This window comes from Cucurbita pepo, chromosome 1, assembly GCF_057944985.1.
Source record: "Cucurbita pepo subsp. pepo isolate OVF chromosome 1, ASM5794498v1, whole genome shotgun sequence".
Lineage (NCBI taxonomy): Eukaryota > Viridiplantae > Streptophyta > Magnoliopsida > Cucurbitales > Cucurbitaceae > Cucurbita > Cucurbita pepo.
In genome coordinates this window covers 8,479,504-8,615,461 of record NC_141798.1, presented here as the reverse complement: position 1 = coordinate 8,615,461, position 135,958 = coordinate 8,479,504, and the positions used below count along the sequence as shown (strand labels likewise).

Genomic DNA, 135,958 nt, shown 5'->3' with positions numbered 1-135,958 from the left:
ATTCCAAGAGCTTTTGATGTGTGAGTTTGAGCACTGCAGCCATAATTCTTCTGATCTTAAACTTACTTCGTTTACTTCCATATGACTTATGACTATCCATTGCAGCCATAAGTTTGTCTTTCATTTCTGTATGATGTTCAATTTTGGATTTCTATTGAAGCATAGTTGGACACATCTCTGTTCATGTGGTTTGAATTTCCCGTCCTCTTTCATGGAATGTCTTATTTGTATCTTGTACCCAACAGTAAGTGTATTTTTGTCTATCATGCAGACCCATTCTCGCTTTGTACATCTGAGAGTAAGATCCTATCTTTACAACTTGGAGGATTGTAGATAGCATGGGAATCCTTTATCGCAGGTTCATTATTGCAAATGTCATAATCTAATTGGGAAAATCCAACAATTAATAATTTATTTTCGTGTTATTTCATATTTCTTGTGTACTGACTTGTTTTCTGTAAATATGCATTTACTTTGATGCAGTTCTGTGAATAGAAAGCCAAACGACAGCATGAGGCTTATTATAGTAACTTTTGTGGGAGTGTTTTTGGGCTTTTTTATAGGAATATCTTTCCCAACATTATCACTAACAAAGGTTGATGTTGAAGTCTTAATGCTCAGTCAAATTTCTTTTTTCCTTTGCATTAACATGGTTACTGTTTGATATCAATTCTTCGGTATAAACTGAAACCAATTTGTCCTTTTTTTTTTAATGATGTTCGCAGCTAGGTGTCCCCTCTGGACTTATCCCGAAAATTGACCGTATGTACAATGCTGACCTAAAATCAGCCTCTTCTACCCAAGCACCTAAAAGATTTCCATCGGGTGGTAGTAGAGACTTAAAAAATTCTCAAAATCTGAATGGTACCTCAGAGGTATTCTATTTCCTCAATACGTACTAACAAGTTTTGATGAATTATATATATATATATATATATATATATATATATATACATGTGTGTGTGCGCACGCGTTTATTTGCTTCTGATGGCCTTCTAAATTTTAATTTTTCTTAATTATATGTTTGGCGTTAGATCCATAAATGTCATGAAAAGTAATCTCATTACTGGTTTGATCATTCCAATGAATTTTATCGACTTTGTTACCTGTTTTAAGTTGCAATATTTGTCCGTACGGATTTCACAGGCTGGCTGCGAGCCTACGACATGAAAATGGTAAATGCTCTAGAGGGTGAATTAGCTAGTGGTTAGGATGAAGATTGACAATTTCCTTTAAAGAATCTAGGCCATTACTCCCTTCCCCTTGGGGCCAAACATATCAGTAGTAAAGCCCTTTTCTCATTGTCTGCCTTGCCTTCATCTATCTCATCATGTTAAAAATTGTAATTGTACACGTCTTTTCCCTATCTCTGGTCAATAGTTTATTGGCTTAATTTTTCAAGGTTCTAATGAAACATGGTAGGGGAGTGATGACTAAAGTTAAGCAGGGATACTTGTGAACTAAATAGCTATGGCCAAACTTGCCTTTCGAAATCTTCCCTTTCCTTCCACATAAAAAGACATTTCATTCGTGACTGTATGGGAATATCACAGCTTTGGAGTTTGGACTCCTTTGTTTAAAATTCTTCTTCATGGTGGGAGCACTAGAATATTGACATTCTATGAATATGTTACTTCAATTTCTTGATCTTTACAAGCTTCTTTTAAAAAACGAAAATTGCATCACTATATGGCTATTGCATGTATTTGGTCTTTGGTAACTTGCAAAGCAGGTGCTTGATTATTTTGCTTTATGTAGTTCATTTACCTCAGACTCATACACCTTACCTTTCTCTAAATATGATGTGATGCAGATTTGGGTTCCATCAAATCCTAGAGGAGCCGAAAGACTAGCCCCAGGAATTGTTGCAGCCGAGTCAGACTTCTATCTACGTAGATTGTGGGGTAATCCCAGTGAGGTGTGTTTTGATTTTGCACAACTCAGTTTTGAGAATGTCGTCATGTCAAATATATGACTTTACATTAAGTATTATGTTTTAGAAACACTCTCATTATTTGACATCTTGAAGTATCATATTTACTTGACATACAGGTTTGTTCTAGATTGTTGTGCTTAATCAGATAAATATTTGCAGGACTTAACTAGGAAACCAAATTACCTTGTGACCTTCACTGTCGGTTATAACCAGAGAGACAACATTGATAAAGCAGTAAAAAAGGTCCCTCTCTTCCTCCAACTCTATGTCTACTATCACCCCTCTCTTTGTGGTCATACGAGACTGAATATGATTCCTCACAGTTTTCAGAGAACTTCACAATTCTTCTGTTTCACTACGATGGCCGAACAACTGAATGGGATGACTTTGAATGGTCGAAACGAGCGATTCACGTGAGTGCTCGAAAGCAGAGTAAATGGTATGTATTGTTCTATTACAGCGAATGCCGAGAAAATTTTGTAGCCATATTAAATGAAAATTTTCAAACATCCTATTCAGGTGGTATGCCAAACGATTCTTGCACCCTGACATCGTTGCACCTTATGACTACATCTTTATGTGGGATGAAGACCTGGGAGTTGAGAACTTTGATGCGGAAGAGTGAGTTATTTACAGAATAGCTTAAATGACACATTGCTTTATTCAAATGTTTAACATTCTTTGGTTATCCACTTTCAATACAGATATATAAAATTGGTGAAGAAGCATGGCTTGGAAATTTCACAACCTGGTTTAGAACCTACCAGAGGGTTGACATGGCAGATGACAAAGAAAAGGGATGATCTTGAAGTTCATAAGTAGGACTCATGGAACAACTATGTTCACTTCCTTAAATACCTGCATTGTGAAAATCATTCAATTAAACCTGGAAGTCTTAACATTATTTGTTTTGGCTAATTTTGTGCAGAGATACTTCGGAAAGGGCAGGATGGTGCACGGAGCCGAATTTGCCTCCCTGTGCCGCGTAAGATAACCCGAAAAAGAAGAAATGTGAATTCTGCCCCATCTGTTTGTTTTCAGCTGATAGAGTAATATACTGTCCTTGTTTCCTTCTACAGTTTTGTAGAGATCATGGCTCCAGTGTTCTCACGAGATGCTTGGCGCTGTGTCTGGTATATGATTCAAGTAAGAACTGAGTTCTTCATTCCTGTTGAAATTTAGCTTCACCATTTCAAATGGTTTTTCTAATTCCTGTTATAAATGGATTTGCAGAACGATTTAATCCATGGGTGGGGTCTTGATTTTTCCATTAGAAAATGTGTGGAGGTCAGTGGTAGCTTTCATGAACCCTTTCCTATATTTTGACATCTTCATAATTACCATTCCCTGGTCTTTTTCTAACACAAACTCTTCCAATCAGCCTGCACATGAGAAGATTGGAGTTGTAGACGCTCAGTGGATTGTCCATCAAGGCCTTCCCTCGCTCGGGAGCCAGGTAAACCGAAAATCTTTTTCTTCAAATACTAATCCAGGTTCTTGTTCTAATTTAATTCCTCTGTGCAGGGAGAAACTCAAAATGGGAAAGCGCCATGGCAAGGGGTACTCTTTCTCTCTATCTCTCTTTCCCATGGTTCTTTCACAGTTTGAAAATTGTTTGAGAGGAGATTATTTAGATGTTGTAGAACTCACATCACCCAAACAAATGAATGTGAAAAGTGATTTGAATGTGAAAAGTGATGTGGATTTTGTATTGGCTATCAGGTGAGAGAAAGATGTCGGAAGGAGTGGACGATGTTTCAAAGTCGGTTAGCGAATGCGGAGAAAGCGTACTTCAAGTCATTGGGGATTGATCCTTCAAATTCAGCCAAACATTAAGGGACCCATCAGACTCTCTTCCATTATTAGTACCCGTAATCCCTTACCATTTCTCACTGAGTTGTATAAATTCGTTAAATAATATTAATAATAATTAAGTTTAGAATTTTCGGTAGGTAGATTTTTTTTATTACAATAGGGGTAGCAGTTGGAATACGAGGAAGATTTGAACCTCCAAGAAAATAGTGCATGCCAACCGTTGTTGAGTTATGCTCACTTTGGCCAATGCATAAAACTTATACTTTATTTCCGTATCTTCCATCTTTCTCAAAAAGCTTTATTTCATTTTTACGAGTTTACTTTTATGAAGAATTTTAGATGCACAATTATCTCGAACATGTTAAGAGCTCTTTAGCTATTCTATTCATGTGTATGATCCTTTTGTTCTCTTTTGAATTATGATTTAGAATCGTCTAATTTCGAATTGCTGCACAAATGAGTGAACATGAGACGATGGGTGAAAATTGGTACGTATGCAAGCTGTTGTCACACTGAGGATGGAAGATCCATAACCTGAAAGAAGAAGCTTTCCTGTAATGGCATATATTCATATTCATGAGTATGCTACAAGTATCCCACAGCTGTTTCTCTTTTTTGTCTATTGCCAATCAAGAGTATATTAAGTACTTGTAACATGTCCTACACACTTGCATGCAAGGCAGCATTTTACGAAGTTCATAAAATTAGTTTTAACTTTATTATTTGGCAAATTCAATGATGAAATACAGTTCATTTATTATAAAGTAAAGGAAAAGGAATAAAATCTTCTAAGTTCGTTCAATTCTTTTTATAATTTTTACCTACTACCACGATCACACTTTTCCAATCATGCGGTGTCGTGATTTTGACACGCTTACTCATTTTTCGCTTCGCTTTGTGATTTTGTCGGACCTTGGGTGAGGTTTATCTTCGTCAACTAAATATCACTTGTGCGGAATCCAAATTTGTTCGGCCGCACACGCTACCCACGTGTGCATTTTCAATCGTCTGCGACATGTCACATCTCATCGTCATCTCGGTTCCCATCAATACGACTCATGCATCGTGATGCCATCCCATGTCTCATGATAGCTAGACCATCTTAGCTTATGACATACGTCCTAGACAACGGATGCATGATCCAACGTCTACCATATGGGGTGGCGCGCAATACCAACACTAAAGCTATATTGAAGTTAACAAGACTCTAAAGAAAAACGACACCAAAGTTAAATTTATGTAAAATTTAATAAATTTTAGAAAAAATTTCTGGCCGACGTTTGATTTTTAAGTTTTTGATTCAATATCAGAGTTAAAAGTTGAAATCTTATCGACTTCAAGATGTTATTTAGAAAATTGACCAAAATATTTTCAACTAATTGTATGGTTATACATAGAACACATCGTTCATTCAACAACGTATGTATTCCATTTCTTCACCCGTCATCGTTCATAAATCATAACAAAAAAAATAAAAAATAAAAAATAAAAAAAAATCAATCAATAATTAAGTTTAAAAAAACCAATCAATAATTAACATTAAAAAAATCAATCAATAATTAAGATAAACAAAAGTTTAGCTGAAGTTGTTAAAGCTGAAATGAGACAGTCAGCAAACTCTAGATTGATGCAGCTACTGAAATCAGGAAAGTTCCACTAAAATCTGAAAACGTCATCATCTTCCTTCGCCACATGTCACCTCCAAATTGGTCATTGCAATTTCCTTCTGACACGTGGCAGTACAGATGTTCCCTTCATTTTTTCCAATGAAAAGGTGTTGTTTTTTCTCCTTTTTTTTACTACGACAGTCAATCAAAGCAACACACGTATCACCTGTGATTTCTTCTTCTGCTACCTCAACCCCATGGTTAGTAAACAAACCATGGTTAAATATTGGTGGTTAAGAGACTTCAGTCAATGTATAAATGGTATATTCTCTCCTATCCCAACCATTTGGATAGATACATTTTGTGCTTCTTACGCCCCAAAACCTATTTCTTCTTTTCTCTTCGTTTTCTTCTGCAACTCAAACCAAAACCCTGAAACGGATTAGAGTTCATTTTGGGAGGTTTGTGGATTTTTGAAGATGGGTCTCTCGAATTTCCCCCCTTCAGCTGAAGGAGTGTTGCTGTTACCTGTTCTTGTGATGAACACTGTAATGTCGATGGCGTTTTTGAAGAACTTGGTGAGATCTGTGATACAAATGATGAGTGCGAGTGGGAATCCTTCGAGTTCTGAGGAAGAATTCGATTGGGAAAATGGAAGAGAAAGAAGAATCTCAATTACCCAGTTCAAATCTTTGGGTCAAAGCTTCAATAATGGCGGAACAGAGAAGGGCTCTGCTTCGAGGTGTGCCATGGCAGAGTGCTGTGTTTGTCTTTGTGGGTTTGAAGCTGATGAGGAAGTTAGTGAGTTGTCTTGCAAGCACTTTTTTCATAAAGCTTGTCTTTCTAAGTGGTTTGATAATAAGCACATTACTTGCCCTCTTTGTCGTTCCATTGAATAGTGTGTGTTCTTCATCATCCACTGCTAAATTGCAGCTTTTTGAAGCATACTTTTGTTTTAGGGTTTTTTTTTTTCTTCTTGTTCTTCACATTTCTTCTCTTATCGCTCTCCATATCATCACTTTCCCTTTATATTTGTGTATTGTATAAATGGAATATTAGGCATAGGAAAAGTGTTCTTCAGATAAATCCTGCACTGTTCTATTAAGCTCCTGCTCTAACTCAAAGGACCCAGAAAATCAATTTAGAATTCAAAAGGATTCATCAGTAAAAGCTAAGAACAGTTAAAGCAGGGAGCTTTAAATGGCTTGGAGCAGCTGGGCAGTCACAAAACTGGCAATTCCAATGCGTGGGGCTCTGTTCTTCAGTGAAAAATCTAGTTCAGAAGTCATTCAACACAAGAAATGGTGTGTGTGGTGTGCAAAATGATGACCAGAAATTCAGCTATGGGCGTGTTGGGACACGACCATCGTTTGTATCAAATGTTTGTTACTTTTCTCTTTCTATCACAAAGATTTGAAACTTGTCTGTACTCGTTATATTGAAGCTTGAAGAATGATCTGCAATGAACCAGATGTAACTCTTTTCTTGTATTTATTTGATATACCAAATATGGAGGAGGCAATTTAATTCTTCCACCGGTTATATGCTTCATTTCTTAACCTTATGCCAAAGATCCAATCTTTCTGGGACCCCAAAATTCTTGGCCACTCATTTCAGGCAGTAAGTTAAATGAAGATCTTGATACGAGTCTGTCCTGACCCCAGAAACCATGACCCAACGGATCGAAATTAGGAGGGAGAGAGAGATTCAGACAGACCTGAAACCTTTGGCAAATTAGAAAGAAATAAGAACAGTTATATATGAAACCCACAAACTGAGAATTCTGAGTCAAAAATTAACTTACCATTGGGTATGATAATGATACAGAACCAGGAGCTAACAGTGGTTGTCCTCAGCCTAATGAGCTCCTCCTCCGCCTGTCTCATGAACATCAGATACGACATCATTGTCGTCGCTGAACATTACATGAGGTCTCTGGTTTTCTGGCGTTTTCGGGTCACGAGAGTGGAGCCAGAAATGTAACCTGCCAGAGAACGGAGATATCCAAAAGGAATGGAGCCATGTCGTCGAATTTCAAAAGGAGATAAACAACCTGCCAGAGAAAGAAAAATGATGGCTTCTTTTTTGTGAATGAACAATTGAAACGCCTCAAAAAGCCTATAAAGAACAATTCCATTCCATAAGGATGAGATTTGAATCCAATACCTTCTTTTGGGAGAAGGGTCACTAAGGTTTTTTCTTATTTTAGCTGGAACACGAAAGAGACAGCCCATAAGAAGCAAGGGTAAAAGTTATTCAGTTGAGGAATATCCAGGACATTGAAAAGCCAGAATAAAGTTAAAAGCCTTCTTTCATTGGAAAATCAAGTTGAAGAACAAGACACTTCTCTCGTATCTACAGCCCCTATATACCACAGAAACAAACCTTGCGAGGTCTCCGACATACCAAAAATATCTGACCAGATTTGTCTCAACCTCATGTCCCTGTGCTAGGTCGAAGAGTAAATTTGGTCACTTGGTTCCAACTATGACAGAGAGTGTCGACATCATAAAAGATAACATAATCTTTCTACATTGATGGAAACCTACCCACCAGGCTGCCTAATAAATACCAATCTGATTTCAGTAACTGCTAATATAACAGGAACATAGCTTGAAAAGTCATTTCGAACAGGCTCGGAAGTCGTAACAATAAGCAATTTATCAGAACGAGAACTAGAAACCTGGTAGATATGAATACATGATATAAATAGTAGTCGTGTATACAAAATTTCCTAGTAAGGGGAAGAAAGAAAGCACAAGAGCCTCAAATACAATGGCAATGCACGGGGGTTGTCTAATTTGCTGCTTTTGTGACAGCAAGTTCACCCACTCAATGAATAGATAAACTCCTTGAACCAAACCACTCAAAGAAAACAGATATCTACACATAACTTCCAACCCATGGAATTAGTTCAACTGTCCAAGCAGTTTCAACTTCCAAAAGAATTAACATTAGCTTATCTGGAGGCAAAGGTCGCCAAGGTTGGCCATGTACCGGTCAACGACTGTCGGGATGGAAGGTCCACGTGGTGTCAGACAAGCTACTAACCTTCAGAGGGAGGTAGATATGAAAGCTAGAGATTAGCCACTCTCTCGTACGCAATTCCCAGGCAAAAGGAATTTGTAATGTTCTGCATTTTCCAGAAGATATGATGGCAAGTGAACTGCTGAGAAGGAATGAGGAACCGGTCCCATTTTTCCAATAATTTCTTTGAAAGTGTATTCCTCAGGAAGCATGTCAAATAAGTCAGCACCCTTGCAGATAATCTTCTGAATCCTTTTGGGATTCAGATAACTAGAGAATCTAACTCTGTCGTTATGGCTGTATGCTTTCATCTTAAAGATGAAGTCGCTTATACGACGGAAGCAGAAGCTACAGTGCCACCCAGAATCTGCCAACAGGTCATCCGATTGTCGATAATGAGCGTACCTTGTCTTACCAGATTTGTATCTATGGACTGCAGCCCTCCAGCTATTGTCGTCAACGTGGAACTCGAATGAGTACAAATAGTTCCTAAGCTGTAGATGAAGAACTTCTGGTATGTCATCACACCATCTTAAGAGATCAATGGTGTGCCCACTTGGAATCTCATCGACATCAGACATTATCAACAAGTCATCATCGGAGATACCAGCAATTTTGAGAAGCTGATCAAGTGCCACTCGCTGAAATGCCTCCTCGACAAACGGATTTTCACCTTTCTTAAATCTCCCTCCGACAGTGCCATAAGTCAATCTCGGCTCCACAAATTTGAACTTATCTCGATTACGAGCAAAGTATAATGATTTTGGCTTCCCAGTAAATGTTGAATTTGCCTCAAGGAGAACAAACTGTGTAATGTAAGGGTAGAGTTCTTTCCATCGCAAGGTAAGCATCTCAATCTCATTACTGAACAGCACGGCATCGTAAACACGTCGAGGAAACTCACGGACTTTCCAACCATGGAGTTTGCAGAGATTCTCCATAGGTACATTCTCATCATAGTAGTGAGTGATCATATTGAATTCTTTTGGTGGGGATTCCCATAATGGCCGTAGGAAGTATGAGATCTTCTGTCCATGGAGGTAAATGATCAAGATGCACGTCGGCACCAACGCAAAAAGAATAAGAAAGGATTTCACATCATATCCACGAAAAATGCAGCGAAGTCTAGACATGCCCAGAACTCGATTAGCTTCCTGCATACACAAAAGAAGCCTGGTCGATATCTTGAACACGAACAGATAATGAAAAAGAAAAATAAAAACAGAAGTCCACGGAGCTTGGATCATGATCAAGACAACCTCAAAATCTCCAATACATATAATTTCCAATTAGATTCTCAAAGTGCATAAAAAATGAAGTCGCGTTCTTCATGCAGAAAGAAAACATTTCTGAAAATCAGATTTGAGATGAAAAACGATCTCAAATGTATCCCCCAAAGGAGCGGCGGCATTCCACGTTTGATGTTCAAAGCAATTTTGATAACGAGAAAATTTCAAAAATTACACCAACAAATTCATTTCGGCTAGGGCAGATTTTATTCTTGAAGTTTCTGTTAAGTGGAATGCGCCGTTCGATATGATATTCAGAGTTCCCACACTCAGATCTCCAGGCTAAATAGAACACCCAACACAACAGCGAAGAAACAAAAATTGCAGCGCTATGGCGCTCGTTTTTTACACGAAAATTTCCCCCTAAAACCATCAAATACAGAGAGAACAAAGCCCTAACATCGAAAGACTCGATCAAGCACCGAAGAAACAAAAGATTTCTCAAAAGCATAGATTCCTCCATCATCAGAAGAAAAAAAAAAACTCGAACAGCGAACAAAAAACGAGACACAAATCATAAACAAAATTCCACAACGATGAAAACTGAATCAAGCCGAAAAGAAAAAGGAAAAAGAAACAGATCAAAGGGCAAAAATAGTAAGTACCTGATCACAAACTTCGCCACAGATATCATCGGATTTCTTGGAGCAGTAATGACCTCCACCTTCACCCATAATCCACCACATTTCTCTCTTCTTTCAAAGAAACACAAAAAACAAAAACTAGGTCCTGGGATACCAAGCTAAGATATCCCCGGTGAAGCGTCGATTGAAGAAGCAGTAAACTCCGCAGCACAGATCGATTGAGCAGAAATGGTGAAGCGGCGGCAGCGGTTCAGTTAAAGAAGAATCAGAGAAAGGCGGCGAAAATCAGCAGATTCAGTCGGAAAGTATTTAGGCGTTTGCTTAGCCCTCTCTCTCTCTCTCTCTCTCAGTAAGTACGCAGAGAGAGAGATCCGTAACAACAACAACAATGAGCGGAAAAAAAAAAAAAAAAAAAAAAAGAGAGAATAATTGGGGAAGAGAGAAAAGAAGAGATTAAAAGATTGAATCGAATTGAAAACAAGAAACGGGCCAAAATCGAGGGCTAGGAATTGGAGGGCGAGAAGAAGGGCTGTGGTGTGTGGCCTATCTATCTGTCTCCGACAATGATTGGTGCCAGACGATGAAATTACAATAGAGATGAATCAATCAAAAGCAAGAAGAAAAAAAAAAAAAAAAAAAAAAAAAACACAGAGCAAAAGGCAGAGAGAGCCGTTTCTCTTTGTCGTCGTTTATGAATCTTTAAAAAAAAAAAAAAAAAAAAAAAAAAAAAAAAAATTAAATTATTCCAAAGTTCCCAAATTCTGCGTGTTTTTGTTTTATGGGTTTTGGGTGTATTTTTTTTCCGCTCTAATTCCAGTTAGATAACGTGAGTATATATATATATTAATACTGATTGTTTGGATGTGGGCCCACGCGCTCCAGTTTGACTCGCTCAAGCCGACCTCAATCCAGCTGAGTCGTGACCGTGTCCTCCTTTTTTTTTTATTATTATTATTGTTATTTTTTTTTTTTTAATTTCTGATCTATTTTGGAATTTCGTTTTGATACCCAAAGTTTTGATTAATTCGGAATTAGCAATTTCCGGACGGCGGACGCCGGATTGCTTCCTCCGCCCTCTTCATGGGCTTTTCTCTTCGGCCCAAATCTCTTTACGCATTTTTTTTTTTTTTTTTTTGTATTTTCAAAAATAACTTTTGGAATTTTAAAAATGTTTTAAAAATATTATTGACTTTAAATTTTCATTAATATCTAACTTTTTTTATTTCTTTGAACTAATTATTTATAAGCTTTGAAGTTAAGTTATAAATTTAGTGGAAAGATGAAAAATAAAACAATTATAAAACATTTTCTTATTTTTATTTTATTTTATTTTATTGTCATTTATATTATTTTCCTAATATGGTTATTTAATTTCAGTTTTTTTTTTCTTTTTCCTTTTTATGTCTCGATGTTAGACGAACAAGACTCTCCATAATGATATGATATTGTCCACTTTGAGTATAACCTCTCATAACTTTGCTTTGTACTTCCCCAAAAAGTCTCACACCAATGGAAAGAGTATTCCTCGATTATAAATTTATAATCATTCCCTAAATTAGCCGATGTGGGACTTTCATCATCCAACACAAGATTCGGTGGCTGGGTCGTGGAAGCTGTGAGAAGGAGAACCGTTTTCACTCCAAAAAGTCTAAAACATTGTTCACCATACAATCAATTCCAATGGGACCGTCCCATTCAACAAAGTCAACTCATTTTCCAAATCCCAATTGGTCTTGGACGACTTGTCGTTAAATTTGGTTCCATTTGACTTTTTACCTATAAATGATAAAAATCCACGGTAATTACTAAAATTTCATTTTCCACGAACAGCTGTTAAATCTGCACAAACAATAATTAATTAATCATTTAATTAAATACTTTTACAAAGTAAAAAACAAATTTTAAAATTATAATTTCAAACAAATTTACCTTTTGGACGCAGGAGGATTGTCACGTGGTCATGGTTCACACGTGTTAGCATAATATTGCATTTAAATCATAAAATCAATATAATTAAATTATTATTATTATTATCATTTTTAAAAACTATTCAACACGGATTTATGACATAATCTTGACAAATTTACGTATTTATCAAATTTATCCAAAAGAAAAAATATATATAAAAATTAAGATAATAAGCAACTGAATTATTTTATTTAAAAAAATACAAATAGAATCAAATAATAGAATCATTATTAATTAGCTGAGAAATTACTAATAAATATTGGAAGAATTATATATTTGGTATAATTTCTATCGTTAGGTAAACAAACTAATCTTAATTAGTGATAGTTTAGTTGGCAAACCTCATTGATTTAACATTATTCTCTACTAATTGTGATTAAATAAAATGTGCTGCACCATGTGTGTTCATATTTTATGCCATACGTAAAGATTCTCTCCTGCTTTGGAACCATCGCACCTTACGAAGCCCATTAGGCCCATACCGAAACTAGTTGGGCTTAGCCCAATTCAATCAATTTCAGATCATGGCTCGAATACGAAGCCCAAGCCCAATTCCGCTCAATTACGTTTTTTCAATAATAATTTTTTTAAAATATCTAAATTAATAATTTAGTCATTATTTTCGACAGTCGAACTCGAGAGAAAAAACATTTCATACATTTAATGATATAAAACTAGCAGCTACATCGTCCGACCCCGTGAAAGAACATATCATATATTTAACGATATAAAACTGGCAGCTATATATCATATATGGAACGTGGGGAGTGGGGGAGGTGGTTTGTCAATGTCCCCTTACCAACTGGCCAATGGGGTGTTAGGAGGGGCATTCTGATAGAAAAGAAAGACATTAATATTGACAAATTTGAGAAGTTGGGGCGCCATGTGTCCGCAGGCACAATATGGAGAGCAAATGGGTAAGCCAAATCTGATGTCTCTGGCTGTAATACATATTGTTTTGTCTTTAAAACTTCATTTTGTCAATTGGGGTTCCCTTGTTTTCTTTTGGGACCCCTTCCTTTGTGTAATGCTCTCGCAACAAACAATAAACCGTACCCACCCACGATATTATCCACTATAAGGGATCATGAACCGTAATTTATGGCTTTAACAACAAAGAACCAGACATAACCGTAGCTATAATCATATCAATGATTCTTAATAATTGAGTTGTATAATTCGAACTGATAACTAAAATGAAGTTCTAATCTTAAACTAATGCTCGGGATTGGTTTAGTTTATACCCCTTATTTTCTTTTTCACTATAGAAAAGTTGACCAAAATGCATGGGACCTCTATGATGACTGGCCTCCATTATTTCTTTATTTTGTGGGTATCTACTTTTTGTTGAACATTATAGGCCAAAATGCGAACCCATTGGCGTATCCATAAAAATTCTAAATACCCAATTGTTCTTTACAAGAAAAGCCTACGGAAATGGCCATCCAAAGCTAGGACTAAATTCCTGCCACATGGAACTCCCATCCAACGTTACTTCTTTCTTACTTTATTTATTTTATAATATAAGAGATCTGTCTTATACGAATTTTCGACCATATAGGATTCGGATCAGGATTCGAAATTCAGATTAGAGATTAGGATTAGACATCTGATGGTCCGACACTTGTTAAAATATCATCACTAGCCCAATAAAATCAAACCAATAATGGTATGAGCTAACTCTTCCCAAACAATTAAGCATAGTATTCTACAAAGAGTTGTTTCTGGTAGATGAACACGAGACTCTCCACAATAGTATGATATTATCCACTTCTAGCCCAATAAAGTCAAACCAATAATTGTATGAGCTAACTATTCTCAAGCAATTAAGCATAGTATTGTTTCTGTTAGATGAACACGAGACTCTCCACAATGGTGATAATAACTTTAGAACTTCTATGATAGAGTCATTAACAGAGAAGTGCACTTTATTGGTATATGTATTTAAAGTTATTTTTAGTCGTCTTATCTTTAGAACTGCTATAATTCAGATATGGTCTTGATTCATTTATGTAACTCTTATTTACTCCGGTATTACAACAACATTCATGTAGACAAAGTCTTTCTAACTTGTTACTCAATTATTACGTTCTTAAATTATATATTTGAGATTAATATCATACGCATCATCCACAATAATTTTATTTTTTCTTTTTTGTGGATAAATTTATGTTTATTATTATTTGAATTAATACTTACACAATTTTTAAAGATGATTGAAATTTTGCGACTTAAATTTCAAAAGTAAACCAACCAAAAAAAGATAGGATTGAAAGACGAGTAGTATTGATATGATCGTCTTGGAGGAAGCAAGATTTCTTTGATAAACGAGCCATAATTTGATCCAATGACCTTGACGAAAAGGTTAGGCCTATCATGATTGGATCAAATCTAATGATTAAATTTAAAAAATAATAATAAATAAAGAATTTTTTTTTTTTTTTTATCTTTCTTTTACCAACTATACTATGGTAAATTTTGAGTTAAAAAGATTTATCTTTTCCTTGTAAAAGGTGAAACGGGTCGGCATTTTGCTCCTCCATCCATTACATAGGTACTCTTAAAAAGAGAGGCGGTTGGTAAAAAAAATTATTAAAAGTGACCGCTACAATGTAATTTATTATTTTACGAACTTTAAAATTATTAAAATTTTAAATTTAATAGTTATCTATAGGCACGGTTATTACTAGTAGGGATATTCATAGAACTCGATAATTCCAACCAATTTAGACTACCCAATTCAAATCATAAATCATAAAGCCGTGTAGAACCTAATTACTGAATTAGGACGTTTGCGTTAAAAAAACATATCTCTTTAATAAATCAAATCGTAATAATGAAAAACCCTTTCACCACTCATTACTCATAATTTAATTACTTACCCAAACTTCCTTTCATTTAATTTACCATTTTCAACCTTTCTCCAAACCACCCACCATTTCTTGTCTTCTCATCATCATTTCAAAGCACACTCCTTTTGACATTCATATCATTTTCTAAAGGGATAGCCCTAGCAAAAGAAAATGTGTCATGATTTTGCCCATATTATTAGGTGTGAATACGAGGACGCTGGCCCCAAGGGATGGATTGTGAGACGCTTGTCTCCCAAGAGAAGGGATGGTAAGATTTTACATCGGTTGGAAAAAGGAACGAAACATTTCTTATAAGGGTGTGAAACTTCTTTCTAGTAGTGTTTGAAACTGTGAAGCTAACGATATCTGTCAGCAATATGTGCTCGATGTGAACTTGAGCGTCTGCAATGCTATTTTTAGCTATAATTACTTGAATTTTTATATTCAGTAACAAGATTATTTTATTTAATATGTGATTAATAAACAACCATGTGGAAGTGGAATATGCATTTTTTTAATGCCCCTTCTTTATACTTATATTATTATTATTATTATTACTATTATTATTATTATCATGATTTTGTGCTATGATTAAGGAAGAAAGAAATAAAAGAAAAAAAGCTGACAAAATGCCACCTTGGAAAAGATATTCATATCACCTTCAAATCAATTATAACATTTATTATTTATTTGATTAATTCAATCATTATACTAATTCTAATCATATGATATATTTGAAACATACAAGACTTACTTTAAAACTTTCTAAATTAAATAATAAAAAATGGATCTAATAACATGTTTTCTTCATAGAATTTGAACAATATTGAAATAAATGAGTTATGATAAGGAGCGTTCTTATCACCCAAGAACCCGACCAACTTTTTCTCAATTTGGGTTGGGTTTAGCATTTTTTAGATTAGAAACTCGAAAATAGAGTCGCAACACTACCCTAATAAGATTTTATTTATTAATGTTATGTGTATGATTTTTTTAAGTAATAAAAAACCGATAACTCTGTTGGATGATGAAAGTCCCACATCGGCTCATTTAGGGAATGATCATGGGTTTATATAAACAAAAAATACTCTTTCCATTGGTACAAGGCCTTTTGGGGAATCCCAAAGCAAAGACATGAGAGCTTATGCTCAAAGTGAACAATGTCATACAATTGTGGAGAGTCGTGTTCGTCTAACATGGTATCAGGGTCATGCCCTAAAACTTAGTCATGCCAATAGATTGGTAAATCCTCAAATATCGAACAAAGAACTCCAAAAGAAAATGAGTGAAAGCCTCCTCGAAGGCAGTAAAAAATGACTAAGGAGTCGAGCCTCGATTAAGGGGAGGTGTTGGATGATGAAAGTCCCACATCGGCAAACAAAGAATACTCTCTCCATTGGTATGAGGCCTTTTGGGGAAGCCCAAATCAAACCCGTCTAACAAACTCAACTCAATTCAAGAGGATTTGGTTGTGAACTATTAGGATGGTTCGGGTCACCAACCTAACATCTAGTTCATCAAAAAGGATTCTCAAACCGAACCCGAGTACATCTATAATTATGATTCATTGACCTACGAGCAACCATTGGAGAAAACGTCTTAATAGAGGAAACAAGCTATGGATGCTAGAGTTGTAGAGGGAAGTAGGGTATGGATTGTATTGTAAGGTGTACCCAAAGGGTTGGGGCTTTATGAAACATGATGACCCCACGGGTGTGTTATAGGCAAAGGGGGTGATGGGGAAATAAAGTTGGTGTTGATAGTGTAATAATATTCGCGGCTCGAGCCAACTTCCAACTGCATTGAGTTTGAGGTCCCTTCGACCTCTCCTACTCTCTGACGGCAACTCTTCATAACACAAAAGATAAATCCTCTCTTCATTCACCCATTTTCAACCCTTCTTTTATTCACTTTCTTTAATCTTTGCCTTTCTCTTTCTCTTTCTCTAGCGTTGCACATAATGCTGTTATGGGTGAAATTAAGATATGGACCACGAAACCCGCTCTATACGACTTATGACAATAACTTAGACCTTTTGTTGGTGTAAGTCGACTATGACAGCTAAATAATAGAGATGTTCATTTAACTCGTAGAGCCCTAGCTAAATCGACTATGTTAATGAGTGAGGAATCCTCGTTTAAATGGAGAATGAGGTAGGGAGTGGGGAGAGATTTTACCTTTATTAGCTAAACGGGGTCGAGGACGAGATTAGATTCCCTATTCTCGACCATGTCCAATCTCTATCTCGCCTTACCTTGTTCAATTTTTGTATATATATGTTAAAACTAAGGCTCAAAACTAAATTTCTTATATTTTATTCTTATCGATAAAATATTATTAAATTTATTAGGATGTTTTATTTTATTTTATTTTAATAGAAACTATATTGCTTCAAAATTAATATTTTTAAAGAGTATATATAAAAAGAAGGAAAAGAAAACCTACGTGACGAACTCGATTCCTCTCTAGGGGAAATTCTCTCCTTGATCGTCACAAAAATAAATAGAAAATTTCACGGAGATGATGATTGAACTACTTCCTCATTCCCATACCCACCTCGTTGACATCTCTACTACAAAGCACCTAGTTGACCCTAATTCAACTTAACCCCACTTTCTTAAAATCCTAATTGCTTTCCAAGAATCAGATCGTAGGTGAATGACACTACCCTCGCACTTATCTCTTTGTTAAACATGTAGCCACGACTCGTTTCGATCCACCGTAGCAAGATTCGTGCATGAACAAATGTTGTAGCATTAAAAAGAATTGACACTTTAGTCTTGGCGAATGGCAGACAGGCTTAAAACAGGGCGTGACAAATAATAAATGGGTCGATAGAATGGAAGATGAGCATATTAATTTATGCGCTGTGTTGCTCAAAAGGACATGTACAAAACTACAATCCTTATTAATTTTTTGTATTTGAAATAAGAGGGAAATTTAATTTGATCTTCATACAAGTCATTATTTGGGGCAACAAACTGAGTGGTTGATGTTCGCTATATGTTGCTGGTAACTGTGGCCGGACAGGGCCACCCTTTGGATTATCTGTTTCCCATTGCTTTCAATTATTTGCAATTTCCAACTCATTTTGTCCTCTTCTTTACCTTATAAAATTAGATCCTCTTTTCATTTTTAATCAGATTCTTCTCACTTTTCACAACATTGTTTTCTTTCTTTTCAATTGCCATATTAATTTAATTTAAATCTACAAATGTTGTATACTTTTTAATATTTTTAATAAGGATATACACGAGTTATGTAATGTCCTATATTGGCTGGAGATGAGAACAAAACATCGTTTATAACGGTGTGGAAATCTTTCTCTAGTATATGCGTTTTCAAGCTTTGAGGGGAAGCCTGAAAGGGAAAGCCCAAAAAGGACAATATCTGTTAGTGGTAGATCTGGGTCGTTACAAATGGTATCATAGCCAGATACCGGACGATGCGCCAGCTTTTTTGCTGTTCTCCGAAGGGGGGTAGCACGAGGCAATGTGTCAGTAAGGACGTTGGGGCCCGAAGGGGGATGGATTTGACGGCGGTCTCACATCGATTGGAGGAAGGAAAGAGTGTCAGCGAGGACACTGGGCCCCAAAGGGAGGTGGATTGTGATGTCCCACATTGGTTTGGGAGGAGAACAAAACACCATTTATAAAAGTGTGGAAACCTTCCCCTAACAGACGAGTTTTTAAAGCCGAATGAGGACAATATCTGCTAGCGATGTAGTTGAGTTAGATTGTCAGGTTGTTCTTTAAAAAAAAAAAATTATATTTTAAAAAAATCATAATACATATTATATTAATAATTAAAATATCAAAAATTTCATCACTAATACAGGTTGACTGTAACCCTATTTTTAGGTTGACCTAAAAAAATATCAGCATCTAACCCAACCCATGTTAGATTGGGTTGGGTAACTAGGTTGGTCGAGTTATTGAGTCATATGAACACTCTTAATTTTTAATCCAATACCGTGGAGAAATAAATTTAAAGGTTAAGTTATAAGAAATATTCATAAATTTTATTAATATTTAAAAGAAATACTCGTTTTTTTTAATGGTAGTATTATTTTCTAAATAAAATTTGAAAATATCTATAAGATATTCTTTTATAATTTATTGGAAATTAAAATTCCTAAACTACCAATATATAATATAAAGTCTTGGATTATAATTGTTTATTACTATTATATATTTTAGTTCAATTATGATACCTTAAATTAATTAGTTTGGGGAAAAGGTTCGAATATTGCCAAAATGCCCCTCCATTTGGAATGTGACTCGACGCTCGTGCAGTCTTAACAGAGGGGGAAAAAATCTAAACGGAGGGATAGGGCGGTCCCACGGTGTCGAGTGGCGCCCCGTTTGGGCGACAAAGCCAAAGCCAATTAGCGCAAAATAAATAAATAAATAAATAAATAAATAAATAAATAAATAAATAAATAAATAATTGTGGGTAATGGCAAATTCTTTCCCGCCTTTTTTTTTTTTTTTTCACTCGCGACAACGGAATGTGTCCACACACCTCTCTCTATCTTCTTTACCTGTATCCCAACACAGTCCCGTTACCCATTCTTACCCTTCGATTTCTCCCCAAATTCCGAAACTGCCACTCCTTTGCCTTGACCTTCAGTCCTTTCCCGTCTCTTTGATCGTGCCAACACACGGCTACGTTTTGGTATCTGGAAGACACTGATCGCGCCGATTCACAAAGCTTGCAGCCTACCTGTTTGTGATAATGCCTCAATGGGCTGCAACATTCTGGTTTGACACTGCTTGGACGTTACTCCTTTTTAATTTTTTTTTTTTTTCCCCACATATCGCCTTCTCCTTTGCTTCCTTTTTGCTTTTGCCTCTCTTTTGCTCATGATTTTTGTTTGCTTTCTCCACATGTACCCATCAGCTACTTGTTAAATTCAGTGCCAATTTATGGTTGAAACTTAGTTGTGTGTTTTGTTTAGCATAATTAGCACTCTTTTTTTGGATACCCACAAAAGGAAATCGTCTAATAATCTCGTTTAAACTTATGGCTTAATTGTTATCAATGCAGGCAATTTAAGAAGCTGCTACCCATGTTGGTGCCTGCTGCGTTCATCGTCTGTCAGAATTTATGCGCCTAGATTTCTTGAGGTGATAATATTCTGACTCATCAGCTTTAGATTTCCTTATCCGATCCCATATATTTCAGATGTATATCATTTACAACCACAAAAGTAAAAGGGTCTGTGATGGAATCTTATCATGCGGCTATATCTCACTTGATCAAAGGCTAGGAATTGGTTGTGTAGGACCTACATTAGCCTCCCAATCTCATCAGATGTAGTTGACAAAGGGCATCAAAAGCCATAAATACAAAGCATATATCAGCAACCCACGAGAATCCGATGCAGAAACAATGTTGAAGATGACTTCCAACCGCCTAATAAATGCAACTTTTAAGCATTCATTAATCAAACTTTAAGACCAAAACAAGCTTACCTCCGTATTATTACCGCTCATTGCATATTCTCTTGCTTTTAGTTTTGTCTGTTTGTTAAGAATGTTTGAAGGTTATTCTCAAGAACAGATTTTGGCATCCGAATATGTTGTTTCGTAATGTGAAGTGGAGGGTTTTGTTGGGGATTTGATGGGGATATGATCATATCTTAAATCCTGCCTTTGGAGACCCTTTACTATCTTTTTTCTTCTTTTAATAATATTTTCTAGATACTTGAAATCAAAGTTGAGGCATAGATTAGACAGTTTAATTTAATTGAATTTCCTGTTAATTTTGCTCTAACATTCGCCTTTTGAGATTTAATAATGGAATGGAGGATTGGGGGAGGCGTACGATGTTGCGTATAAATTAGTGTTTGACTAAAATAATCTTTGTGAAAGAGCCCACCGTAAAAAAAAAAAAAAATGGCTGTGGCAATGATGAGAGCTAGGACCCGCCGGTGGGCGCTGGATAAGCACGTGGGCTTCTCCTTATGATGTGCACGCTGGCAGAGCAATGCCCTTCAAAGGTAAAACCATATTCTTCTTCAAGTAACTTGGACAAAATTAACAAAAATTCTCCTGTTTTTGTTTATAGCGTTGAAAGGGCTCCAAATCTCAAGCTTCTCTATAGCATTTTATCTCTGTTTTCACTCCCTTTTCTAGTTTTAATAGTTATTTGTCCTGTATGTTAATTAGTGAGTGGCTGCAGGTAAGTTTTCTGTGCTGATTTTTGGGTTTTGATTGATAAGGGTGGGTGTGCTGTATTTGTATTTTGTTGGGATTGCAGTGACTTCGATTCGTTGTTTTCCTGTCCAAATCACATGGGGTAGAGAATTTGACTGAAAGGACAAGGCTATGTAATGTTCGATCTTCTGGGCTTCTGTCACTTTGACTAATGCTACTCCCATAAGTTTCTGTATATAAAAACACATATTATATCACACCCACATCAACAAACCCTCTTGCCTTCCCTTTCTTCTTGGAGCCAATCCATTGTTCAAGGAGAACGGTCTGTGTTCGTTGTGCTCTGTAGGTTAAAATTTCTCAGATTTGGGAGCTGGAAGATAAGTCTCCATTAGTTTGTCTTAGTTGGGAAAGTGAAGTACGAGATATTGGTGGTCTTTATGGTTCTTGTCTGGAGAAAATTGTGTTGTGAGGACCCCTTATGCGGCTGTTGGTGAAACTTAAAGGGTGCCCTTTCATTGTCCAGAAGCAGAATAATTCCTCTGATGCATACACATCATGAGTATCAGATGAATACCGAATCTTAGAAGAAAATTGGAGAAGAAGTATTCAACATGAAGTTTATGAAACTTGGATCTCGACCAGACACTTTCTATACTGCGGAAGCTGTAAGGTAATATCCTTTTGAATTAGCCCCTTGAAATTTTCACTCATTCTGGGATGATCTGAAGGGGATTTTAATTTTTGTTGTGAATTCAGGTCAGTTTCCTCTGAAGTTTCTAGTGATTTCATAATTCAGGTGAAAGGAAGTAGATATCTTCTTCACAAGGTAAATTCAAGCGCGTTTTTTGAACGAATTATACCATTTTGAGCTGATTTTTATGTTTCATGGCATACAGTTTCCTCTTCTGTCCAAGTGTTTGCGCCTGCAGAAACTATGCGCCGAGTCCTCTGAATCTCCGCAGCCTCAAATAGTCCAACTTCCTGAGTTTCCAGGTGGGATTGAGGCATTTGAACTATGTGCAAAGTTCTGTTATGGCATAACGATTACGCTCAGCGCTCACAACATTGTATCGGCTCGATGTGCTGCCGAGTACCTTCAGATGACCGAGGATGTCGAGAAGGGAAACTTAATTTACAAGCTTGAAGTGTTCTTCAGTTCATGTATTCTTCATGGGTGGAGAGATACCATTGTGACATTACAAAGCACCAAAGCGTTTCCTTCATGGTCAGAGGAACTTGGAATCACAAGCAAATGCATAGAAGTGATTGCATCAAAAGTCCTTACTCATCCATTGAAATCGAATCTTTCGCATAGTCATTCCCGAAGACTTAAGGACGATATCTCGAGCAACGGTGGGGATAGCCAGAGACACAAACAGGCAACCAGAGGTTGGTGGGCTGAAGATGTTGCAGAACTCAACATTGACCTCTACTGGAGAACCATGATAGCCATTAAATCAGCTGGGAAAATGCCTTCCAATTTAATTGGAAACGCTCTGAAAATTTATGCTTCAAGATGGCTCCCAACCATAGCAAGGAGTGAATCTGTTGATAAGCAGTCAGCGTCTAACTCTGATTCGGAGAAGGCGAACGAGTCGTCAGCAAAGCACAGACTGCTCCTAGAATCATTAATAAGCTTACTCCCATCAGAGAAAGGTGCTGTTTCCTGCAGTTTCCTTCTCAAACTTTTAAAAGCAGCCAACATTCTTGATGCCTCGCGGTCTTCAAAAATGGAACTAGCCAGAGGAATTGGTGTCCAATTGGAGGAAGCGAATGTCACTGATTTATTAATACCCTCTGCGTCACACACAAACCAGATGGTGTATGATGTAGATATAGTAAGGACCATAATTGATCATTTCATGTTACAATGGCAGAGTCCCCCAACAAGCCCCCCGAGATCAAGGATAGACTTCGAAAGGCGAAGGTCTCGCTCGGCTGAAAATATCGATTTTGAGTTACAGGAAAGTAGAAGGTCTTCTTCAGCTTCACACAGCTCAAAGTTGAAGGTTGCAAAGCTTGTGGACAGATATCTTCAAGAAGTTGCTCGAGACGTGAATTTGCCCTTATCGAAGTTCACGTCGATTGCCGAGTCGGTACCGGAATTTGCAAGGCTGGATCATGATGATCTGTACAAAGCTATTGACATCTACCTTAAGGTAACTCAACTATGGCCTTTCTATAACTTCTACCATTGACATTATTTCCAAGCAAATACTTCTAAAAGGTTTCAACATCATGCTTTAGGATGTGGGGGCACCGGTGCTAGCGGATAACCAACTCTATTGACCTTCAAATCTTGTCATTCTCACCATTTATTAGCAGTTGGGATAGGGGTGACCCACAAGAAAAAATTAGTGGTGATTAATTGTTCTAAAGTTCCCTCTAATATCTTTGCTAACTCCTTAGTACTAACTCGAAAATTCTTGGATGAAAGCTTTAAGAATGTTGAAGTTTTGGATAACAATTATAAGCAGTTTTGGATTTCCCTTCGTGCTTACTCTATATATGATATGGCTTGATCGCTGAATGGCTTCCTTTTGAATCTTAACTTTGAAAGGAAAACTCAAGATTTCTATCGGGAGATGGTCGGTTTTCTTCAAAAAAAAAATTAACTCGTATGCTAGGGAGAGGTTTCCACACCTTTATAAAGAATGCTTTGTTCTCCACCTCAATCGATGTGGGATCTCACTATTCACCCTCCTTCATGGCCCAGCGTCCTCGCTGGCACTCGTTCCCTTCTCCAATCGACATGGGACCTCTCAATCCACATCCCTTTGAGACCCTGTGACCTTGTTGGCACACCGCCTTGTGTCCACCCCTCTTCGAGGCTCAGCCTCCTCGTTGGCCCATCGCCCTGTGTCTGGCTCTGATGCCATTTGAAACGGATCAAGCCCACCATTAGCAGATATTGTCTTCTTTGGGTTTTCCCTTTCGGGTTTCCTCTGAAGATTTTTAAAACATGTCTACACGGAAGAGGGTTTTACATCCTTATAAAGAATGTTTTTTTCTACTCCCCAACCAATGTGGGATCTCACAAAATAACTAGAGCTCGTCTATGCTAGATTTCAGAATTATTTGCTTTGTAACAGTTCTGAGTTATTGTAACTGAAAATCCAGGCACATCCAGAAATGGGAAAGAGCGAAAGGAAGCGACTATGTCGAATTCTCAACTGCAAAAAACTATCAGTTGAGGCTTGTATGCACGCTGCACAAAACGAGCTACTCCCTTTAAGGGTAGTGGTCCAAGTTCTGTTCTTTGAGCAAGCAAGGGCAACAATGGCAGGTAGCAAAGTCGCCGAGCTGCCTAGCAACATAAAGGCGCTTCTGGCTGCTCATAATATCGACCCGTCGAAGCCACCAGCACCATTGAGTACTACCACAAGTGTTCAAGCAGAAGACCAACTGAGCATCTCAGGTTTGAAATCACCAAAATCCAAGCTTTCTACATTGCAGATGAAGCTGTCCGAAGACGACGATTTGAACGAAAACGGTATGCACCCTGATGGAATCTCAAGGCCCTCGAAGTTCAAGGCTCTATGTTCGCTCCCCTATCGACCGAAAAGGATCTTCAGTAAGTTATGGTCTACTAACAGAAGTATGATGGAAAAGAATTGAGTGAGTTTTGTTCATTAAAGGAGTAGCATATACTCTCTTCTTTTGGCTTTGATATTAGACAGCTACTTTGTAAGTTAGGTTTTAGAAGAAAATTTTAAGATCCTGAATGTTCATTGCTGGTGTAATCTTATATTATAATAAGAATCAAAATTCTGAGGAATGTGGATCCATTGCTGGTACTGGGCCACGTCAAGACATTGTTCTTGTTCTTGTTCTTGAATATGAACAAGAATCTATTGTCCTTTCGGCTCTTGAAACTTCCAAGGCTTTCAGGCCTGCACTTGCTTCTTGTTTTGACATCTTGGCTTATAATGGAGCATTATCCTGTTTCACAACTCAATCAATTATCTGGTTGATTTGAAATCTTTCCTCCCCACCATTGGGTTGAGTAAATAGTCCCATGATGACTCCATCATCCAGCCAATCTAGACTTTCCATTCCAATAAAAATTGGGTGGGTTATCTTTTTCGATTTGGGTTACGTTTTTATGAAAATTCGAGTCGATTCATACGTTGACATTTTTTTTTTGTTGGATCAACTCGAAAATAGGGTTACAACTCAACCTAATCGATTATTTTGTTAATCGAATATCTTAAGACAATAACACTCGTTTGAAATTCGAGTTACTCCATAAGTAAGATTGATAGTGTCAAGCTTGAATAATTCAAACAAGCAATCTAATTGAGTAAAAGAAAGCATAAATATTTTTTTTACTATATTTTTTCAGTCTCTTTTACAAATATAATAGAGTTAGTCATTGGTTAAAAGAAAGCATAAATATTTTTTTTACTACATTTTTATGGTATTTTTTACAAATATAACATAGATAACTTTATATAGCTACAAATAAAACCTTTGACTTTCCATCGGTCATTCAAATTTGTAACCTTCATAATTTATAAACATAATTAGCCACAGTAAATATAATGAATTATTACTCGTGAATATTTGATATTTGAATTTTATGAAATCTTGGTTATTAATATAACTTATATCCATCATGAATAAAAAATTTAAATAATTAAAAAAAAAACTCAACCAACCCAATTAGACCCAAGAAAGGAGAGTTGAGTTGTTAATTTTATATAGGTCGATCGAATCACAAGCCCAACCAATCTATTTTGGGTTAGTCCAAAAAGTTTCTCCAATTCAACCCACCCAACCCGTATATGCCCCAACTAAAAAGAAAGAATACATGAGGGACTTATAAATAAATTGCAACGAATATGGGGCCAAATTAAATAATAATGAAAGAAATGGGGGTATGTATGCAAATTGAAAACCAGTGGAAACAAAAATGAAGTGGGATTTGGCCAAACTGATAATATGAACAGCCATATTCTGGTGAACGTCGCAGTTCAGAAAGAGACGCATCTAAGTAGAGAAATTTTAAAGAAAAAAAGTGTAGGCTTTAGAGCTATAGGGGTAGGCTGCCACAGAGGCACCTTTTGTCTTAAGCCACCCCTCCGTGTAAGTCCACGTCTCCATTAAAAAAATGTGGGTATATCTCTTTAAAATATCCATAAAATATTTAATAATTCCAAATAAAACAAAAAAAAAAATCAAATTTTAAATGAATAAAACCCTAAATAAATACAAATATCAAAATTAAAAAATTAAATATTTATTCTTCATATTTTGTGTGTGTGTGTGTGTGTGTGCATACGTGGATTTATGATTGATGTCAATCTTGAAGTGATAAACAAATAATGATGAGCACGTGGACATGTTGACGAGAATTTAAAACGCTGACGTGGCATCAGCTAATAAAATAATAGGCAATATGGTTTTTAGTGGCCACTTTCGTTGTCGGTATCATTACAGGCATGCATCTCTCTCTCCTAAATTTAAAGCCACGTTGTCGCTTCAAACTTTATTCGCAATCATTATTCTCGAACACTTTAACTATCGGCCCATGAAAAAGGCCCAATCTTTCAATGTTATGGGCCAGAGCCCAATAAATACAATCAGAGTGGGCTTTCAGCCCATTTTCTTACACTGCCCTTCTGTAAAAACCCCATTTCATAACGTGGAAATGAATAATGAATTAATTCATGAAGAAAAGTACGTAAATTAAATTATAAATAATGCATAGTAGATAATAATTTACATATATTATTGAATTTAAAAATATAAATTTTTATTTCGAAATATACTACAAATTTTAACCGCATGACACGTGTCGAGTAACAATCGTTTTATTGTATTAAGAAACAAATTGTCGAAACATAAAGTTAAAAAACCGAACACGTAAGCCTAGATGCTACAAACATAGTACCATATAGTAATTATGACGACAAAAGTATAGACTTTTGTTTTCTTTTTTTAGGCAAACAAGAGTATATATTTTATAATATCTAAAATGTCAATTTTTTTTTAAAATGTCAAATTACCAATATAACCTTGAATTTCCTCGGAGGCTTTTATGAAAATTTATACAAGAAACATTTTTCAAATATAAAATTCAAAATTATATATGCGAATAAACCAACAAGAAATCCGACAAAATGATGGACAGATTATGATCCAACCAAGTAGGGTTTCTACTTTGACTTTACGACGACAAGAAACAAATTGAAAATATTTAAAGATTACATATATATTACCATTTAAAAAAGGGTTTAAGATTACTAAGACCTACAAACACTGAGGAATCACGTACAAACATCAGAGGCTCATCCGTACAGATGAATTAAAATCTAAAAAAGGTTAAATTATTTTCCACGCCATTACACGGTTGTGGTCATTAACCAAAGTAGTTAATGATTAATTAGCTCAAAACATTTGGTTAATTTAAACTAATTAAGCTTAAGTATTATAAACTTTAGCAGCAAAAGCACTGAGATAATCAGGGTACTGAGGAAAATTCTCCATGGTCGAATTCAACGATTCTATCCCCATCTGCATGTTCATCGGCAAACCGTTGACAAACGATATTTCTTCGGCAGAAAACCCGAGCTGAACTGGTCCGGTTTGGTAGTTGTAAAGAATCCCGGTTTGTTGTTCATCCACAAAGTTTGAGTGAGGGAAATTCGTGTCTGACGGGATTGACGACATGTCGTCTGAAAGATGGGAATTTTGCGGCTTATTCGAGGGCTTCGGAAAAAAACCGTGAATGATCTCCTCTAGAAGCCCGGAATCTGATGGTTCTTTAGGGATAAACTCTGAGTCGCGTAACATGTCTTCATTAACGTTGGGATTTTCGAGGTTTTCTACGATAGGGAGATTAGTAAAAGACGGTTTTGGACAGGGAAAATTGTCGTCGACTAGGGGAAACCGAGGGGTAGATGAGACAAAGTTAGGGTTTGAAGACGGGTGAATATCAAGAGGGAGAAGCATGTCGAAGAAAGACGGAGGAGTGATTCTCTGCGGCGCGGGTTCTTGGAAGTCAAAGGTGTGAGAATTCGAAAACGTTGACCAAGTCGACGGCGGAGGAGGATGACGAGTAATTAGGGATTGTTTAGCGAAGTTTAAAGGAGAAAGAAGTTGATCGGAGAGTGAATAAGTTGACGAAGGAGTAGAAGGGTACACGAAATTGGTGCGAGCTTTGAGACCATGCATAGCACGTGCTGCGCAGTCATAAGCACGTGCAGCTTCTTCACCAGTATCGAACGTGCCGAGCCAACGTCGTTCCTTCGAGTGTGGGTCTCGAATCTCAGCAGCATAACGACCCCACGGCCTACGTCGGACTCCACGGTATCGCATCGTACCCGAGCTCGAACCCTCGCGTATGACTCGACGGTCAGCATTTGGTGCGGAGGAAGTGGACTTCTTACGGTGGTTAACATGACATAAAACGGCGTCGTCCGAATGTGATTGCTTTACAGGCATCCCTCTGAGCCGCCGGAGTGCTTCCTCCATCGCTAGAATGTGGTTATGAGGGAAGACGAATGGCTAAATTTATAGTAATTGATTTAATTCATGCAGGTTGTGGAAGTCAATGGTAGAATAATCGAAGGACTAGGATATCTTACTGGGCCACCCGATCCCAATTGAACGGTCCTGATTTCATCTCCTAAAAATCATTTTATTACTTCCTTTTTTAATTGAATATTTATTTTTGCAACCATTTTTTGGGTATTGAATCTGACAGCTGGTGGAGAGCATAGACAGAAGGCACTGAGTGAAGACTGATTGTTAATTCAATATTTCCAAAGCTAAATTATGCTTATTACAATGAAGCGTAGGGAATTACGATGATTGAAATAGATATAAGGATTTAAAAACGTCGCCGTTTAACCATTTTCAGGGAAAGATTTAAATAATTAAAATTGGTTTAATTAATATTAATCTTAATTATTTATGGGAAGTTGGATAAAACAGCCATTGTCTTAATCAATCAGAATAATTACACTGGCGGCGCTCAGAAGTTGTTCCTCCTCCTTTGGCATTTTCTCTATTTTTTGTAATAAAAAATCCGTAATTTCAGTTTTTGTCTTTCAATTTCTTTTTTATTTTTCCCCAAACAAAATTATTAATTATATTAAACATAATTATCCTCCTCCTTTTTTCTTCTGCAGGGTTGCATAAGCTTTTTACAAATCTTAGCTGGCAACCCTTCCAATCTACCTGTCAGCCACACGTCCATTTCCAATCAATTCTTAATTAAAGTTAATGACGTGGCCCATCTTTTACGAGTGTATTCATCACTTAATTTTCGCTATTAAAACTTCCTTTGTACAACTTCAATTAATAATCACCAATTCTTAATTTGAAATTTATGAAACATTTTGTGAATAAGTCAACAATCACGTTGCATATGAATATTTTAGATACTTTTTATTTTTAAATTAAAAAAAAAAAAAACAAAACATATCCTATCTCCCTCGTATATGTACAAAGTACATAATGTCTCATCTCAATCGAGCTTCGATATAAATAAAAATAATAAAAATATATAACATAGAGGGAAGGCGTGGTGGTAGATAGATACATGCACAATTGTGATGAGTACCTTTTTGGAGTTTTCCTTTTGTCCTCTACAATTGACGTACATCCAATAGAATAGCATAGGCCACTTATAATAATATATGTGTATATTTATTTATTGCTAAATTAATAAAATATCATTAAAATTTACGATTTATCTATAAACTTTGTTTTAATTTTATAAGATGATACTATACATTTGGGAGTCATGGGTTGACTTTAATGTAAACTATAGTATTATTTTTATTATAAAGTTTTATGTACATTTTATTTAAAATCTAAAATAAATATTTGATTGCGACTTTTGATATGCTACGGATCCCTGTGGGCTAAAAAAGAGTTCAAAAGGCTTTATACACAGTTTTTAACAAATATACACGTGACTGTTTGGTGAAGAAAGGAAAAAGGTCTTTATAAACGATTATTAATTCCAAAAATAAAATACTTTTGAAAATGTATGGAAATAGGGCCTAAAGAAGCCAAACCAAAGGGTATTTTCCTGAGTTTTAAGGCACTTAGGTTCGTAATATCATGTAGTGCTACACTTTTGGATTCACTACCACATAAAAAACAATGGATTTAGTTTGATATTTGAATGCGACACTCGAGTAAAATAAGAGTACTTAAACGAGCCAAAGCCACGTTTAAGTATAAGTGATTTGGATTCAATCGTAGAAACTTCAAAATTAAACGCATATAACTTTGACCAATCACATTTTAAGCGAATTATATGACTGAGAATGAAATAGATAATCTCGACTATTATAATTAGTTCAAGACAAATAGATAATATAATCATGTCATAAATGATACACCATGATGATTAGTTTACAGTCTAACACACCCATTGAATATAAAATTGATTTTACAACGGATTTTCTCTTCAAATAATTCATACATTCAAAACTTTAAATATGACCACTGATATAATCTAAAATTAAGAGTGTTCATGTGACTTAATAATCCAACAATCCCACACTTTAGAAAAATAGGAAATTCGGTTTGGTTTGGAGGTTGACAATCCGACCCGTTTGAAAATAGGGTTACAATTCAATCCAAAAGTAAAAAATATTTAAAATTTGGAATTAAGGTTAATAATATGTTTCGGCTGTAGCTTTCAAATTATGAGATTTTAATTTTTTTTTTTAATAATTAAAAAGAAATAATTTAACCATTCACTTCAATTCAACTAATTTGAAAGACTGAATTAATCTAAAATATTTCTAAATCCTCTAATAAAATATAATAAAGTTAAATTCTTACTTTTACGACACTTTTTAGTGGTCCTTTTGTTTCACATATTGGATGATGAAAGTCACACATCGGCTAATTTAGATAATGTTCATGGGTTTATATTAAAGAATACTCTCTTTATTGAGGTGAGCCGTTTTGGAAAAACTCAAAACAAAGCCATGAAAGCATATACTGAATGCGGACACTATCATACCATTGTGGAGAGTCGTGTTGATGTAATGAAAGGTGTAATTAGTAAAACTAATGGAGTTTGTTTAGAACTAAACCATTCACATTTAATTCTAAAGACACTATTTTGTAGGAAACAGAAACAGAAAAGGAAGAAGAGATATATGCATGGGGAGAATGGAAAAGGGTACTGAAAGACTCAGAGTTGAGAAGAGAAAGAGTAATCAGTTTGTCCCCTGTTTTTTGTTCAGAGCCCCAACTAATCCCCCTACTCTATTCCCCCCCCATATTTCACTTCCACTGGAATAAAGCAAAAACTAGCGCCCACAGCTTTTGTTCCCTACCTCTCTCTCTCTCCATCTCCGTTAATCACATCCTTCCTTACATTAATTAATTATCATGCTGCCCCTGCCGCCGCCGCCGCTGCTGCTGCTCTGCTCCACTTCACCGTCCTTCTCTCCTTTGTATTAAAGTTGATGCCAAATACTACTCCCCCTTTCTTATTCACCTCAAAACTTAATGATATCAACTAAATTAGGAACTCCCCTTTCTTATCAATTTTTCTATTTCAAGAAATTCATTACTTTTTAATTTACCTTAAATTAGTATTTTCACTTATAATTTTTTATTATTATTCTATCTCTAAAGCTCTTGTGGCTTTGCAGCTTCTCCAAAATCACTCGTACTAATGGAGATAGTATTATCACTTATAAACTCATAATCTTTCACTAAATTAACCAATGTGGGATTCACTCCCAATAATCCTCAACATAATATCTACCAAGAATGTATACAAATTAGGTTCGGTTGAAGAAACTTCTAGAACCAACTCGAAATTTCATATAGGTTTTCACAACTCAACTTAACTCAATTGGTTGAGTTGGATTTTTAGATTGTTTTTTAAAAATATTTTAAACAACTTATATTTATCACGGTATATATTGTTAGAAATCACGACTCTCCACACTAGTATGATATTGTCCACTTTGAGTATAAATTCTTGTGACTTTGCTTTAGGCTTCCCCAAAAAGCCTCGTACCAATGAAGATATTATTATCCACTTATAAACCTATGATCTTCCACTAAATCAACCGATGCAGGACTCACTCCCAATAATACTCAACGTATATTAGCTTGATAACTAATTTCATATATTTCAAATATCAAACATTCATAAATTACAAAATACTGTTAATTTTGGTTACCGACGTTAAATATTATCAATTTTCGTAATAAACTTAAAATTAGGGTAAGATTTGAGGGTAACCCTGTATTTTCGAGTCATTTTGACCCACTTTTTTCCGTTTACAAAAAATTTAATTAAGCATAAATTGAAAATTAAATATAACTTGACCCGACTCTCTTGGAATTGGCAAGTCATCTGATCCCTTAGGAATTCACTTTCTATGGAGCGAAGGGTTTGTTTCGGTTTCCTCTGTCTCGGGTCCTAGAAGTGCATGATACATAGTGCCAAAACCCCTAAAAATAGAAGACGAGTTGGAGAGGTGTAGGAGTTCAGTGTCTTCGTCTTCGTCTTCGCTCCTTCACCTCCCCTGTCGGTTTCATTTCTTCGATGATTTGGGTTGAGTAATTTAGTTTGGTCGAATTATGAGTCGGATGAATTTCTAAATCATAAATTTTGAAACCCAACAATGTGGGAGGATGATATTGTTTGAAAAACAAAGGATCAGAAATACTAGTTTTGCCAATAGGGGACAAGGACACAAATAATTTTGAAAACAATATGAATTATAATACATTATATTAGTTGTGTGTAGTGGTCAGCTTGGTTGGTATGTTTTTAAAGGCCAGGGTGAGAGACGGTTCCTCCTTCTGGTTCTGTCACTTAATTATAATTTAATCCCATGTCGGAATTAGACCCTTTAGTTACAACGTCCCGTCGTTTTCGGGGAGATGCATTCGGTAGCCTGTGATTTTTGTCACTGCCAATAACGCCACCAACCCTTAATTCTAATCCATTCTGCTTTCAATAACATTTTTCCCATAATACCCTTTTCCAAATTTTAATTTTTCTAAATTAAAAAACTTATTAATTGAGACGTATATGAGTCGAATTTGATCAAATTAACTTACATTAGGTTAGATTAGAGAAATTAAAAAATTCGAGTCAATTGGCGGGTTGACCTTTTTCGTCGGGTCAACTAAATCAACCCAAACTAACCGAATTTTTAAGTTAGGTTGGGTTGTCTTGCCCATTTGTCTTAATAATTTAAAAAGATTGTTTTTATGTACCATAGACGTTACATTAATAACTGAAATGTTAAATATTCACATGTTTAAAGCATAACCAATACAAACATTAAATATTTTTAATTTTCATAATAAATTTTAAACTATGATAGAATTGGATTGCATTGTAACCTTATGTTTGAATTGGTCGAGTTGACCAAACAAAAAAAAGTCAACCCAGACCTAACTTTTTTAGTTTTTTTCAAAATTCTACTGAATTTAAACAAAAAAAAAATCCTATCTCAAACTAATATTTATCCATCTCAAACTAATAGTTGAGATTAACTTTTTTAGTTTTTTTCAAAATTCTACTGAATTTAAACAAAAAAAAAAAATCCATCTCAAACTAATATTTATTCTATTAAAAGTTTTGAATTATAAATAGGTGAATGTTTGCTGAATCCTCCGTGGTGGTAAGAGTTCGAGAGATATAGTAAATTACAAATCATACGAAAATAACAATAAAAAGAAAGAATAATAAATCAATACAATATATTTGTTTTTAGTAAAATGGCAAGACAAATATATAGATATTTTACCATATAATTAACGGTCAACTTAATATTTATGGTTTGGATTGAATAGGTCAAATTAATTAAATTCTTGAATTATTAGAACCATTCTATTAAAAGTTTTGAATGATATAGGGTGAACTAAATTTATATTTAAACAGAAAATATAAAAAATAAAATAGATTTAAAAATGAAGGAATAAAAAGAAAAAAGAAGTTTAGAGAAGGGTGTTATTAATGTTAATGGGATCAGAAAAGGTGGTCGGGACAGTACAATGTCGTGGAAGATAGAGGCGAAGCGTGCAAAAGCTAACCTGCAGCTTCTTCATCTCATCTGAAAAAATTAATTAAAAAAATGAAAAGAATAAGTAGAAGAATTAATTGTGCATGTGTATGGAAAATGAATGCAGTAGTAGGTAGGAGGAAGGCAAGGGAAAGGTATCTAGGGTTTATGTGATGTTCCATGGAAGTCGCAGTCCCTTCTGCGGGTGCCATGCCTTTATTTTTCTCTCGCAAACAACAACATTGCTACTTCTGGAACTTCCAACTTTCTTGCTTTACTCCTTACCCACTTCTTTTGTTATAAACTCTAAAACACTTCATATAATGTTTAATTAATTTGTTCAAATTTTAAATTAATATAGACGGAAATTGGACCGCAATGGTATGGGAAATATCCTCTTAACTTTGATAAATCTCTCTATTCTCTCTAGAGATGTGCATGAACAGGGTGAAGACGGGGAGGTCTTCGATATTTCCATCTTCACTATGTATTTCATTCTCTATTCGGTGAAGTTATCTAGTTATTTTAGTGAGAATCGGATTTTTGTAAGAAAATTTTCTCCGTTGTTATTATTTAAAAAAATAGCCTAATCATTTCCCATATAATAATAAACAAAATATATAATTAATCTATATTTATATTATAAGGTAGCGCAATTTCTAAATTTAAGAAAAACAACCTAAATAATAGTGATTGGTTTTTTTTATGGATAAATTAATAATTGAATCAAGAATAATTACAACAAAGGTCACGAAAACAAAACAACCCAAATGTCAGTCTAATGCGCACGAAAAAACTAACATAAATGTAAAAAAAAATATTTATTATTACAAAAATAAAGCAAAGGTAAGCAAGACATCAAATGGATTAGGATTTAGGGTCTGTCAAGTAATTAGGCAAATCGGAGAATATAATGTTGCCCAATTTATGCAATTGAGAGAAATCTCTATTTACCATCTAAACGAGGCATCTCCACTTTATTCAAGGGAGTCTCAAGCTCCGTGAATTAAATGTACATCTATAAATTTTCTTCATCCTTCGTTTAAATAGAATTTTAAATACATTTTTTTTTGGTTGATTTATAAAAAAATAATATTAAATAAATTGTTAAGTTTAAAAGATAATTGTTATATTATTAAGTAAATGAAAGAATAAAGAGAGATCTGTCAACTCACCTGGTGAGTAGACCGACCGAAGATTAGTGATTGATTACATCGAAAGATGTCGGCCGGGAATTCAAAAAAATGACAAGAAAGAAAAAGAAGAAAAAAAATAATATAAAAAAAATGGAGAAAGTTCGGGTAGATACGCCGTCGTATCAGAGGATATGCTTGTCCACAAGTAGACGGTTCTGATGGTTTCAAGGAATGAAGAGACGCATCCTTGGAAAATGGAAAAGGCTTTTGAAGACACAGATATCATCCATTAGACACGTGTCGGTTAAAGTGAAGAAAATTATCCCTGACCGTGAATCACCGGGGACAAAGTCAATAAATTTACCCACTTTTCAACGGTTGTGATTTGATGTTGGGTCCAACGTAGTTGTAATCTGACGGCTCCAGTGGTGTCTGTCCTGATTTGAAGTTTGACTCTTTGTTGGATGATTTTTCTTTCATTATTTATCGGGAAAAGGAGCAAACGAGATACCTTGTTGTATTGACTATGAAGGCTTATTGGGCTTTCTTCAGTTATACGCGGGCCCAATAACATGGGCCGAAAGTTTTAGACCTTTGTTGAAAGATATGTTGGGCCACTGATAAGCTCATTTTAAAATTCAATGGGTTGTTTGGTTTGAAGGGAGGGGGAGAGAGGCCTGCCGAGGGCTATTTAGTCATTCTGTTCATTGTATATAAAGGCAGCCTATGAGTTTTGAATGGGTGCTAGTTGCTTTCCCGCGCGCGCTCTTCGGTATTGGCTTGAGGCACTTTGATCTTCTTTCCCTGTCCTGGCGGAAAAATTGATTTCTCTTCGGCTATTAGACAGGTATTTCTGATTTTTTAAGGTGATAGCTAGTTTTTTCTTGGTGATTTCTCTCGTTTTATGAATTGTGTATGGTGTATGGTGTATGGTGTATGTATGTATGTATGTGTTTTTCCAGCCGATAGTTGATTGGATTAGTAATTTTCGGGATTTGATACTCGTAATGGTTTGCTTTTGCATTTTCAACTGGCGATTGATGTTTTTGTAAGTTTGAGAGTTTTCTCAAAAGCAAGGAATTGCACGGTCTTGCATCATTTTTCTCTATTTGAATGTTGATCTCTGCTGCAGTTACGTGATTGAGCAATTACTGTGATTTTGTTCTGAGTTGCGTTTTTAGTTTCTTGTTACCTTCACCGAGCATAGCTTGCAACTGTTGACAATGTGTTGCAACCTGTGATTTGCTTTGTGATTTTAGCTTCGGCTTGAATTTTGTTTTGTGATTTGCAAGAAATTTCAGGTTGCACGGTTTAGATCTCTGTTGAATTTTTATGATCGAGAAATTCTTGTGGTTTTGCTTTGCGGTTTCCGTCTGCAATTTATATTCTTCTTTACTGAGAATTAGCTTGCAATTGCACGATCTTTCGATTTTACTATGAGGTTTTCCATCTGCAAGTTCTAATTTCCTTCACCGAGCATTGGCTCGCAAGTGCGAGAATCTGTGGCGACTTGATTTTCTTAGAAAAACTTTTGGCTTGCTACTTATATTTTGTCCGAAACTTTGTACGAAATTGCATTTTCTTTCCATTTCTTACAGTTGTTGAAGATGTTTTAGCCGAGTTGTGTGATCTTGAGATTCCTGTGGCTTCCTCTCATGTAGGCGCTTGTCTATTGGCTATCTTTAATAATTTTGTTGATTACTCTGTTGATTGAGTCTTATATTCGAGAGCTACAACTTATATTAGTAGGTTTCATGCTCCATTTTTTTTCTCTATGTTCTGGTCTCTGCAACTTCAAATCCTCATAATTTTCTAGATTCTGTTTATTGAACAAACTTTAATCCTACCTTTCTCTAAGTTTCATACGAAGGGATATATCATGGTCAATATTTTTATGTGATTGAACTATGTGATTACACATAATCAACTATTAAATCAATCATATAATTTTTTCGTTAATTTGTACTTGGTTCTTTTTCTTTAATAAAACAAAGGTTGATGGTTTACAATTTTTTTTATTTATAATTTTTCAAGGATGAAATTAGAATTACAAGTAACGAAATCATATTGTTTATTGCCAGTCAGTGCGCTCACAAGAGCAAAGATCCGCCTCCTATCTCGAAAGGTTATTCCATGGTGGTGGAAGTCTTAGATATGCTCACAGAGGGACAAAGGTACGTCCGGACTATTTTAGAAATTCACTGACAAATCTTTTGGTCTGTTTAATACTAGAGTTCGCTTTCAGTTTACTTTTGTGAACAGAAAACTAAAATCACGTTTTCGAAAGAAATAGAATTACAAGCACGAAAAGACTAAAATCGTGTTTCCGTAAGAATTAGAATGACAAGCACAAAAATCATGTTTGAATCTATAGTCTATTGTCTGCGAGAGCACTCGCAAAAGAAAATTTCCTCTCATCTCTCGGAAGGGTTATCCCATGGCGGAAGGCTGAGATCCTACTCTCCCTTCACAGGCAAAGGTACATAGGATTAAATAGGACAACTTTGAAACTTCACAAGTATTTTATTTTAATTAATTTATGATTATTTTTTAAGAAGCACAGACCACAAATCTTTTGTTTGAGTTTTGCAGACAAATTCTAAATAAATCATAAGATATCAAAACGTTTATGAGTAAACAAAAAAAATATATAAACAATCTTCAATAAAACAAGTTTACTTTGTAGGAACAGAAACAAAAACAAAAAGATGATTGTTTTAGTTTAGAAGGTGTACATGAATGTGCTCTTCTTATATTAAATTCATGTTATAACACATCTCTGTGTTGATTGTATGGTTGATTCCAGATTGAGGTTTTGGAAATAGAAGCCAATCTTATACCATGTAGGTATCCAGTTCAGTAGCATTTGCAGCAAAATATGTGTATATTTATTATACATGCAAATATACACAAATTTCCTTAGAAATCCAGGTTGATAAGAAAACCATACGATCCACCACTCACAACTATTGATACAACCATGGGTCCTTGGAAGTTTCGTTCCTTCCTCCTGTATATTCAGAAATAGTTTGTACAACCCCAGAAGTTACGTTAGACAACATGGAGGATCCCCAAGTAAGTCATCCACTCTGATCTTCAGGCATGTTTGCTTCATGCATGGCCTTCTGTTTTTCTGCATCTAAATCGCCCTTCCAATGTCCATGAAATCCTTCACCGCTTGGGCCCCTTTGTCAACAATTTCCATTGGAGAAATCAGACGCGGATTTTGATCCATAATCAACTTGATTAGTTTTTTCAGCCGGCCAAATCTGTCTGGAAGAGCTCTTATCTGGTTATCACCAAGATCTAGCTCCCTTAGGTTGCAGAGATCACTAGTTGGTTCAGTAACCTCAGTCAAGTGGTTGAAATTACCACTGAGAATCAACACCTCATGACTCGTTAACCTTCCAATGGCCGGGGCAGGCCAAATCTTAGAGACCTAAGCTGACATCAATGTAGGAAGGTAACATATCTTGTTCAGCTGGATTGATAGCCATTCAAGATTAACCAATCCATATCCAAATAATTATAGGTAAACTTCGCAGATTGTTGAAACTTGCATCCAACTCCACCAACGAACTACAGTAAAAAAAGAAAAAAAGAAAAAAAAAAAGAAGACCCCACCAAGTAATCAAAATATTCAAAACTCAGCACAGTGAACATCATTTTCCATGTGCTGTTGAAAAGGAAGCCAAAGACTACTGATTTAGTTACCTGCAACCAGTAGGGTTTCAGGAAGTTCAGTTTGTTTCCTGATACGTTGACGACCTTCAATTAGCCAATAGGCCGATAGAATCAGGAAGTGACTCCAAAAGATTCGAAGAAATATCAAGGCACTGGAGTTTCTGAAGCCCAGTTTAGGAAAATTATAAAGCAATTGACTGTATTAGATCAACTAAGCCAATTCATAGAACCCATGTTAAAAAACAGAGGAGCTAGAAGATGAAAGTTACCTCCAGCTGATTGTGCGCTACATTAAGCTTTAGATCAATAGGCGAAATTTTCCATACTCATAGTCTCAGCCTCTCTCAAAATTCTTATGACTTTTTCGTTCACTTCCAATTTTACATCAATTGCCTTTAAGATTCCCCAACACCAAGGGACTGAATTAAAAAAATTTATTGATGCATAAAAAACCAAATTGATAACATGTAGGGATGAACATAAAACCTTTAACTAAAGGTATAAAACGAAGAACTTAAGACATAACTTTAACATGTAAAATCGTTAGGATTTAAGGTGGTGTTTGAGACACCCAGTTAAGATAATTAATTCTGAAATTATGTAGTCTATAAAGTTATTTGGACTTTGGAGTGCAAAGTTATTTAGTCTAGATTTAGAAAGTATCTTTTTAGGATGAAAATTTCTTAAACATAGAATCCTAAAATTTATTAAACTTTGATTTATAAAATTTGGGTTGTTTTGTTTTGAATTTGAGACTCACTTTAATTACTCCATAATTCTAGAATTGCAATTAGCTGTTTTGTTAAGGAGTATTTTAATCATTTGATAAATCTTAATTAGTGTTTAAATGTGTTGTTTGGCCATTTATCCGGCAAAGAAATAGATGGGGTATATTTCGAAGCCCGGTTCTAAATTTGCCCATTTATGTCATTACTCGTATGGTTAATCCCAGTGTGTCCAGTAAATTATCACATGCATAAACAATATATCCACATAATTTTAATTGTCTTTAGACTATGTTACTTCATAAAATAAATTATCATGATTCATGGAGATAAAAAAGATGGACTTGGTTCAAATAGGACATCAACTAATTGAGTGTGACCTCAAATTATTTTTGTTAGACAAAACCCTTAATTATATAACAATAATAATAGTTGAGCCAGAGACATTTGTATGCTCAACTATTCAAATTAAAAGTCAATTTTAAGTAGATGATCGACACCCGTACCTATACCTTTTGTTTGTTTGTTTGCCTTTTTAATTCAAGGAGATAATCTCGATCAGCTACTATGCTAGAATATTGTGTGCATTCAATATTACACCTATACTCAGATGTCTAGAAGATAATTATAGTCCTGACTTAAATCAATGGGTGTGAACTTCGTATACTTAAATTGCATAATTTGTTCCATTTGAATAAACATGTCGATAAACAGTATAAACCCCGTGCACATGTTTGGTTAGAGGGTTTTAGAGATGGGAATGGATATGCATTTTGGAAACCGAGGTTTGTTTTAAAGTTTTGAAATCAGATGCCTTGAAAAAGTTTTTCCTGGCATCACATTGTGGTGGGTTTTCGAAACTTCTAAAAAAACTACGGGTCTTCAAAATCCACCCAATTTTTCCTTCTTTTTTTTTTTTTTTTTTTTTTTCTTTTTTTTTTCCAATTTCTTTATTCTTTTTATCACCTTTCCTCCGTATTTTCTTTTCCATTTTTATCTCTTTGTTTTTTATTTCCATTTTCTTTTCCATTTTTATCTCTTTGTTTTTTATTTCCATTTTCTTTTCCATTTTTATCTCTTTGTTTTTTATTTCCATTTTCTTTACTCTCTTTTTTCCCTTCTATTTTACAATTATTATTCTTTCTTTCTTTCTTTCTTTCTTTCTTTTTTATATCATATTTTGCACATGTAATAGAAAATCTTCTTTTTTTTAATCTTTTTATTCTTTTATTAATAACTTATTATAAGATAATCTCATCTTAAATAATTTACTCCACTTTACAGTTTTTCATCATGTATAATTAATTCTTTAATTTGATTACCGTACTAATTATTTATAATTAAAAATATGTATAATTTGATTAAAACCACTTATTTGAGAATAATAATTGAATAAATTCAAAATCCTCAAATTTAAGATATTATTTATAATATAATAAAAATTAAATTAATTAAAATTATTTAAATAATTTAACTTATTAAAAACTAACTACAACTAATTATCTAAAGTAACATTTTTAGAAGTAAGAACTAAGCAAAAATATTATTTATTTTATATGAAATTTTGATAGCAAGAAAAGTATCTTATTTCTAGACCTTCTATACTCAACATTTTACTTTATTCTTAAGGAGCTTAAGCAAAATTTCCAATCAAAGAACTCTCTGAGGAACTAGTGACAAGGGAAATTTGATGGGTTACAAACGACTTTGAAACGTCGGCATACGGTTTCTGGTTAAGATTACGTTATCGTCATCATGGTTTAAAAATTAATGGCTTTTCTAAATTATACAACACAAGGGGAAGCTCATACAGGAGGATATAAGAAATAACAATTCTTTTGGCCCATGCCTTTTGGAAAAACCAAAGGCTAATGAAATCAATGGTTCAAAACCCTAAGGGCCGTTGGGTCAAACTTTTATTTATGATGACTAGAAACAAAAATGTGGAAGAAGGAATCAAATAGATGTTATATAAAAAATGTTATCTAAATACTTTTTAATAATTTTATTGTATTATTTAATTTTAGATAATTAATTATTATTAGGTCTCTTATTTCTATTTCTATGAAGTCAGATTCTTAAAATAATGTTAAGAAGTTTTATTTTATTTTAATTTTCATTTATGTACCTTAAATTTTAAGTTTTTAAGTTTATTTTGTTTTAAGTTTTAATTCTCAAATAATTTAATTTAATAAAATATAAAGTTTTTAACTATAAATATTTACCCCCAACTTATAGTGGTGGGTAAATTATATTAAATGAGATATATTTATAAATGTCATACCATTATAATAATTTATTAATAAAATAATATATACATATATATATTATATTAGAATATTTCATTATTTTTTTATAATTATAGTTTATTATTATTAATTACAAATTTAATTTGAATTAATCATAGTTCAACATAAAAACACATCTAATTGAAAAAAGAAGATAAGTTAATAGAGTTATAAAAAAAGAAGAAATAATACTCAACATTAATAATTAAAAATAATAATCATATTTAAAAAAACAACCAAGAAAATAAAAGAAAAAGGAAAAAAACAAATGAAAAATAATCAAGAAAAAAAAAAAAAAAAACTGGAGGAAGAAGCAATACAAAAGGAAAAAAGATTAAAATTAAAAAAAAAAAAAAAAAAAAAAAAAAAAAAAAAAAAAAAACATTAAAAGAACCTCATCCGTTTGAATGCGTTTTAAAAACCCTTCCATTGCCTTCTTTTTAGATGTTTGGAAAAAGAGTTTCTCCAGATAATAAATTAAATCCTCTCCCTGAAACCCGTTCCTAACCCCAGAAACAAACACCACTACAGTGTAATATCTTTTTATAGGCTGAACCAATGAAATATATTTAGTAATATTAATAATCATAATAATAATAATGTGACGAAACAACGATCGAGTAAAATAATAAAATCATGTCCACCAATATTAAACTAAATAATTAAAAAAACTGGAATTATAACAATAAATTTATTTGGAAAAAATATTAATACGAATTGGATTAACATGATAATTATTTATCTTATCTTAATGCATTACAAAATAGAAAAACCAACAAGATAATTCAAAACAATATACCGAACTAAAAAAACATATAATTCAAAGATAATCTAAATAAAGCAATTGATCATACAAACCACGACCTCAATAATGTTGGATTTTTTTTTTCTGTTTCTTATATGGATTCGTTCATTCGTTGTATGACTATTAGTGAAGCGAGTAACTGATAAATTAAAATAGCCTGGCTTATTTTTATTTTTATTTTTAAAAAGGTGAATCATCATGTGTTTGAATACAACACGAAGCCCGTCAATACAAAACACCAATCTTTACAATTTTATATTAAATTTTGGGGTTGAATGTCTATTGATAAATATTTTAAGGGAGTAAAGAATAATAAATTAGAGATATATTGTGTGTGTGTGTGTGGGCATAATTGCAGACTTACATGTGTGTGTGTGTGTGGTAAAAAATACAAAGAAAGGGATCAGTTTGCAAATACAAAGAAATTAAGAGGTAAAAAATCATTTTTAAAAATAAAATACAGAATAATTGCAGAATTATGTGTGTGTGGGCATCCTTTTCTGTTTCTCTAGCATAAAAAAGGGTATGAAAACATGGCCCACGCACATGTTATCTTCCTTTTTATAAATAAAAAATTCTTTTTTTAAAAAAAAATTATTAGAATGAAAATATATTTGCAAATGGCTACTTCTCAGAAGAATAAATAAATAAATAAATAAATAAATAATAGAAAATGGGTTTTTGAAGAATGGGATAAATCTCCAGCCAGTGTTGGACCACATCATATCATGTGTGGTGAGAATCTGTTTCCCAAACTGGGGTTAGAATTTAAAAGGGTAGGTGGGTCATTAATTATTTACTTTTTCTTTTACTGGTCCTTATACGATTGTGACTTTATTTCTTCTAGTAAATTTAGATGAAATGAAACACAAGTCCAGTGCCTTCCCCTTGTCTGGCAAAGAGACAATCTAGATAATGTAACGTAACCCAGAAGTCTTATCTTATCTTGATGCTATGGGTGGGCCCCGTCCTTTATCTTTCCTTTTTTTTTTTTCTTTTTTTTTTTTTTTTTGTCAAACTGATCTCAATATGGTCCCCAGTGCATTTTCAGCCATTGTCCCTGTTGTCCACTCATGGACTTTTCCTCCACTCTCCAAACACAGAAACAAACCAAACCTCATCGTCAAGGCCACGCCATAGAAGCCTGCAACTTGCTCCTACTACTACCATATTACTGCTGTCTTTCCCCCCACAATTCCCTATTTGTAGGTCTTTACTTTTTTAATTTTATTTCTACCCAAAATTTTCCAGAGTATTATCTTGTGTTACTTTATTCAAAATGAATGGGAAAGAAGAAAGGAGTACCTGTGATTGCGAATGAAACTCTCGGTACAGAAAACAGAGCAAACAGACCTCGTAGATCTCTGGTTCCGACAATGGCAGATTTTCTTCGCATGTACCTAACATATATAAAGGATCCAATACATATAAATGTATCATCATTTTCTCACAACATTAATATAGAATTTATGTGATCTTTCGCAACCACGAATACGACTTGTGAACTTTTCATCCAGAAAGCCAAAAAGGTAAAATATACGTGTATGAATGTGTGTGCGGAGAGAGAAAGAGAGTCTACAGCAACGGGGTAAGAGGAATGAAAGAAACGACGATTAAAGGGTTTGAACTATGCTAGAAGGCCTAAAAGGAATTGAAGACTAATGAACAGGTACACATACATATGATTAAATTAGGCAACAGTTATGAACACTTAAAAACAAAGCCGACACCACTCATTAAATTAATACAACACTTTTGAAGGCCTGCAGTAACTGATCAGTAAGTGGATTGGTAGAATCAACAATGAAAGGGCAGAACCATGTTGGAAGGCCTAAGAGGAAGCAACACTTACGAACACACAGCACAAACATATACAAATTTAACTAATAGATTAGATAGGACGGAGATCTTACATCCAATGGCAGAATCGCAGCCGTAGCTCCTTGTGTCTTCAAATTTTGTTTGATCCAATGTGATGGTCTCTTAGACCCTGCAAAATCAGATTGGTAAGATTAACATCCAATGGAAAACTATATAGTTCATCGTTTTATCAAAGACTACGGAAATTGTAATCCACCGGACAACATTCATAGTATTTTGAAAACTGAACAGTAGAACTTATTAAAACTGAGTTTTTAAAAGAGAACGAAAGAAACAAGATCAGATAATAAAGCCAGTTGTGCCAGAGTAAAAATACGTATTGTGCACAAGCACAAGCAACAATCAGACCTAAACTATGGAGGCTCCGTGCGTGGAATGTTAATAGGACCTAGAGAAAACGGTGGACATTTGCTAAACTCTTACTGGGAGAGAGGACAAGCGTGCGATTAACGGACCTAATGGTAATGGAAGCTGTAATTCAAAGTCGGGAACGGATTCCGTTTCTTTGACGAAGAAACTCACCATCACAATAGCTAGGGCTGAAAAATGAAATAGGACCGAATTTCATTAATGGCTAATGGATCAAAAGGAAATCCTTAGCGACATGTACATTCTCCTTACATCATACATCCTTTTTTGTGCTTGGAATTCCCTTTTTCTATTTCGTTATATCTTATATGTATGTTTACTTTGATTTCTCTCATCCTAGTTGATGCTATTGCCAGTGATTTCCATTGTGGATGAGGTAGATGTGGCTAGGATTCCCTTGAGGATGATATGAGAAGAGAGGAACCTTCGCCGGTGACTTCTTCAGGCGGTACGAAAACCTCACTGGCGTTGGGATCTGATGGATACAATAGTCAGGAACCTGCGTTGAGGCCCTTGGAGAGGATATAGCAGTTGTCGGAGACGAAGGTTTTGAGGACGACGGTGATGAAGAGGCCGACGAACAAGGGAGAGGAAATTCTTTCACGGATTTAGGCGGTGAAAGGAACGCTCTGATCTTCAAAGAAGACGGCGAGGCTGCTCTATCGTATTCCTCGATGAGATTCGCTAGGTCCTCATCGGAGGTTATCGATACCAAAGCATCCAAATCCTCTGAAGGCAATTGACAACGAAGACTCACACATGTTCCACACAACTTTTCCAGCTTCAACAACAGTTCTGTAACCAGACACAATTATAAATCTCACTCTAGAAGTTCATACCAAGGCTTAAATCAATCATTCAACCTCAACCTAATAAATTACAACATTCAATCGAAACATTCGCGAAATAAATGCACGGATAATGCAATATAAATTACGAAAAGAGATTAATACTAACCAGAAAAAGGAATGGAACGATCAACGGCGAGGACACGAGTTACACCACCAAGATAACGGAGTTTGCCATCAGGATAACGAGGAAGGATCCTGCCTCCATAACTACAGAGAAACTTGATGGTCGCAGTTCTGTCAGATCTGGCGGCGACGCCGCCGGGACTGTGTGAGGCTCCGACCATTTTCTACTTCGCCTCTTGGATTTGAACCCGAAGTTATCGGTCCAATCTAGATTGAAAGGGAGGGACCAGGAATGTAAAGAAAAGAGACCTGAGAAGAAGATTTGGAGTTGCTTCTCCAAGCCTGGTCTTGGTACGCCTTACCCACTATTTATAGAAATAATTACTCCCGCCAGTGATGGTAAAAGTGTAATTAACTAGAAAGCTATGGGCCGAATATCTTCCGTTCATCTTATTTGGGCTATTATTAAAAAAAAAATAATAATAATAATAATAAAATTTAAGGTATTTTCAAAATAAAATTCAAAATTCAAAAAGTATTTTTATTAATTTAGCATTTAATAGCATTTTTTTAAGTATGGCTGCTTACGTTATAATCTAATTTTTTAATAGAAATTAAACGAAAAGTGAAAATTCGGTTTGAAACGGCGGAAAGGATATTATTTGAAGCGCGGATATGATCCGGTGGAAGGAGATTATGGGCCAGGAAGGGTCGTATTCAAGTCATTTGAGGAAGGCATGGGATTCATTGCCAGTTTGCTGGTGGGCTGCTCGCTGGGATGCCGCCTGGGTCCCTGCCTTACTGCCGTCATCACGTCTTTCTATATAACAGTTTTCAAACACTTTCTTTCCCACCTTTCACTTTTTCCCTTAAATTATAAACTTTTAATTAATTTGAGTAAACCGTGTGTCGTTGTAACAAGCTCGTTCGCCAACTTTGAACTCTCACTCTCTCGTCTATGACGGGTTTCTCCGATGCTAACAATGTTAGATGAACACTGTTAGACGAACACACTCTTCGCCAACTTTGAACTCTCACTCTCTCGTCTATGACGGGTTTCTCCGATGCTAACAATGTTAGATGAACACTGTTAGACGAACACACTCTCCACAATGATATGATATTGTCCACTTTGAACATAAGCTCTCATGGCTTTGCTTTGGGTGCCAATGGAGTTAGTATTCTTCACTTATAAACCTATGATCATTCCCTAAATTAGCCGATGCGGGACTTCCATCATCCAACACCTCCCTTCGAACAAAGTGTTTTTCTTTTCGGAGTTCTTTGTTCGATATTTGAGGATTTACCAATCTATTCGCACGACTACGTTTAGGGCATGGCTCTGATACCATGTTAGACGAACATGACTCTCCACAATGGTATGATATTGTCCACTTTGATCATAAGCTCTCATGGCTTTGCTTCGGGTTTCCTCAAAATGCCTCATGCCAATGGAGTTAGTATTCCTCACTTATAAACCCATGGTCATTCCCTAAATTAGCCGATGTGGGACTTCCATCATCCAACAAACACGACTCTCCACAAATGGTATGATATTGTCCACTTTATAAACTCTCCACAATGGTTTGTTCTCCTCCCAACCAATGTGAGACAAACTACTATTTATAAGGGTGTGGAATCCTTCCCCTAGTAGACGCGTTTTAAAGCCTCGAGAGTAAGCCCGAAAGGGAAAGCCCAAAGAGGACAATATCTGCTTGCAGTGGATCTAGGGCGTTACAAATGGTATCAGAGCCAGACACCGGATGATGTGTCAGTCTTCTCGTTGTTCTCCGAATGGGGGTAGACACGAGGCAGTGTGCCAGTAAGGACGCTGGGCCCCAAAGGGGGGTGGATTTGGGGGCGGTCCCACATCGATTGGAGGAAGGAAAGAGTGCGAGCGAGGACGCTGGGCCCCAAAAGGGGGTGGATTGTGATGACTCACATTGGTTGGGGAGGAGAACAAACCATCATTTATAAGGGTGTGGAAACCTTCCCCTAGCAGACGTGTTTTAAAGCCTTGAGGGGAAGCCCGAAAGGGAAAGCCCAAAGAGGACAATATCTGCTAGCGGTGGATCTAGGCCGTTACATGATCATTCCCTAAATTAACCGATGTAGGACTTTCATCCAACAGATCCTTCTTCAGAGGAAAGAAAAGGCTTGTCAAGCAATATGCTTGTGAGTGTAGGATTCTTTGAAAAAACGTGGACAGACGAATATTTTCATAGCCAATCGAAATATAATAATACTTATTTTTATTATAATTAAATTATTGAAAATTTGTATAATTCTGATCTAAATTTAATATAAAAGGATTAAATAAAAAGTAAAAGAAACAGTATTTTTGGAAATATTGTATATACATATGAGATGTGTATACTGTTACCATATGAATTTGGGGAAAGATGCGTGGTTGAAAGGTGGGGAGCATAAAAGATTTCTTTAACACGTGGCATGGGCCCACAAAGGCAGACGATGTGTAGGAAAGCTGACGCGGTGGTGTGGAGGATGCAACGATGTATGCCGAATCTGGGTTCAAGAATAGGGGTTGGTTTGCGACAGTGGGTTGTCGTTTTGTTGTGAATTTAAAAACGACGTATGAATCACACGTGTCAGTGCCGAATCTGGACGGCCCACATTATTTGTGGAGAAACATAGCGTGAGGTAGATGTACCTAAACTCCCGCTACTATGAATAGTGGTGTTGATCCATTGGTTCGTTAAACTACCATGACTTCGACCTTATCACTTTTATTATTATTTTTTATTTTTTTATGGATGATATAATAGTTTAACTATTTAAATTTACACTCTTATTTGTTTAGCTTTTGACTTTTTTAAATTATTTAATAAGTCATTTAATTTTTTTATCTAATAAATATTAGATACAAAATTAAAATTTTTAAAAATTTGAAAATTTAGGTAATTTTTTAAAAAGAAAACTACTCAATCATAGATAAAAAGAAAGAAATTAAAATTAGAGATTAAATAAATATCTAAAATTTCAAAAATTGGAAATTTAATTAGAAATATGTAATATTATTGTTATTTAGTTGTATAGCATTAACTCAACTGTCTTGGATCACGCACCAAAAGAGGACCATTAGTCATGGGTTACTCCGTTACAAAGAGTTAATAATTATTTTATATACATCTTTTATTGAGTTACAATGATAAAATCATGCTACAATAAGATATATTCCCTCTAGTCTAAAAGGAAGAAATAAAAAATTTCCACTCTTTTAAGAAAGGGCAATTAGGGGTAGTTCATAAAATTGACCATTCCTAGGACGATAAATCAAGCTTCATCGACAATTTTTTATATTTGGGTACTTTGATTAATTTACTTACCGTACTTAGTTGACTTTCATAAAAAAATGTCAAATGAATTATGAATTCAATATTTAGGACGATTGAAAATTTTGACTCTAAGTTTACGAACCATTGGTCCGAACAAGGCCTTCATTTATATATTTTCACTATGACCGTGGATGATCTAGGTGGCTGTTGTGCTTAAGAATGGGTCCAGATCTGTTGGAAACCCAACTGATAAAAACTCATGCGGGTGAGAGGGGATTGAATCACTCGAATTCAAGACCTCCATTTTAAATCCGATCGACTAGATCTGATCACATAATAACCAATAAACTTTTGGGACTAGGACAACCATACGATTTTTTTTTTTTTTTCTTAGGGTTCAGAACTAGGATAGAACCGATTGACTCTGACCAATAGTATCGGGAATCAATTTTTTATTTGAATTTGTTCACCCGTAGCTTAAAAACAAACCATCTCAATCTGGATAGGATCCAAAGTAAATGGATGAGAAATAGAAGGAGACGAGGGGTTCAGACATTATAAAAACACATGATTTTGCAGACAAGTCATGTTGTTAAAGGATTTATGTGTGGATAGGTCTCCATCCTAGACTGGTGACGGCAAAACCCATAATCCAAAAACTCACACCTGGATGGGTTTGTTTGTAAAATGGGTGGCCTGGTGCTCAGAAATGGGTCCCATCTTAACCATGTCTATAGCCATGGAAAGACATACATTCCCTTCACCCACTTCTCATTTCCTGTTCCTGTGAACAATAAGATGACTCGTGTTGGTTGCTGATAAGATGGGCCGTTCTGTTTTCGCACTGCACCGTTCCACTCCTTGCCCGCCACGTGTCACGGTCCTACATTCTTGACCGTGCGGCGTCGTGACCGATACACGCTCACGACCAGCCTTAAGGGGGATTAAGCCCCATATATATTTTTCGCCCCGACTTTGTGGCTTCGTCGGACCTTAGGCGAGGTTTGCCTTCGCCAATCGAACATCGCTTGTGCGGAATCCAAGCTTGTTCAACCACACACGCCGCCTGCGCGTGTATGTTCAATCGTCTGCGACACATCCGACTTGCCTCTACGCTAGGCCAACTCATTCGGCTCGACCTTGCCTCTACTCGGGCCAAGGTCTCTCAATACAACGTCGCATCTCATCTTGCCATCTCGATCCCCATTGACGGGGTCCATATGTCTTGACGCCATCCCGAGTCTCGGGATGTCGTCGTCCATCATAACTCGTTCGGTCGTGCCATCGAGAATGGGCCCGCGTGTCGTTCATCTCACCGGGGCTTCCCGAACATCCATCCATCCGGGTTCTATCGAGGCATAGGCCCTCCCGTGCCCATGCCGAGTCGTTTACGGATACCGTACCGGATAGCGGGTGTATGTAGCAACCTCCAACACGCGGACTAGGGCGCAATACCGGCACACCCGTGCCGTCCGGTACTGTCCTTTAAAAACCCATTTCAAAGGAAGTCGCCCGAGACACTCGTCTCGGCACGCTCGCCCACACTGTGACACACGTATGTGCCACAGGGTAGCTCACTTAGGCCACAGAGCCCAGGGGGTCTTCTCCCTACCCAAGGTTATATATGCTAAGCCGTTGTTATCTTTCTCTTGCTTGCTTATATAACGTCTCTTTCTAAAATCTCTCTTTCAAAAATCTCTCTCTCTCCTCGTTTTCTAAAACCTTCTTTTAAAACCGAGGCTAGAGGCTCGACCGTACGTCGCTTGGCCGTAGGCGACGCAAGAACAAATTGGCTTAACTCACTTGTCGCTGGAAAGTGAGTGCCGCACAATCGCTAGTCCGCTGCCTTCGAAAGTGCGATTGTGTCACCACGCATACCCTACACCAATCATTAAACCAAGAATTTAAATCAAATAAAGTTAAAATTGCAAACCAGTCCCTCAATTTTTCCTTATTTCGTCTCTAATTTTTTAAATTTACAAATAAAATTTAATAATTATTAATAGAATCATTTTAATATTTTTCTTGATTTATATATAATTTTTAATCTTCAAACCTTCACGTAACGGGGATAGTTTATTCTTAGTTTATTCCATTATTATTTTTTTTTAAAGGAATAGCACAAAACTAAACATATTCTTAAATGAAAATTTAGTTTTAGAATAATATATAAATTGTTAGGAATCACGGTTCTATTGATGGTAGGAATCACGACTCTCTGCAATCATATGATATTGTCTACTTTGAGTATAAGCTCTCATAGTTTTGCTTTGGGCTTCCCCAAAACGCCTCGTACCAATGTAGATAGTATTTGTCACTTATAAACACATGATCTTCCACTAAATTAACCAATGTGGAACTTACTTCCAATAATCCTTAACATAAATCAATACAAAACAAATGATTAACTTTTAGCTTTGTTTATTTTAAGTCAATGTATTTTCGAACATTTTTTTTAATCTTTTTGTAATAAAAATAAAATAAAATAAAATAAAAATTAGAATTTAATGAAACATTTTTTTAAAATTATTTTTAGAATAATAGAATTGAAAGCATTATTCTTATATCTGAAAAGGAATGGAATCTTAAATTAATAATGAAGTTGATGAATGATTCCTCCCAATAGTTGTGGTGTAATGATGAATAAAATAAAGGGAGACCGAACCGAACCCGTTAATTTTATTCTTCATAAATAAAAATAGTCCAATTCTTCTAGTCCTAATAAAGTGGACCGAACCCGATGATGTGGCTAAATCTTATTGGTTGTCTGTAAAGGACCCACCTTAATAATACGCCAGCTCATCCGCTCATGTGGTGTTGGTAAAGTGGCGGGCCAGGTAGGCCTCCGCCGTAACCGACTATGAGAATTGTTCTTTGGACATTGAACAAGATGCTGAAAGATCGAAAGGGATGCAACTGCCGCGTTGATTTTGCTATTTTCAAAAATATTACATTCATAATTATTTTTATTTTCAGAAATAATAAATAATAAAAAAAAAAGTTGATAATGCTTATAAAATGACAGCTGTCGGATTTGTTTGACAAATTGAATTTGGACATATAATATCAATCTCTGGTGTACAAAAATAAAGTCTGTTTTTATTTCATAATTATATTTTTTTAAAATAAGTAGGAAATTTTGATCCAATTTTAAAAATAAAAATTTGAAAATAAAGATTTTGTATTTTTTTATGGTAAATTAATAAAAAAAAAAAAAAAAAAAAACTCACTTTATCTGAAAATATTCATAAATTTTTAAAAGTCTAAAAAAATACTCTTAAGCTTTTAAAAAAAATTATAAGGCTATAAAATAATGATCTCGGATTCTCAATAACTGGGCTTTAGAGTCGAAGCTGTTCAGATCCGTAGTTAAAAGCCCAATATTCCAGTTGGAAGAGACGCACGTGCTCACGTTTTTTGAGAAAACAATTGGAATTGACTTATAAGTACAGATATAATAGGTCAGTTTTATGGATAATCAAAACTCCCAAAGGACATTTTTGTAAATACGGTATAAATACCCCAGATTGAATATTTAGAGAGCCTATAACGATTAAAAAATAAATATTATAAAACAAAAAAAGGTAAAAAGAAAAGAAAAGGGGCATGCACGTCGTGAAAGCAAATGTTCAGAGTCACAACCATACTATGAAGAGAGTAGGTTGTGATACTCATGCTGCATTGAGAGACCTTGGTTTTGAGTATAGAAAAGGTCGAGCCAAACTACTTGGTCTAGTGTAGAGTCAAGTTGATTGTGTCATAGATTATTGAAGAAGCATGTGCAAGTGGTGTTTGTGGTCGAATAAATTTGGATTCCGCACAAGTTATGTTTGGTGGTCGAAAATAAACCTCATTTAAGATTCGACGAAGCAACAAAACCAGACAAATAATGAGTATGAAACTTGAGTTCCTCAAAGCTAATCGTGAGCAAATTAAGATCACGACGTCGCACAATTGAAAAAGAGATAAAAAGAATTGTCACGGTCGGACATAGAATTGGAAATCACGGGACCATAGGGCGATCTCAAAGTAGAAGGGCATTAGATGTTGGGCTGGGCTTTCAAATAATCTCCACAACTGGGCTTTCGAAGTTTGTCCAGCTCCTAGTTAATTTATGTTATACTTGAACGAGCAAATGGCACGTGCTTCGCATGTTCTTTTCCTTTTAAATATTTTAGGACATTTTAACCAATCCAAAATATAACTAATTATCCAAAAATAAACTGAAAACAAATATTGCTTCAATTTCTATTTCATTTTTTATTTATTAAATGAGACCGTGGATGTAAATTTAAATAATTTATAACTTTTAATAATCATTTACTATGAATTTGAAATATTTCACTTTTTATGGAAACTCCTATTTCTTTATATATTTCATAAAATTCTCTCTTCATTTTTGCAATGGTTTATATGGATATTTCGAGAAATTCATCGAGTTTGAGTTCCTCGTGTATATATATATTAGACCTGTTTTCTAGGATGATAGGCTACCATTTACCACTAAATTAATTAATGGGTGGTTTATTTTTCCTATTATTAGAGTTGCTAATTTTATTAGCATTTGTAAGTCTATGAAATGATTTGTTTGATAGTTATTTTTTTGAATGGTAGTCATTTCATCCTACTAAAATGTCACACAAATGGTGTACTTTGTTAAGAGGTTTAAGAGAAAGGAGTTTCAGAGAAAGCACTGGAGGTACTTTATTAAAAGATTTGAGAAAAGAGTTCCAGAGAAAGGACAGGAGGTACTTTGTTAAAAGGTTTAAGAGAAAGGAGTTTCAGAGAAAGGATTGGAGGCTATTCGAGAACTCCATAAGCCTCAAGGGTCTTTGAGGGAAGGATTGTTGAGGATTATTGGGAGAGAGTCCCACATTGGCTTAGGGAATGATCATGGGTTTATAAGCGAAATAGTATCTCCATGAGGCCTTTCGGAGCCCTAAGATCATGGCTTTATAAGCGAAATAGTATTTTCATTGGCACGAGGCTATACCATGGTAGGAAGTCTGATTACTAACCACTTGTTTGAATTGGTGGAAAGAGGGCAAGTGAGAGCTCTACACAACAAAGAAGAGGTCGTTTTAAATAAGTTGGAAGCTCACAATCAAGGATGGGACCCTGTTCCTTTCCTTCCTCTTCTCCTCCTCCACTAAATTCCATTCTCAACATTCCTTCTGGATAATTCCTCCCCCCCTTCCCCCAAACCCACTCTCTCCTCCCTCATCCGCCATGTCTCTCGCCCATTGCCTCTTCTCATCTTCCCCAAACATTGCCAAATCCGACCCCTTCTCCCCCTCTAGCCCCCACGCTGCCATCCCCAAGCACCGCCCATCTTCACTCTCCCTCCAAAATCACCTTCCCAATACGCATTCCTACCTCTCCCACAAGCCCCACCAATTTTCCACCTTCTCTAAATTCAAGCACCCTTTTGCTGGGATTTCCTCCTTTGCTGAAGCTGGGGGCGAAGGGAAACAGGAAGTGCTTCAATTTAGCCAAAACCATGAACACGAGAAGGCCAGTGGGGAGGAGGCGGAGGAGGAATTACAAGGGATGGCTCAGGCCTTCCATATTTCTTCAAGAACTGCCACTGCCATTATTGCATGTATTGCACTTTCGGCTCTTAGTTTTCCGCTTTTCATGAAGTCTTTGGGGCAGGGGTTGGCCTTGAAGACCAAGATACTGTCGTATGCTACTCTGTTGTTTGGGTTTTATATGGCTTGGAATATAGGTGCCAATGATGTGGCTAATGCCATGGGGACCTCTGTCGGCTCCGGTGCATTGACGCTTCGACAGGCGGTGGTTACGGCGGCGGTTTTGGAATTCTCAGGGGCTTTACTGATGGGAACCCATGTGACTAGTACAATGCAGAATGGGATTCTTGTGGCGGGTGTGTTCCAGGGGAAGGATATGCTGTACTTTGCTGGCTTGCTTTCTTCTTTGGCTGCTGCTGGTTCTTGGTTGCAGGTACCTATGTTTTAGGATTTTAGTGGCGTTTTTGAATGTAGATATTATAAGAATAAATTACTTAGCCTTTACAAGTCCACCCTGCCAATGTTTTGATCCCAAGAAATACAAAGCACAAAATGCATTCTACATAGTGTCTTGTAATATGTTCTCGATTGGTGTTAATAAAAAGTACGAGTGTTTTCCACAAAATTGACAAAAGAAATTCTAACTTGACTCGTTGATCTTGAATGTTGGTGCGAAGATTGCATCGTATTATGGATGGCCCGTCTCCACGACGCATTGTATAGTGGGATCAATGGTTGGGTTCGGGCTTGTTTATGGAGGAGCTGGTGCTGTCTTCTGGGGCTCACTGGCGAGAGTGGCTTCTTCATGGGTGATTTCTCCATTAATTGGAGCTCTGGTTTCATTCCTTGTCTACAAGTGCATTCGTAGGGTATGTTCCTGCTCACTGCCATTTGAGTCAGGCAAGCTTCTTGCCTTGATTTTGTATCTATCATTCATGAAAACTCAAATGCTAAAAGCCACAATTAATTGGAAGTTCGTTTCAGTTTGTGTACAGTGCAAAGAATCCAGGACAGGCAGCTGCTGCAGCTGCACCGATACTCGTATTCCTCGGCGTAATCGGGATATCATTTGTATCATTTCCTTTAAGTAAGAATCCCAAATGGGCTGCAGCGCAAGCCGTTGCCTGTGGAACACTAGGAGCATTCCTGGTTGACAAGATCATTCAGGGACAACTTGGCCATCTACTCAACAAAGCCGCTTCGTCTTCGGAAAACACCGACGAAAGTACGAGTAAAAACATCGGGTTCCTTGATGATATTGCAGGTCCAAAGGGAACTCAGTTGGAGATAGTTTATGGAGTGTTTGGATATATGCAGGTTCTTTCAGCTTGTTTCATGTCATTTGCTCATGGTGGAAACGACGTGTCCAACGCGATCGGTCCGTTGGCTGCTGCATTATCCATACTTCAGGGCAGCATCGGTGGGGCGGAGATTGTGATTCCAATTGATGTCCTTGCTTGGGGAGGATTTGGGATTGTAGCTGGGTTGATGATATGGGGGTATAGAGTGATAGCAACAATTGGGAAGAAGATTACAGAACTGACACCAACGAGAGGATTTGCAGCAGAGTTTGCTGCTGCTTCGGTGGTTCTCATTGCATCAAAACTTGGATTGCCAATCTCAGCGACGCATACATTGGTTGGTGCAGTCATGGGGGTGGGCTTTGCAAGGGGACTCAACAGTGTTAGAGCCGAGACTGTAAGAGAGATAGTTCTTTCATGGGCTGTGACAATTCCTGTTGGGGCTTTCCTCTCAGTTGTGTATACATGGATCTTGACCAAGCTTTTGTCATATATTTTATGAGCCATGTATGCCATTTGGAACAATTTGGAGTCGCTGTTTATAAAGCATCAAGCAAGGGAGTAACTGGTTGCTTGTCTTCAGCCATTTCTTCCTTGCTATTTGGATCCATGCAGAAGAGTTCTGTGCTTCTGCAGATCGAACTAAGAGAAATGAATTTTGTGTTATTCTTGCAATGTAATCATTATATTCTTTCAATATATCAAATAGCCATACTCACACTTACTAGTACTAACCTTTTGATCCTTCACTCGTTCGAGTAGAAAGGTATGTACGAAATGTTTCGTGATGAAGCAGCCAGCAACTGATCACGGTCGAGTATGTAAGCCTAATTCGGAATGGAAATAAAATCAAGAAGAAAAATAGTTCCAAGATCCGTGAACGCAAAGATGGCTTTGATTGATCATAATCATTCACAGGTATTGAGTAATTCAAAATTAAAAACTATTTTAAAAGCACAAAACCGAACACTAAAATGGTTAAAAACATGTTTCGAAGTGATTTAGAACACGTAAAAAAGGATTTTAATCACTTTCAAATTGCTCCCCAATAGTTCTGATTTGGCTACGAACCTAGTTTCGAGCCGCCCTTTTAGCAGCTAAGGCAACTCAGAAGATGTAAAAAACACAGGCAGACGGAAGGGCTACAAAAAGATTTTAATAACTCGAATACATACAACACCAAAAGTTCAAACCTCGAGTTAAATTTCTTTTCCCATCATACATACACTTTTTGCACCCTATTCCTAATTTGGGTAACCAACCATTAGAAGATCAAAACACCTTCTGAGGTTTTCCCTTCAAGTCCACGATCATCATACACCGATGGAAACAGTAACCAATATCTTCTACATTTAAAGCAACAGCTCATATAGACCAGAATGTAGTATCGCCAGTTCAAACGGACTGCATCAATTCATATGTTCATGGCCCTTAAGAGTATCACAACCACCTAGTAAAGCCATTGAAACAGACTTCTGTGCATTGTCCATCTCTTCAAATTCCGATACAATCTGCAGCTTATGAATCTTTTCCGAGGAGTCCAGATTCAGGTATTGAAATTAAGATTCCAAGTCTTCAAACCAATACAATTAGTTAGGAATTCTTAATCATTTGACAGTCATCTGCGCCATCTAGCAGGGGACCGAGATCTTGACCTCCTTGCCCTGTACGATATGTTTAGTTAGGCCTAAAGAACAATTGATAACAAAAAATCTGAAGCATCCATTGAGCAGCTTACTGTTATGAGGATGAGTGTGCATATGTCCTTAAGATCACATGCACAATCTTAATCTATGAGATATTGCGGCATACCTGGTGGTTTCAAGAGAAGAGAGGGGAGAATGCTTGCGCTGAGAGTGCTTGCTATGTGGTGACCGCGATACTTGTCTAGAAATGAAAGCATCCATTATACTGATTTGGTGAGTTAAACATGCAAAAAGCTTAGAAGAGAGCTGCTCAGCCCTCCGTGCAGTGTAATACTTAACAAGAAACTATTTGTTAGCATACACCATAAAAGATAGCCTCAATCCATGTGAAGGACAAGAGAATGGATTGGGCAATCCGCAAGAAAAGAAACGGAGTAATAATTTACAGGATTCCTTTCAACTCCTGCAGTAAATGATAAACTCGAAAACAGGGCAGTGATGATGCCCATATCTTCCAATTTCCAAGAGATGTATTCTACTAACTTCTTACATGATCGTTATAATCTTCACTTTTGATCATAATGATCAAACCACCAAGCATAATCACGACGTATATTATGGAATAATAATCACGACATAATCACCACCAGCAATATATCGGAAAGAAAATAACACAGTCAAACCTTCCTGGAATGTCAAAGATGCAAAAGTGAATTAGAGATTCAGGATTACAATACCTTCTCTTAGACCTGACCGGAGATGGGGACTTCTCTCGTTTTCTTGAATTCACCTTCCTGCACAAAGGAACGATGATGAAATCCCATGTAACTTTTTCGAATGGGGAAAAGAATAGGAACGCCTATAAGAAATACCTTTCAGAATCATCTGAGTCATCACTTGAAGTATGACCAACTGCTTTGTCTTTATTTCTGTCCCTACTGCTCTTGTGCCTACTTGAGTCACTTGAGATTTTCTGTCTCGTTCTGCCTTCCACATCTTTTGTGTACCCCCTTTTCCTTTCAGTACCATCTTTAGTGCCAGCCCTGAGAAGCTTGTCTTCTCTCCTTTCCTCCTTTTTATAATGCGTAGACCTGTGTCTAGAGTCTGAATCCATACCTTTCTCGCCAGACTTAACACCTTGGTCCTTCAACGATTCCTTTTGGACATTCTGATCATCTAACTCTTCCTTCTTCAGGTGCCTGGTATCTTGCCTCCCACGAATCTCATCTGCTTTTTCGTTTGTCCTAGTTTTTACCTCCCCTTCTTCTTTAACACGTTCTTTCAATGAAGAACCCCTCATACTCTCCTGCTTACCACTTCTATGTGGTTTTATTTTAGTTTCCCCATCTTGCGGATCTTTAGATCCTTTTTTACCGTTCACATTCTTTCCATGCTGTTCAGATACTATGCCTGGAGTATCATTTGTCCCAGAGGCAGTTCCATCACCAAGTTTTGTTTCTTTATCTTTACCTTTAGAGCTTGGCTTCAATGAATGTTCTTGACCCCTTTCTTCATCCACCCAATCACCATTCATCTTATTCAAGCCTGTTTTTTTACTCATTTCATTAACTGAATTGGTTGAAACATTATTGATGTCATTTCCTATAACATTTCCTTGAGTGCTAGCATCTCTAACTGCATCTTGCACATTTGAACTCTGAATTTCACCATCTCTATCATCACTTTTGTCATCATCAGAAGCATAATTTCCAAGGCCAAGTAAATCTCCAGGTGAGCTGGAATCTGACATTTCACTAGTATTACCATTATCAGGTTCCTGAACTTTGACTGGAATCAAAATCTTGGCAGAAGCTTTGGGAGTAGAAACTGGCAAGGTAGATGAAGAGACATTTTGATTTGAAGTAACTATATTGAGCTTGGCTGAATGGAAAAGGAAAAAAAGTGTTGTGAGAGACAGAAGAGAAAAGCAGAACTTCTAGTTTACTTCTGCCTGCAAGTGCACAGATTTTTTTTTTTTAATTTTCCTTTTGGGGGGGGGGGGGGGGGGGGGGGGGGGGGGCGGGGAGAGAAAGAGAGAGAGAGAGAGCGCGTAGATAGTCACCTTCGACAGCAAGATCATCCTCATCAAGAACTTTCGTAGCAATCTCATCAAACAGTTCATCAGTAACCTGTGTAGAAATCATTCAAAGATGCATACATTTAAAATACTACGTACAAGAAATGTTTTGTAGCAACTTTTTAAGTCACCTATGCTGCAGAATAGTTCAAACCAGACATATAAATATAAACGTGTTCTCACACACATTCAACAAGAGCCATTTGTTAAGTAAAGGCACGGCCAACACGGTATCCTCCCCTCATCAAATGGTAATTTTAAACAAGTCACAACTGAAGCAAACAAGATGCCAAAGGTCTAAATTACCTCTGCTTAAACCAACACTAATAAGACATTTTTTAATCTAGCCCAAGCAGAACCCAAAATTATTTTGTTCTTTCCCAATTCCAACCAAACTTATGACTTAGTAAACAGCAGCTACTGTAAAGTATCAAAAAGCCCTCCAATCTTTGACACGTTCCTCCAGAAAAATTCCAACTTAACTACGGGATGACAACCAAACGGAACATCCAACGTACATCAACTTCAGAGAGAGTAATTTTAGTTTCCTAGCAAATTTACAAAATAGAAACATGAATTCAAAATCCGTTGTGATAGAAATGGACACGTGTGGATACTCCAATCCCCATTGCAAAAGTCATAACCCAGAACCAAATTCCAACCAAATAACTGGTTTCCAGAAGGGATTTTTATGTCGCAAAGTTTCTTCTAAATCAACCAGAATGTTCAGACTCTGTGATTACATGGACGGGTAATATTTGAGGAAACAAAATTTGAGAATGGTTATTGATTTCTAAAAAGCATGTAGGTCAGATTTACCTTTAAAAGTACTTCGGTCAGCACACGCTTGATTTCTTGATTTATTGCTGCAGTTCTAGCTTCTTCCACAAAATCCTGCATATCACAAAAGATGAACTCCAGAATCAAAAGAGAATATAGAGGAAGTCTCATCCGACTAATCCAAAGTACTCATTCTAAGCTCCCATCCACAAAATAGAGCATTAAAAATCGTTCTAAAAACAAAATATTATATAGAACCTCATCATCTTCTTCTTCAGCTGACCTAGATGAATCAATACTTTTACTATCAGTTAGATCTTCCTTTGAAAAAGACTTGTCAACTCCTTGTTCCTCCATGAGTTCTGTACCCTCCTTAGGATGGTCAGCAGAAGAACTTGTGATCACTGCTTTCTTGATTTCCTCTCTGAGCCAATTTGGCACGGAAGCCTGAAGTTACAAGATCAGTTAACGAGCAGTTTGTCATATTTCCAATATGAGGTCATGTGGTTATTTACCTTTTTTGGACGTTCAGACATATTTGACATGCCATATGCATCACCAGGTAAGACTGTGGGAGGAAGTGCAGCTCCAGGAAATGGAGTAGCAGCAGTAGGAATTGCAGGAGTGATGCTAGAACCAGCAAAGCTTCCAAATGGAGGTGGTGTGTGTCCAGGAACAGAAGAAGATACAGCAACTGGAGGATCAAGCTGACAATTCATAACAATTTTCAGGAATTTGTCTTGATGATCTAGAACCAAAAAAATCAAAAAACAAATCCACAACCTGTGTTCCTGAAGCCATAGGAGGAATTGGTGGATAAACCATGCCAGGAGCAATAGAAGACCATGAATTTAAGGAAGACATAGGGACACCAGGATCAATGCCTCTAGTGGATCCAGCTGAATCATTGCGAGCAAAGCCAGAATGCGCTCTTAGACCATGGTCATGATTAAACCTAGGAGCAAAATCTAAAGGCTGATCTGCAAGATTGATCACGGGACCAACTGGCCCTGGCTCATTGCCATATGCATAGGGCAGAGGAATAGATGGTTGGAAATGCTGCTGTCCATCATGAACTGATGAATTTTGCAGAGGTAGTGATTTGAACGACTCAACATATTGATCGACAGTATCTTCTTTACCTGCCATTAGGTGTTTGAGATAAAATTGAACAATTGAGAGAGAACAACAGATGCACCAAGAAATAAGGACAGGTAGTCTAAGTGAATAGGACTCCAAGTGTTTAAAACGTGGGAACAAATCTATGCTTCAAATAATGGGAAATCTAAATATTTGTGTAAGTACAATTGGCGACTTAACTCTCAACATGACTATAATTCTGAAGAAGTCAATCACATTCTTGATGGTGGTAAAAGCTGAATATGAAATGCAATTTTTACCTAAAATTGTTTGTCAAACACTTCCAGAAAGAACTATTGACATGCCTTGGTGCTTCATTCAAAGATAGCTGTTCTAAGTCTTGGAATCTAGACCGGACACTGATTAAACTAGAACGAAGTATCAACAAAGACTGATCATTCAACCATTTTCCCGGGTTGGGGTTGGGGGGGGGGGGGGGGGGGGGGGGGGTTGGGTCTTTCTCCTATATTCCCGAGCAGGAACTTTGTAGCCTTTAGAGGAAAAACAGATTAACCTATAAGAGAGGCTGCCTCAGAGCAATGCAGCACACCCAAGGAGCTCCCCCACCCAATCAATTATACAAAAAACTACATTGACAAGCCAGTATGCAATTATTTATTAATAACATAAACAACAACAATAATAATACAATGATAAAAGTAATTGCTAGATGCCCACAGAGTATCAATGAAAACAAACTATTATTATTAAAAGCACCCAAAAGATTCTCTATTCAGCAAGAGTCACCACCAAAGAGTTTCTTCTTTTCCCTAGAACGAATGAGAGTTGTGAGGGGAGAAGGATAACATTAATGATACTAATATAAAAACAATTTCAATTTCATTACTAAATGAGTTCGAAAGCAGAATTCTTCAGGAATAACTACACTATTACACAAGTGAATCATTACCTGAAACAGAATAATTACTAGAAGGTACCTCCTGCTGAAGAACCGATGGACTTGAGGATAACTTTCCTTGATGATGTAAAGCAGAGTTCATGTTGCCTCCATAACTAAAATCACCGACAGAGTAAGTTTGACGCCCATCTGAAAGATAAGAAGATTGTTCACTGCTAACTGCAACAGGTAAGGACTCCAAGTGATGACCTGCTGGTGAGCGGGCGGATGTGGCTGAAGCTGGAAACTGTTCATAGGTTGTAGGAGGAAGAGGCTGATGAGACATATCTGGATGATTTGAATTCATTGGTTGCGAATATTGATCGTGATAATAGTTCTGTTCTTCAAGTCTTCCTGTAGGTGCAAACTGAGATTGCTGACTCTCCATTGCAGTCTTCGCGTCTGCCCATGCCCTAGCTCTGGCAGCCCAATCTTCTTCATTGCCTTGGGCTGAAGTATTTAAAAGGAAGTACACAGAAGCCAGTAAACTGAAGGAACACTAAGATTTCAAAGGAACAGAAAGAAGGCCTAGAACTTGCAGCATGATAAAAAAAAATCATAAAAGCATGAGACTCACAACACAGTAACACAACCAGAAAAGTGCAAGTGGAGACAGTGTTTATAAGCTATGATCCTTGACTATCCTTCATGCTACACAGATAAACCCAGCACACCATCGAAATTAAGCGATTCTTTTTTATAAGCATTTCATATTGAAAAAAAACATCAAGAATAGTATCTGCACTTCGATAGATGACCGGTAACTTCTTGCAAACTGAAAATAGTCCAGGTAGAATCTAGCAGGAAAAATTAATTAAGATATGGAGTAACAAACCTCGATAATCCCAGCCTTGGTGCGGAGCCCGATTCGGATTGTTCCATTCCTACAACAATCAATAGATTGTAAAGAAACGACTTATATGGTCAAGTATAACCTACAGAAAGTACATTGATGCGCCTCACAAGCCACGAAAGTGTTAGAAGATAGATAAAGAACCCTAAAGGAATTCATCCCCACTTCAAGAGCCATCAAAACAATTACTCATATCCTCCACCAGTTTATGGCATTAAATTCCCATAAGTCAAGAAGCAGTCAGGGAAGTTAGAAATTTCAGAGTTAGCAAACAATTAACTAAAAAATAACGAAATTCGCCTGAATCACCTGTGAATAAGACTGTGGAACCTGAGAATGAGGAGGAAGGTGCTGAAACATGAGAGGGCGAGGAGGCGGAAATGGGTTGTGGTGCATAGGTTGTGAAGTATAAGGATGAGGAGGTGGTGGATAAGCACCGGGAGGAGGCGGAGCATGGTCGGAAAGAGGCGCCGGCGGACCCCACTGCGAGGGAGGCGGAGGAGGAGGAGGAGTCGGCGACGCAGAGTGCGAAGGGTGGTATTGAAATTGGTTGGGGAACCATGGACCCTGCGGAGGAACTGGTGGCCTCAACGATGGTTGCTGGTGGTGGTGGTAAGGATCTGCAGCGGAGGAGGAGGACGGCGGCGGTGGTGGCGGAGGAGCCCTCGCGAAATGGTGAGTCTGATGGTAAGAATCCATCTATAAGGAGTATTGGTGGGTTCTTCTTCAGATACGGTGCTCAGTGGAAGAATACGGAGGAGGAGGGCTGAGGCTTCAAGCTTCGAGCTCCAACATTGCAACTGCGCCCTGCGGGGAAAGGGGAATTTTCTGAGGAAGAGAAGGGACAGCCCGAGAGGCCCAGTGTGTATTGCATCGGGTTGTCACCGTTACGTCGCCGTTAGAAATGGGATTCCCGTCAAGTCGGCAGTGGGGAGCCTAAAGGACAACATGACTGTGACTTTCTTTCTTCCAAAACTGGGCCTAAGCTTCAAAAGCCCGCAACCATTTGGGTGAGTTTGTTTATGATATATATATATATATATATATATATATATATATATATATATATATATATATATATATATATATATATATATATATATAAACATTTTATTTTATTATTTATTATTTATTATTTCAAAATAATATTTAATTATTTAAAGAGTAATTTTTAAGATATATTTTAAAATTGAATCGTAAATTTTAATTATATTTTACGAATAAATATTTTACTTTTTATTACAAAAATTGAATAAATAACATGAGCAACGTGAAATAATTAAATAAAAAATTAATAAATATTTATTATTAAAAAAATAAGTATATTTGACATTTGTAATAAATATTAATCGATATTAGGAAATATTTTAGAGAGCGTAGCTTCCCTTTCAATTTTAAAATTAATAAAATAAAATAAAATAAAATAAAATAAACACACGCCCGTTTGGGCCTGGGTCGAACAATTGGGCCATCACAAAACATATTGGGCTCAACACTAATAGAAGGCGTCTGACTCCCGAATCTCATTATCCTATCAGTTCCTGGAGGCCCAATTCCAAGACAGAACAATACACTCTTCTCCAACTCATAAAATCCCCCAAGCCCTACCGTCATTTCATCTCCTCCGAGCAGCCGAAACCCTAGGGAGAGAGAGAGAGATCTGCCATGACGACTCGATTCAAGAAGAACAGGAAGAAGAGAGGACATGTGAGCGCCGGTCATGGTAGAATCGGCAAACACCGAAAGCATCCTGGAGGTCGGGGAAACGCCGGAGGTATGCACCACCATCGGATTCTCTTCGATAAGTATCACCCTGGTTATTTTGGTAAAGTTGGTATGCGTTACTTCCACAAGCTTCGCAACAAGTTCTATTGCCCGATTGTCAACGTTGATAAGATCTGGTCCTTGATCCCTCAAGAAGTGAAGGATAAGGCCTCCAAAGACAACGTTCCATTGGTTGATGTCACGCAGTTCGGTTATTTCAAGGTTTTGGGCAAGGGTGTGTTGCCGGAGAATCAGCCTATTGTGGTGAAGGCCAAGCTTGTATCGAAGATCGCCGAGAAGAAGATTAAGGAGGCCGGTGGCGCGGTGGTTCTTACAGCTTAGGTTTGAGTTTCTCTTCGTTATAGGGATTTTTGTTCTTCGTGAATTTCCATTTTTGTCTGTTTGAACTTACTGGAGACCTTTTTGATATAATTTAAGCGTTTATGGGTTCACATACGATTATCTGATGCAATGTTCAAGCCTTTCCATGTTTGAATCTTTGACTATGCGATAGGAATATATGGTTGATTGAACTATTAAACGTAGGACAATAAGAATGCTTATAATCACTGGTCTATCAGATTTTGATGATGCCAATGGGTATTTCCTTGAACGTTGATTTGATGGATTCTACTGAATTGTCTGCTCAGGTGAAACAACATTGTGTACTAGGATTTTTAAAAAAAATTATTTTGATCTGAACTTTCCCCTTAATATTGGGTAGGAAATGATGTATGATATTTATAACTAAATTGGAACTTATATTAAATTTTTATGTATTAGTGTCACCATATAATGTGAATGATCATAATTTGATGTTCTTGCTGGGATTCACTTTTCCTCTTGATTTGACAACAGGAATTCCTACGGCATTTGTGACAGATCATAATTACTTAAATAGTTATGAATTTAAAATACCTATTCTAAAGAGGAAAATGCATTTTGGTTATTGTAGTCTATGTTGATTTACATTGCTCTTTATAGTTTCAATTTGAAATTTGCTGCTCTGTTTCTCAATTGGCCTTCCTTTCTCTAAACTGAGGTCGAAGTTAGATCTAGAGATTTTAATCTGGGAACATGAAGAAATGTCAAATAAGCATTAAAAGATGGATGAATATGTGTTCCTATGGTCTAATGAGTTGCAATTAGTTTATATGTTTGATCATTTTTCAATTTACTGGTTAATGTTTATAATATTTGATGATTAACAAGTATATGAAAGTCTCTAATTCTTGAGCAATGGGCTTGAATGTAGTTGCATTTTTCTTTTGTTCAATGTGAACTTTGTTCGAATATATCTAAACCATTAGGATAAATATATAACATTTTAATTAGTAATAGAATATATCTAATCTTTAGGACAAATGAATTATTATAATTTAATTTAGTAACCAAATTACTATTCTATATCAAGGGGTCTAGTGCCTAAATTGAGTTATGGAGTATGATGCAAAAATCACTCAATGCGATAAATTTTAATTAGTTTAGCCAAATAGGGTGAACAACATTTGTTTAGAGGCTAATTGGGTGACGATTGAGCATAAAAATGGTGTTAAGAATGGCCAAAAAAAAAAAAAAAAAAAATTGCTAATTAATTAATTTGGACCCAAACAACATATCTTAATGTTGTAACACAGACATAAAAAAGTTTTTATTCTCGAATCTCACATCCACAAACTCTATCTGTCACAATCGCCAATCGCGGTCGCTATGCAGTGGATTTGGCGATTGTGCAGCACCCACTCTCAGGTTAAGCCTACTTTGTCTTGTCCCACTCTCAAGTTAAGCCTGTAATAAAAAAAACAACAACAACAACGGCTTACTGCATATAACGTATTGTGTGCCTTTCGAAGTGATTCTATTCGGAAATAGAGGGTCCTCCCCATTTTCTTATTCTATCCTCGGCAACAGATGCCTGCATGTTCAAGTTCCAATTTTGGTCATGGTTCTAAAACAAAAATTCATAAATAATTACACAAACTCACCTCTGTGTCCCAGTTTGTTCTGTGAACCATCCATATTAAAATGCAAGTCTGTATTATGGTTCCGCCAATCATCCCAGGCCATATTCCCTGCAACACATCATATATATATATTTTTTTTTAAAAAAAAAAAAACCTATAATAAAGGAGATAATAAGAGAAATTATTCCAAAATGGAGGCATTAAAGTAGGGGACTTACCGTAACACCCCAATCGAGCACGAAGCCCATTAGCAGGCCCAAAGGAACCCCGAACGCATAATAACAGCCCACATTCACGTAAGCCACAGCAGCTTGCCACCCAGCTCCAACGGCCACTCCTGCAGTTAATTTCCATCACAAACACATACTAATTCAAATCAATTACTTAAAAATGAAGATAATGAGCGGTTTGAAAAAATATATATTTTTAAAATCATTTTAAACCGGCTGAAGAACAAAAATAGAAGCCAAACCGGATAGAACCGGCTGCACATTGTTGACCATAATGCAGAAACCAAGCCAAAGAGTTAGGTCCTTCACAATTTGTCTCACAGCTGAATCGCTCGAAAATATGAATGGATAATCATTCTTTGTGATTACCAAAACAGCAGCCATAATGAGACCAAGAACAAACGACGATATCACTGCCACTATCAATGAAAATCTCGCTGTTCTCGGATGTCCTGCTCCCAATTCATTCGACACTCGAACGCTACACACATTTTAATCATACACATTTTATGCCAGTTGAACTATGAATAATTAGTTAATTACAAAATTTACAAAGATTTGTGGCTTCTTCATTTGTACCTTATGGCTGCATTTATTCCAAAAGCCACCATCATCGTCCATCCCAAGATGTTCGTGCTACACCAAATTAGACACAAAATTAATTAAAACAATCTAAATACACGTACAAGCAAGATAGTGTTTCTACCCATTTAATTGAGTATTGATTTATTTTATGTTTCAATTTTATTCTTAAATAAAATTTTATTATATGGTTGATTAAAAAATTAAAGGTTCAAACTTAGTGATTAATTATTCTTCATAATGCTCAAAATCTAAATTTGGCAGAACAAAATCAAATCATTTCAACATCATTCCACTAGCATTAATAATTTCATTTAGAAGAAAACAAATAATCACGGGCATCTATGGAAGAGGACTTTATTTATTCAAAAAAAAAAATTGTGAAAAAAAAAAAAAAAAAAACAATTAGTTGACTAACTGCAGTAAATGATTTTCATTCGACCGAATTGCTTTTGAGGAACCGCCAAAGCACAATCAATATTTATATAATTAGCAGTAAATAATTTTTAAAATTTAAAAATATCTTTTAAAATATTAAAAAATTTAAAGAATTTAATAGTATTTTTATTAATTTAAGAAACCAAAGTTTTGGATATATAATGTCAGAAAAGGGGTTGATATTATTTCATTTTTATTTTGTCGTGCAATAAGATTGATTAATTACTCAATTATTAAGCAATAATTAACCCGTATTAACCCGTACCATATAGAAAGGGCATTGATGGAAACTTCTGCATTCTTTAAATATCCTGCGAACAGTATAAGAGCCATAAAGTACCATGTCTCCAAACTGCACCAACATTAAATCAAAATATAATTAGTCTAAGGTGAATTATTTAATTGGAATGCAAATCCTACTTAATTAATATTTAATTTGCAACAAAATTTATACTTTAATTAAATATTGAACTAATTAATGCGTGTAACATGTATAATAAAATAAGTTAAATGTACTTAAATCACACCTTAACAATTATTTTATTAAGTTTCACTTTCTAAGGAAATGTTTGAAATTATTTTTATAACACAAAGGCGTTGCGTGTGGGACTTGACAAATCTTTTAATTATATCTAATTTCTATAAAATAAAATTAATTATCAGTTTTCTTTTAATTATTCACCACATTCTATTATTTAAATTAATAAATCAAATATATTAATTTCAAGCTCATACAAAATCTAAATTATAAATTAGAAATGTCAGTTTATGTTTGTAGTCTATAATTTAATAAACCTCATAAATCATTTATTGGGGTTTTTTTAATTATTGTAACCCATTTATTTTATTCAATTTCATTACTCACGACCAATAAATAGGTCATATATAATCAATTTCCACGTGAGATTTGACCAAATAATAGAGATCTAAATTTATGATAAATAAATATATTTATAATTTATGGTATAATCAAAAGTGTAAGGTCAAAAGCGGAATAATATTATTTAATTAGGAGAGAGGAAGGGAAATAAATAAAATAATAATAATAATAATAATAATAAAACTGACCAGAGCATAACCGCGGATGCGAGAGATAGTTTGACGAATCCCGAGAGACTTTGAAACGCTCTCCACGAGAAACCGGACCAGGCTCGCCCACAGCTTCCCCTTAATATATAAACAATCTGAGCCACCACAATCAGCCACCACGACGCGTTCAGCACCACCGCACCACCCGCCAATCCCCACCCCAGCTTCACCATCAGCAGCCAAGTAAAGAACGTGTGCAGTACCTATTCAAAATATTAATAATAATAAAACATTAAAGTTTATAATAATCTGTTTAAAAAATTGTACATTTATTCCTCACAATTTCCTTATCACATTATTCTAAATTTAATTTTTTTAAAAGAAATAATATTTATAAATTTAATTTTAAAAATAAACTCATTAAATTATTATAAATTTGATTTGGGTCTACCAAAGCCACGGCTGATATGACGGACATGGCCATCATCTTGCTCTGCGCCTGCAGGAATCTGGAGACCGGAAAGTTCAGCGCGTACGCATAAAGCTGAGGGATCATCCATATTGACAGCATTCCGGCCGCCTCCGATATCTCCGCCGTCTGTCCAATCAGCTTCAGAAGCGGCGCCGAAAATATGTAAACCGGAGTTAGAATCACGGCCGTTGAAAGAAGGATGACCCACGATCTTTGCATGTACACTCCCATCATATCCAGCTGCCCGGCCCCGTACGCCTGCCCGCATAGAGTCTCCAACGCGCTTCCCATTCCTAGCTGCAGTTAAAAAAATTGTATTCATATATATATAAATAAATAAATAAATAAATAAATAATATATATAGATTATTAATGAACAATTTGCAATGAATTGCGGAGTACGTGCCATGACGCCGAAGGAAAAGCCGGCGATAACGGAGTTTTCGATAGAGACGGCGGCGAGGGCGATGGTACTGACTTGACCGGCGAAGAGTTGAGTGATGGCGCCGAAAGAGTATTGGCAAATGAAGGTGAACACCGCCGGAGCTGCTAGATACCAGAGCTTCTTGAATTCAACATAGAACTCTCTGTAGAAATCACGTGCGCCGTTGATCGGAGGGATATCACCGCCGTCAGGAACGAATTTAGCTTTTGTTTCTTTTCTGCCGGATTCTGGGGAGTGGATCCATTTAGTTTCATCTGTCGGCGAGAGAAGCGGCTGAGAGAGATCCGCCATCGGAGGAAGGGATTAGCTTACTCCGTGCGTGGGTGGACGACTTTTCAAAGCCACAAAACCAACAACTAATTAAATGTTTTAATCTGTATATAGTAATTAGAAAAGATAATAATGTACGCCACTCACATTAGGATCTCAATATATTTAATTAACTTATATATTTTAAATAAATTGTCGTGATAATCAATCCAAGCAGATCATGTGTTACTATTTAATTAGAAGTTAACTTTTTTATTAATTAAAATGATGGGAAAAAAATTAGTTCAATTATTTAAGAAATTAAAAAAATAATAATCATATTTTGATCTTCCATTCTCTCAATATTCATGTAATTTGAATGGCGAAAATGAATACAAGAAATCTCGTAAACAAATTAGGATGGAAGGGACGAGTTTTGTTTTATAAATTAAAATTTCAATGTTAATTTTGTTTTATAAATTTGTAGTTAGATTTATAATATTTTAAAATTGGAAAGATTTATTATTTACAAAATTAAAAATTTAATTAAAAAGCCTATGCTATCAAATAAGTTTGTGGCTAATTTATGTAATTTAATATATTTTTTTTATTGAAATAAACAATAATAATAATATTTAGCTCATTAATAACATTTTATTAGTTGAATTATAAATATTTAAAATTTCTTAAAACTCATGCTGAGCATGCTTTCAGACTCGCCTAATTCCCAGCATGCGAAACACGTGATAAGACTAAACATAAGAATACGTTGACGAGTTTTCTTTTGAACGACGCTACCGGAATGAGCTATTACCGCCGTGAAATTGCATAACGTTACAATTTTTTTCTTTTTTGGAAAAATTTATAGTTAATTACTGGCCATTTGTAATTTTTCTTTCTTTTTTTTTATATATATAATTTTAAATTTTAATACTTTGAACCTTAATATCTAACTATTTAATTCCTATATTTGGATTGATTAACCCAACCCAAAACTTCTCACAACTCAATCCAAGTCTTGGTTGTCAATTTTTTTTAAGTTTTATTTATTCACTATTTATAATTATTTGAATATAATTATACATACAATATATTAGAAGTTCGCTAGCAAACACAAATCAATCTATAATTATTATAAAAAAATCAATAAAAAATATTGTGCGAAAATGGTAACATATTAACAAAATTAATATTGTAGACAACTAAATACGTAACAAAAAAAAAAATATAAGAATACATTATAAAATTAAATAAACAATTAAAATGATTAATTTAAAGGTATGGTGTATAGTAAAAAAAAAAAAATATGTAAATATATTTTAATTGAAATATACTTACTTATGGTATATAACACATCTACCGTCTTAAACTATTAGAAAAATCAAATGAAACAAGTATTTGACTGCGGTCTCCTTTAGACTTGCCAAACTCCCAACATTCATATGGAGAGATTCTTAATATATTTTTATTTGGCTCGAATCAATTCGAAGGTTTTGTCCTACGAACTCGAAACTGAACCAATTCAGTTCGAGTTAAGAAAAAATGAAACCAACCCTAGTCGAAATACTAATCCAACCCAACCCAACTCTTATAGTTCGAGTTGGGTTGGTCCGGGTTGTCGGGTTGAATGTACACCCCTATAACACGGTCATAAATCTTATTAAAAATAAATTATTAACTTATTATATAATCTCATTTCAATTCTATCTCCTAAAAAAGATTTATTTGTTTTCATAGAGAATGGAAAAACAACATCAACTCAATTAACATAAAAATTGTATTCTCCATCACGTTATATGTTTAAATCTCACGCCCACAAACTCTTAATTTGTGTCATTTTTGGCTTTAGAAGTGATTCTACGAGGAAATAGAGGGTCCTCCCCATTTTGTTATTCTATCCTCAGCCACAGACGCCTGCATTTTCATCATTCCAATTTTGGTTATTATTCATAAAAAAACAAAACTCAAAAAATAATTACACAAACTCACCTCTGTGTTCCAGTTGGTTCTACGAACCATCCATGTCAAAATGCTAGTCTGTAATATGGTTCCGCCAATCATCCCAAACCATATTCCCTTTTTAACACATCATATTTTTTAATTCAATCACTAAAAAATAGAGACGTGGTAAGAAAGACACAGATCCAACTCTAGCCGATATCTTCTTTGGGCCCTTCCTTAAAAAAAATGTGTTTGCTAGTGGAAGGTTTACACACCTTTATAGAGGGTGTTTGGTTCTTGTGATGTCTCATATTGGTTGGGGAGGAGAACAAACCACCACTTATAAGGGTGTGGAAACCTTCCCCTGCAAAACGCGTTTTAAAGTCTTAGAAAAAATTCGAAAGGGAAAACTCAAAGAGGACAATATTGGCTGGCGGTGGATATGGGATGTTACAAATGGTATCAGAGCCAGACATCGGACAATGTGACAGCCTTCTCGCTGTTCCCTGAAGGGAGGTAGACATGAGACGGTGTGCCAGTAAGGACGCTGGGCCCTGAAGGGGGGTGGTCCCACATCGATTGGAGGAAGGATAGAGTGCCAGCGAGGACGCTGGCCCCGAAGGGGGGTGGATTGTGATGTCCCACATTGGTTGGGAGGAGAACAAATCACCACTTATAAGGGTGTGGAAAACTTCCCTTACCAGACTCGTTTTAAAGCCTTGAGGGAAAATTCGAAAGGGAAAGCCCAAAGAGGACAATATATGCTAGTGGTGGATCTGGGGTGTTACAGTTCTCCTCCCCAACCAATGCGGGACATCACAATCCACCCCCTTTGGGGCCAGCATCCTAACTGGCACACCGCCTTGTGTCTACCCCCCTTCGGGGAACAGCGAGAAGAATGACACATCATCCCCTGTCTGGCTCTAATACTATTTGTAACGACCCAGAGCCACCACATCATCCCCTGTCTGGCTCTAATACTATTTGTAACGACCCAGAGCCACCGCTAGAACATATTGTCTTCACCCAGAGCCACCGCTAGAACATATTGTCTTATTTGGGCTTTCCCTTTTGGGCTTCCCCTCAAGGCTTCAAAACCGTCCGTTAGGGGAAGGTTTCCATACCCTTATACAGGGTGTTTTGTTCTCCTCTTCAACCATTGCCGGACATCACAACTTCGAATTTATATCTTAACCAATAATTATTAATTTTTCGTAGGTTTAATAAAGTTTAGAATTGAAAAAGGAGGCATAGAGGGACGTACCGTAACACCCCAATCAAGCAGGAAGCCCATTAGGAGTCCCAAAGGGACACCAAATGCATAATAACAGCCGGCATTCACATAGGCCACGACAGCTTGCCACCCAGCTCCAACGGCCACTCCTGCACTTAATTTCCACCATAAACACATACTAATTCAAATCATCTACACTTAATCACGAATAAAAATAGAAGCAATACCGGATAAAACAGGCTGCACATTGTTGATGATGATGCAGAAACCAAGCAAAGGAGTAAGGTTCTTCACAATGTGTCTCACAGCTGAATCGTTCGTAAATAAGAATGGATAACTGTTCTTGGTGATAATCAGAATAGCCACCTGTAACAACCTAAAATAATGATAATATGTATTTATTTGTTGTGTGTTTGATGATGATGATGATAATAATAATAATTATTATTATAAAAAAAAAAAAAATAATAATAATAATAATAATTTAAACAAAAGAAAAAAAAAAAAAAAGAAAAAAAAAAAAAGAAAAAAAAAAAAAAAATCGAAACGAAGCAGCTGCGTCAAGCAGCTGCTGTAAAGGGGGATGAGGGGCGGCGGACGCGTAGGCTGGAGGCATGGGATGGATGAGTGGATTGTTAGAGGGTATGGAGGCGTATTAGGGCCTTGATTAGGTTTTAAAAAGGAAGAAAAACGAAGAAGAGTGATTAGCGAAAAACCCAGAAAACAGAGGAGGAAATTTTTGAGAATTCGAGTTTTGGTTGCTTAAAATTGGACATCAATCGAGGGTAAAGGAAGAGGGGTTGTTTCTGAGGAATCATTTGAGGAAGGGGGATACGGCCACGAGCTGAATCGGACGGTGATTCGAAGGTAACGAAAAACCCATATCACCGAACCTTTAAATCTCGATATCTTGATTCATATTGCATAATAAGTTATGAAATAAGGCTTGTTAGAACCGTAGTTAGAAGATCTATAATGTTGTAGAAGAAATCAGAACGAAATTCGAGCGGTAGAGATGAAATTTTTGCTTCGGGACACAACGGGTATTAAATGAAAAGATTGGGAAAAATGGCAGGGAGGAGAGGTTGAAGACGAGCGCGTGAAGGACACGCGAGGCGCGTGGGAGGCCGCGAGTGGAAGTGCGATTGCGCGCGGATCAGGCGCGTGAGAAACGAACCCCGACCTTGTCTTGGCGCGTGAGGGCGCGTGAGCAGGTATTTTGGCTTCCGGTTTGTCCCGTTCGACTCCTTTTGACCTGTCCTATCAAAATTGGTCTATACTTATGTTGAAATTGATAAATATAGGTCTGATAGGAAGGAATTGTGTTGAAATACTATTAAACGTACATTCAAGGAGGAAAAGGAGTTCGAAACCAAGTAAGTAGCGTATCGACCTTTGAACTAGTTCTTAACTTGTTTTACAACATGTGAGTATGTTGTTTACCTGATTAAGAGCTTAATATGTTATGATGAGCTTTGATGATATTGAGTGTTTATTGTATATTGTGACTGCTTGCCTGTGATGTAAGCATGATATAAATGATTGTCAGAATGTTCTATGTGTTGAACATGATACATGTATGAAAGCATGCAGTAACAGTAACTGTGAGTATGTTATGCATGTTAATGGAAAGGTTATGACTCTAGATATGCTTATTGGTTGTTGAGCTATGGCTTATTTATATGAGTATGATAGTCTACTAATTCCCGCGGAGTTCCTGGCCAACGCGCTGTGTGCTAAGTCAGGGAGCATGAGTACTCCTGACCGTTGGTATATGAGATAAACAGGCCGCCAGAGCAATTAGTAGACGGGCCGTATTTGACCGAGAGCGAGTCTTACATACGAGTCCGAAAATTCTAGATAAGCATATCGAAGGAGAGTCAGTAACCTAGCTGGAGGTAGCTGAGATACCTCATTAACGAACAGATGACCCTAGTAAGAGAACTAGGAGTCAGTGATGAATAAAGCTTAAAAACACCTGGAAAGATTAGTTATGAACCCGTGAATGATAAGTTAGCTACTTACTGAGTAATCTAATTACTCATCAAAATTATTATAACTTTTCTTTCCAGATTTAGATGATGCAGGCCAACCGAGGACGAGACCAGCGGGCTAGAGACTACTGGGAATCCATGTCTGGGTCTGTTTATGTAATTATGGTTTCGTTGTCGAGAATCTACTTCGGTTGTTTTAAGTTTAAATAGCACTCGTTTTAAATGTTTTACTAGATGTTTTTGGAAATATTTTTTTTGAAATTTATCATTGGTTGTCGGAGTTTATTATCGAGGTCAGTAGTAACTCCTGTGAATCGCGTTGACGATGAGCGGGGTGTTACAAGTTGGTATCAGAGCCTAGGTTATAGGTTCTGTAGACAGTCTAGAATAGACAGTATGGATTCCTTTAGTCCAGCTCAGCGGTATCTCGCCTCGGTTAGGTAAGTGATGTATGATTAAATTGTATCAAAAGTTTAAAAGAATTGATGATGACCACTTAATTATGTATGTGACAGATATGGTCGTATTTAAGAATTTAGACCCTGGTACGTCCAATGTGGACTTGGGAAATGAGGGGCAGCCTGTAGAGGGAACTGCTCCAGCAGAGGCGATTCCGGAGCCTGCTGCTCAGTCGGCATCTAGAGATCAGCCGACTGTTGTGATTACTTTGGAGGCATTACAATCATTGATTGAGAGTCAAGTAGGTCAGGCGGTGCAGAGCCGGGTGGACCAAGCGGTACAGGCAGCCCTTGCTGGTCTTGGAAGCCAGGCGGCTCCAACAGCTCCTGTATCGGGCCAGACGACATTAGTGTCTGAAGCACCAGGAGTAGGTGTTCAGACAGTAATACCTCCAACACGGTTGACAGAGCTACCTGGTACAGCTGTGGTGACAGAGGCACCATCGCGGGTAGTAACTTATGGCCGACGATGTATGACAGAGGAGAGTGAGTACATACGAGATTTCATGAAACTTGCCCCGCCAACTTTTGGAGGAAAAGGGACTGATCCTGAGGCAGCTGAATGGTGGTTGGAATGTATTGAAACAAAGTTTACATTCTACAACTGCCCAGAGAATCATAAGGTGTTGTGTGCTACATATTTGTTGGAGGGACCAGCCCATTTTTGGTGGAAATCAAAGAAGCCGAAGATGGAGGCTGGTGGGGCCCCAATCACATGGGCGGCCTTCAGACATGAGTTTTGTGAGAAATACTATCCTGCTCTAGCGAGATTGCGAAACCGAAAAGCATTTATGCAATTGGAACAGGGTGATAGGTCAGTAGAGGAGTATGAGGCGGAATTCACACGATTATCCAGATTTGTTCCTCTTATGGTTACTACTGAGGAAGAGAAGACGGATCTCTTTATTCAGGGTTTGAGACAAGAGATACAAGGATCCGTGTCTGCCCATGCTTCTCAAGATTTTGTTACGGCTTATAATGCTGCAGTGAAATTAGATGCTAGCACCCCGAGGAATAATCAGGGTTCTAGCAGTCAGGTACGACCAAGTGGTAAACGAAAATTTATTCAAATATCCACGGGTTCGCAACAGCAGACGGTACCACAACGAGTTGATCGTCGGCCTTATTCAGGTGAAGGGAGGGCAGGTTGTAGTAAGTGTGGGTTAACTCATGCGGGATCTTGTAATGCTGCAGACAAGATATGTTATAACTGCGGCAAGACTGGTCATCTCGCCAGAGTATGTCGTAGTGCAAAAAACCCTAATATGATGCGCCCCGAGCGATCTGCTCCAGGTGGAGGAGGGGGTCAGTTGAGTGCCGGGGGACATCCTCAGGCTCGAGGTAAAGCCTTTGCCACGACAAGCAAGGCAGCGGGGGATGCCAGCACTGTGGTGACAGGTACTTTACCCATATCTGGCTATTTTGCTTATACTGTATTCGATTCTGGCTCGACGCATTCTTTTATATCATTATCGTTTGTCTGTCAAGCCCGACTTGAAGTAGAGCCTTTAGGTTATGAGATTCTAGTTTCTACACCTTCAGGAGTCATATTGATGACCCGTGAAAAGGTGAAACTGAATAAAGTAGAAGTATCCGGCCAACCATTAGACGTGTTGTTAATGGTGCTAGATATGTATGATTACGATATTATTTTGGGCATGGATTGGTTGTCTGCTCATCATGCCAGTATCGATTGTTATAAGAAGGAGATAGTTTTTCACCCCTCGATGGGAAAGAGCTTCCGGTTTCAGGGTACGAAGCTGGGAAGTGTTCCCAAGACAATTACTGCTTTGAAGGCTAGGAAGTTAATTGGTCACGGTGCTGTGGCATTCCTGGCTAGTGTGGTAGAAGTGGGACGAGTGGATACAGATGTATCAACTGTACCTGTAGTGAATGAATTCCTGGATGTTTTCCCTGATAAATTACCTGGTTTACCACCAGAGCGGGAAGTCAACTTTGGTATTGAACTAGAACCAAGGACAACACCTATCTCTAAAGCTCCTTATAGGATGGCTCCCGCGGAATTGAAAGAGTTGAAGTTGCAATTACAGGAATTGTTGAACCAGGGATTCATACGACCTAGTGTGTCACCATGGGGAGCTCCAGTGTTGTTTGTGAAAAAGAAGGACGGCACACTCCGTCTCTGTATTGACTATAGGGAGCTGAATAAGGTGACCATTAAAAATAAGTATCCTTTGCCGCGAATTGATGACTTGTTTGACCAGCTTCAAGGGGCAGCGGTATTTTCGAAGATTGATCTTCGTTCTGGTTATCACCAGATAAGAGTCAAAGAAGATGACATACCGAAGACAGCTTTTCGTACTCGGTATGGGCATTATGAGTTTGTCGTGATGTCTTTTGGCTTGACTAATGCCCCTGCAGTGTTTATGGAGCTGATGAATCGGGTATTCCAGGATTTTCTGGATTCTTTTGTCATTGTGTTCATTGATGATATCTTGGTTTATTCCAAGACAAACGATGAACATACAGAACATTTGAGGAAAGTTTTGTTGGTTCTGCGTAAACAAAGATTATATGCCAAGTTCTCAAAATGTGAGTTTTGGCTTCAAAAGGTAGTATTCCTTGGTCATGTGGTATCCAAGGATGGTATAACTGTTGATCCAGCAAAGGTGGAGGCAGTTATAGGTTGGGTTCGACCAACTACAGTTACTGAGGTGAGAAGTTTCCTGGGTTTAGCCGGATATTACAGGCGCTTTATTAAAGACTTTGCAAGGATTGCCGCACCACTGACTCAGTTAACCCGAAAAGGGAAGAAATTTGATTGGAGTCGAGCTTGTGAAAGTAGTTTTCAGGAACTCAAGGAAAGATTAGCGTCAGCCCCAGTGCTTATTGTACCTGACGGTACTGGAAACCTAGTAATTTATAGTGATGCCTCTAAGCATGGGTTGGGGTGCGTACTTATGCAAAACGGGAAAGTTATTGCTTATGCCTCTCGGCAATTAAAGGATTATGAACGCAATTACCCAACTCATGATTTAGAATTAGCTGCTGTGGTGTTTGCTCTGAAGATATGGAGACATTATCTGTACGGTGAGAGGATACAAGTATATACGGATCATAAGAGTCTTAAATATCTGTTCACCCAGAAAGAGCTCAACATGAGGCAACGTCGGTGGTTGGAGTTGGTAAAAGATTATGATGTAGAGATCCTACATCATCCTGGTAAAGCTAATGTGGTAGCTGATGCCTTGAGTCGTAAGACAGCTCACTCATCTCCAATGCTAACGAGACAACACAACATTCAGATGGAGTTTGAACGAGCCCAGATAGCTGTCTTGGTCAGGAGAGCGGCAGCTCAGCTAGCTCTTATGACTATTTGTCCGACGTTGCAGGAACAAATTATTCGGGGTCAGCAAAGGGACCCTTATTTTTCAAAAGTTGTGAGGCAACTTGAAACTGAACAAATCAAGGATTTCTGGATAACGGGTGATGGATGTTTGAAGTGGCAGAACCGAACTTGTGTGCCAAATGATGTAGAGATCAAGAGGAAGATTCTATCTGAGGCGCATGAGTCGCCCTATACGGTGCATCCAGGTGCCACAAAGATGTATCAGGATTTGAAAACATGCTTTTGGTGGCCTGGGATGAAGAAAGATGTTGCTGAATGTGTGAGTAGGTGTTTAACTTGTCAACAAGTTAAGGCACCTAGACAGAAACCAGCTGGATTATTGCAACCTTTAAATGTGCCTCAGTGGAAGTGGGAAGAAGTGACTATGGATTTCATTACAGGACTACCTAAAACCCAGTTAGGGTTTACAGTGATATGGGTCATTGTGGATAGATTAACTAAGACAGCCCACTTTATACCGGGTAAGTCTACATATTCGGTTGACAAGTGGGCACAATTGTATTTAAAGGAGATTGTAAGGTTGCATGGTGTACCAGTTTCTGTTGTGTCAGATAGGGATACGCGGTTTACTTCTCGATTCTGGAAGAGTCTTCAGGAAGCCCTTGGTACACAACTGAAGTTTAGTACAGCGTTCCATCCTCAGACAGATGGACAGACAGAGAGATTAAATCAAATTCTCGAGGACATGTTGCGTGCATGTGTACTTGATTTTGCTGGCAATTGGGACACCTACCTATATTTGGTGGAATTTGCCTATAATAATAGTTATCAGTCAACTATCCAGATGGCTCCTTTTGAAGCACTTTATGGACGGAGGTGTCGAACTCCAATATATTGGGAGGAGGTAGGTAGCAAACCGTTATTAGGTCCAGATTTGCTACGAACGACCAATGAGGCGATTCAGAAGATTAAGAAGAGAATTTTGACCGCCCAAAGTCGTCAGAAGAGTTATGCAGATATTAGAAGGAAGGACCTAGAGTTTGAGGTAGGGGATCATGTGTTCCTGAAGATTGCACCAGTTCGTGGTGTTTTGCGATTTGGTAGAAAGGGGAAGCTTAGTCCACGTTTTATTGGACCTTTTGAGATTCTCGAAAGAGTTGGCCCAGTAGCCTATAGATTGACATTACCACCAGCGTTGGATGCTGTACATAATGTTTTTCATGTTTCGATGCTGAGGAGGTATGTTGCAGACCCTATGCATATTCTTCATTATGAAGACTTGGAGTTAAAGGAGGACTTAAGCTACGAAGAACAGCCCATGAAAATTTTAGCACGGGAAGTGAGATCTTTGCGTAGCAGAGATATTCCCTTTGTTAAAGTTTTATGGAAGAATCAGCAAGCTAGTGAAGCTACTTGGGAAAGAGAAGAGGAGTTTAAACGAGAGTATCCATACTTGTTTAGGGAGTTGGAAACTTTCGAGGACGAAAGTTCTTAAAAGGAGGGTAGAATTGTAACAACCTAAAATAATGATAATATGTATTTATTTGTTGTGTGTTTGATGATGATGATGATAATAATAATAATTATTATTATAAAAAAAAAAAAATAATAATAATAATAATAATTTAAACAAAAGAAAAAAAAAAAAAAGAAAAAAAAAAAAAGAAAAAAAAAAAAAAAAAAATCGAAACGAAGCAGCTGCGTCAAGCAGCTGCTGTAAAGGGGGATGAGGGGCGGCGGACGCGTAGGCTGGAGGCATGGGATGGATGAGTGGATTGTTAGAGGGTATGGAGGCGTATTAGGGCCTTGATTAGGTTTTAAAAAGGAAGAAAAACGAAGAAGAGTGATTAGCGAAAAACCCAGAAAACAGAGGAGGAAATTTTTGAGAATTCGAGTTTTGGTTGCTTAAAATTGGACATCAATCGAGGGTAAAGGAAGAGGGGTTGTTTCTGAGGAATCATTTGAGGAAGGGGGATACGGCCACGAGCTGAATCGGACGGTGATTCGAAGGTAACGAAAAACCCATATCACCGAACCTTTAAATCTCGATATCTTGATTCATATTGCATAATAAGTTATGAAATAAGGCTTGTTAGAACCGTAGTTAGAAGATCTATAATGTTGTAGAAGAAATCAGAACGAAATTCGAGCGGTAGAGATGAAATTTTTGCTTCGGGACACAACGGGTATTAAATGAAAAGATTGGGAAAAATGGCAGGGAGGAGAGGTTGAAGACGAGCGCGTGAAGGACACGCGAGGCGCGTGGGAGGCCGCGAGTGGAAGTGCGATTGCGCGCGGATCAGGCGCGTGAGAAACGAACCCCGACCTTGTCTTGGCGCGTGAGGGCGCGTGAGCAGGTATTTTGGCTTCCGGTTTGTCCCGTTCGACTCCTTTTGACCTGTCCTATCAAAATTGGTCTATACTTATGTTGAAATTGATAAATATAGGTCTGATAGGAAGGAATTGTGTTGAAATACTATTAAACGTACATTCAAGGAGGAAAAGGAGTTCGAAACCAAGTAAGTAGCGTATCGACCTTTGAACTAGTTCTTAACTTGTTTTACAACATGTGAGTATGTTGTTTACCTGATTAAGAGCTTAATATGTTATGATGAGCTTTGATGATATTGAGTGTTTATTGTATATTGTGACTGCTTGCCTGTGATGTAAGCATGATATAAATGATTGTCAGAATGTTCTATGTGTTGAACATGATACATGTATGAAAGCATGCAGTAACAGTAACTGTGAGTATGTTATGCATGTTAATGGAAAGGTTATGACTCTAGATATGCTTATTGGTTGTTGAGCTATGGCTTATTTATATGAGTATGATAGTCTACTAATTCCCGCGGAGTTCCTGGCCAACGCGCTGTGTGCTAAGTCAGGGAGCATGAGTACTCCTGACCGTTGGTATATGAGATAAACAGGCCGCCAGAGCAATTAGTAGACGGGCCGTATTTGACCGAGAGCGAGTCTTACATACGAGTCCGAAAATTCTAGATAAGCATATCGAAGGAGAGTCAGTAACCTAGCTGGAGGTAGCTGAGATACCTCATTAACGAACAGATGACCCTAGTAAGAGAACTAGGAGTCAGTGATGAATAAAGCTTAAAAACACCTGGAAAGATTAGTTATGAACCCGTGAATGATAAGTTAGCTACTTACTGAGTAATCTAATTACTCATCAAAATTATTATAACTTTTCTTTCCAGATTTAGATGATGCAGGCCAACCGAGGACGAGACCAGCGGGCTAGAGACTACTGGGAATCCATGTCTGGGTCTGTTTATGTAATTATGGTTTCGTTGTCGAGAATCTACTTCGGTTGTTTTAAGTTTAAATAGCACTCGTTTTAAATGTTTTACTAGATGTTTTTGGAAATATTTTTTTTGAAATTTATCATTGGTTGTCGGAGTTTATTATCGAGGTCAGTAGTAACTCCTGTGAATCGCGTTGACGATGAGCGGGGTGTTACACCACCAGAATCAGACCAAGAACTAACGACGATATTACAGCTACTACCACCGAAAATCTTGCTGTTCTTGGATGTGCTGCGCCCAATTCATTCGACACTCGAACGCTGCACACATTTTCGACTCTTAAACCCTTAAATTCTTTGCATCAAAATGCAATTATTCAATTATTTAATTTACGTATGTACCTTATGGCTGCATTTATTCCAAAGGAGATCATCACCGTCCATCCTAAGATGTTCACGCTGCACCAAATTAAACACAATTTCTATTAGATGAACACACTCTCTACAATGGTTGATATTGTCATAAGCTCTCCTATCTCTGCTTTGAGCTTTCTCAAAAGGTCTCATAACAATAGAGAGAGTATTCTTTGATAAACCAATGATCATTCCCTAAATTAGTGGATGTGGAACTTTCATCATCCAACACCTCCCCTCGAACAAAGTAGCCTCCCCTTAGTTGACGCTCGACTCCTTTTTCTTTTGGAGTCTTAGTCATTTTTCACTATGCCTTCGAGGAGACTTGACTCCTTTTCTTTTGGAGTCTTTTGTTCGACATTTGAGAATTTACCAATCTAATGGCATGACTCAGTTTAGGGCATGACTCTGATACTATGTTAGATAAACACGACTCTTTTTGTTACGAGGCTTTTTGGGAAGCCCAAAACAAAATCATGAGAGCTTATGCTTAAAGTGGATAATATCATATCATTGTAAAGAGTCGTGTTCATCTAACAATTTCAATGTTACTATTAGGGTTATTCAAAAGTTACTTTTTAGAAATATAAAAATATGAAAAAATAGATATCTTACAAAAATTTTGGTTCAATTCAACGAATGAACCAAAAAAAACACACAATCACTGTACCATCTATGGCAGACAAGTTTGTTTTTTTTTACAAAAAAAAAAAAAAAAAAAAAAAAAAAAAAAAACAGAAAAAAGTCATGTAATTAATGTGGTAAAAATTTTTGTAAAATAAATAAATAAATTATTCTTTAAATTAAAATAATAATAATAAATTAATGAAAATTAAAAAATGAAAAAATCTATAAAATACATGACACGTGATACCGTATAATTGGACAACTCAGCCCAGTTTTACTGAATAAATAATAGATATTAGTTGAACCTGTACAACAGCGGTCGTGATTAATTCTTTATTGACAATTATAGGGAAGTTTTTATTTCATTTTTCAATTTATAATATATTTGGAGACAAAAAAAAAAAAAAAAAATAAATAAATAAATAGCGGTAGATATCATGTTTTTTTTTTTTTTTTTTAAACTTTTATTACCAATAAAATTGATGAATTAGTCACTCAATTACTAAGCAATAATTGATGCATAATACGTACCATATAGAAAGGGCATCGATGGAAACGTCTGCATTCTTTAGATATCCCGCAAATAGTATGAGAGCCACATAATACCATATCTCCAAACTACACGATAATAACTCAAAATATAACAAGTCTATTCAATGTATCGTTTTTATAATATGTATATTTAATTTGTAATGTAAATCATATTTAATTAAATATTGAACTAATTAATGTGGGTAGCATGCATGATAAAATAATTTAAATATACTTAAATCAATAACTCATTTCATATTGTAAATATTTAATTTGCAAATCATATTTTTCAAATAATTAATATTGAAAATAAGTAATGCGCCTAACAAGTAAAATAAATTAAGCATATCAACTTTAAAAAAAAAGTTGACTAGTCAATTTGAACTTTCCCTTTTTTAATACACTAAATTTAAATTAGTAACAAAAGTAACTCTAATTAACTAATCTCTTATCAACTTAAATATAATTTAATTAATTAAAATATTAAAAATCTATCACACTATAATTTTTAACTAAACAAAAAAATTATTCACAAATTTAATCTATTAATTTCACTTTTTAATTTTAGTTTCAAGTTAATAAAATAAATTCTAAATTCTAAATTTGATCTAATATAAATAACTGATTAAATAGAAAGATATCATTTAATTACTTAGTAACCAATGTGAAACTTTACTAAATAATAGAGATTAAATTCAACCTTCTTAAAAATAATAAAGATTAAATCTAAATTATGACAATAAGTGAAATTATAATGGTCAAAATGAATAATTAATCTTATTAAAACCAAGAAAAAAGAAGATAATAATAATAATAATAATAAAACTGACCAGAGCATGACAGCTGAAGCAAGAGATAGTTTGACAAAACCCCAGAGATTCTGAAAGGCTTTGGACGAGAAACCGGACCAGGCTCGCCCACAGCTCCCACTTAGTGCGTAAACAATCTTAGCCACCACAATGACCCACCACGACAGGTTCAGCACCACCGCACCACCCGCCAGTCCCCACTTCAACTTCAGCATCAGCAGCCAAGTAAAGAACGTGTGCAGTACCTGTATGTTCAAAATATCAATCAAAATTAATTTTATAACCATTTTATTTTTTAAAATTAAATTTATATGCATTACTTTCATTTTTTTTTTATTATATATAAAAAAAAAATTAAATTAAAAAAACCATTTGAATTCTAAGTTAACTTTACCAAAGCCACAGCTGCTATCACTGACATCGCCATCATTTTGCTCTGAGCCTGCAGAAATTTGGAGACGGGAAAGTTCAGCGCGTACGCATAAAGCTGAGGGATCATCCATATCGACAGCACTCCGGCCGCCTCCGATATCTCCGCCGTTTGTCCGATCAGCTTCAGAAGCGGCGCCGAAAATATGTAAACGGGAGTTAGAATCACGGCCGTTGAAAGGAGGATGACCCACGATCTTTGCATGTACACTCCCATCATATCCAGCTGCCCGGCCCCGTACGCCTGCCCGCATAGCGTCTCCAACGCGCTTCCCATTCCTAGCTGCAGTTAAAAAAATTGTATTCATATAAATAAACAAATACATTATATATATATATATATAATGAACAATTTGCGATGAATTGCCGAGTACGTGCCATGACGCCGAAGGAAAAGCCGGCGATAACGGAGTTCTCGATAGAGACGGCGGCGAGGGCGATGGAACTGACTTGACCGGCGAAGAGTTGAGTGATGGCGCCGAAAGAGTATTGGCAAACGGAGGTGAACACCGCCGGAGCTGCAAGATACCACAGCTTCTTTGATTCAACAAAGAACTCTCTGTAGAAATCACGTGCGCTGTTGATCGGAGGTATGTCATCGGCGTCGGAAACAAAAACAGCCTTTGATTCTTTTCGGCCTGATTCCGGCGAGTGGATCGGTTTGTTTTCGTCTCTCCGCGGCGAAAGAAGTGGCTGGGAAAGATCCGCCATTGGACAAAGAGATTAGGAAATTTGTGCAACAAAACTAACAACTAATAAAATGTGTTAATCTTATTTATGGTATTTAGCAAAATTACTAATGTACCCTCGCAGACATTAGAGCTTAAACATATTTAATTAACTTATATATTTTAAATAAATTGTCATAGTAATGAATCAATCGATGGTTTTCTTAAGAAATTAAGTTACTAACTAAGTCATTAATGATCATCACATCCAATAGAATGATTAAGTTCTCATACTAACGTTAGATATGTCTGCTAGCAAAGGCATTACAGTAATAGAACGGTATTATAAGGTGAATTCAAATGGGCGCAGGCGCATGGAAGCGGCCCGATCACATTCTTGAATAGCCCCTATGGTCTTCATGTTCCTCCATGAATGAATCATTGAACTTCTTGAAGCTTGCCATGATTTCAGGCATGTCTTCCTCGGCAGGTAAGATGGTTGTCCTCAAATGGAACACCCTGCAAGTAAAAATCAGCCAACGCCAATGACCAAGATACAAGAAGACCTTGCAAATAGAGAGATTATGATAGATTATTACCCTTCTTTCTGCCCAAAACCTGAGCCTGGAACAGTGGAGATTCCAGTGGCTTCTAAGAGCTTGAGACAGTAGAAAACATCAGGCATTTTCCCCAGCTTTTTGGCAGCCTCAATGGCTCTCGGCGGGAGGCGTATTTGTGGGAAAGAATACATGGCACCTGATAACAAATGATTGGTACTTATTCGTGTTCTTCTCCTCAGTGAAATTGCAGTAAAAATCCAAACAGTTTACCTTCTGTGAAATTGCATATCACGTTTCTACAGCTATTGAATCCATCGGTCATTATTCGTGCTCTTCTCCTCAGTGATTCAAGGATCCCCTTGCTGCAATCCCACAAATGATAAAGTTCTGTTTATTTCAGGACGATTATACGATAGACGGATTCGAGACGACTAGCCATACCTTTCCCTAATATACTGGTCATATGAAATATCACCAGGCTTTGGTGGGTTGACCATCAACCCCATCTGCATATACATGACAAAATTCAGGCGTGCCAGATATAAAGGTTAAGAGAGAAAATATATAACTCACAAATATCTGAGCGGGAACGTTTGGGCTGAGTGATATAGAAGCAATCTTATATATTTCATCGACCGTCTGCAGCATCGATGATCGAATGTTACACGAGTATCACAAAAATGCTGGATGGAAACTAATAAAATTGAATGGTAATCTTATTATTAAGTAATCAAACCTTTGGAGGAATGTTGGTCATCTCGAAGTATCCGCCCCGTTGTCCACATTCTCCCCAGTATCCTTTCGACACGGTGTGGAACGAAATAAGCTGCAGCTCCTTACTAATGGGTGGACCCATATCCAGTAATACCTGAGAGATGCAGCAGATTAGAGTATGGATTTGGAAACTAAAAAAGAAAGTTGCGACTCTAATATAACCATTTACCTTTCTAGAACTAATGAAGGGGCGTTCGTCCTGGTATACATTTTGCTGATAAACTTCATCTCCAAGTAAGACTAAGTTTTCTTGGAAACAAAATTTCAGTATCTCTATCAGATTTGCTTCACTAAGGCATTGACCAGTGGGGTTGCCAGGATTTATGATCACCATAGCTCTTACCTAACCAGAAACCAGCATATAATACATGAGCTATCGGCATGATTTTGGCCTAAAGACTTGAAACACTCAAATAAGTGAATGAGCTATGGATGCAAGATCCATTCAGATTGTGGCTCGAGGTTTTTAAAACGCGTCTGCTAGGGAGAGGTTTCCACACTCTTATAAAGAATGTTTAGTTCTCCTCTCCGATCGATATGAGATCTCACGAAGATATCTCAGTTTTAAAACTTATATTCTTAATTTCTATGTTTGATATGGAAACAATGCCATACAGGATTTCACTTTCACAAATGAATATGGAAAATGCACTAACGTTAATTCCTTTGGAGCGAGCCTGAGCAACTGACTGGCGAAGGTCATTAATGTCAAGACCCCAATTTGCAGTCTCTTCTAGGTAGTATGGAACAAGAGAGCCCCCAAACAGTGCTATTGTGGCCGAGTAAAGAGGGTATTGTGGAACCGGGACCAGAATCTGATAAGACACTAAATTTAAACTTAATGTGCAAGCAGAGGGTGTAGAGAATGAAGACAAGCCATCAAGTGACATATTTTGCAAGAAAAAGCAATCAAATGGTCATGGTCAGTCAAGAAATAATACCCCATCCCCTTCACCACGGATAATAGTATTCAATATCTGCATTACGCCTTTACTAGCGCCATCAGTGAGGTATATGAGTTCTGGATCGCTGCCATGCAAGTAATTAAAAATCAGCATTTCAAGGTCATCAACCTATCTCAAACACATAAAGCTTATTGAAATTCATAGAGATATCATCTTTATCACCTTGGATAGCCATCTCGCCTTCCTATAAAGTCTGCTACTTCCTTCCGAATTGCAGGAATTCCTCGGGAATCGCTGTACGCGCCTGCAAGTATTTTCGAAGGATTAAAAACGATCAATTGAATTATCTCCTTGAAGATCTGAACTTCTATGAGACTAATTCCAAGCTTTCTAAGTCAGTTGCAGTTCCAAGTTCCAAGTAGAAAATAAAAGGAAATTGAGTAATTGATGCTGTCAAGTTTAGAAAATTTAAACAAAGTGGACATGAGATGTAACCGCCTAAGCCCACTGCTAGCAGACATGAAGAGGTTGAGCCCTGAAGGGGTGGACACGAGGCAGTGTTTCAGCAAAGACGCTGGGCCCCGCGAAAGGGAGTGGATTAGAGAATCCCACATCGATTGGAGAAGGGAACGAGTACCAGCGAGGATGCTGGGCCTTGCAGGGAGGTGAATTGTGAGATCTCACATCGGTTGGGGAGGAGAACGAAACATTCTTTTAAGGGTACGGAAACCTCTCCCTATTAGATACGTTTTAAAAACTTTGAAGGAAAGCCCGAAAGGGAAAGTCTAAAAAGGACAATATCTGCTAGTGATGGGCTTAGGCTTAGGTTGTTACGTGAGAACAGGACAGGACAAATGTGGTCCTGAATTCTGAAGCTGTGTCCTTACTGTTACGATTTCATGACACCCCTTTACGCCGGCAAGATCACTCAAGGATTAAATCCTGAATCATTCTAACTTGTGCAAGCAAATTAACAAATTACCTAGGCCCCCGGGAGTCAATGAGAGGTAATGTTTGGCTCTTGCAATAGCATCAGCAGGAAATAATAATCCCACATTAGGATCTTCTAAGAGAAAGGGAGCTTGGCAAAGAGCGACAACCTGTTGTTGAACAAAGAGAGTCAGTGTTCATGCAGACATAGCGACAGGAGTTGACTTCAGTCCCAAAAGGAACAAAAAGATCCGACAGCAACAAATGAAAGTGGCTGTAGTAACAAACCTGTCGTGGAAAAGTCAATGGCTTCTGTCCAAGAGCATGAGGATTCCCAACATTTGTGAAAATAATCTGCACAAACATTTGAAATTACGAGCAATATACGAGCAATATAAGTGGAAAAGTTCAAACTCAAACCTCAAACAGTAACCGCCCAAGTCTACCACTAATAGGTATTGTCCTCTTTAGACTCTCTTTCGAGCTTCCCCTCAAGGTTTTTAAAACGTGTTTGCTAGGGAGAAGTTTCTACACCCTTATAAAGGGGTTTTATTCTCCTCCCCAACCGATGTGGGATCTGACAATCCACTCCCCTTCGGGCCCAGCGTTCTCACTGGAACTCGCTCCCTTCTCCAATCGATGTGGGACCCCCCAATCCACCCCTTTGGGGCCGCGTCCTTGTTGGCACACCGCCTCGTGTCCACCCCCTTCGGGGTTCAGCCTCCTCATTGACACATCATCCGGTGTCGGGCTCTGATACCATATGTAACGGTCCAAACCTACCACTAGCAGATATTGTTCTCTTTGAGCTTTCCCTTCTAGGCTTCCCTTCAAGGTTTTTAAAACGCGTCTGCTAGGGAGAGGTTTCAACACTCTTATAAAGAGTGCTTCGTTCTCCTCCCCAAATGATGTGGGATCTTACACAAACGGTCTCAACTCAATGATTCATCAATAACAAGAGATCAAAGATCAAAATCCTCCAAACTTCGAGAAGGGATAAGGAAATGGCAAGTTTAATTCAAGAACTAAGCAATAAATCACAGTAGGACATAGTAATGATCAAAGGTAACACATAAACAATTAACCAAATTCCTAAACAACTGAAGGAAGTTTTCGAGGAACTATATGATTGAATGAAAACTTTATACCTTTTTCCCTTCATTCTGAAGCTCAGAAGCCCGCAGATATAGTTCTCCTCTGACAGCATACTGAGCTTTTTTCACGTTTTCATTAATCGACTCGTAGTCGAGTGCCTTACGTGACATAATGATGTACTTGACTTAGCTATTACTCGAATACAGGCAAGCAAACCTAGAATTTACCAAGCTAAGAAGAATCTGCCCTGAACCTGAAATTTACAATAGAGATGCAGGGATGATTAATAACGAAAGTTCTTCCTCGACTTAATATCTAATGCAATGCATCAAGGGGATTATTGATAGCTTTGTGTTTAGTGGAGATTCAAGCAAATGAATCCACAGAAAACAGCAGAAACTTCCATGGACGAACCCCATAAAGCTCTTTTGGCTGGAGAAAACAAAAAAATTGCACAATCGAAGGCTTAAACAACATCCATTTTTCCAATATCAGAAGATAAACACAATGCGTAAATGTGAGCGGGTGATGAAAGGACTCGATCGGGTCAGATAAAAGAACAAACCAAAAACCTTATAGCTCTCTTGATTTTTGAAGTATCGCAAACGAAGAACAGGGCATCGACATAACCGAGGAAGAAATCCACGAACAGACAAAACAGTATAGCATGATTTTGATCTCACCATCGGCCGATAGCAAGCCGCAGATTAAGAGAAATTAAAATAGAACAGACAAAAGAAGAGGGCATTGAGTAATGATCAAAACCTACCAGCGTTTAACTACAACATTGCGGATTCATTCAAAAAAACGGATCATTAACGCAAATCAACAAGAGGGAAACAAATGCTGATTAGCCTGATTGAACAGTCCCAACGAGCAGAAACAAAACTGGATGATGAATCGATAGAAGCCAAAACTCATAATTTGGGAATTAATGATTAGATAAATCGTAGGTGGGGGTTCAATACGGTATGGCGTAGGGGAAGTCAAACTGACCTGTGCTCGAGCGAAGCGCAGCAGAAGAGAGGGAAAATCGCGGGCGAATGCAGCGATGTTGTACTGACACAGGGTCCGGATCCGGGTCTGAGTGCAAGATGGATATTGGGAAGGGGGCCTTATGTGGCAACCAAATTGAACGTAAGGATGCATCAGAGCCACTGAAATTTAGATAAAGTTCTTGCAACTACTAAAATGTGGCGCAGCTTTGTACAGAACGTCTAGTTTTTTGTAGGCTGCGGAATTTTGGTGGCTGTGTTTCCTTGGCTCAATCGGCAAGTAGTGGTCGGCGTTTTTTTTAATGCAGAAAATTGATTGTGATTTAAGCCCTTGAGCAACCTGACAAAATGAGATGCACCCTTTAAATATCTTTATTTTCAGTTATGTTGCCTGACTACATCACTGTTGACATGAGATGTGATGTCCAAGAACAATATATATATATATATATAATATGAAAAAAAATGGTATTTCATCTTTGAAAAATTATTTTTTTTTCTAATGTTGATGTTCAAATCTTTGTCTTTATAATTTTTGAACTATATATTAATGGATAATGGATAAATATGATGTTCGTGAAAAAACTTGCATTACCATTTAAATATTTATTTTTAAAAATTAAAATTAAAATTAAAATAAAATGATATGTTTATGAATAAAAATGGAAAAGTAAGATTTGTCACTCTAATACTCTAATTCCGATCATAGGCAAAATAACTAATTGCTCAAGAGTTCTCTAGTGCCACTTTCGAAGGTTAGAATGTCATTGTTTAAGGATGTAAAGAAATATGCGATTGTAAAAGAGAGTAGAGATGTTTACGGGGCGGGTCAAAGCTTCTGTGTCCCCTATTTCATTCTCATTCTAGCCAAATTATCCATTTTTTTTTTTCCGAGAGTTAGGTAGTGAGTCCAAGAAAGAATTTGTTATTTATTATTTATTATTTAAATACCAATTTATTATTAAAAAAAATACAAGTATCTCAAAGTTTTTATTTTTTAATATAATTTTTATTAAAAAAATATTTTTAAAATCTTAATAAAGGGATATATTTCATTAATAAATATATATTATGCGTCCTAACATAATTTATAAAAATTTCAAATTTTAAATATAACTTTTAACCATTTAATTTAAATATTAAAATTAGGACTTCAAAATTAATTAATTATTATTATTTTTAAATATTACTGTGGAATTGCGTAAATATAATCCATCTCAGCTCCATTTACCTCACGGTTAGAGAGCCATCCAAATGCAGCAAAAATTGGCGCCAATCGAGAGAGTCACATCACGGCAAATCGCTACTTCTTTCTCCGTTCAGTCCTCCTGAAGTTCTTTGCGTGCGAGATCAAGAACATCGAGAATTCTTTTCAGTGGACTGTTGAAAGCGTTCCTGGGACTGATTCTTTCTGTTCAATTCAAAAATCTGCTTCTACTTCGATCTCGATACCGACGACTACTGCCTCTGTAGAACTGACGCCTAAAAGCGACGCCAAGAAGATCTGCCTCTTGTTCTGCTAGGCGAGACGAAGATTCTTCGCAGAAAATTGCTGCTGAGTCTGATGGAATTGAGCCACGTGATGGCTTATGGAGGTTAGTTCAATTATGTAGCTATATGGAGAAGAAATCTGTAGGAATATGCTTTCAATTTATGATACAGAATTTTTTAATATGCTTTCAATTTATGGTTTCCATTTGAGACTTCAAAATGTCCCCGCAGAAAGAACGATTAAGATTGTATTGCTGGGTAGCTCAGCCCGGTGAAGTTATTTGTGTTCCTGATCGCAATGTCGAATTGTTGAGATTTTGAAAGTTCTCCAATGTTTTTAAGTTTATAGCATTTTTCACTGCGAAACAACATTGCGTATTCTGCCTTTTTAATTTAAGCATGATAAACATAAGCTGTTCGAGTTTCACAGAAGTTTATTCAAAATCAAAAGTCCTTTGGATTAATGCTTGCACAGTTCTTATATTAGGAAGTTTGAAGATGGATTACGAACATAATTATGTCCAATGCTAAAGGAATTCGTGAACAACATGTTGCCTTTCTGGCATCCTTCAAGTTCCCCTGTGTGAACTTTGAGCAACTCTCCCTTATTTATGCACTGCTGAAATTGTTCGTCTCTTCATTGACGCCTGTTCTCTCCATCTTTCCAACTGGAAATTTTGACTAAGCTTTTACTATTGCTCGGATCTCGATTATATATATGAATTTGGAGAGGAGGGCCGACTAACTGTGTACCTTTTGACATTCATGATGCAGATTCATTAACAAGCAGAACTTTACTTTTTAGAAGATAACTTGCTCTGCCTATTAGAATCCCTCACTTTTTTGAGTTTTTCCTCCTCTTCAGTGGCTGTTATTATTTTTGTAGCAGAAGCTTTACTTGGGTGACAATACTTTACCATCCTTTTTAGTGGAATTCCTGCTAAAAAATAGTGTGCAACAGTTGCCAGATTCTGACCATGTAAGCTCTCGTGTTCATCAACACCGCATGTGATGTAACTGTGGGAAGGGAAAGTCCGAAAGAGACAATATCTGTTAGCGGTAGATTTCGACGATTATAAATGATATTAGAACTAAATATGGAGCGATGTGCTAGCAGGAGGTTGAGCCCCAAAGGGATAGATATGAGGCGGTGTGCCATCAAGGACGATAGGCTCCGAAGAGAGGTGGATTGAGGATTTTACATTGATTGGAGAAAAGAACGAGTGCCAGCGAGGACGCTGGCCCCAAAGAGAGTGGATTGTGAGACCCGACGCATTTCAAAAACCTTAAGGAGAAGTCCGAGGAAAAAAGTTCAAAGAAGACAATATTTGCTAGCGGTAAGCTTCACCGGTTACAAGAAGCTGATTTTTAATATGCACTGCTAAAGTTGTTTTTGAATATTTCTCTCGAAATTGCATTGTGAGCTAAGGTTAATCTAGACTTTTGTAGTGCAATTGTCGAACATATTTAAGTTTGTAATCTCTCTCTGACGTGACAGAATTTGCTGCTTTCCCGATAGCAATGGCTTTTCCGGACGATGGAGTATGGCAAGGACTTCATAAATAGCTGCAGCATTTTCCTACGGTACGTCTATTATATTTCTGCTGTTATCCTTTTGTTATTGGGGATTGGGGTCTATTTCTGGAGGAAGGACATAACGTTCCTAGAATTATCGTCATAGAAATAAAAATGCAAGCAATATAAATATGTAAAATCTTAAAACATGTTAAAACTAAACTCAAAACTACTTGAAACTCGAGAAAAAATATAAAATTTTAAAATTTAGTGACCAAATCAAAATTAAACCCAAAATTTAAGAGAAAAAGTGTAAAATTCTCACATTTAAGAATCAAAAGTAAACTATTATTGGAGTAGAGGGAAAATATTTTTTATTTTCAAAATGAATTATTTTAGTTATTATTGTTGTATTTATATGTCTAATATTCATTTGTTGAAAGGTCTTTGACCTTCATAGTTTAAAATTATGAACTTGTTAGTCCATACCCTCATAGCTACCTCGAAAAACAAAATGAAGGTAAAAGGAAGCAAATTTAAAAAATTAAAAGTTCAGAATAAAAAAAATAGAGAAAAGAACTTAAAATGTCGAAAGCAAAAATTCTAAGTTCAAAAAAAATTTGTTCCATCTCTGAGATTTCTGAGTCCACATGAACGACAGAAAACAGTTCTGTACAATGCATCAACTAATAAAACAACGAAAAGAGCTAATATGAAAATTCACGATGAAACAAAAGCAAGCCAATAGCTAAAGTTAAGAAACAAAAGCTTGATCAATTAGCCCTCTCGACATGTCGACTAAAGACAACCTCTAAATCCGGAGGCTTGAAGAACTGCCTCACATTGCCATGGTTGAATTTCATAGAAGATTTTCGCTTCTTGGGGGCGGGCGGGCATTTTGAACCGGACCGGATCCGACAGTCGTCTCCTGTCGGCGTCGGCGGTTGGTCTTCTGTGTCACAGTGATCGAGTTCTTTGTGAATGGGATTCGTGTAAATAGGCACAAGAGGAGGTCGTGACTGAATTCCCGTGATGACCCATTTTCTGGGATCGAATTCGAAGCCCATATGGTCTTGGAAATTCTCTGAAAATCCCATAAGTTTTGGGGGGTGGGGGGTGGGGGAAGGAGAGAGATGTAGGGAAGTAATATAGAGGGGGGGAATAAGGGAATAAAGAGGGGATTAGTTTGGATAAAAGCAGAGGAATAAATAAAATTAAATGATCAAAGTTGGTGGTGCCGAGGATTTGCAAAGGAGAATATGGAAAGTGACTTTGGCCTAATTTGCTTTGCGTTGCGTTTGTTGCAGCTCTAAAGAGGAGTTTTTCCTCTTTTCTTTTCCCTTTTCTCTAGGAATCAAGAAACAGTGAAAAATTTTGGGAGTAAAAGGGAAGGAATAGTGACAATGCAAAATTTAGATTCATGCTTTAATAGATTCCCTGCCCAGAGTGGGAGAGAGGGGAAACTCCACGAACTTCCAACCAACCAACCAACCGTAGTTGACTCTGGCGCTTAAATTTCAATTTCCTAATTTGTTCATCCAGGGTATGTTATTGTCTACTTTGAACTTAAATTCTTATGACTTTGCTTTTGATTTTCTAAAAGGTCACGTACCAATGAAGATATATTTCTTGCTTATAAATTCATGATCATTTCCTAAACTAGTCAAAGTGAGACTCCCTCCGAACAATCCTCAACAAATTTCACCCATTAAAATTTAAATAATAATTATTACGTGTCTCATTCATGCTAAACTTTTGTTGTCCATGAGCCAAAACAACACAACATTTAATTAACAAAACACCAAAGTTCATTAATTTGCTCGGTTTGTCCATGAGCCAAAACAACACAACATTTCATTAACAAAACACCAAAGCTCATTAATTTGCTCTGAGGTTGTTACACAATCAACCAGATACAGAAAAAGAACCGTAACGCCCCAATACGCCGTTAGCAAATATTGTTTTCTTTGGACTTTTTCTTTTGGACTTCTCTTCAAGGCTTCAAAACGCGTCTGCTAGGGTAAGGTTTTCACACCCTTATAAATGGTGGTTTGTTCTCCTCTCCAACCAATGGAGGACATCGCAAGAACTCAACAAATTAAATATATCAACACAACAAATGAAAACTTTAACTTATAAGAATTATTAAATGAATCACCCATTCAAGTGTAGAGTTTAAATTACAGAGCTATATGAAAAGTAGTGAAATTTGCAGAAACAGTGCAAGCAAGTTATTTACCTAACAATAAAACAAAACAATTATATAGATATTTAGTGAAAAAGAAAAGAAAAAGAAAAAAAAAAGAAAAGAAAAGAAAAAAAAAAAAAACCCAGAAAAATTCAAACTAAAGAGCTCCAATTTTCAAGGTGAGTTATTCTCAAGCCGAAGGAATCTTGGAATTTGTAGGTTTCTTCCCAGTGCTCCGCAAAGGAGTTTACCAAAAGCTGCTTTTTCTTCCTTATCCAGTATTCCATATTCCTCACCTTTCAGATTTGAACAAAGTTCAATCCAATTTCAAAATTCAAAAGCCAGTGTAAAACATGACATCCAATCCCATAGAATAATTGAGTTCTCATAATAAGGTTAGATATTATGTATGCTTGCAGAAGCTTTACAGTTTACATTATCCATAGAGAGTAGTACATAGTGAATTCGAAGCCGATCCGATCATGCCCTTGATTAACGCCCTTCGTATTCCTCCATGAATGCATCATTGAACTTCTTGAAGCTTGCCATGATTTCAGGCATGTCTTCCTCAGCAGGTAAGATGGTTGTCCTCAAATGGAACACCCTGCAAGTAAAAATCAGCCAATGCCAATGACCAAGATACAAGAAAACACCTTGTAAATAGAGAGATTATTTTATAATATAATTACCCTTCTTTCTGCCCAAAACCTGAGCCTGGAACAGTGGAGATTCCAGTGGCTTCTAAGAGCTTGAGGCAGTATAAAACATCAGGAACTTTTCCCAACTGTTTGGCAGCCTCGATCGCTCTCGGCGGGAGGCGTATTTGTGGGAATGAATACATGGCACCTGTTAACAAATACTCTTAGTCTTTTTAATCTAATATCATAGCAATAGAATTTTGGGAGGGAAGAGTTAAAAAAAAATGGAACATTCTAACAAAAAACAGTTTACCTTCTGTGAAATTGCAGACTACATTTTTACAGCTATTGAATCCATCAGTCATTATTCTTGCCCTTCTCCTCAGTGATTCAAGGATCCCCTTGCTACAATCCCAAAAATGATAAATGATCATAAGAAGAAACCAGACAACCATTAAGAGGAGGATGTGATGCTAGCCATACCTTTCCCTAGAATAATGATCATAAGAAATATCACCAGGCTTGGGTGGGTTGACCATCAACCCCATCTGCAAATAAAGAAAGCAACTTTCCATATGAGAGAATTCAGGCAAGCCAAATATAAAGGTTAAGATCAAACATATAACACATTGAGTTGACTCACAAATATCTGAGCAGGAACGTTTGGACTGAGTGATATAGAAGCAACCTTATATATTTCATCGACCGTCTGCATCATCGACGATTCAATGTTACACAAGTATCATAAAAATGCTGGATGGAAAGTAATGAAATTGAATGGTAATCTTATTAAGTAATCAAACCTTTGGAGGAATGTTGGTCATCTCGAAGTATCCACCCCGCTGTCCACATTCTCCCCAATATCCTTTCGACACGGTGTGAAAAGAAATAAGCTGCAGTTCCTTGCTAATAGGTGGACCCATATCTAGTAATACCTGAGAGATACAACATATCATATCATCGAGTTGAAAACTGAACCGAAAAGAAAATGTTGAGAGGCTCAAACATGACAATTTTACCTTTCTTGAACTAATGAAGGGGCGTTCATCCTGGTATACGTTTTGCTGATACACCTCATCTCCAAGTAAGACCAAATTTTCTTGGAAACAGAAGTTCAGAATCTCTCTCAGATTTGCTTCACTAAGACATTGCCCAGTGGGGTTGCCAGGATTTATAATCACCATTGCTCTTATCTGACCAGAAACCAACATATAAGACACGAGTTATCAGTATGACTTTGGCCTGAAGATATAAACACACTCAAACATAAATGTCTACCGAGCTATGTATGCAAGGATCGACTAAGATACCTCGGTTTCTAGATTCAAAAACCGAAAAGTTATATTCTTGGTTTCATGTTTTTATGGAAACACTGCATACAGGATTTCACTTTCACCAACAAATATGGTAAATGTACTAACATTAATTCCTTTGGAGCGAGCCTGAGCAACTGATTGGCGAAGGTCGTTAATGTCAAGACCCCAATTCTCAGTCTCTTCTAGGTAGTATGGAACAAGAGAGCCCCCAAACAGTGCTATTGTAGCCGAGTAAAGAGGGTATTGTGGAACCGGGACCAAAATCTGATAAAGCATCAATTTAAGCTTAACATGAAGACAGGGGGTGAAGAGAATGGGGGGAAAAGCTATTCAAGTAACATATTTTGCAAGAAAAAGCAATCAAATGGTCATGGTCAGTCAAGAAATAATACCCCATCCCCTTCACCACGGATAATAGTGTTCAATATCTGCATTACACCTTTACTAGCACCATCGGTGAGGTATATGAGTTCCGGATCGCTGTCATAACAGCAATGAACAATAAGGATTTTAAGGTCATGAATCTAAGAGCATGTTTGAAATGACTTTCTAAACGCTTTAAAAATTATAGAGATATCATCATTATCACCTTGGATAGCCATCTCGCTTTCCTATAAAGTCTGCTACTTCCTTCCTAATTGCAGGAAGTCCTCGAGAATCGCTGTAAGCACCTAGAAGTATTTTGGAAGGATTAAATGCCAATCAGTTCTATGTAGCTTCTTGAAGATCCTAACTTCTATGAAACAAATTTCAGAACTTCCTCAATCAGTTGTACTTCCAAGTTCCATGCTATTACTATAGAAAAGAGCATCTGAAACTAAAACTGTCCTCACTTATATGATTTCATGACACCCCTCCTCACCGGCAAGATCGTTCAACGATTAGTCCAGCATCACTCTAACTTGTGAAATCAAATTAAGAAATTACCTAGCCCTCCCGGAATCAGTGAGAGATAACTTTTGGCTCTTGCAATAGCATCAGCAGGAAATAATAATCCTACATTAGGATCGTCCAACAGAAAGGGAGCTTGACAAAGAGCAACAACCTGTAGAATCAAGGGTTAGGTAGTATTTATGGTGACCCATAGGGACCAGAGTTGACTTTGGTCCCAAATTACAAGTCTAGTTTATGAACTTTCTATATCTGTGTCTATTTAGTCACTGAACTTTGATAGAATGTTTAATAAGTCCTTCAACTTTCAACGACCTATTAGATACAAAATTATTGGTTCAAAGGTTTATTAAACACTTTTAAACTCAGAGGTCTATTAGACATAAAATTTAAAAGTTTTGGCATCTACTAGACACTTCTAAGTTCGTTCTTGAACTCACAAAAAAGATCAAATGAAAGTGGCTGCAGTAACAGACCTGACGTGGAAAAGTCAATGGCTTCTGTCCAAGAGCATGAGGATTCCCAACATTAGTGAAAATAATCTGCAGAAATTTTTGAAACTATGAGCAATAATAGAAATGTTTGGGCCAGAAAAATTGCTCTGAATGAGACTGAAACAAGACATAGCAAGTGTGCGAGTTGAAAGTGCCACCAAAGTCCTGCTTGGCTATATAACGGGAAGAGCATGAGTATATATGTAACAGCCCAAGCCCAAGCTCACCGCTAGTAGATATTGTCCGCTTTAGCTCATTACATATCGCCCTCAGCCTCACGATTTTAAAACATGTCTGTTAGGGAGAAGTTTCCACACCCTTATAAAGAATGTTTCTTTTCTCTCTCCAACCGATGTGGAATCTCATAATATAAGTAGGATACAATATCTCCATTGGTATAAAGCCTTTTGGGTGAAACCAAAAGTAAAGACGTAAGAGCTTAAATCTAAAATGGACAAGATCATACCGATGCGGAGATAAATGCCAAGTTTATTCCAAAAACTTATTGCAGGACAAAAGTACTGATCAAAGGTGAAACATAACCAATTAACCAAACTCCTTTAACAATCAAAGCATACCCTTTTCCCTTCTTTTTGAAGCTCAGAAGCTCGCAGATACAATTCTCCTCTCACAGCATACTGAGCCTTTTTCACATTTTCATTAATCGACTCGTAGTCTAGTGCCTTTTGTGACATGATGATATACTTAATCTCTAGTAGCTATTACTCCAGCTAAACACAATCTGCCCGGAACCTGAATTTTAGAGAAGTAAGATAAATGAGAAACCAAATGACAGAAATCACAGGTTATCAAGTTTCATCGGGTTACTATTGGGAATACACACACAAAAAGAAGAACAGAAGACTCCAAACCTATCAACTTGAGTTTTAGATTAAGCATTTGGGTTTTGTGTATGCAAAGGACAGACCAAAAAGCTTATAGCTCTTTTGATTTGGGCATTCACACAAACGAGGAAGAAATCAATATACAATTAACAAACTACACAATAAACATGCAAAGAAGATAATCTACAGAAAATGGGAAGCGAAACACTCCCAAATAGAGAAAAATTTGATTCACGCGTTTGCAAGGGGAAGAAAAAGAACTTGTTTTGTTCGAGGCAAGCGCTGCAGGAGGTAGTGGAGCTCGTGAGCGAGTGACACAGAATTGGGAGCAGCAGGGGCGGCTCAGTTTTTGTTGGCAATGAGATTGAACGAAACGATGCAGCAGAGCCACTGAAATTTGGAATGTGGATTTTTCCCTTAAAGAGATAAAGCACCAAAAGTGTGGCGCAGCTTCATGCAGAAACTTCAGTTTTGATAAGAGTCCAGAAATTTGGCGGTTCTGTTACGTTGGCTCATGGTCGTATTCGGCCAATGAAATCGGCAAGTAGTGGCGGGTGTTCCTTTTCAACACACAAAAATCAAATTCTATAATCTTCATGATCTTTAAAATAAATACTATATCAAAATTTAAATATTCTTTGTTTTTTTTTTTCCTTCATAAAATAGCATTAAAGTATGAAGTTATGGTATAAACTTTTAATTTGAATTATGTGGTTTATTATGATTACATCTTTTTATGGTTGTAACGAACCCTTTTTATTAGTATTATTGTAAAATTGAAATTTTGATACGATATCGATATTGACATTAATTTTGAATGAACATCAATATTGATGTCCAATTTGTCAATTTAGAGTATGCCAATTTGTAATCCCTTACTTTGCATAAAGCTTGTTTATATTATCAATTTAACATATTGTCAACATCATTTACAAAATTAAATTTTATGCCTTAATTGACATTTCTATTTGTGTTTAGCATGGTAAATGGATATTTTTGTAAATTCTCAACCACTCAATTTTGTTTTTAATACATCCTTAAATTTTTTAATTTTGTATCTAATTAGTTGTATATTTTTTGTAAAAATTTCTTATCTAATAAAGATATATTTTAAAATTTGAATTTGTAACTAGATTAATTATTGTTTCAAAATTCTGAATTTATAAAAGATTATTTAAAAGTTACCAAATAAACACGTCGGAAAGTTCCAATAATTTATTAATAAGTAATTCACTGTCCTTTTCCATTTTTGTAGTGTCTAAAAATAAATTAATGGATTGGGTAATGAGTCAAATGACACGGAAGGGCAAAATGCAGCCGGCCTCGGGAAATCCGCTCTGCAAACATACTAAGGTTGAAACGTCGTCGTTTGCGATATTTACATTTTTACCCAGCAGAACAACGCGCGCTTTTATATGCCCGGGGGTATTTTTGACTGCATACTATTCCTGGCACCAGCAACTGGAATAGACTTTATACAGTTAAAGAGGCAACCAAGTGCAGCATAAAACGGCGCCAGTCGCGAGAGTCACATCGGCCATATGGCGGCAAACCGCTCTCTTCTAATTCTGTTCAAAAGCCCTAACACACGCGTCGAATCCTCTCGAAGTTCGTCGTCGGTAATAGTTTCTAGAACATACGCCATCGGATGTTCAAAGATAAAGAACCGCATTGCGTGCGAGATCAAGAATTTCGAGAATCCTTATCCGTGGACTATCGAAAGCGTTCCTGGTACTGATCCTTTTTCCTCGATTCAAAATTCTGCTTCTACTTCGTCCTCCGTACCAATGGCTGCTGCCTCAGTCGCCGCCGCCGGTCTGGAATTGTCTTCTAAAAGCGACGCCAAGAAGATCTGCCTATTTTTCTGCGCGGAGACGAAGATTCTCGCGGAGAAAATCGCCGCTGAGTCCGATGGAATTGAGCTACGTAATATCTCATGGAGGTTAGTTAGATTATTTTAGCCATAATGTAGGAAATATCTAGGAAAAGCTTCATTCGATAGTTTTCTAATCGTTGCAGTATTTTTAATTCTGACTACGGCTTATCGCTGTGACGATCCAGAATGTATAGCTGTGCTTTCAATTGAAAGTCTTCATTTCATACCTCAAAATTTCACCGCAGATGCAGCTGTTGAGATTGTAATGCTCCTGATCACAACGTCGAGTTGTTGAGATTTTGGAAGCTCTCCTGTGTTTTCGAACTTATAGTATTTTCACTCCATAACAATATTGCGTATTCTGCTGGTGGAAAATGTATTTACGTGCCTCTCATTAATGATTAAAGCATGATAAACACAAGCTGTTTAAGTTTCTAATTTCTACTTGTATTCTAGTTAAAATTTCATCAAAATCAGAAATCCTTTGGATTAATGCTTACTACGTTCTTATGTTAGGAAGTTTGAGGATGGATTTCCGAACATATTTATACCTAATGCACAAGGAATTCGTGGACAGCATGTGGCTTTTCTTGCATCCTTCAGTTCACCAGCTGTAATCTTTGAGCAACTCTCCGTTATTTATGCTCTGCCGAAACTGTTCATCTCTTCATTTACGCTTGTTCTTCCCTTCTTTCCTACTGGAACTTTTGAGCGCATGGAGGATGAAGGAGATGTTGCAACTGCTTTTACTCTAGCGCGGATCCTATCGAATATACCTATTTCAAGAGGAGGACCAACGAGCCTTGTGACTTTTGACATTCATGCCTTGCAGGTTCAATAGCTACTATCTACAAATATAAAATGAGTAGAACTTTCCTTTTTAGCAGATAACTTACCTATAAGAATCCTTCGTCACCTTTTTTAGTGCTTTTTTCCTCTTCGGTGGCTGTCTTATTAAGCTCTTCTTACTCTTTTTCATCAGGAGAGGTTTTACTTTGGAGACAATATTTTACCTTGCTTTGAAAGTGGAATTCCTTTGCTAAAAAATAGATTGCAGCAGTTGCCAGATTCTGACAATGTAAGCTCTTTGTCTTCTATGTACTATTGTTTCTCTCCACGTGTCTGTGTTCATTTATAGCTTACGTTGATATGATTGTGGTGTTTTCATAGAAGTTTATTTTAGATCGTCCTTGATTTTTTAATATTTGTCTCAAAACTGCATTGTGAGACAAGATCGATCTAGAATTTTGCAGTAGAATTGTTGAATAGATTTACTTTGTAGTACCTATCTCATTGAAGTGACAGAATTTTCTGCTTTCTAGGTGGCAATTGCTTTTCCTGATGATGGAGCATGGAAAAGATTTCATAATCAGCTGCAGCATTTTCCTACGGTAAATAGACTATATATGTATATACTTTTATGAAAACTTTCATTCAGAAAAAGTAAATGAAAGAATGATAAATAGATTATGTTGAATCTAACACGTCCTTGTCGTGAAGAGAATATGATAGACTGTGTGAGGCCCATAATAGATATCAGTAAACAAGGAGATCAAGTGTAACAGGCTCTCCACTGCTCAGATAGCTGAATAAGTTACTTTTAGTTGTTAAGGCATATTTTTGCTGGTTAGCAATCAGTTTAGTTAATATCCGATTCTCCACATTTAGCAAGTTCTGGAGTCAAGATGGTATTAGAGGAAATATGAGAAGTACAATGTAGAAATCTTTTCTCAGGGTGAATAAAATGAGTCCTTGTCTAGAAAACAGAACGGCCATTAAATAATCACGTAATGGATTTAATATTTATAGAAGTATTAAGTTTTGCTAGCCCTAATATGCTTATGGGTTTTCACAATTGCCACAGTAAAATTGCAAAATACTAGGTTTTACTAAGATTGTGACAAATTTTTCTAGCTGCTAGCAGCGGAGTTGAACCTAACCAACTGTAGAGTGATTTTCATATACAAGTTTTTATGTGAACTTGAAACATTAATGGAAAGAAAGGGGTGGACTCAAAATTCAAAGAACAATTATATAATAGGAAGTCAATTAGGAAGATTCTTACAACATAGGCATTCAGATATCCAATTGCTCATTCGGAACTCCCTGAACAGACACTCAAGCAGTAAGAACTGAACTGAATTTACTTGAAACAAGGCTGGGACCAATTGGAATTTGACATCATCTTCCTGATATTTTTTTAATAACCTCGCTTGGATTAACACCAAGGAGTAATGTCCATGAGGACTTCGTTTTCTTTGGCATTTTGTCTTTCCAAATAACCTTCAGAATGTTTCTCAGTAGTCTCTGATTTGTACACAAACTGCTGAAGTAAATATTTCACAGAGCAGTCCACTGATTGCTCCGGATTCACACCCTTCTATCTGGGCAATTTCTTAGAGGTTAACCATAATGCTCAGTAGCCTCTTGGCCTCTTCAAATTTTATCTAATTGGCTTCATAGGTGATCTTGAAGATGTCAGTGAAAAAACAAGATATGCTAAGGACTTAAATTACAATGCGAATATAAGTCTTAAAATTGTGTCTTGTATTGAAACTATGCCTGTTCTTAAAGTTTGGACTTGTTTTCTTGAGTTCAACATGGGGTGTAGAGATTCAAACTGATCTTTTAGTGTGTGTATGTGTCTTAATTAATTGAATTAAACTCATGATGACTTAAACCTTTGATAGACAACATGTCGTTCTCTATTATAGGTTCAACTATACCACTTTTTGGATAACCGGGAGTGGGAGCTTGGCTCCTTCCCCATACCAGGTCACACCCGCCCCAAGGCCTGGACCTGGGTCTTTGGTGCGTTTTGGACCTACAACCTTGAATAACTGCTTTAAACTCCCTTCTGGCCATCTGTTATATTCCGTACTCCGTCACATACTCAAACAAGCAAGGGAGATAAACTATGGTCTAGGCAAACATATAATTCAACTGTGCCCTCCAGGATGTATTTTCCACGAGGAACATTGCATGATCATCTTTATTCTGCTATGCTAAACCTTGTTTTAAGTTCTGCTGATTGCATGATGATCTTGTTGATACTTTAGATTGTATGTGCCAAAGTTCGGGAAGGAGAACAACGAATTGTGCGCCTAAAGGAGGGAGATCCAAAAGGACGGCATGTTGTGATTGTTGATGATTTGGTTCAATCAGGTGGAACTCTAATAGAGTGTCAGGTAACTAAATACTTGCGTATGAATCTCTTATTGAAGATATGTTATGGAATGCGCATTTACTCTCTTCTCATTCCAGAAAGTGTTGGCTGCACATGGAGCAGCAAAAATCAGTGCTTACGTAACACACGGGATTTTTCCAAATAGATCGTGGCAACGCTTTAAACATGATAATGGAGGTATTTTTGCTCTATTATTAGCCTTATATTGATACACTGTTATTTTATTATATGCGTGTGGAACACATAATCCCCAACTAAAAGGGAAAGGAGTAAAATTGTCCTTCACGAAGCCCAACCGGAAGAGATAGAATCATTAAGTTTTGAAAATACATTGAAGATTATCGACAACAAAATTGGGTTGATCCCCACACTTCGCACATATCCAGACCAAACTGATCTTAAAAATTTTGAAACCATCAGCGAGTTTGCTTCGCGTGTGAGTTTGAGTTTGCTTCTTGTATTGCTTCGCGTGAGTTTGAAACCACAAAATTTTGATACCAAACATATCCAGAACAAAATACGTGTGAGTTTGCTTCGCGTATTGCAACTCTCTGTGGATTGTGGCATGCAACATGTAGAATTGATTAGTCATGGTATAGAAAATGAAGTAACTAAGGTGTTAGTTCGTTTTGGTCACTGTACCTTCATCTTCAACTTTGGTTCATTTTTGTCCAATACTTTCAAAATATTTATTTTGGTCCCTATACATTTTAAAAGTGACTATTCTGGTCCATTTGTTTTGTCGTTTTTTAAATTTTAAGAGACGAAAATAGTCAATTTTTAAGAAGTGTATCAAGTTTTAAAACTTGAAAGTACAGTAGAATTTAAACTGATAATTAATCAAATGCTGCCTGCATATATATCTTCCGGTTTTCATTCCTTAAAGCTGCTGTCATTTACAGGGCATCCTGAGAACGGGCTGAACTACTTCTGGATTACTGATTCGTGCCCATTGACTGTTAAAGAAGTGGCGAATAAAGCTCCTTTTGAAGTTCTTAGCCTTGCGGGTTCTATAGCTGCAGCGCTTCGTATATAGCCAGATGAGCAAAGGATTGTTTGAATCCTTTTCAATCTGGAGATCAACATGTGAGCTCTGCTTCAGTCTTGACTTCCCTTTCGAGTTAATGCTTTTTATGTATGACGTTTACTGTGTTTGATCACTATTGCTTTTTAGTAGCAAATAATTGTTGTATGGATTTGAGTTGGGACGCACGATTGAGGATCCACCTAACCACCGGCAACAGTGGGTTGGTCTCGTCTTTTAAAGCCACGAACCAGCAGCGTGACTGAAAGACACTGCTCGTGCAAAGGTTCTCACTCCCATAAATGAAACATCTGCATATCAAGGCTCATCATATGCTTGGTCAGTATATCTAATGGTAAATGGAAGATTTATTAGGACCCGTCTAGAACTATTTTTTTTTTTTTTTTAAGAAACTTTCTTTATAGTAATTATAATGATTTTGTTTTTAGGTTGGCAAGTTTTTAGGTTTTTTTTTTTTTTCCATTTTCAAAATTTGGTTTGAATTGTGAAAATACTTTTAAAACATAGACAACAAAATAAAAATACAGAAATTTAATCAACAAGCCTATTTTTTAAAACAAGAAAACGAAGAACTAAGATTTGGTTGGTTGAGTTTCATTTGATAATCATTTGGTTTTTAACTTCTTATTTTTAAAATTTTGCCCGTTTTTTTCCTCACAATTTTTGTTTGAATTTCATTTTAAATAAATATTTGAATTATCAATAATTTTTTTTTTTTTTTTTTGAGTTCTTAAATTTTTTTTTTTTTTTTTCAAACTCTACATGAATCTTGAAAACACTCTTGTTGATTATAAGTTTGTGTTGTTTGCAAGTTTAGTTTAAAAAAGAGTAATAATAGAATCAAATAGTTATCAAATAAATTTAATTATATGAACATTATTTTAATAAAACTCAGCATAAAATTAAAAAGAGGAAAACAAGTTGCATGTTAACAGTTCTACGTAGACTGAGGCATGTTGGACGGAGATGCATGTGATTTAAGAACTTCAAAACCGGATAAATTTTTTTTTTTCTTTCAAATTTAAATATAACTAAAAAAAAATATACTTTTGAAAATTTAAACATCCAGATTAAGTAGGCTTTCGACGGTCTATTTTCCAAATGAGATGGGCAATGGAGAATTGGGTACCATTATTATTGGCGATGTTAAATTATGAAGAATGTTGGACATAAAACATTTCAACACTAAAATTGTGCGGAAAAGCTTATAAAAAATTTAAATAAAGTCGGACACAAACATCTATAAACCTAACGTATAAAATGGGCACGGCAGGTCCACTGTACCCCTCAACATTCTCGAAACCACTGGCCTGTTTCTCGCCTTCCGAAAGATTCTTTTTTCTTTTTTAAAAAAAGGAACGAAAATGAAGGGATCTGTTCAAGTAAAAACAGGAAGAATGAAATGCCGTAGAGAATCTTTACTTCAACTTGTTAGAAATCTTGATATAGTTCAAGAGACGTTTAAGAGCTTTGCCACTGTCGATGGCTTCTCTTGCCCTATCCAGCGCTACGGATACATCTTCAGCGCCATTGCATCCCAACAAGTGATCCACCATCCCAGCATTCAAAACAATTCTATCGTATGCTGGTCCTTTGTCACCATTAAGAGCTGCTAGGCCCAACTCTATGTTCTTTGACACCTGAAAATATACACATTGCAAATCAATGAAAGAATGCACTGCTGATTAATAAAATTACATAAAATCCTAATGCAAACAACAAATAAAAAACAAACGAAAGCCATTGGATAATTAAGATCCATATTAAGATTTGAATGATCACAAGCACTTCCGAACCTAGGCAATCATCATGTCTATCTTTACATTAGCTGTTTTTGTCTTACTGTTTTTTAGCACAAGTTTTAAAATTTTCATTATTATGGATATATTCCCATGAATTCTACGATTGCGATTTCTTTTAATGTATATCTTACAAATTTCTTTAAATATCAACTTTAATGATAATAAACAAAATATGTTAGATTTATAAAATTGCACGAATATAATAGAAAATAACATACAATTTGAAGGTCCAATGGCTATTAAGGGTCGAGATTAGAACAAAATGTTTGAAGATGTCTAATGGGTAAGAATGGGTTTGGGTCGATAATAAATAACAAAAAAAAATATTAGAAGACATACTTTTGGCCACAAAAATATTTCAAATAAATACATTGTGGAAGAGAGAAGAAAGGAGAGCAATAAAGAGAGAGAGAGAGAGAGAGAGAGAAAACACAGAGAGAGCAAATCAAACTAACCACACATTAGAGATGAACTGTAGAAGGTGAAGAAAAATAGAAGAGAAAGAAAAAGCAAATCCCAGAGTTTCAAAGAGAGAGACGAGAGAATATCAGAGAGGGGTTGGAAGTGATGAGTGAAAAATCAATCGAGGGCTGGGGAGTGTGTAGACTTCAACAATAAAGAGCGCTGAAGTCTGTGGAGTGGGGTAACGAAGTCCTTCTTTGTTAAGTCCTTGGGCCAAACGGGGAATGAGCTTTTAATAAGTCCCCACCCCAACTCCTTTTCCTTCAGAAAATCACCCGTGAGAAAGTTGCCAAAAAGGTTTTATGACCGGGTACAGAAAGCACATGATGACTGTATCTTTGAGATTTTTTCTTTTCTAGGAACAAAATAGAAAAGGCTGCAAACCTAACATCTTTAGGATTCTTCAAATTCCCAGCCTACTTTAATTAATAGGTTGGATTTAAATTTTAGTTACTCATCTTTCAATTTTGTTCTTATTTAGTCCCCAAACTTTAAAAATTACAAATTTAATCTCTAAATTTTTTTAAAAAATTAAATTTCACTAATCTATTAGATACAAAATTAAAATTTTAATAGACACTGGATTTAATTTTAATTTTTTTAAAAATTATAAAAAATCTATTAGATACAAGTTGTGAGACCTGAAATTTAGCTTAATTAATAACTAATTCCTCCCCATTCTCCGGTAAAAATTGGATTAAACCACAAATTTCATCTGTATTAGAACAAGGTCGTCCCAAGTGTTGGAAAAAAGAGATGGAAATAATAATTAGGAAAAAAAGTAAAGAAAGTACCGATCTATCAGTCCTTGGAGTATCAGTGGGTTGAAATCCATAGTCTGCGGCATTGACCGCCAGGCTGAAACTATGACGAGATACTCCTGCAAACACAATTGTTTCATTCTTTACGTGAATTCATGCCAAAAAGGTTAAACTGATCTTCATCTTGATATTCAGAATTAGTAAGCCAGAAAAACATAAGGGTTGATGTTTAAACCATCAACTTCAAACGCTGATTGCTTGCTCAGTGATCGAAAACCGGAACAGTAATTGACAGGAAGTCCTTTTGAAGCATCGGCTGACCGCAACCTTGTCGTCATTGAGAGGGCTCCTTCCTCACCCTGTAACAAGAACGAGAGAAATGTTTAAGACAATGCACAAGTAGCAAATTGAGTCATATAAACCTCTCCATTGTGAAAAGGCAAGTTCCAGAAATCACTCAAATAAGTAGACTCCATTTGGAAGTTACGGAGTTGTGACTTCAGAAACCTTATACATTTTTGCAATGCTATATCATGCCCAAATATAATCAATGTTTTATTTCATGCATACACAAGTGAGCTTAAAAATCATCCAGTGATGAGCGTATGATTTCTTAGATATAATTTAATAGATTAAATTCCAACCTTCACCACTAAGCCAGAATGAACACCCCTTCTCCTCATTAGCATTAGAAGTGGCTCTTCATAACCGTGATGATAGAATCCAGTCACAATAGCTTCCTTCCCTCTAGCCTGCATTAAGCATTATCCTCTGAACGTTACTTATCCAGACAATACTAGAAGCAAATTACTACCGACTACCTATTTATTGGGAAGAAGCAAATCAATCAACAGTTTTATAATCATGTGCATATTTAACATTTATAACTTAGAACATGTCTGAAAGTATACATTCAACCGCTTTTAGATAAAGAAAGTCATTTTTTAGATTCCTAAGCTAACGAACCATGTAAATGTCCAATAAACATCATGAGAAACTTGGGGTTCTGTCATTGGCTATTAAGCAAATCTACAAATAAGTTGATGAATATACCCTTAATATCATATTGTTATTGTACAATTTTATATTTGTCGCTGATATTCAAATAATCATTTATTGGTTATCTTAAGATAAAATCCATGTTTCGTAAGATACTCTCAAACTGAAAGATCATGTGAAGTGCACATAACATGCTAAAAGATTGATCACACAAAAACGTGGAGATCAATATCACCTTCACAAACTGCTGAACCTTTTCAGTCGTTGCCAATGGTGGCCGTTTCTTTATGTGCTCTCTCAGCCCAACCAATGAATATCTACAAATATAACAAAAAGAATACTCTTTTCGCTCAAATAATAAGAAACAGGTTAAATATGCCAAACTGGGTTGGATCAATTAGGGACCACAACTAGAAAGAACAAACAGTATATAGCTATTATAATACTGGTAAATCCAAACATTAGAGAGAAGAAAAGGCACGTTCTACAACAATAAATACACAATGACAATTAGCAAACTGATTAGAATTCATACAACGATGGGCGAGCTTCACGCTGACTTACATAAGCAAAACCAACCTCCTCATCCTGAAATATATTAGTGGTAGATAAAAGATTAAGACGAAATATGACATTACGTGCATAACTGAGAATAACACAGGATCATAATTAATGTATATGTGAGAGTCGAACAGAAAATAGTGAACCTCAAGAAGTCTTTTAGCATGTGAGGGCATTAAGTTTGTGTTTGCGCCCATAAATTTCAGCATCTGCTCTTCGGTAACACCACCCTATAGAAGATGACCAATGGAAGAATTGAACATACAAAGTTAAAAAAGATACACTCCGTTCATAGAGCACCAGATCATGTTTAACATAAAAAGAACATTCTATCAAGTAACAATAAGATTTTGGATGAGAGCGATGGAATGAGTAGGATAAGAGGATGCTTTTATCAGTTGTATTGAAGCTTATCTGCGGGGAATAATCAATAACCTGTTTGCTAAAATAAAAAAGAAAAAGAGAAGGAAAGCCTGATTTGACCTTTGGGGGCATCCAATCCACACCATGGAGCAAGCAAGATTCCTCATAACAGGATCTAACCGCAGCAACAAACAATGTGCTCCTGAAATAACGTGTATTTCCATCATAAGGTTCCCCATAATGAGTCAATGATCTAACATCAGCAACTGGAGTAGGACCTATTTTCAATATTCATTATTCAATACTTAATCACGAGAGCCATGGTTTGATTTTGATGTACCACATAAATATACTAATCAGTGAAAAATGCTTACCCGATTCTTCATCAAATGCAAGGCAATGTGCTTTGAGCTCTCGATCAGTTTCCCTGTTCATACGTTGACCAATTAGAAAGGCTGAAAGCAGTGAATGACTCACTCCCGACGACATCTGGCTTTCTGTTTTAAGTGGAAGCACATCTCTCATCACCCCTTGGACCTCCTCATACCCTAGATGCCCTCCTGCTAAAATTTCTCTAAGAGCACCAACCAACCTCATTTCACAGGACCCCTGCCCAATAAATTGAGGCCCAATCGAACTCCCTCCCATAATAGTACCCTCAGGATCAGCAAGGAAGATTACATCAGGAGTTAGAACTCGAACTAGGAGTGGCCAAAATGTGGTCATTGCCTTCTTTTCCCCTTCACTCCACTGAGTTGCCTCAGGAAAGACATTTGCGCGTATAGTCATTGCAGAAAAGAATGCTCCTAGCTGCGATCGTGACACTTCCTCTTCGCCTTTAAGATCCCCTTTAGCTGAAACATTGACAATGATAAGATAACAAACTCCTCCACTTCAGGCAAAATAGAAGCATTACATTAAATGCGACATCCAGCAGTGTCAGTTAAATAGGCTTCGTAGAACAGGATTGACTAAAATTTTAAGTTCTTTTTCATTATCTTTCCAATTTATTGTGTATTTAAACCATGATTACAATGACAAAATTTAGCCAACAACAACACTGGATCGATGATACATAAATATTTTTCTTGTCAAACACAGAACCATTGAACTTGAGGAAGATCAAGTTCTCCAGAATTTTGGCCTTGTATGGGAGAAAATGTATACAGGTTTTTAGTGCTGAACTGGTTCAACTTGAAATTTTATAGAAGTTCTCTATAACTATCATTCCAATTAACTATTATTTCTAAACCGCGACAATTATGACAAAATATATCTAAGAATAAGATTGGAGTGAGGACGCCTAACTTTTTCTTTCTCGTCAAGCACAGAAACACTTAACTGAAGGAACAACAAGTTCAGCAGATTTTTAGCCTCGTATGGGAGAACACGTTTTCAAGAGTTCTACCTCTCGTCTTCTCCTCAAATATCAGCAATCCTACTCACCTCCAGCACCAAATTCGCCCGGTAATATAAACGACGAATGAAACGTAACTAGCAACGAATATAGAAGTACCTGATCTTAAAATTGTGTCCAACACCTTAAACGCTTGTTCTTCGCCGAGCGGCCTGGTCTGTGTAGGTCCTGTGCAAACCCTAGCCTGAGCTTCCAGCACCGTCTGGTTTGGCTTCGGCAAATTCAAACTACGATACGAAGTGGAAATTGCCGGACTCTGCACATCTGATTCTGAAAGTCCTAATTGGTCCATCATTGCCCAATCTAGTTCAGCTTTCGCCCTCAAGCATATTCGCTTCCCTCTAATCCAACGTCCTCGATCTTTAACAGGAAATACCAATGGAGTTGGAACCTGCAAACGTAGAAGATCTCTGTGTTTTCTCCAGCGAGTCTGATGTGCAGGAAAGACCGAAGATTCAGGATGGCAGAGAACTTTCATGTCGATCTCGATCTTCTACTCGCTGCAAACTTTGTCTGGAAATGGCGCAAAAAAAATGGAACACGGCTACTGGAATTTTATAATTGCCATTTTATATTGGTCTTTATCTTACAAGAGCTCAAAGGAAGCATTTCCTTCACAGTTCGATTTCATTGGACGATCTCCTTCTTTTTTCTTATTTATTTATTATTATTATTATTATTCTTTTTTATATATTTAATCCATTTGATTTATTATATTCGTTTTGAAACGAATTAATTGTTTTATAATATAGAATAATTTTATTAAAACGAAATTAATTTATTCTCTTTTGTATTAGTTAAAATCTCAACTTAATGAAACCATTCTTTAAATTTCGATTTTTTCAGAAAAATAAATCAAATTAAATATTTTTAGAAAATCCTATTATAATATTTAATGAATAATTTTGAAGCATTTTTAAATACTTAATTAACTTAAATTCAACCCAATTCATTCTAAAGTTTTTTTTTTATAATTAATTTTTTAAAAAAATTAATGATAGTACGCATTATATTAATAACTAAAATTTAATAAAACTGAAATATGCAAGACACAAGACATCACTCATATCAGTCACTGACAGTCAAATATTTTTAATCGTAGGATAGTATTGGATTATAATTTTATTTTCGAGTTAGTCGGGTTGGTCAGATTGACCCGACAAAAAAAAATTCAACCTACAAACCGACCCAAATACATATTTTAGAGAAAAAGAATTAAAAGAATAAGAGATTAGAAAAAGATCGAGAATTTATTCTCCATCACTCTCCAAAATTTCCCTCTTTTTTTTAAATGAGAATTTCATGTAAAGCTTGGAATAAGTTCTCACAAAACTCAACTTTTAGAGAAAGACTGTCACAATAAAGCAGGGTCTTATGGGTGTTATAGTTCAATAAAATGTAGATAATTAAAATTTATGATATTTCGATCAATAATATAATATTTTAAATAATTAAGTTATACTCAATTTTATTTTTTAAATAGCATATAAATTGACTAAATTACAACCTTAAATTTTAAATTTTTAAGTATGTAGAAAATAAAAGAAAAAAACTTTTACTATTTTCTAAACTTATTATTATTATTTAGTTTAAGAGGTCCTTTTAACTCAAATAAAAAATAAAAAAATATATGATAGGTGAATAAATTTAAAATTTATGTTGAATAAGTTTATTATATTTTAATTTATTATGTAATAAATCTTTGACCTATTCTACCTTTTTTTAACCATTAATGACCAATCATTAATACCCATATTAAACTAAAGAATTGATCTTCTCCTATTTGCTAGATGGTTTGCTATTTTGGATTATTCTAGAGTCGTATTTGACTTAGTGATAGTCTAATTATTATGTCATGAAACATCTTAGGTAGGTATACTTAAATCTCAAAACGAACAGGATCCAACGAACATCAACACAAGCAATTAGTGATTTCATCTTAGCCTTACAAGTAAGTGTTTTTATTATTGGAATGCATTCAGACTACATTGGATAAGTTGTAGCTCATCCATATGTTATTTCTTCTATGTTTTTGAGCTTTCTATGATACATATACTTCGCGTATATAGTCTATGTATGCTATGATCACATTCACATCTTACTCTATGAGATATTTGATGAGTCATGAATGATATGTAATGTACACGAACGCATGCCTCATAGGAAGGTTATGTCATGAAAAGTATAGAAATATGACATGCATCATAGCTATATACAATGATTTGAAAAATGTGAGAGCTCATGCATGTATGTCACGAGGACAGGATACTTCCCCAACATGTCGTTGTATACACGCATTCCCATGATATGATACACACTCCTTTCTTTTCACTGGTTTTCGTCAGCATGAGCATGTGTTAGCCCGTAGTCAATCCTGCAAGGTACATATGCAAGCCTATCTAGTAGGAATTTATAGATAAGTACTATACATCTAACTCTACTCATAAATAAAGTAGAACCCACATAATAGTAACGGAAAATTAGGTTCACACGTAAATGGTATCATTAGTTTGAAAATAATTTTTCACACAACACGTCTATACTGTTATTTAAAAAAAAAAAAAAAGATTCGTTCCAATAGGAATCTACTATGCTTTTGAATCGAACCGATAGAAAATGAAAAGCTAGGAGAATACGCCACGTGGAGCATCTCATCCCATCAGCCGGCTTACTCAGACAACTAATGTGCGAGAACGTTAATGATGTTCTTAATCATAGACGCCAACAAGACAAAGGAAAAGAAACAGAAAACCAGTTGGCTTCGTATTATCCCCCGTCTCCTCTCTCCTTATTTTTCGTTTAATTAAGCGAATTTATTTATTTATTTATTTATTTACATAATTAACCACTTCAATATTCAACTCAGCCGTTAGTATCAATGGCTATAGCTGATTGGCTTGTTGTTATATTATTATTTTTTTTATATTTATTAAAAAGGGAAGCGTTAATATTACCTCCTCTGTTATCTTTCTTCCTCACAGCGAAACGAAGAACACCCAAAAGCACTGCCATGGTTTCAAACGCCGTCGTTTCACACTCCATCTTTCTACTAATTTTCTTCTGTTCTTCAGCAATCTCCATCCCCGATTCTAATCAAACTATGTTTCCAATGACATGTTCAACCATAATGAAATGTGACGCGTCGTTATATCACATCAACAACGGCCAGCAGACGAAAAGCGAAATCGCCGCCTCGTATTCCGTCAATCCATGGCAGATTCAGCCGATTCAACGCGGAGGCGTTCAAGACTACCTAATTACCGTACCGTGTTCATGCGAATCGGCGGACGGCGTATCCGGAACGGCGTATTTTCACGACACGTCGTTCAGAGTAGGAACCGGCGACTTCTTGAGCGATGTGTCGAATCGAAATTACAGCGGACAGGTGTGGATATTCGGCGATCCGTTGCTTGTTGCTGGAGAGGAATTTGGGGTGAAATTGTTGTGTGGATGTGTAGAAGATGAGTCGAAGATTGTGGTGAGTTACACGGTTCAGTCGCGTGATACGTTGTCGCAAATCGCTAGTTTGTTGAGGGCCGATGCGACCGAAATTCATAATTTGAATGCAAAATTGATTGAAGACCCTGCCCTAATTGTTCCCAATTGGGTTTTGTTTGTGCCGATGTTCAAGAATGCGTATCAAAATACCAAAGGTAACCTTGTAATTCTCCTTAATTTTGAGTTAAATTATTACAACATTATTGTTTCCATTAAATTTAACCATATTATTATTATTCTTATTAATTTAATATTTCTTACTTAAAAGATTTATTAATCAAAAAAAGAATTTAAAATTAAAAATCTTCTAATAATTTTTCAATTATAAGGAATAATTAAACACAATAATTAGAACTTGATCCAACCTAGATTATAAACTTATTTAGGTTGGGCTAGATTCAAATAAATAAAATTTTATGGATGATTTATTATTAATTTAAAAAAATATATTTTTGGTTACGCTATAATTATAAATACAAATTTTTTAATTTAATTTTCATGATGATTTTTTTATCATTTATTCTACTTGGAAGCGTATATAATATAATTAAATTGAATTGTAAATTTTAATTAAATATTCATTTTATGGAATTATAAAATTAAATATTCATTTTATGGAATTATATTTTACGAAGTTTGAAAAAAAATGAACAATTCAAACCAATTTAATTAAAGAAAAAAAAAGAAAAGTGATCGGGTGGGATTTATTTTTTAATAAAAAATTTTAGTTTAAAAAATTTACCACTCGAAGAATCGAGTTAGGTCTAAAAAGGTTTCAACTCGACCTGATTTGATTCAACCCAACTTTAACACGTCTAACACAAGGGTTTTCTAATTTGTTTAAATGCAATTAAAAATTTTAAAAAATACAAATATTAATGAATTTGCAGCTAATATATGCTTTGTTTGTGGGATTAGGACCGACAAAGAAACATGTGTGGACAATAGTTATTGCAATATTAGCTACTTTGACAGTAGTTTCACTGGGAACATTGGCTGTCATTTTTATAAGGAGAAAATTAAAAAAGTCAACGCAAAACAACGACCCCCAAAATTCAAGGGCTCCTTCCAGAAGTTTCAGTACTTTCGGAACCTCCAGCTTCCAATATCCCTTCTCCAAGCCCAAATCGGAGGCTCAGAAAAGGTCATTCAGACAAGGTAAGAACAAACAGATTAGGGTTAAACATTAATTACTTAATTACTTACAGTAAAATTATCATTTACAGATGTTTCAGCCTTTGAATCCGAAAAAACCTTGATTTTTACCGTTGAGGAGATCCAAGAGGCTACGGCTAACTTCGATGAATCTCGCAAGATCGGAGAGGGTGGATATGGAATTGTTTACCATGGAGTATTGAATCAACAGGTTTTTATTTATTTATTTATTTATATTAAATATTTAAAAAAAAAAAAAAAAATTATAATAATTACTTGTTTAATTTGCAGGAGGTTGCAATTAAGAAAATGAAATCTAATAAATCCAAAGAGTTCTTCGCAGAATTAAAAGTCCTGTGTAGGATCCATCATATTAATGTGGTATGTTAGCGACATTAATTCCATTATTATTATTTTTTTATTTATAAATTTCAACATATTTTAATAAATTATTTATTTTTATAATATTAAATATTTTCCAGGTGGAGCTTCTGGGGTATGCCAGCGGGGATGACCATTTGTATTTGGTTTATGAATATGTTCCTAATGGATCCTTGAGTGACCATCTTCACGATCCACTAAAAAGAGGTATTCTAAATTAATTAATTAATGAGATAAATTTAAAAAATAAAATAATTATCAAACGAAACGATGAAAAATTAACAATGATTTAGGTCATCAACCTCTATCGTGGACTACAAGAACGCAAATAGCTTTGGATGCTGCAAAGGGTATCGAGTACATTCACGATCATACCAAAGCACGATATGTTCATCGGGACATAAAGACGAGTAATATCCTCCTTGATGAAAGCCTGGGAGCAAAGGTAATATTTTTATTTGACCTTATAATAAACTATTTATATTGTATTGCGACGGTTTCTTCTTTTATGATAGGTTGCGGATTTTGGATTGGTAAAGTTAGTTGGACGAACGAACGATGACGAACTTGTAGCAACCCGACTTGTCGGAACTCCGGGCTACCTTCCTCCCGAGTAAGAAGAAAAATAAACCAAATAATCTATATCTAAAAATTTCAGTTATTCAATTACTTTTGTTTGGTAAATTGTGTGTAAAAGATCGGTAAAAGAGCTGCAAGTGACCCCCAAAACAGACGTATTTGCGTTTGGAGTGGTTTTGGCTGAGCTGATTACAGGAAGGAGAGCTCTGATTCGAGACAACCAAGAGCCAAAGAGAACCAAGTCGTTGATCACGCTTGTAATATTTTTATTTTTATTTTATTTTATTTATTGCATTTAAGGTCGAATATATTTTTGAGTATTTAAAAATTTGTTTAGATTTACACGATATTCCAAGGGGAAAACTCTGAGGCTGCTTTGGAAGCTGTCGTGGATGGAAATTTGCATGGAAGCTACCCGATGGACGATATTTATAAGGTAAACTACGAGTACAAACATATAATTTCAATGAATTACAAGGACCAAATAAAAAAATTTAAATTATATAAATCAATTAAATATAAAATTAAAAAGGTTTTATAAGACAAATAACTGAATTTTTATTTTTATTTTTGTTTATTTATTTTATGTAAAATGTGAAATGAAAGTGTAAGTTGAATGGGTGGGGGCAGATGGGGGAAATAGCGGCATGGTGTTTGAACGAAGATCCGGTGGGGAGGCCGGAGATGCATGAAATTGTTGCTTTGCTGTCGCAGCTTATGACGTCTGCCGTCGAGTGGGAGGCGTCACTGGGCGGTAACAGCCAGGTTTTCAGTGGCCTGTTCACGGGGAGATGATCCACAATTTAAACTCAAATTCCATGTTTACCCTTTTACCTGCTTCTTTTATCTTCTTCTTTTGTATTGTTTTGTGGGATGAAGGAAGGCTGATTGTAATTAAATTTTTATTTTATATCTAATTAATCAATTAATTTTATAATTTTAATATTCAAAATTACAAAAATCAAATAGAGAAAAAGCAACGTTTGGAACCCGTGACCCAAAGGATGTGCCTTTCTCCCTAAGCCTGGAAGCAAGTCAAGCGGTAAGAAAACTCATATCCCTTGAGTGCGTGTTTTTTTTATGATCTCATTTTCTTAGATAGGACAGGTCAAGGGTCGGTGTCTTCGATATGCAATATCCGAGACTCTTTCTTTCTCAAATGGGTATGAGATATTCGGTATGCGAGGCTATATTGCTTTATCCCTCTGTCCTTTCCGTCCTCCCGGGCTGGGCTCTCGCGTGTCCTGAGCCGATCAAATCAACCAGTGACCGGTTTATAGAACAAGGAGTTAAGTAAGGAACAGGAGATTGATAGAAGAACCCAGTCGAAGCTTGACTAAAAAGGGCTTGTGTTCAACTCCGCGGGTTGGCTGGTTGGAAGAGATTGCCTTTTGCCTTCGAGATCTTCTCTTAGTAAAGTAGGTTCAAGTCACACTTTTGGCTTGCTACAAGCTGGGCTTAGGGACTACGGTCAGTTGCTTCCCCTGTAATCGTCAGTCAGTTGCTTCCCCTGTAATCGTCAGCTCGTTCTTGACAGATCCGATTGGGCGTTCATAATCTAGAGTAAAAGTATTCGAACCTTTGCATGCTAGTACCAAAAACCAATACCTTACCACTTGGCTATACTCCATACGACCTTGTTTTGGACGGTAGAACAGGGAGATATTCAAGAGGAATGATGTATTTTGTGTTACTTTGGTCAAACTTTTGGAAAAGAACCATTTTAGTAAATATTACATTTTTAGTCTGCAAATTTGATTCATAGTTTCTTTTACTCGAATCTTTTGTTCGTTAAAAGCTATTTCAGCTACTTCAAGCTTAGACTATTGACTCTTCGTATGCTTCTCTCAGTTTTTAGACACGTATGTATGACTCGCTCTTAGTCAAATACGACCCGTCTACTAAACTCTCTGACGACCTATAACATCATACAATCCGACGGTCAGAAATTCTCGTTGTTCTTAACTCAATCAACTCATAAGCATAACCTAGAATCATACGACATTTACATTTTGAGCTTGTAGCACGATCACATCTTATGCATGCATTCGTAAATATTACAATTAAATCATGTCATTCACACATATCAATAATTTCATCCTATAATCCGAATTTCATCCATATTTCTTCTACAACTTCATAGAACTAATTCTTACGAATATAACATGTGGTCATTCATAAATTAACAACATTTTTAAAAAATTTAATTTCTTTGTTTTTACATATACAAAATATTACATGTCAATTCGCAAACCGAATTTTCGATTTTTAAAAAATTTAATCCAACCTAATAGTTATGGTTTGGGTTGGTCATGTTATTATAAACACCCCCACTAAAAATTGATTTTTATATTCATATTTAATTAATTTGTTTTAAAACTAAAAATCAATGTAAATAGTTTGTATTTTAAAATAACTGTATTAAAGAAAAAGAAAAAAAAAAGAAAAAAAAAAGAGTAGAATTTACAAGTATAGAAACAATTTATTACGAGCCAAAAATAAAAAAGTAGACCCAAGTATTTGAACAATCATTTTCAAAGTATTTTCACATCCTTACGCCGAACATGAATTTATTTATCAGAAAAAAGAAAACTCCCAATTGCAAACTAAAATAACTCGGAAATTGGAACATCTTGCCGCAGATCGTCCTCTAGTAATGGTTGAGCGTCGGAATCCAGATGACACAAGTTTCTGGCGCGACGATGTGCCGAATTGATTCAAGTAGATCTACCGTTCTAGCCAGTTGATTCTTCTGCTGGACATCGCGAGATCTCCTTCAAGCTCTTATGCTCTCCTTGTTTTCGCGAACAACCTAGCTAGCCGGAGGAAGAATTGTTTCTAGTGATTTACAAACCGTTTTCTGATTTGAATCAATGGCGGGGGCGGCCTCCGCGCTGTTCCTATTAGACATCAAAGGGCGTGTTCTCATTTGGCGCGATTATCGTGGCGATGTCTCGGCAGTTCAGGCCGAGCGCTTCTTCACCAAGCTCATCGAGAAGGAGGTTCTGGATCTTTGTTTAATTTGATCGGTCCCTGGTAGAACTATAGTCTTATTTTCTTTTTAGGGCGAGCGATTTAGTTTCTGTTTACTAGTAAATTGGTGATAAATGCGATTGAATCAGAGAAATTGGAGGTCCTCGTATCGGATTTGTTTCTAATTATATCTTTAGGAAGCAGATTCAAACAAAGAAATGTCAAATAAAATGATTTGAATCTCTATCTAACAAAATTTTCAAAATCTTTTGATGTCAGGGTGATCCGCAGTCTCAAGATCCAGTAGTTTACGATAATGGAATTAGCTACATGTTTATTCAGCACAATAATGTGTACCTGATGGTTGCTGCGAGGCAGAATTGCAATGCTGCTAGTCTTCTTTCCTTTTTGCACCGAGTAGTTGATGTAAGTTGTATATATGATCAGAGCGTTCTCCAACAACGTATTTTGGTATTTCAAACATGTTTAATTTGGATTAATGATAGTGTACCCATAATCTTAGTTCCTAAAGTTACAAGGTTCAATAAGACTTTGGATAGGATTTCTAAAAATTCAAGGCTACTTAGGATCTTCATTTTCTATCAACAAGAGGAGAATAATTTTTTGTCCGATTAGCTTACCTTTCTGCGTTGTGTCTGTGGTAAATGGTAATGAAATTCCATTTGTGTTTTCCTTGCAAAATATATAGAATGTAGGTAGGTTTTGGGACTTCTGAGCAAATATGTTTCATGAGAAAGAAAAGAAATAAATTATTGACATGAATCGGTATACCACAGGTCTTCAAGCATTATTTTGAAGAGCTGGAAGAAGAATCGCTTAGGGACAACTTTGTTGTGGTGGTAAGATATGCCTTTCACCGATCGAATCCTTATAAATTTCTTAAACTTTTACCATAGCATGTATTGTGATTTATGTCAGGTGGTGAGTGATAATCTTAATGCTTATATTCTTTGTAGTATGAGTTGCTTGATGAAATCATGGATTTTGGTTATCCTCAATACACCGAGGCAAAAATTCTTAGCGAGTTTATAAAGACTGATGCTTATAGAATGGAGGTTGCTCAGAGGCCACCCATGGCAGTAACAAATGCAGTTTCTTGGCGGAGTGAAGGTATAAATTACAAGAAGAATGAGGTATGTGTTCTTTGAAAGAATAAGCTGCATATGTTCATTTGTGATTCTTAAAGCTTAGTAGGTAATGTACTGTTCTTATTTCTCCAGGTCTTTTTGGATGTGGTGGAGAGTGTTAATATACTTGTCAACAGTAACGGGCAAATAATTAGGTCAGATGTTGTGGGGGCATTGAAGATGAGAACTTACTTAAGGTCTGCTCTCATAGTGGTTTGAGAAATTTACATCTTGACACGGAAAAAGCTTGTACTTCGTTCACTTCCATATTGCACACAATATCCTCAAAAGTACTTTGTAATCAAGAAAAAGTTTTTAGTCTTGCATACATCTTGTTATTGGTTTGCTCTCTCTTTTACTTTCAATTAAGAAATGATTTTAAACTGTTCTAGCAAACTCTGAACTGGGAAACTAAACCGTTCAGAAAGTATGATCTATTTAATCGTTCTAGCGAGCTTAGAAGAAGTGTTAACTTTGAAAAATGTGAATATTGTCTATGCGGTATTGTCGAGGTCTTCATTTCTTTGCTTTCTGTTATTTCAATGCTTTATTATTATGTACATAAGCACTTATTCGTAACTTGGCCTTCTGGTATTGTTGAAACCTTCATTTCTTTACTTTCCAGTCTCCCCATTCAATGATTTTTTATAATATCCTTCTCATTCCATTTGTATCTTTGCTAGTTGATTTGCAGAAATTAAGGTTTGGTTTTGTTTATTGTTGTAGTGGTATGCCCGAGTGTAAGCTTGGGCTCAATGATAGAGTATTATTGGAAGCACAAGGCCGAACCACAAAAGGGAAAGCTATTGATTTGGAAGACATCAAATTTCACCAGTATGTATTACCATATGGTGTATTCATTTTCTTGTACTGGCAATATCTGTGCATTTTGTTGGATTCGGATGCTATATATAGTAATGTATGACTTCATAAGTGTTAGGTCAGTTTATATGTTATCTAAGCATCGAACCAAATGCTTTTTTTAGGTGCGTACGTTTGGCCCGCTTTGAAAATGATCGGACCATATCCTTCATACCACCAGATGGAGCTTTTGATCTCATGACTTATAGACTGAGCACTCAGGTTTGATATGTTCACGTGGATGCTATTTTTTAAGTCACGTTGGTTTATTTATTGCTTCCTTTTATCTTGTAATTTGATGTGCTTCATTGTTTTTATCGACAGGTAAAGCCTCTTATTTGGGTAGAAGCTCAAATTGAAAGACATTCAAAAAGTCGTATTGAGATTATGGTAAAAGCAAGAAGCCAGTTCAAGGAGAGAAGGTATTAACCTTTAAAAAATTAAAAGAAAAAAAAAACAATCAAAAGTAAGGTTTGAGGGGGGTCAGTACAAAAATTATCTTCCTAGTTTCTTTTTACTAATAAAAAGTTAATCATACAGCACCGCAACAAATGTTGAGATTGAGTTGCCTGTGCCAGCAGATGCTACCAACCCAAATGTTCGGACCTCAATGGGGTCTGCTTCTTATGCACCTGAAAATGATGCATTATGCTGGAAAATAAGATCTTTTCCCGGTGGCAAGGTATTTAAAATTTCATTTGCATGTCTGTGAACGCTTACCTTACCTTATGCATGAATAGCGGATGATTCAGGAAGCTAATTTTGTTGATCTTAATCTGGAAAATTCAGGAGTATATGTTAAGAGCAGAGTTTCGCCTTCCTTCAATTACATCTGAAGAAGCAACTCCAGAGAGAAAGGCGCCAATTCGTGTAAAGTTTGAGATACCATACTTCACTGTTTCTGGAATCCAGGTAGGGTTTCTTTATGCTTTCTCTGGTTAGTCATGTTTACCATTCAGTGACATGATAACTCCTCTTTCTTCCCTCTGATTTTCCATGCAAGAAAATTTATTAAAGCCCATGCTAATTCATCTAAAATGTAGAGCATGGACAAAAGTTCCTCCCGTGTCCAAACTGTAATGAAAAGTTGGCATAATTTTCTTTTAGGAAATCGACCTCATCTGGGATTTATTCTGCTATTTGTGATACCAGATATATGAACTCAGTTAGACTGGGTAGATCTACATTAGTTTCTTGCTCAAATATATGATCTAAAACTTGTTCTTCTTGTTTGTTACCAATTAATTGCTGATAATATGAATAACAGGGCGAATTATGTAATCATTATGGAGTTGAATAAGTATAAACTTTGGAAGATACGTTGTTCCTCGTTATTGTTATGAAACCAATATGATATTTTAGATGTTAATGTCCAGTACTATGATTTCGTAGGTTCGTTACCTGAAGATTATCGAAAAAAGTGGGTACCAGGCTCTTCCATGGGTGAGATACATCACAATGGCTGGGGAGTATGAACTAAGGCTCGTATGAAAATTACTTACTTTGATTTATAGACATTTCGTTCTTCAGAGTTCATATGTCGTGAATTATTCAGTTAATAATCACAGGATGAGTCAAAGATTTGTTGTTGTAGAGAATTTGGTGGGCGAAGAAAAATTCTGTTTTCTACTCTTCTTTTGTTTGTGAAGCATATTGCAGCTTTTGTAAGTCCATATAGTAACTGAGAAAGTGATCTCTTTTTTCTTTATTTTCTTTCAACTAGCTCTTTTTTTTTTTTTTCTTTGTTTCAAGTTATAACCATTCTTATTTCAAATGCTCACTGTTAAATTTATTTACTTTTATCGGCTTTCTTCACAGATTGTTATTAACTCATGTCAAAAACTATAAGCGTAAAAGAATATCATTGAGAAAATAAATGTAGAACTTAAGACCAACATAAATGCAAGAAAGTAAAAAAAATTGTGTTGATTTTCTTTTACGATTGCATTTCAGTGTTCTTGGTTTGGCAGGATCAGTTGTTTCCTTCTAAATACATGTTTTCTACATCGCTCAAAAATCTCGTTGTATATCAGATCGAATTGAGCTCCTGCTCGCTCTCGATTAATGATGAATGATATGTGATCTGCCTCCACAATCTTGTAGTACCTAAATCCAAATTGTCCCAGAATTGAAAAGGATAATCAAGGATTCTATAGACAAAAAAAAATAATAATAAAATAAAAAAGCTATTGGAAACGATAAGCCATATCAATTTTAAGTTCTAAAAGAATGCTTATAAAGAGTAGTAGACTAACCAGATGCCAGGTTCCCAAGACTGAGATTGAGATCGATTATGAACAAAATGGCTTGGATGTTCAATTGGAAAACGTGGGTGAGTCATAGATATTGTGTTTAAAGCTCCATCATTGTCGTGCCAATCCTCATCCCTGCACACCCACCACCAAGCACTTGTACCATTAGCCCATATTTGGCTAATCATTCTTCTTATGACCGATAGCCTTTACAAAAAAGACATTGGCAACACTCACCGATAGCCTTTATACGGCGGCGAGAGGTCGGGCGGAAAGCGCCACCGGCTCATTTGCAAAGCTCTGATAGAAAGCAGGGGGTGGATTCCAAAGATCCTTCTTGCAGGCGTCTTCGTAGCGTAGCTGAAATAGTATGTGGTATTGAAGGTCTGCAGGCGGCTGTTCAATCGCATCGATCCTTGGATTGTAAGATCAGGCAGAATCCAATCTCCATAAGCAAACGGACCTTCTTTTCCCAACACACATTTCATCAGACCCAAAACACCCTTTTTCTTCCACGACATGTTGAAGTGATCGAATCCGAAGTTGTAATACTTTTTCAACCACCCTATGTCCAACCAGTCGTAAGCTATAACCCCAACTCGACACAGCTGTAGCAGACTTGTAGGTTTCATGGTTTCCCCATCTCCTGGTCTGAAAACAAACGAAGTTGATACCAAAAGCTCATCAAGACACACGTTATCCAACTTAAACTACTTCAAGCTAATAGCCCAAGTCTTTGTTTGGACAGTTTTTTAAGTGCTAAAAGCACTTTTTTTATTTTTTTTATTTCCTCACCGCTAACAGATATTATCAGTTTTAGCTCTTTACCTATTGCCGTCAACCTCAAGGTTTTAAAACGCGTTTACTAGAGAGAGGTTTTCACCCCTAAGGAATGCTTTGTTCCCCTCTTTAACTGATGTGAGACCTTACAACCGAGGGCCAGCATTCTTGCTAGCACACGACTCCGTGTCTGGCTTTGTTACAAATGGTATCAGAGCAAGGACACTGGGCCCTCAAAAGGGTGGGCTTGGAATGTTACAAATGATATCAAAGCTACACACGGGGCAGTGTGCTAGTGAAAACTTTAGCCGATGTGGGACCTTACAACCCATCTTGAGGGCCAGCGTTCTTGCTAGCACACGGTCCCGTGTCTGGCTCTGTTACAAATGGTATCAAAGTAAGGACACTAGACCCTTGAAGGAATGGGCTTGGAATATTACAAATGGTATCAAAGCTAGACACTGGGCAGTGTGCTAATGAAGACGTTGGGCCCAACATGTGGATTGTAAGGTCTCACGTTGGTTGAAGAGGGGAACAAAATATTCTTGTGGAAACCTCTCCATAGTAGAAGTGTTCTAAAATTGTGAGATGATGGGGATACATAATGAGGTAAAGTGGACAATATCTACTAGCGGTAGGCTTGGACTCTTACAGAATTCATTTAAAATTTCATATGGAAGTTGGGACCTTGAACGTTGTGGTAGTGACGTAAAACGAGCATATGTCACCCCTACACAATTGGAGGTCCCAATTAGAAAGGATTGCTACTTTTTGTGACCAAAACATAAACAAAATGAGGCAGAACAAGCGTCAATTATCCAGAGAGAAACTCACTGCATTCCATCCAAATAAGTTCTCGTAGTTCCATTGAACGCCCCAGATAAGGCCGTTATGCTCAAAACCCAATTCTCCGAAGTGTTCCGGTGGCCCTCGAATGCCTGCAGCCAAATTGAAAGAAACACAAGAACAAGCAACGACAGTGTATAAGCAAATGTGTTGGAAATTTATCGCATAATCATCACAACGACAGAACAACGTTAAATGTCGTGTTTTCAGCAACCTTGTCGGCGAGCATCTGTTGGAGCAGACGAGCAACCTGAGCTCCGGCCGAATGCCCCACGAAGTGAACAGGATGATCCTCGTCCCATTCAGGGTACTGCCCTGCATTTCTCAATAAAAAATAATAAAAAAAAAAAAAAAAAAAAACAGGGGAAAATTATCCCATTTTAAAAATAAATTCATAAATTTCCCACTTTTGTTTATTAAAATTTTATTCCCAATCGACCTTGTTCATACAGCCGGCCGAATCGCGAGTGCCCACAAACTCTGCTGTGTTCTTCACCGTAATCGACAAGCCCACCTTTCAAATAGAAGAACAATTCACGAGCCCTGAAACCAAATTAAACTAAATCAATACCCAACAATTGAAGAACACCGCAAAATCTTTGAACGACCTGTCGTAAATGCTGGTTAAGGATCCCAAATCAGGGACTAGAACCCGTTTGTCTTTGTTCTCAGCTCCGGCAAAATACGATAAGCTTCCCAATCTCTGAAAAGGAAATGAATCAGCTCAAGAAATGGAGGCAGAAATCGAAAGTGATCCTTTGCCATAAATTACAGACCCCTTTTCCAAACCCAAAGATTCCATGGACCAAGACGATTGGAGGAAGATGCTGCTCAAAATTGGTCGACGGTGGCATTGTTTTTGGCTCAAAATTGACCAATTTGAAGTTTCTCAAGCTGAAATTGAGAGCTTCTGAAACATCGCCGGCTACGGCGGAGGTAAAAATATACAAACCATAAATGGAATGAACCACAGAACTCAAAAACAGTTCACATAAGAGGAAAATTAGAGCAACCCATGAAGCAGCGATCATTTTTATGAGTCGATTATCGCCGCCACAGACGGTGGTTGTTTAGAATTAGGCGAAGTAGTAATATAGAGGAGGAGGAGGAGGAAGTCAGGCGATGGATGGGTTTGAGCACGTGCTACGACACGTGAGTTGTGTGTTGCATTGCATGGCTTGCATGATGGATACAGATTTCAGTTGGTGGATTTTTGTGTTTATTCAAAATGGGTAATTAAATAAAAGCTAAGCGACATCATATGATTCAATGGGATTGCCGCCACGTCTCTTAGATTTCCACTCCCACAAGTTTGGTTTTAGTCACCATAATTCATTACTCCACTCCATGAGATCTCATATAAAGGTACGAAAATCTCTCCAGTAAACACATTTTAAAAATCATGAGATTTACGATTATAGATAATAAATCGAAGTAGACAATATCTATAAGTCACCGGCTATGTATTCAAACGGCCGTAAGTTGAGGATATTAAGCTTAGTTTGACTTTAGGTTTGGGAGCAGTGGTAGAAGGTAAGCGGACCATCCAACTCCAATGGTAGATGTGACCCTCCAAAAGCAGCTCAACTAATCCTACGGCCACTAATTTGGCTGCCAAACTAGCTTACTTCAATTTTGCTTCTTTTTTATTGTTTGTTACTTCTTTAACAAACATCTTTATATCATAAAAATTATATTGAATATAACGATGAAATGTACGTTTAAAATTTGAAAACGAACAAAAAAAAAAAAAAAAATTGTAACTTTCGTGTTTATGGTGCTACTCTGAGCCTCTCTAAAAGATTACCAAATTATACAGTTGGTTGGATTTTGAGTTTGAGTTTGGGTTTTGTTTGATTTTTGTTTGGTCCATAAATTTTTAAAAATGATATTATTAGCTATGATTTTTTAGTTTAATTTTCATTTAATCCATAGATTTCTAAATTATTAATTAATGTTATATATAAATATAAAATTTATTTTTTAGAATTTTAGTTTCGAAATTATAATTTTTATTTAAATAGGTGAATTAAATTTGTAATTTTAAAAGTTTACAAATGAAAATGACTAAATTAATATTTTAACCAATTATTTATAATAAAACACTCTTTACTAAAAGTTGAGGGGTAGAAAAGTAATTTTAGTTAAAAGTATTTTTCTTTCACAAAAATAATTCCAAATTAATTCCTCCCAAGTTTCGAATTTTCCCATGAATATGTACTTTTGCTCCATAAAAGAAAAATTCCTTGCCTTACCCATTTATTATTAATTTAATTTTATTTTATTCTATTCGTATAATTTGAAAAGTCCCCTAAATTGGGAAAAAGAAAAAGAATCTGCTGGTGTGATTTGGATGACCCGACCCATATTTATGACATTTTTTGCCCTTTTACAGAATTTAAGTGTTTGATTCACTTATTTCAAGCACGGAAGTCTTTCCTTTTTTATAATCATTTTCTTTTCTATTTTAATAATTAAATTTCCAAATGGAATTGATTTTTATTGGTAATGAAATTTTATTTATTTATTTATTCATATAATTTATTATCATTATTAATTATTAGTATAAAAATAGTCATTATCTGTATAATAATAAAATTAAATTCTTCTATTTGTTATAAAAGAAATAGCCCAATGGGCTTTAGATGTCGGTCCAATTTTAGTCCTCTCATTGTTGTATGTTTAGGCCCAAACTATTCGGCCCAAACCAAGAGCCCATAATCGTTTGCTCGTGGGACTCTCCCCTCCCCCTCGCTGATCGGAGGTTAGGGTTTTGATTAGACTCTGTGTCTAAACCATTTCTGCTCTGGGCGTGAGAAGTGCTGGAAAATGGCGTAACGGCAGTTCACCGCTCCAAGAATGTGGCGAAGAGGTCGCTGAAGAAGTATCTAGAGGAAGCACAGTACAAGAAGCTCCTCAAAAAATGGTTGCTCAAAGAAGAACATTCGGCAACACTCAAAAAGCTTCGCGATAGGAAGCTGTACAATCCTGCTCTCAAGGTTCGCCTAACCGAAGTCTTGAAATTCTGTAGAATTGATGATTAATGCGAAGTATTTGAATCAATGTTGTTATGGCCATTCGTTCTTGCTGTCTTAGATTTGGGAGGAATTCAGTTTTAGGTACTGTTTCACGAGTCCAAATCCTATTATTGTTCGATGATTTCAACCATTGGAACAATTAAGAACCGGATAATATTGCTCTTTGTTGTTTATATTGCCTGTGTAAAACGAAACTGTGGTTTTGCTTTCAGAAACTATGGCCAATAAGGGGGCATGAACAGGACGGTAAGTGAAGAAGCCATACACATATTGATTCAGTAGGCAATGTGTGCAGTTGTATCAGCAAAAATGGATTGTTATGAACAAGACGGTAAGTGATGAAGCTTTCAAATTCAAGCCATACATATTGGGACTTTATCAAGCTTTCTGGTGTGCAGTTGTATGAGCATGGATTGTTATGGTTTCTCCTTCTAGTATGATTCTCTTTACGCAAGTTTGATCTTGATAGTAACATCTAAACGCCCACCTCAACCGATCTTGTTGCTCATGTTTGGCCTATGAACGGACTAGAAAAAAGCAGAGCAAATCCCTTGATCCCTGCATATGATGAGCCAGTTAAATCTTCAAGATATGGCAACTAATTAGCTTCTTCCTTACCATGCCAAATGGGAATCTCAATCCTGTTCGTTCCATTTCATAGCTCCACATTGACTTCTAGGAGTATGGAACCAAGCTTCAAAGCATAGTGTTACAAGATGTGCATATTCCAAGTCTAAGTTCACGCCTAGCAGATAAAATTTCTCCTAAACCAAGCTTCAAGGAGGTGGATTGTGAAATTTCACATAAGTTGGAGAGGAAAACAAAGCTTTTCCTAACACTAATAGACGCATTTTAAAATCGTAAGACTAACAACGATACGTAATAGACTAAAGCGGATAATATTATAACGGTAAACTTGAGTTGTTGCATAAACAAAAATGAAGAATTTCACCATCTTAGTATAATTCAGTATTTCTTTTGTCAAAATTTACAATGATCATCCCCTCTATTCTCACATTTTAGTGATTCAAATTGGAAGGGACCAAAAAATGAACTAAAATAGAAAACAAATACATGAATATCTCACACTTTTCACTGAAAAAAAAAACCCCACAAAGAAAGTTACAAGGCCGAGAGAGAGGCCATTAAGGGCACCTCACATTTCTTCCCGGCCCACCATAGTAAAAGTAATTTCCCCAAACTCTATTAATCCCACCTTGAATATTATAGCAATTTGGATGATCCGCCAAAACCTTCAAATTCGACAATGGAATTAAGCTATTGTCCCAATCCACCACTTGCAAGTTACGAAAATACGAAGCTTTTCCAAACCCTTCACCCGCGAAATGGCCACTCCCCATTTGCGTCGCCGTGTGAAACCCCGAAGTCTTTGAATTCACCACCTCACCACCAAATTGTATCATCGTTGCGTGGCTTCGAAGGTGAGTGAATAAAAACGCCGGCCAATACCCGACCAACACACCCGACCCGAATTCCAACCACCAATTCCCATGCTTTGGATCCTTCCAAACCAGTAAACTGATATCGAATTGGCCACCATTGTAGGAAGATGTTGGAGAAATTGCAGCTCCAATGGCAATTCTGCTGTTGGTTTGAACAAAGCCCGAGCAAAGTAAATTGTAGCATCCAGTTGCTTGATATGCATCCGACTGTTAATTCAAGTTATTATCATTCCATTTTTTCAAATAAGCTTTAAAAAATGATCAAATTCTGGTAATAATCTTTACTTACCGTCCAATAAGTAAAAAATCTTGGATAATTATCTCCATACAACTCTGGGCTAACCTGTTCATGAACATAAACGTGTTAATGGGTTAAATAATAAAGCAGATAAATTCAGAATTACAAATCTTTAAAATAGTTGAATTCATTACAATTATTTCGATTATTTCCTAAAAAAAACAATAATATTACTATTTTAAACTGAAATGGGTTACAGCAAAATGTTAAAAAAAAATTGACTATTAATTAATAATAACCATCAGTTTCTACCCACTAACCCAAGTCAACGTTGTTCATTGCTTACTTTAAACCCCAACTAATAATCAAGCAAATTTCAGATATTTTCAATTCAATAAAAAAAATAAATCTTCAAAGTCAAATAATTTTAATTTAAAAGAGAATATATTCCTTTTACACACAAATTAAAATTTTTTAAATCTCGATAATATTTGGGACCTTCAAAAATGTCGAACAAAATATATATTTTGTTTAAAGTTTCAGAGGAAGGAGTCGAGCCTCAATTAGAAGAAACTGTTTGAAGAGTCCATAGGCTCGAGAGAAAGCTCTATGGTGTACTTTGTTCAAGGGGTTCAAGGAGAGGATGGTTGGAAGGGACTCACACGTTGACTAATTAAAGAAATGATCATTGACTTGTAAGTAAGGAATACATCTCGATTGACCTGAGGCCTTTTCGAAAATCAAAAGCGAAACCATAGAATTAGAAAGACGGGATAGAAAAAAGAGTGGTTGAATTATTTGAAGGTTTAAATAGAAAAGAAGAATAGAAGAAAAGGGTAGGCAGCAAGTAATTTAATGTATGTGGGTATTAAGTTAGGAGTGTCAGGGCGTGGTGGCTTTCACAATTGAGAATTTTTCATTGATGAACATAATAATGAGTTTGATAATGATATGAATAAATAATGAATGAATTGGCAGTTGTCCCCATTGCAACAATTCTCCCCCCAACCAATATAATTCAATTCCCAACACAAACCCTTTATTCAATTCTTCTTAATTATTATGAATCATTTAAGAACATACCTGCCACCCAGCTTCAATGGTGTTTAGATCATCTCCAAATGAACCAGAAATCACCCACATCTGTGACAAACTGAACTCGTACTGGTTTGTCACCCGCGGCGCCCATACGTTGATGCTCGCTTTTGCTCCGTAGTACTCTTGTCCGCTTACAAATCCCACTGCATGCTGTTACCAAACCAACATCACCACCAACAAGATTAACCAAAATTGCCATCTGGGTTTCGCCTAATTTGTTCGATTCTTGGCTTTCAAGGGACAAGAGTTTACCTCGTGGCCTATGGTGGAAGAGTCTCGTCTAATGCGTCTTCTTGGTTTTCTTCCAAATCTTCGAATGGAGCTCGCTCTTAACATATCCTTTTCCGTCGTTCTTCTGATTGGAACTGTTCCCTCTGGACATGATTCACCGGACATGCTCCATAATTGGAACGATTCAGACTCTGCCTCGCCGGAAGAACTCTGGTCATACGGTCTCTCCAGGACATCCTAAAAACCCAAACATTAAAAGACAAGAAAGAACCAAATCAAACCAATTAAGTTAAGCTTCGGATTCTTTGGGTTACCAATGGCTTCTGTCCTTTGAGTAACGGATGATCAAAAGCTGGCTGTTGATGAGATATAACACAATCTATAAGGTCACCATCCGGACTCTGCACAAAAAAAACCCACTTCAAAAAACAGAGTACAAAAACAGAGGAAGTAATAAAACAAAAAAAGTAATGAATACCTGAATGGTCTTGACGGCGGGCTTGTTGATTTTCTTGAGATGAGCTCGAATCAGCTTGAGTTTCTTGAGCTGATTCTGGGGATGGAACGTCGTCGTTTGATTATTGGGATGGATTCTTTTGTCGTCTCTGTGAAGCGAGTAGACAGGGGAAGAGAAGGAAACGACAAGAAGGAAAAAAACAAGAAGAGGGAGAAGAAGGTGGAAGGCATTAGAAGAATCCATGTCTGAGAGAACTCTTTGTCTCTGTCTCTGTCTTTGTCTTTATCTCTTTGTCTTTGTCTGTGTCTGTGGTTGGTGGTGGTGTTTGCATTGGCCTGGTCTTGTTCTCAAATAAAAACACCCATTAGGTTCTTAGCTTTGAGGGCAGGGAAGGTAATGGGCATCTTGACAAATAACGCAACACGAAATTGACCATTCTAAAAACGCCATTTTCAAAGCTCTCTGCTACTGCGACTGCTACTGCTACTGGTACCAGCGCTTGAGCTTCCAAGGCACGCGGCTGATTAATAAACTAAAGGCAGGCAACAAGATGAGGGGCGGGGCGGGCGGGGCAGGGCGGGGGAGGGGGGTTTCTTAAAGTTCTGCCCATGTGACTGTCCTATTTTTATATGCTCTTGGTAGTGATGAAATCATGCCCAATTCTTTCCATTTTCCTTATTAAATTATCAAAAAGACAGACACATAAAGGGAGTTTTGTTTCCAGTCTCCATTACAAACACTCAAGCCTCTCCTTTTTTATGTTCAAATTATTTTTAACAGTCCCACGTTGGTTAATTCAGTAAAAGATTGTTTATAAGTGAGGAATAGTTTTTCCATTGTTATGAAGCCTTCCGGTAAAGCGTAAAGCAAAGTCATCAAAACTTATATTCAAAGCAGACAATATCATACTATTATAGAGAGTCGTGATTCCTACATTTCATACCATTTTTCATAAATCTTTCAGTCTTTTTAGTTCTCTAAAGTTGCATTCTCTTTCTCTGTTCCCAATATGTTCTCTATGTCACCCATTTCAAATCTCTCTCTATTTTTTAAATAAATTTGAAATGGAATATTAATAAATTTAGAAGCCGTAAAAACTGGTGCAAAATTTGATGCTTTAATTACATCTCACGGAATGGCCCTAAACGGCGTCGTTTACGGGAGGCCCAATTTTCCAAAATGGGAACACGCGCGGTTTGGCCATTTGAGCAGCGTGCCCATGCAGGCTCATGCGTACTCGCTACGTTTTTGTTTTTGGGATCATTATATTTTTCAATTTCGATGTTTCAAAATAATATTATTTCCATTCTTATTTAATTAAAAATTTTAAATTATTTCATATCCTTTTCGATCATAAATATCATAATTATTCGGATGGCCCATCAAAAAATACACAAAGGATAAATATAATTTTAAGAATT

At 36.4% G+C, this 135,958-nt stretch overlaps 20 protein-coding genes, 4 long non-coding RNA genes and 2 pseudogenes across 39 annotated transcripts in view; 13 read left to right on the top strand and 13 right to left on the bottom strand.

Moving 5' to 3' along the window:
• Positions 1-4,160, top strand: part of LOC111780139 (uncharacterized) — a 5,303-nt gene extending 1,143 nt beyond the window's left edge. For all 5 annotated transcript variants that reach the window (XM_087129271.1, XM_023660449.2, XM_087129268.1 and 2 more), the window contains 14 exons: positions 272-358; positions 484-595; positions 726-875; positions 1,814-1,918; positions 2,096-2,179; positions 2,260-2,375; positions 2,456-2,557; positions 2,641-2,754; positions 2,865-2,921; positions 3,016-3,082; positions 3,170-3,223; positions 3,318-3,392; positions 3,461-3,496; positions 3,659-4,160. In XM_087129271.1, the coding sequence (XP_086985397.1) occupies positions 339-358; positions 484-595; positions 726-875; positions 1,814-1,918; positions 2,096-2,179; positions 2,260-2,375; positions 2,456-2,557; positions 2,641-2,754; positions 2,865-2,921; positions 3,016-3,082; positions 3,170-3,223; positions 3,318-3,392; positions 3,461-3,496; positions 3,659-3,772 (1,206 nt within the window). In that variant the 5' untranslated portion in view covers positions 272-338 and the 3' untranslated portion in view covers positions 3,773-4,160. The remainder of the gene's footprint in view (positions 1-271; positions 359-483; positions 596-725; positions 876-1,813; positions 1,919-2,095; positions 2,180-2,259; positions 2,376-2,455; positions 2,558-2,640; positions 2,755-2,864; positions 2,922-3,015; positions 3,083-3,169; positions 3,224-3,317; positions 3,393-3,460; positions 3,497-3,658) is intronic.
• Positions 4,161-5,731: 1,571 nt separating this feature from the next.
• Positions 5,732-6,893, top strand: LOC111805935 (putative E3 ubiquitin-protein ligase XERICO). The gene has a single exon (XM_023691239.2). The coding sequence runs from the start codon at positions 5,838-5,840 to the stop codon at positions 6,255-6,257; it is 420 nt and encodes a 139-aa protein (XP_023547007.1). The 5' UTR covers positions 5,732-5,837; the 3' UTR covers positions 6,258-6,893.
• Positions 6,894-8,001: 1,108 nt separating this feature from the next.
• On the bottom strand, positions 8,002-10,925 carry LOC111809899 (uncharacterized). Its single transcript, XM_087127546.1, has 2 exons — positions 10,280-10,925; positions 8,002-9,539 (listed from the first exon to the last, which is right to left on the bottom strand). Exons 1-2 carry the CDS (start codon positions 10,358-10,360, stop codon positions 8,442-8,444), a joined length of 1,179 nt encoding a protein of 392 aa, XP_086983672.1. The 5' UTR covers positions 10,361-10,925; the 3' UTR covers positions 8,002-8,441.
• An 8,661-nt stretch (positions 10,926-19,586) lies between these two features.
• Positions 19,587-25,020, top strand: LOC111811253 (BTB/POZ domain-containing protein At1g67900). Of its 5 annotated transcripts, none has more exons than XM_087117469.1 (7): positions 19,587-19,841; positions 20,128-20,207; positions 20,955-21,082; positions 21,766-21,912; positions 21,999-22,068; positions 22,139-23,401; positions 24,363-25,020. In XM_087117469.1, the coding sequence occupies exons 4-7, from the start codon at positions 21,854-21,856 to the stop codon at positions 24,858-24,860; spliced, it is 1,890 nt and encodes a 629-aa protein (XP_086973595.1). In that variant the 5' UTR covers positions 19,587-19,841; positions 20,128-20,207; positions 20,955-21,082; positions 21,766-21,853; the 3' UTR covers positions 24,861-25,020. The 5 variants fall into 5 exon arrangements, with proteins under 5 accessions (XP_086973595.1, XP_086973588.1, XP_086973587.1 ...); XM_087117462.1 differs by having other exon boundaries at positions 21,343-21,912; XM_087117461.1 differs by having other exon boundaries at positions 20,366-21,082; positions 21,343-21,912.
• Positions 25,021-27,442: 2,422 nt separating this feature from the next.
• On the bottom strand, positions 27,443-28,721 carry LOC111809888 (ethylene-responsive transcription factor ESR2-like). The gene has a single exon (XM_023696361.2). It carries the CDS (start codon positions 28,719-28,721, stop codon positions 27,669-27,671), a length of 1,053 nt encoding a protein of 350 aa, XP_023552129.2. The 3' UTR covers positions 27,443-27,668.
• A 7,415-nt stretch (positions 28,722-36,136) lies between these two features.
• On the top strand, positions 36,137-38,378 carry LOC147793830 (uncharacterized). Its single transcript, XR_015421376.1, has 2 exons — positions 36,137-36,238; positions 37,473-38,378. It is a non-coding gene; the product is annotated as an uncharacterized LOC147793830 (long non-coding RNA).
• Positions 38,199-45,478, bottom strand: LOC111805027 (uncharacterized). Of its 2 annotated transcripts, none has more exons than XM_087124627.1 (7): positions 45,396-45,452; positions 45,230-45,313; positions 44,807-44,883; positions 44,199-44,293; positions 39,345-39,494; positions 39,106-39,236; positions 38,199-38,970 (listed from the first exon to the last, which is right to left on the bottom strand). In XM_087124627.1, exons 2-5 carry the CDS (start codon positions 45,297-45,299, stop codon positions 39,461-39,463), a joined length of 276 nt encoding a protein of 91 aa, XP_086980753.1. In that variant the 5' UTR covers positions 45,300-45,313; positions 45,396-45,452; the 3' UTR covers positions 38,199-38,970; positions 39,106-39,236; positions 39,345-39,460. The 2 variants fall into 2 exon arrangements, with proteins under 2 accessions (XP_086980753.1, XP_086980747.1); XM_087124621.1 differs by having other exon boundaries at positions 38,257-38,970; positions 45,297-45,313; positions 45,396-45,478.
• Positions 45,315-46,421, bottom strand: LOC111805002 (RAF-like serine/threonine-protein kinase 24). Its single transcript, XM_087124618.1, has 2 exons — positions 46,101-46,421; positions 45,315-45,938 (listed from the first exon to the last, which is right to left on the bottom strand). The coding sequence occupies exons 1-2, from the start codon at positions 46,276-46,278 to the stop codon at positions 45,490-45,492; spliced, it is 627 nt and encodes a 208-aa protein (XP_086980744.1). The 5' UTR covers positions 46,279-46,421; the 3' UTR covers positions 45,315-45,489.
• An 8,085-nt stretch (positions 46,422-54,506) lies between these two features.
• Positions 54,507-56,860, top strand: LOC111778881 (inorganic phosphate transporter 2-1, chloroplastic). Its single transcript, XM_023658884.2, has 3 exons — positions 54,507-55,317; positions 55,562-55,753; positions 55,869-56,860. The coding sequence occupies exons 1-3, from the start codon at positions 54,583-54,585 to the stop codon at positions 56,685-56,687; spliced, it is 1,746 nt and encodes a 581-aa protein (XP_023514652.2). The 5' UTR covers positions 54,507-54,582; the 3' UTR covers positions 56,688-56,860.
• Positions 56,861-57,321: 461 nt separating this feature from the next.
• Positions 57,322-64,465, bottom strand: LOC111778873 (uncharacterized). The gene is made up of 12 exons (XM_023658874.2): positions 63,889-64,465; positions 63,562-63,610; positions 62,739-63,176; positions 61,472-61,830; positions 61,204-61,395; positions 60,947-61,135; positions 60,728-60,802; positions 59,894-59,960; positions 58,704-59,712; positions 58,569-58,625; positions 57,998-58,072; positions 57,322-57,849 (listed from the first exon to the last, which is right to left on the bottom strand). Exons 1-12 carry the CDS (start codon positions 64,276-64,278, stop codon positions 57,804-57,806), a joined length of 2,946 nt encoding a protein of 981 aa, XP_023514642.2. The 5' UTR covers positions 64,279-64,465; the 3' UTR covers positions 57,322-57,803.
• A 722-nt stretch (positions 64,466-65,187) lies between these two features.
• Positions 65,188-65,799, top strand: LOC111787433 (large ribosomal subunit protein uL15x). Its single transcript, XM_023667395.2, has one exon. It carries the CDS (start codon positions 65,245-65,247, stop codon positions 65,683-65,685), a length of 441 nt encoding a protein of 146 aa, XP_023523163.1. The 5' UTR covers positions 65,188-65,244; the 3' UTR covers positions 65,686-65,799.
• Positions 65,800-67,147: 1,348 nt separating this feature from the next.
• On the bottom strand, positions 67,148-70,877 carry LOC111808560 (protein DETOXIFICATION 29-like; annotated as a pseudogene). Its single transcript, XR_015421676.1, has 9 exons — positions 70,465-70,877; positions 70,038-70,355; positions 69,626-69,849; positions 68,823-68,909; positions 68,117-68,173; positions 67,780-68,018; positions 67,526-67,644; positions 67,329-67,415; positions 67,148-67,258 (listed from the first exon to the last, which is right to left on the bottom strand). The product of XR_015421676.1 is annotated as a protein DETOXIFICATION 29-like (transcript).
• A 1,371-nt stretch (positions 70,878-72,248) lies between these two features.
• On the bottom strand, positions 72,249-86,540 carry LOC111809853 (protein DETOXIFICATION 31-like). The gene is made up of 10 exons (XM_087125535.1): positions 86,140-86,540; positions 85,727-86,044; positions 85,354-85,577; positions 84,524-84,610; positions 83,354-83,410; positions 83,173-83,272; positions 74,155-74,293; positions 73,958-74,076; positions 72,742-72,828; positions 72,249-72,666 (listed from the first exon to the last, which is right to left on the bottom strand). Exons 1-10 carry the CDS (start codon positions 86,470-86,472, stop codon positions 72,610-72,612), a joined length of 1,521 nt encoding a protein of 506 aa, XP_086981661.1. The 5' UTR covers positions 86,473-86,540; the 3' UTR covers positions 72,249-72,609.
• Positions 74,734-76,149, top strand: LOC147793829 (uncharacterized). 2 transcript variants are annotated; one of them, XR_015421679.1, is made up of 4 exons: positions 74,734-74,794; positions 75,003-75,141; positions 75,232-75,303; positions 76,000-76,149. It is a non-coding gene; the product is annotated as an uncharacterized LOC147793829 (long non-coding RNA). The 2 variants fall into 2 exon arrangements; XR_015421678.1 differs by having other exon boundaries at positions 75,232-76,149.
• LOC147793828 (uncharacterized) lies at positions 81,639-83,054 on the top strand. 2 transcript variants are annotated; one of them, XR_015421682.1, is made up of 4 exons: positions 81,639-81,699; positions 81,908-82,046; positions 82,137-82,208; positions 82,905-83,054. It is a non-coding gene; the product is annotated as an uncharacterized LOC147793828 (long non-coding RNA). The 2 variants fall into 2 exon arrangements; XR_015421680.1 differs by having other exon boundaries at positions 82,137-83,054.
• Positions 86,541-86,672: 132 nt separating the features above from the next.
• Positions 86,673-91,888, bottom strand: LOC111808545 (glutamate--glyoxylate aminotransferase 2). Of its 3 annotated transcripts, none has more exons than XM_023694610.2 (14): positions 91,690-91,888; positions 90,747-90,946; positions 89,887-89,952; positions 89,651-89,768; positions 88,891-88,972; positions 88,705-88,792; positions 88,420-88,578; positions 87,933-88,106; positions 87,726-87,857; positions 87,563-87,628; positions 87,431-87,495; positions 87,260-87,351; positions 87,029-87,185; positions 86,673-86,948 (listed from the first exon to the last, which is right to left on the bottom strand). In XM_023694610.2, the coding sequence occupies exons 2-14, from the start codon at positions 90,861-90,863 to the stop codon at positions 86,819-86,821; spliced, it is 1,446 nt and encodes a 481-aa protein (XP_023550378.1). In that variant the 5' UTR covers positions 90,864-90,946; positions 91,690-91,888; the 3' UTR covers positions 86,673-86,818. The 3 variants fall into 3 exon arrangements, with proteins under 3 accessions (XP_023550378.1, XP_023550386.1, XP_023550395.1); XM_023694618.2 differs by lacking the exon at positions 91,690-91,888 and adding an exon at positions 91,463-91,656; XM_023694627.2 differs by lacking the exon at positions 91,690-91,888 and adding an exon at positions 91,266-91,412.
• LOC111809674 (ribose-phosphate pyrophosphokinase 3, chloroplastic-like) lies at positions 91,737-94,055 on the top strand (annotated as a pseudogene). The gene is made up of 3 exons (XR_015422779.1): positions 91,737-91,830; positions 92,910-93,283; positions 93,667-94,055. The product of XR_015422779.1 is annotated as a ribose-phosphate pyrophosphokinase 3, chloroplastic-like (transcript).
• Positions 94,056-95,306: 1,251 nt separating this feature from the next.
• Positions 95,307-96,132, bottom strand: LOC147793827 (cyclin-dependent protein kinase inhibitor SMR6-like). Its single transcript, XM_087125532.1, has one exon. The coding sequence runs from the start codon at positions 95,789-95,791 to the stop codon at positions 95,468-95,470; it is 324 nt and encodes a 107-aa protein (XP_086981658.1). The 5' UTR covers positions 95,792-96,132; the 3' UTR covers positions 95,307-95,467.
• A 1,095-nt stretch (positions 96,133-97,227) lies between these two features.
• LOC111802348 (glutamate--glyoxylate aminotransferase 2) lies at positions 97,228-101,484 on the bottom strand. The gene is made up of 14 exons (XM_087125524.1): positions 101,328-101,484; positions 100,800-100,974; positions 100,204-100,269; positions 99,764-99,881; positions 99,426-99,507; positions 99,229-99,316; positions 98,942-99,100; positions 98,540-98,713; positions 98,324-98,455; positions 98,164-98,229; positions 98,004-98,068; positions 97,834-97,925; positions 97,572-97,728; positions 97,228-97,486 (listed from the first exon to the last, which is right to left on the bottom strand). The coding sequence occupies exons 2-14, from the start codon at positions 100,914-100,916 to the stop codon at positions 97,375-97,377; spliced, it is 1,428 nt and encodes a 475-aa protein (XP_086981650.1). The 5' UTR covers positions 100,917-100,974; positions 101,328-101,484; the 3' UTR covers positions 97,228-97,374.
• Positions 101,485-102,553: 1,069 nt separating this feature from the next.
• Positions 102,554-107,532, top strand: LOC111802363 (ribose-phosphate pyrophosphokinase 4-like). The gene is made up of 7 exons (XM_087125529.1): positions 102,554-103,008; positions 103,459-103,774; positions 103,925-104,020; positions 104,265-104,333; positions 106,002-106,130; positions 106,207-106,306; positions 107,032-107,532. The coding sequence occupies exons 1-7, from the start codon at positions 102,608-102,610 to the stop codon at positions 107,163-107,165; spliced, it is 1,245 nt and encodes a 414-aa protein (XP_086981655.1). The 5' UTR covers positions 102,554-102,607; the 3' UTR covers positions 107,166-107,532.
• Positions 107,533-108,288: 756 nt separating this feature from the next.
• LOC111809398 (anthranilate phosphoribosyltransferase) lies at positions 108,289-114,174 on the bottom strand. The gene is made up of 10 exons (XM_023695852.2): positions 113,639-114,174; positions 112,497-112,976; positions 112,243-112,400; positions 111,906-111,989; positions 111,734-111,786; positions 111,434-111,515; positions 110,844-110,951; positions 110,435-110,558; positions 110,233-110,318; positions 108,289-108,814 (listed from the first exon to the last, which is right to left on the bottom strand). Exons 1-10 carry the CDS (start codon positions 114,015-114,017, stop codon positions 108,593-108,595), a joined length of 1,776 nt encoding a protein of 591 aa, XP_023551620.2. The 5' UTR covers positions 114,018-114,174; the 3' UTR covers positions 108,289-108,592.
• Positions 114,175-116,451: 2,277 nt separating this feature from the next.
• On the top strand, positions 116,452-120,031 carry LOC111809623 (lysM domain receptor-like kinase 3). The gene is made up of 10 exons (XM_087116923.1): positions 116,452-117,192; positions 117,956-118,195; positions 118,264-118,403; positions 118,484-118,573; positions 118,675-118,780; positions 118,867-119,018; positions 119,089-119,186; positions 119,271-119,409; positions 119,490-119,588; positions 119,783-120,031. The coding sequence occupies exons 1-10, from the start codon at positions 116,550-116,552 to the stop codon at positions 119,945-119,947; spliced, it is 1,872 nt and encodes a 623-aa protein (XP_086973049.1). The 5' UTR covers positions 116,452-116,549; the 3' UTR covers positions 119,948-120,031.
• A 1,672-nt stretch (positions 120,032-121,703) lies between these two features.
• On the top strand, positions 121,704-125,842 carry LOC111804264 (AP-1 complex subunit mu-2). Its single transcript, XM_023689006.2, has 11 exons — positions 121,704-122,154; positions 122,405-122,551; positions 122,923-122,985; positions 123,103-123,279; positions 123,367-123,470; positions 124,000-124,107; positions 124,260-124,356; positions 124,459-124,556; positions 124,675-124,816; positions 124,924-125,046; positions 125,527-125,842. Exons 1-11 carry the CDS (start codon positions 122,026-122,028, stop codon positions 125,623-125,625), a joined length of 1,287 nt encoding a protein of 428 aa, XP_023544774.1. The 5' UTR covers positions 121,704-122,025; the 3' UTR covers positions 125,626-125,842.
• A 130-nt stretch (positions 125,843-125,972) lies between these two features.
• LOC111804255 (uncharacterized) lies at positions 125,973-129,081 on the bottom strand. The gene is given in 9 exon segments (XM_023688993.2): positions 125,973-126,094; positions 126,096-126,240; positions 126,390-126,521; positions 126,624-127,037; positions 128,001-128,104; positions 128,227-128,327; positions 128,452-128,555; positions 128,621-128,715; positions 128,789-129,081. Coding segments are annotated over 9 exon segments (1,374 nt in total). The 5' UTR covers positions 129,044-129,081; the 3' UTR covers positions 125,973-126,070.
• A 1,645-nt stretch (positions 129,082-130,726) lies between these two features.
• On the top strand, positions 130,727-131,504 carry LOC111808539 (uncharacterized). The gene is made up of 2 exons (XR_002817091.2): positions 130,727-131,011; positions 131,263-131,504. It is a non-coding gene; the product is annotated as an uncharacterized LOC111808539 (long non-coding RNA).
• A 485-nt stretch (positions 131,505-131,989) lies between these two features.
• On the bottom strand, positions 131,990-135,121 carry LOC111789612 (protein neprosin). The gene is made up of 6 exons (XM_023670240.2): positions 134,559-135,121; positions 134,395-134,481; positions 134,102-134,317; positions 133,835-133,999; positions 132,803-132,856; positions 131,990-132,720 (listed from the first exon to the last, which is right to left on the bottom strand). Exons 1-6 carry the CDS (start codon positions 134,778-134,780, stop codon positions 132,196-132,198), a joined length of 1,269 nt encoding a protein of 422 aa, XP_023526008.2. The 5' UTR covers positions 134,781-135,121; the 3' UTR covers positions 131,990-132,195.
• Between the last annotated feature and the right edge of the window lie 837 nt (positions 135,122-135,958).

Excerpts from the sequence above, each read along its gene's own strand:
- LOC111805935 (XM_023691239.2), top strand. The coding sequence starts at position 5,838 with ATGGGTCTCTCGAATTTCCCCCCTTCAGCTGAAGGAGTGTTGCTGTTA.
- LOC111809899 (XM_087127546.1), bottom strand. The coding sequence starts at position 10,360 with ATGTGGTGGATTATGGGTGAAGGTGGAGGTCATTACTGCTCCAAGAAA. Across the intron at positions 9,540-10,279 it reads GTGGCGAAGTTTGTGATCAG|GAAGCTAATCGAGTTCTGGG; the intron begins GTACTTACTATT and ends TTGTGTATGCAG.
- LOC111811253 (XM_087117469.1), top strand. The coding sequence starts at position 21,854 with ATGAAGTTTATGAAACTTGGATCTCGACCAGACACTTTCTATACTGCG. Across the intron at positions 21,913-21,998 it reads TATACTGCGGAAGCTGTAAG|GTCAGTTTCCTCTGAAGTTT; the intron begins GTAATATCCTTT and ends TTGTGAATTCAG. Across the intron at positions 22,069-22,138 it reads GTAGATATCTTCTTCACAAG|TTTCCTCTTCTGTCCAAGTG; the intron begins GTAAATTCAAGC and ends CATGGCATACAG.
- LOC111809888 (XM_023696361.2), bottom strand. The coding sequence starts at position 28,721 with ATGGAGGAAGCACTCCGGCGGCTCAGAGGGATGCCTGTAAAGCAATCA.
- LOC111805027 (XM_087124621.1), bottom strand. The coding sequence starts at position 45,478 with ATGAGAGAAATCAAAGTAAACATACATATAAGATATAACGAAATAGAA. Across the intron at positions 44,294-44,806 it reads CTGCGATTCTGCCATTGGAT|GTACATGCGAAGAAAATCTG; the intron begins GTAAGATCTCCG and ends TATATATGTTAG. Across the intron at positions 39,495-44,198 it reads AGTTTCATTCGCAATCACAG|TCCCTTGGTGTTGGGGAATC; the intron begins GTACTCCTTTCT and ends TTTTTAATTCAG.
- LOC111805002 (XM_087124618.1), bottom strand. The coding sequence starts at position 46,278 with ATGGTCGGAGCCTCACACAGTCCCGGCGGCGTCGCCGCCAGATCTGAC. Across the intron at positions 45,939-46,100 it reads TCGTTCCATTCCTTTTTCTG|AACTGTTGTTGAAGCTGGAA; the intron begins GTTAGTATTAAT and ends GTCTGGTTACAG.
- LOC111778881 (XM_023658884.2), top strand. The coding sequence starts at position 54,583 with ATGTCTCTCGCCCATTGCCTCTTCTCATCTTCCCCAAACATTGCCAAA. Across the intron at positions 55,318-55,561 it reads CTGCTGGTTCTTGGTTGCAG|ATTGCATCGTATTATGGATG; the intron begins GTACCTATGTTT and ends GTTGGTGCGAAG. Across the intron at positions 55,754-55,868 it reads TCTACAAGTGCATTCGTAGG|TTTGTGTACAGTGCAAAGAA; the intron begins GTATGTTCCTGC and ends AGTTCGTTTCAG.
- LOC111778873 (XM_023658874.2), bottom strand. The coding sequence starts at position 64,278 with ATGGATTCTTACCATCAGACTCACCATTTCGCGAGGGCTCCTCCGCCA. Across the intron at positions 60,803-60,946 it reads CTGAAGAAGAAGATGATGAG|GATTTTGTGGAAGAAGCTAG; the intron begins GTTCTATATAAT and ends TGTGATATGCAG. Across the intron at positions 58,073-58,568 it reads CCGGTCAGGTCTAAGAGAAG|ACAAGTATCGCGGTCACCAC; the intron begins GTATTGTAATCC and ends TTTCATTTCTAG.
- LOC111787433 (XM_023667395.2), top strand. The coding sequence starts at position 65,245 with ATGACGACTCGATTCAAGAAGAACAGGAAGAAGAGAGGACATGTGAGC.
- LOC111809853 (XM_087125535.1), bottom strand. The coding sequence starts at position 86,472 with ATGGCGGATCTTTCCCAGCCACTTCTTTCGCCGCGGAGAGACGAAAAC. Across the intron at positions 83,411-84,523 it reads ATCGATGCCCTTTCTATATG|CGTGAACATCTTAGGATGGA; the intron begins GTACGTATTATG and ends AATTTGGTGCAG. Across the intron at positions 74,294-83,172 it reads TAGTTCTTGGTCTGATTCTG|GTGGCTATTCTGATTATCAC; the intron begins GTGGTGTAACAC and ends AGGTTGTTACAG.
- LOC111808545 (XM_023694610.2), bottom strand. The coding sequence starts at position 90,863 with ATGTCACGTAAGGCACTCGACTACGAGTCGATTAATGAAAACGTGAAA. Across the intron at positions 87,496-87,562 it reads ACGTTCCCGCTCAGATATTT|ATGGGGTTGATGGTCAACCC; the intron begins GTGAGTTATATA and ends ATGTATATGCAG. Across the intron at positions 87,352-87,430 it reads GACCAGTATATTAGGGAAAG|CAAGGGGATCCTTGAATCAC; the intron begins GTATGGCTAGTC and ends GTGGGATTGCAG.
- LOC147793827 (XM_087125532.1), bottom strand. The coding sequence starts at position 95,791 with ATGGGATTTTCAGAGAATTTCCAAGACCATATGGGCTTCGAATTCGAT.
- LOC111802348 (XM_087125524.1), bottom strand. The coding sequence starts at position 100,916 with ATGTCACAAAAGGCACTAGACTACGAGTCGATTAATGAAAATGTGAAA. Across the intron at positions 99,882-100,203 it reads CATTGACTTTTCCACGTCAG|GTTGTTGCTCTTTGTCAAGC; the intron begins GTCTGTTACTGC and ends TTGATTCTACAG. Across the intron at positions 97,926-98,003 it reads GATCATTATTCTAGGGAAAG|CAAGGGGATCCTTGAATCAC; the intron begins GTATGGCTAGCA and ends TTGGGATTGTAG.
- LOC111802363 (XM_087125529.1), top strand. The coding sequence starts at position 102,608 with ATGGCGGCAAACCGCTCTCTTCTAATTCTGTTCAAAAGCCCTAACACA. Across the intron at positions 103,009-103,458 it reads CTACGTAATATCTCATGGAG|GAAGTTTGAGGATGGATTTC; the intron begins GTTAGTTAGATT and ends TTCTTATGTTAG. Across the intron at positions 106,307-107,031 it reads CTTTAAACATGATAATGGAG|GGCATCCTGAGAACGGGCTG; the intron begins GTATTTTTGCTC and ends TGTCATTTACAG.
- LOC111809398 (XM_023695852.2), bottom strand. The coding sequence starts at position 114,017 with ATGAAAGTTCTCTGCCATCCTGAATCTTCGGTCTTTCCTGCACATCAG. Across the intron at positions 112,977-113,638 it reads GGACACAATTTTAAGATCAG|CTAAAGGGGATCTTAAAGGC; the intron begins GTACTTCTATAT and ends TCAATGTTTCAG. Across the intron at positions 110,319-110,434 it reads ATCAGCGTTTGAAGTTGATG|GAGTATCTCGTCATAGTTTC; the intron begins GTTTAAACATCA and ends TTGTGTTTGCAG.
- LOC111809623 (XM_087116923.1), top strand. The coding sequence starts at position 116,550 with ATGGTTTCAAACGCCGTCGTTTCACACTCCATCTTTCTACTAATTTTC. Across the intron at positions 119,019-119,088 it reads ATGAAAGCCTGGGAGCAAAG|GTTGCGGATTTTGGATTGGT; the intron begins GTAATATTTTTA and ends CTTTTATGATAG. Across the intron at positions 119,187-119,270 it reads CCGGGCTACCTTCCTCCCGA|ATCGGTAAAAGAGCTGCAAG; the intron begins GTAAGAAGAAAA and ends TGTGTGTAAAAG.
- LOC111804264 (XM_023689006.2), top strand. The coding sequence starts at position 122,026 with ATGGCGGGGGCGGCCTCCGCGCTGTTCCTATTAGACATCAAAGGGCGT. Across the intron at positions 123,280-123,366 it reads TAAATTACAAGAAGAATGAG|GTCTTTTTGGATGTGGTGGA; the intron begins GTATGTGTTCTT and ends TTATTTCTCCAG. Across the intron at positions 123,471-123,999 it reads AAGATGAGAACTTACTTAAG|TGGTATGCCCGAGTGTAAGC; the intron begins GTCTGCTCTCAT and ends TTATTGTTGTAG.
- LOC111789612 (XM_023670240.2), bottom strand. The coding sequence starts at position 134,780 with ATGGATTCTTCTAATGCCTTCCACCTTCTTCTCCCTCTTCTTGTTTTT. Across the intron at positions 134,000-134,101 it reads CTTCCACCATAGGCCACGAG|CATGCAGTGGGATTTGTAAG; the intron begins GTAAACTCTTGT and ends GTTTGGTAACAG. Across the intron at positions 132,857-133,834 it reads CCATTGAAGCTGGGTGGCAG|GTTAGCCCAGAGTTGTATGG; the intron begins GTATGTTCTTAA and ends GTTCATGAACAG.